This window comes from Ursus maritimus, unplaced genomic scaffold (assembly GCF_017311325.1).
Source record: "Ursus maritimus isolate PB19 unplaced genomic scaffold, ASM1731132v1 scaffold_14, whole genome shotgun sequence".
Classification (NCBI taxonomy): domain Eukaryota; kingdom Metazoa; phylum Chordata; class Mammalia; order Carnivora; family Ursidae; genus Ursus; species Ursus maritimus.
The window spans coordinates 1,900,411-2,025,710 of NW_024423786.1; the positions used below are offsets into that span (position 1 = coordinate 1,900,411).

Here is a 125,300-nt window from a genome sequence, read left to right on the forward strand (position 1 = left end):
TGTCCCAGAAAATAAATCCAACTATATAAATATTCATAGAAAATGACTGGAAGGAAATCCGCTAAAATGTTAACAGTGGGTGTTCTAGGCAGTGAAATCATGAATAATTATTTCTTCCTTTCTAGTTTTTAATACTTCCCAATTTTCTATTATAAGCATGTATTATTTTTATAATTGAAAAAATAAGCACTATTTTTTTTAAACTAAATGTAATTGCCAAGTATACTGCAGTATTCATGTGGGCGGGCTGCCAGGTTTTCCTCTCAGTGCAGAAGCTTGCTTGAAAAACAGGAGAAATCAGAGGGGATCTTGGCGAGTCTGGGTCCTCAGGAGAAGGAACCCGAGGCTTCAGGGGCGCGAAATTGTGTCATTTACAATCAGGTGGGGCCGCTCCTGCCCAGTGACCTGAACACTCAGGGATACTGAGAAAGCCACCCCTGGCCCCGGTCCACACTGGACGCATGCCGATGAGCTGCTGTTTTCCATAGCGATCAGATTTCTGATTCTCATATTCTTAACAACACCCACTCTTTCAACACCCCCATTTGGTGTGATATTCTCAGCAGGTGGCCTTCTGGGTGTTCCTGAGGTGGCTTCCTCTGCAGGTGGGTGATAGGCTTTGTTTGCGGCTATTTTTACAGCTCAGGAGAGCAGGCACGAGCCTGAAACGCGCTCCCACCAGCTCTTCGCGAACAGGCCCATTCCCAGACACACAGACCCGTGACAGTCGGGGCCCGCCGCACAGATCTCAGTCCTTGGGGGCAGCTGGCAGCCCCCGCGTCCCGCGAGGCGCCGTGGCAGAGCCGAGGACACGAAGGGTAGGACGCCTGCCCTCACAGGAGCTCACAGCCAATGGGACAGAAAACGCGTCCAGAGGGGGAGCGCGCAGGCGGAGCGGAGGGTAAGTGTCCTGAGTCAGGTCGAGGGGAGTGCCTCATGGGGGAGGGAGAGGTTCCGTCCGTTTCAATGGACGGGGGGGGGGCCTTAAAATATGTGGAGGGTTTGTTCTTAGTGAGATGGAAAGAAAAGGCGAAAGTATTCCAGCCCACTCCCAAAAAGGCAGCATGAACAAAACTGCGGTTTCCCGATTCCCCAGAATCCGAAATGTTAAAATAATTCTCCCCGCACCCTGGGCAGCTGCAGCCCCGCGCACCGCCATTGCGTTGGGGGAGACGCCCCCCGGTTGGAGTAAATAAAACTGGCCAGTCTGCCTCTGAAGTACTCTAAAACGTCACCAATAAACAGGTGCTGAAAAGTCCACTTTGCTCTAACATGAGAAGTGCAGATAAAAACCACACTTGGGAGACCAATGTGCTCTATCAGTGTGTATATGTTAAATTTTAAAACAGATGGGAACCTTGGAAATCGTTTGTTTCAATCTCCTCTCATGTCAGAGGGGACAACTGGGATCCAATGGCAGGGAAGCCTCAAGGTCACACCCCAAGTTGGTGGCAGAGCAAGGGTAAAATCGGTGGTTCCTCAACTCCAGATGGAGCGGATCTGTAACTGGGACAGATCCCACTTCTGCATTAGTTAGTAAATCGCTATTTCCCTGAGCCCTCCAAGGGCTCATGGTCCATTCTAGCTGTCCTGTCCCCTCCCCTACAACCTTCCAGACATATTCACAGTTCAAAACCTACAGGCCTAGCCACCAGAACGGCTAAAATGTAAAATACTGATGGTACCTAATGGTAGTCAGGGTGTATATAGGGTGCCTGGAACGGTCACACTTTGTTGGTCAGAGTGTAAGATGATAGGACTACTCTAGAAAAATGTCTCACACATTCTCATAAAACAAAACACGCACCTCATCCATGCCCGGGCAAAATCACACCTGGGCGTTTGCTAAAAGAAATGAAAACGTATGTCCATACAAAGATTAGTGCAAGAATATTCACAGCAGCACCATTCATAACAGCGCCAAACTGGAAACGACCCACAGGTAGTCAACTGGTGACTGGGTACATAACTCGTGGGGCATCCTTGAGGAGTGAACAGCCTTAGACAAAACAGTACACGTGCAATGATTCCATTTGTTCTAGGACAGGCAAAACTCATCTACGGTGAAGTCAGAACGTGCTTGCCTCTGGAGGCTGGGGAGAGGGCAGGCTTGACTTGGAACCAGCACGAAGGAATTCCTGGGGTGATGGTATCTCTCTTTTTTTAAAATCAAAGTATAATTGACATGTAACACTATATTAGTTCAGACGTACAACTTAATGATTCAATATTTGTATGTATTGCAAAATGATCACATTGGGTTGAGTTACCATCCATCATCACGCATAGTTACAGAATTTGTTTTCTTGTGATGAGAAGTGTTAAGAACTACTCTCTTAGCAACTTTCAAATACGCTGTATTAGTAACTGTAGTCGCCATGCTGAGCATTACATCCCGTGACTCATTTAGTTTATAACTGGAAGTTTGTACGTTTTGACCCCCTGGGTGATGGTATCTTGATGAGGGTCTGGGTTACATAGGTATGCACATTTGTCAGAACTCGTGCTTGAAATTGGGGCATTTCACTGGATGTAAATTTTACCTCCAAGGAAAAAGAGGAAACAAACATGGAACCCTGCTTACTGATATTCATCCCGAAGTGTTTTAGGGTAAAGTCCTGATGCCTGCAACCCATTTTGAAATACATTATTATAAGCTGGACAGGGTTTACAGGTACGGATAGATGGATAGATTAGTGATGAAGCAAGTGTATAGTGAATATTTAAAAATCTAGGTGATATATACACGGGAGTTCACTGTACAAGTCTTTCAACTTTTCTGTATGTTGAAACATTTTCATAAGAAAATCCTGGGGGGAAATTTGTAGGTTAACTAACAACAGAAGTGTGGCCAGCAGGTTCCAGGTTCCTACTCAAGTGTCCCTGCTGTACCCGTTACTGACCAGATATTAAATTCTTGTGCAATCACAGCTGTCCCAGTTCAACCTGTTTCCCTCTGCCCACTGTGTCATGCTGCCTCCCTCCTCAGTCTCCCCTGGGGCATCTGTGGGATAACAAATACATTGTTCACTGAAATAATCTTCTCATTAAAGTTACCTGGCAGCCCTTGGTAATAACACTAGTCTCCCCAAGCCCTCTAGTTTGTGAACTCACCTCTTTCTTTGGAATGTCTGTTTATCTTTTGGATGACGATCAAAGCAAAATTGAGATGTCAATTTAACAAACATTTGTTGAGCGTCTGCTACATGCTAGACAGTGGGGATGCAGAAGATATTAAGAAATGGTTAGCAGTTGCCTTAGTGGCCAGAATGGGAAGTTTTGGAGGCGGGGAAGGAGTGGGTGAGGAGAAGGGATGGAGAGCCAACACCAGATCATGATCTCATCTTTAATGTCATGCTGACAGGTTCGACTTCTATTCGCAAAGTAGCAGAGCTCTCCAAGCCCTCCTGAAAAGCTGTGTGTAAATCCTTTTGTGTTTCAAACGTTTTACGGAAATGCCCAGGAGATTCTGAAATTAAAAAAAAAAAAAAACAATATGGGAGGTATTTTTGGAAATGAAAAATTATTTTATATTGAAAATCATTCAGTTTTACTTTTTTTTATTTCAAATTTGAAAATACATGCTATCCCTTGCCTTAAAGTGAAGTGTCCTAATTATAAGATCCCTACCCTCACATGGTCTTTATAACATCAGTGGGCAATCTGATTACACGTGTAAGGGATCATAGCTCTTGGTTGAGTCGATTCAACCTCAACACATAATAGTTTAACATAAGACCACAACCTAACAAGGTTAAGAGCGCTATAGGAAGCACCTGGTCCAATGCCTCCTCACTTTTTGGAGAAAGAAGATAAAACGGGGCAATATATACATGACTCAGAGCTACACGGCTGGTGAGAGGCAAGACTGAGACTCAGATCCAAGTTTTCAAATTCCAAATTCAATGTTCACATCGTCAGTTAGCTATCATAACACCACTGTTGTCTGTTCCTTTTTTTCTCCACCCTAATCCATATTTTTCTCATTTCTTGAGAGACAGGTATAAGTAAAACTTAGTTTTAAATATTTTAAAATTTTCAATTATTTTAAAAGAAAAAATAAGAAAAAAATATTTAAGGAGAAATAATTACTCAAAATGGTTAAAGCTCTTAAATTCCACATACGAATGAAATCATAAGGGTACTTGATATAATGAGCACTGGGTGTTCTATGCAACTGATGAATCACTAAATTCTACCTCTGAAACTAATAATACACTGTATGTTCATCAGATTTAATTTAAATAAGAAATTTCAAAAAATAAATACAAAAAGATGGTTAAAGCTCACGATGTATGATACAATTCAGTCACACACATTTCACATTACACGGCTCTCTGTTCAGAGAGAAACTTCCCAGCGATTTATGGATTTTGAAAACATGAACTACCTTACTAAAGGGTATTAAAGTATCCTTCCATAAAGTCAAGTTCCGCCAGATGAGAGAAGAGTTTTTGAAACAGGGCGACTTCCCTGAGTGCTCTATTGTTCACAAGACAACCGAAAGGATGAATGTTCTGAGGACCACGCACACATTAACTCATTTATGCTTATGACAACCCTATGAGGTGTTGCTCTGATCACGGCTCCAGTGGGGAAACTGAGGCACAGCGAGCCCTGCCCCGCGAAGACGCAGAGATTGAACCAGGCAGTCTGGCTCCTGAGCTATTCTGAACCTCCCATGCAAGCCACTTGAAAATATCTTATTGTCAATTCCACTGCAACTTGGTTGGTCCTTTGTGGTGCTTCAACTTTATCCTTTCTTTCTCCCCCTTATATGTTGTAGGGGATGGAAGTGAGAAACACCCTTGTCCAGATGCCCTGAACAGCAGGGATCCGGCTGGGCTTTTCCAGGGGGAGGCACTTATGCCAGCCAGATGCCAGAGGCAGGTTCCAGCCATCTACAGCAGCAAAGGGAGCCTCCACCTCTGCAGAGGCAAGCAACAGGCCGACTCCATAGTGACAGCACGGTGGACGCCGACGGGGGCATCAGCACATTCATTTACGCCCTGGTCTCTGGGCACCAACACCTTCCCCCCTTTATGCACCTCCAGCCCTTCCTTAGTTGAAAACCAATTTCCTTCCTATGATCCCTCTCTGCTTGAAATATGTAGGTCAATGTTTTTTTTTTTCTGAAACACTGATTGATTCTGACACCTTACTTAAATGTATTACATTTCCCTGTCTTCTGAAATGAATATAATGAACTTGTGTACCCTAGACTTGACAAATCACAACGCTGTAACAGCGAGGTCCCTGGGACCTATTTCAGGAGCACACACACTGCCGCCCCTGCTTCCCAACATCACCTTGCAATGATGGGAGAAAAATTATTTTTCAATTTATGAGCTATAATAACATTGGAAAGCAAGAAAGGGTGCCCCCTGCAGACCAGAGTGTTAGAGGAATTAGGAAGGGAGAAAGCAGTTGGAGCCTGATGGATGGAGAAATCAGGGCAGAGGGTAAAGTCATTCTTCCCGAGGGAGCCCTGAAGAAGCCCTCTGATGGGCATCAGTAGGTACAGAGAGCAGGAGTTAGCCACTCTTGGGCATCTGAGCCACATCCAGAACCGCTGGGGAAATCTGAGTCCTCCTCTCTCTGTACATACAGTTCCTAGCAGTGAAGGGGCTCCAAAGAAAGGGCAGGATCCCAGCTGAGGTCCTTGATGAGAGAAGCAGAGCAGAGCACAGGCAGACACAGGGAGGATGCAGGACGGAAAGGGAAGTCGCTCAGCCAAGGACTGGGATACGGCAGAACACAGCCCTTCTTGCCGCCGTGCCCGTGGGCAGCTCCCTGACCTGCACCACACAGGGGACCTCGGCCCACTTGGGCTTCCACTTCTGGTTCACACACAAGCTGCCATCAGAAGATCCAGCAGTGGGGGAAAGAGACCCACAAGCAGGGAGACCAACACTGGCCAGGATCGTCTTTCCTTAAGAAATACACACGGCATTGAGTGGTCACCACACATTTGAGGAAAATTACCAGCAAATAAGAGAAAGATGGACAGAAACTTGAAGGACAACTGATCCTGAACGAATCAGAAATGATTCAGAACACTCAAGAACAACACAGAATAAATCCTAAATTTAATGTTTACCTTTTAAAATCTGTACTATCTTTGCATGATTCAAAATTCAAAGAAAAATAATAAGGGGTACATTGAGAAGTTTCGCTCCCACCCTTGCCCTTCAGCCTTCCTTTCTGTGCAAATGCAAGCAAATATGAAAAACATATACTTATTTCCTTCCTGTCTTACACAAAACATGGCATGCGACCTCCACTAACTGAGCACGTGGCTTCGGCAACAGAAATCTACAGTCTCCATTCTGGAGTCTAGAAGTCTGAAGTCAAGGTGGGCTGGGAGGGAAGGGTCTCTTCCAGCCCTCTCTCCTTGACTTGTAGATGGCCGTCTTCTTGTTCATGTGGTGCTCTTCCTACTTGCATGTCCGTCTCCAGATTTCCCCTTTTTATAAGGACATCAGTCGTACTGGGTTAGGCTCATCCCAATGACCTCATCCGCACTCGGTTATCTCTGTAAAGACCCTATCACCAAATAAGGTGACATTCTGTGGTACTGTGGGTTAGGACATTAACATATGGATTTTGAGGGGACACCATTCAACCCCTGTCACCACAATACCATGCTGGGTTTTTCTTCACTTCCTAATATGCTCCTGGGGACCTTCCCACATCAATACATAAAGAGTTTTTTCATTTTATCGTGGCTGTACATTGCTCGTTCAGAGAATCACTGTGCTGTTTCTGATCACTCCTTCATACGTGACAACCTGGGTTGCTTTTTGCCACTGTTATAAACTAAGCTTCATTTCCTAAGTGTGTTGGGCGTGTCTATATGATATGCTCACAGCCATGGGGTTGCTTGGCCAAAGGGTAAAGGCATTTGTAGTCCTGAGAGATATTGCCAAAAGGCTCTCCTTGGGGACTATGCCATTTCGCACTCCCCCCAACATTGTACGAGAGGGCTCGTTTCCCTCAGAGCCTTGCCAACGGACTATGTTGGTAATCTTTGGGATTTCGGCCCATCCCATAGTTAAGAGATGCTTTCTTCATACAGTTTCATTCTCATTTCTCTTATGAGTGAGGTTAAGCATATTTCATATGTTTTAGGGCCACTTAGATGTCCTTTTCTGCAAATTGGCCATTTTTTATTGGGTTGTTACCTCAGTTTGCTCTAGATTCCTACCCACTCCACACATTAACCAGATTAACCCTGTGTCTGTGATGTATGATGAAAGTATTTCCACACATTTACCATTCGTCTTTTCACTTTGCTTTTTAAACTTTTCGTTTGGAAAATTTCAAACACTGACATAAGTAGAGAGATTATATAGTGAACCCCATATACCCGTCCCTCAAATGTACCCATTACTAATGCACGGCCGATTTTCCACTGTCTATAATCCCAATGACTCCACACCCAATTTTTTAAAAAAGATTTATTTATTTATTTTAGAGAAACAGAGAGAGCATGAGCGGGAGGGGCAGAGGGAGAGAGAGAATCTCAAGCAGACTCCCTGAGGAGCAGAGTCCGACGTGGGGCTCGATCTCAGGACCCTGAGATCATGACCTGAGCTGAAATCAAGAGTCAGCCACTTAACTGACTGTGCCACCCAGGCACCCCTCATCCCAGGTTATTTTGAAGCACATCCCACTTATCGTAGCCTTCATTTGTAAATAGTCCAATCTGTAAAAGATTCTGTTTGTATCTCTTTAAAAAAAAAACATAATCACAATACCATGATCACATATGCAAAACTAATGTTTCCTTCATATCATCAAATAAGCAATTGGTGTTCAAATTTTCCGTACATCATCACTGAGTTAATATGTCTCTTAAGTCCTTTTTAATCTGTAGGTTCAGCCTCTGCACCTCTGTCACTGTTACTTCTTTCCTTTGAAATTAATCTTTGAAGAATCAATTGGGTTGTCAGTCTGGCAGAACCCCCCAGTCTGGATTTTGTCTCCGTGGTGTCTCTGGACGTGTTCCTCTGTCGCCTGTATCTTCTGTAAACTGGTAGCTAGATCTTAGAGGCACTGTTGGATTTTGATTTGATGTTGGCCGGGGGCTGTGGGGACAAGACGACTTCATAGGAAGTGCTGTGAACCTCTTCAAGAGGGGCTTCGTGTCCGGTTGTCCCCCCTCTTGTGACGTTGGCAGCTGTTGGTAATCATTGCCGAAATCCACTGGTACTTTTTCGATGCTGCAAAACGATGCCTTTCAGATTCTAGCATCCCTACTTCATTTATTTGCTGGAATACACCCATAACAAGAAACTTATCATCTCTTCACTTAACTAGAGGAGCAAAGTCACAGGCAAAGTAAGCGTCTGTCTCTTTTCCTCCCCTGCCACTTTAAAAAATAATGACCAGTTCCCTCAGACGCTCCAAAGGAGAACATTGTATGCTTGCCATTATGAACTCATTTCTTTTAACATATGTTGTGTTTCCATTCATCATAGTTATTATCCCTCTTGATGCCCCATTTGTCCCATCTTTGGCCCATGGGAGCCTCTCCAGGTTGGCTCCTGAGCGCTTCAGACACAACCTCAGTCCTCATCGTGACTTTCCCTGCTGTTCGGTCTAACGAGCTGTTGCGGTTCATCTTGCGTATTTCTTGCTCCACACCTGGAATCAGCTTTTCCTCCAAGAAGACTGCTTTCCTTTTTTGTGAGAATGGTAGTTAGAGACCACAGTATGGACATACTTATGATGTAATCTATTCCATGTACTACACACAGCATTATTTCCTGCCGTGTAAAAGGAATCATCTGAACCCCAAAGTTCTCGGAAACCAGAATGTGCTTCCTGAAATAAGACGTTCAGTGGGTACAGAGAGCATCATGGGTATAGAGAAATACCAGGTTAGTGATCTGGAAAATGAAAGCCAGTAAATCTAAGAGCAAAAAGACAGAGATGAAAAAGATGAGAGAAGAAAATTCAGAGACATAGAAGATAGATCCAAGGTTCAATACTCAACTATTAGGAATTCTAGACAAAATGGAAAGAAAAATGACATAGAGAAAATAATTTTTTAAAAGATTTTATTTATTTATTTGTCAGAGAGAGAGCATGAGCAGGGGGAGTGGCAGACAGAGGGAGAAGCAAAGTCCCCGCTGAGCAGGGAACCTGGCATGGGGCTCGATCCCAGGACCCTGAGATCATGACCTCAGCCAAAGGCAGACGCTTAACTGACTGAGCCACCCAGGCGTCCCGAGAAAATAATTTTTAAAATGATAATTGTAAACGCTGTTTGGCCCACGGGTACCATCTTGGAAATGGGAACGGTAACTAAATCAGCTTCATCATGCAAATGTAAAACAGAACAAAACAAAACAAAATCTGAACTCTGCGGAGATGTGTTTCTGATGGACTAATTTATTACGTGGGATCAGCATTCAGTTACGTCTTTCTCTTCTTTTGTTATAATCACTTATATAATTCTGTAAAATTAGAGGACCCAGGTCTACCTGAGTTGAATCCATATTCATATAAGGTCCCTCCCTTGAAATGACCAAAATAACCCAAACAGCAAGCTGCTTTATCCTTTGAAAGACAGTCTATTTCCTGGGAATCGAAGCGCCTTCTGTCCGGAAAGGGGATGTTAATGGCAGGAAAAAAGAACATACAGAGCAAACAAAATAAATGCACTGAAGAGAGCCTCTCAAACTGGGAAAAATACAGTATTGTGCTTCCTCTGTTGCCCTAGAGCAGGGGTGGGCAAAATCAGGTCCGCGGACCAAATCCAAGTCTGCCTGTTTTTGTAGATCCTGCAAGCTCCAAATGGCTCTTCAATGGCTGGGGAAAATCCAAATGAGAGTAATATTTTGTGACATGTGAAAATATATGCACTTCAAATCTCAGCGTGCATCAGTAAAGTTTCACTGGGACACAGCCACAGACATCCGTCTCCGTTTTGCAATGCAGGAGTGGTTACGACAGAGGACCGCTAGCCAGCAAAACGGCCCACAGAGCCTCCAATACTCACAATCTCAAATGCTCACTTTCCCAGAACAGTTTGCCAACCCCTGGTCTGGAGGGTGTGGTAGCCCCACACCTTGCCTTCCACCCAGTGCTCTAAGGAAGACAATCTTCCAGCTAAAAGAGCGTGGAGGGCCAAGCAGGATTTCACTTTACATGAAACTCACAGGCAGACACATTCTGGCGAATATTCAGAACTAAGGTCAAGAAGAGCGCCTAAAGCCCTCAGAGAGAAAGCAGGCCTCGTGAAAGGTATGGAGATTAGGCTTTTCCACCAGACTTTTCACTGGCAATACTAGCCACAAGACTGCCGTGGAGCCATGTTTCAAAATTCTGGGATGAAGAATTTGGAACCTAGAATTCTAGACCCACCCGCACCTTAGATCAACGGGAAGGTAAGAGAAAGACGTGTAAAAAGACAAGAACTCATCATTTACAGGCCATGGTCTCTATATTTAAAGAAAAATCTCTCCTAGGTATTCTAGCAAAACAAAAAATCTTGAATAAAAAGACCACATAGGATATAGCAAATTGTGGCATCTGTATGTGGCTCAGAGAGAATGAGTGAGGCAGAATGAAAATCAAAAGGACCCAACAGGATGAGGGGTGTCCGTCTTTAATGTGTGGGAGAACCACACTGAGGGCCTATGGAAGATGCAAATTCCCAGGAGCCCTTGCAGAGATCCCAGTGTGGTAGTCTGGGGTAAGACGATGGATTTTAAGCAAGCTCCCCGGTCACTTCCTCAGCTCTCTTGGAGGAACCACGCTGCATTCTGGCCTCTCGCCAGCCACAGTACTAATGGCAAAGAATGACATTTTCTTCGCTATGGGTGCAATCATACCACTGAGTATTTTCACTTATTCAGCAAATACGTATTCAAATATTTATTCAGTGCTTACTACGTACCAAGGCACTGTTCTCTTCTAGGCTTTTGGTTATATTCATGTCAAACAGATGAAAATTCCTGCCTATGGTGCTTTTTCTAAATTCCAGAAGGAACACTTACATGATTGTCCTATGGTAAATAAAGTTTATTGGCTTTCCATTTTTATTTTTTTTTAAAGATTTTATTTATTTATTTGACAGAGATAGAGACAGCCAGCGAGAGAGGGAACACAAGCAAGGGGAGTGGGAGAGGAAGAAGCAGGCTCATAGCGGAAGAGCCTGATGTGGGGCTCGATCCCAGAATGCCGGGATCACGCCCTGAGCCGAAGGCAGACGCTTAACCGCTGTGCCACCCAGGCGCCCCTGGCTTTCCATTTTTAGAATCAGATAGTTCACAATGATGAAACAGATGTAAATAATACAAACCTTGGCAACCTAAAACTAATAGGACTTACATAAAATTATATGATAAGGGATAAGTGGAGGGGAGAAAGAAAGCATAAATTTCATCATCTCTCCTGGTGGCAATCAGAGGAATGAGAGTGAGAAATTTTTATGAAACAGCTGGGGAGGAGAGGTTCTCAATTACCATGAACAATGCTGCTAACTTTTTTTTTTTTTGCACAGTATTCAACTATTTCTTTAGAATAAATCCTAAAAGAAAGATTTGTTGGGTGAAAGGTTTTGATACAATAAAATGCCACATGGTCCTAAAAAAAAGTTGTACTATTTTATCCATCCTAGGTGCAAACTGCCAGTTGTAAAATAAATAAGCCATGGAGTTAAAAACTACAGCATAGGGAATGTAGTCAATAATATTAAAATAAGGTTGTACGGTGACAGTGACTACACGTATTGTGATGAGCGTTTCCTGATGACAGCATTGTCGAATCGCCATGGCGTACACCCGAAACTGATACAATATTGCATGTTGACTATACTCCAATTAAGAAAAAGAATAATATGGCCAGATCTACCCAAAATTTTAAGCTTCAACCGTAAAAAATATTTACTACTTTATAGTTCCGCTAAGAGTATAGGAAAGTACCCACTATCAGGAACTTCACCTACATTGAGTTTTATTCAATTTTTAAAATTTCTTACTTGATATATCTACAAAAAAAACCCCAACATCCCACAGTTTGAAGTTACATTTATTTGTCTACAAGTAAAAGGAAATATTTGCTTCATTTTCTACTTTTTCAGTGTTTCTTGTCTTTGTGACGGGTCTGTTCACGTCATTCATTTCGTATTCATTTGCACAAGTGCTTATATGTTAAAGATACTATTTAGTTGCCTGTTAAATAGATAGATACATACAGAGCCAAATTTCCCCCAGTTTACATTTGATTTTAATCCTTTGTGTGGTGTTTTGTCACATACAAACATTTAAAATTTCAAGTAGTCAATCTCATCACCATTTTCATTTGTTTTTCGTCTTGAGGCATCAGAACGACCAAGTCCTTCCCTACCCAGAAATCACCTACAGTTTCCTCATCTTCTTAGGTTGCTTCCTCTTATTCCTTCTTCTTTAAACTTCTAAATTCTTAAAGTATTAAAGACCTATGTATTATGTTACAAGATAGCGTTTTGACTTATTCTTCAAATACCTAATAGAATTTATTAAATAATGCCACCAGTTTAAGGTGCCACATCTAACAGACACCAGTTTCCATTCCATTGAAGCATGAGTCAGGATATAGACTCCACTCTGTTCCAGTGTAATAGCTACCTGTCCTTCCCTACGCACCACATGGCTTTATTTCCTGCAATTGCGTTATAATGTTTCAGTATTCGATAGGGCAAGTCACCTCTCTTTGCTGTTGTCGTTTTTTTCTTTTTTTTGAGTAGGCTCCATACCCAGTGTGGAGCCCAATTCAGAGCTTGAACTCAGGACCCTGAGATCAAGACCTGAGCTGAGATCAACAGCCAGACGCTTAACCAACTGAGCTACCCAGATGCCCCTGCTGTTGTCTTCTCTAAATTATATTGGCTATTCTCATATTTATTTCAAAAACGTATCAAAGTTTCAGCTAAATGAAAAATAAAAATCAAAAATTAAATTATTTTTTAAAAATTAAATAGTTTTAGGGGCACCTCGGTGGCTCAGTTGTTAAGTGTCTGCCTTCTGCTCAGGGCGTGATCCCGGCGTTGTGGGATCGAGCCCCACATCAGGCTCCTCTGCTGTGAGCCTGCTTCTTCCTCTCCCACTCCCCCTGCTGTGTTCCCTCTCTCGCTGGCTGTCTCTATCTCTGTCGAATAAATAAATAAAATCTTTAAAAAAAAAAAAAGCGATGTCCCTAAAAGATTTCTCTAAGGTTGTCAAACAATTAAAAAGTTGAATTTATTTTTTCTACGTGCCTCAATTTTGGATAAAAATTATTGATTCTCTGCTATGAAACATGAGATTTTTATTCTTACACCTCTTTCACCCACCAGCATCTCGTTAGCTATATTTTCATTTTGTCAGGTGTTATAGCACTTACAGTTAGCTCAATAAACATTTCCCCAGGTGTTCAGTTTTAGTCTGTGTTTTTATATGAATTTAACACATAACATTGACCTTTTCTTTTTTTACTGAATAAAAGTAAAAAAAATTAATCTCATCAATGGTTCTATTTATTGTCAAGTCATTTTTTTTATAAGAAGTGCCATATGCAATAATTCTTGGACTCTTTCATGGTTGTGTGTGACTTCCTGTTTCCTTTCTACTAGAAGAACTCTGTGGCTGGTTGTCATCATCTTGGGTCACACCTTCTTCCCCTCAAAATGCTACCACTATTACTCTACTGCAATGTCTACTGGAAATGAATGCTACTGTGGAGAAATCAAAAGTGATGTCCTCCCTCATAAATGACTTCTTTATCCATCTGGATGCCTGAAAAATTATGTCTTTAGTCTCAAAGTCCAATAACTTAAAAATGTCTAAGGTATTGATTGTTCTGTATAAATTTTCCCCTAGATAATGTGTGCCCCTATGAGCCAAAGAAGTTATTGTTCTTTCATTACATGGAATAGGGATGTTTTCCTCCATCATATTTATGGAAATTCTTTCTGGTCAATATCTTGAGTTCTATATTTGACTTACTCTAGTCATCTTTACATTGGTTCATTTTGTCACTCCTTCAAATCCATCATCTTTGTTTTAATTAAAACCTTTTTTTCAAGATTTATTTACTTATTCTAGAGAGAGCAAGAGAGAGTGTGAGAGCAAGCGTAGGGGAGGGGCAAAGGGAGAGAATTCTCAAGCAGATTCCCCAGCCCCGCCGCCCCCGCCCCAGCACCGAGTCTCCATCCCACAACCCTGAGATCATGACCCGAACCAAAATCAAGAGTCAGACACCTAACAGACTATGCCACCCAGGGGCCTCTCCATCACCTTCTTAATTGCTTTAGTCCTTTCGTATTTTTCCTCTAAGTTGCTGTGATTATCTCAAACTTTTTTTTCTATATTAGGAATTTGATTTCTGGCTCTTTCTAAATTACATATCAGATCTGTAACAGTGTTTGGAGTCTCATTGTTCTTCCCATCTTTTTCCTTTGCATCTCTATTATTTTATTACCCCAGTATCGAACTAGTTTTATTGAGTTCAGACCCTCTTGCAGTTCTTCCCTATCATGAAAAACACCTGCAGGTTTCCTTCTGTTCCTTAGATTATGTTTGCTTCCTGACTGGGTTCTTTGTTATTTCCATGCAACATGTTGTGCATTTTCGTTGTTACAAATTTCCGTAGCTACATGCCATTTCTTTTCATCTTGCACATGCGAATGATGGTACCCATCTGCCCAGATCTTCTATTTGCTCTGCTACCACATGGATAAGTTCCCCTTGATATTTTTCCACCTGATCCGACACTCATTTGTCTTCCCCTCTGAGCCACAATCCATAGCCAAGAAGCATGTGCCATGTAGGTGGGGGGCAATGTTGAGCCAGCTGGAGGTGCCTAAAGCCCTTCCCAGGGCGCTGACCATTGCTCTCTCTTCTGAGCATTCGTTCAGTGTCTTATATGTGGGACAACCATCCTCACAGAGATATGTCCCATTCTCACGGGCATTGAGTCATTTTCTTCATGTTTTGGGCAAAACACCAAAGAATCCTAGAAAATGGCCCTTTCTGGCCTCCTCTATCATCTGTGCTGATGTGTGAGATGTCCCACTTTCAAAGATTTTCCTTCTCTCTTCTCCAGGGCTGCATAGCTACACACTCCATCCACTTTTCTTCCAGTTGGAGGATGTTTGTAAGAATTTTCCATATTTCTTTGTGTGGCGGGAGGTGAAAGGGAGGATATTAATGAGTTTGAAATCCCTTTCAGGGATCTCAGTAAATTACCTTAGGGTGCCATCTGACATGTTGAAAGTTAGACCTCAGAGCCCAGCCTAGATTGGTGAGCAGGGAAACTACAAATAACTATTGGTGAGCAGGGAAACTACAAATAACTACAAAATGAGAAGGAGCCCTGGGGATTGCAGCAAGCCAAGGAGGGGAAGAGGAGAAGCGGAAAGGAGGGAGCCCAGCTATATGGCCAGATGCTGAGTAGCAAATGTAAAGAAGGACCAATGAAAGACCCACGGAAGCTTATGCATCATTTGATGCGTTATGTTGCAACACCAAACTGCTCCACGGTCGGACGTTCAGCCAAACGGACTCCACACGCAGCTTTGAGAGAAAATCCTGTGCTGGTTTTGCGGATGCTATCCCAGGAAAAGAAGCGGTGTGAAAAGGGCAAAGGTCGCAACGACGTAGGACACAGATCACAAGATCAGTAGAAGCAGAGATTTCCAAGTCAGCAGTGGTCAAGAGATTTATAATCCCTCCCCCACTTATTAAGCCCCAGAAATATTCCAGGGGAAAGCAGTTTTTAAGATTTCTTACCAGCCAAAGGGAGGAGGGAGTGGTATCCAAGATACTGACACAGTTACAGATGTTTAATAATAAGAGTTACCAACTTCCCTTGAAACAGGTTTGGTCACATCTGTGTTTTCTGAGTTTTGATAATGTGGAATTGTAGTTTTTAGTGCTTCCTACATTATTAATGTGGGACTACATCAGAAGACTTCTAAAGACCTCTCATATGTAAATATTAGATGAAACTATTATTCCTTGGGAATTTTCCACCTTTTTCATTGCAGTAAAATTTACGTACAGTGACATGCACAGATCATAGGGTGCAATTCAATACATTTTGAAAAATATCTACACCCATGTAACTGGCAGTCAAGATACAGATCATCTTCATCACCCCAGAAAATTCCCTTGTACCCACTTCTACTCAACTCTCCCCATTCAAAGCAACCGCTATTCTGACTTCTGTCCCTGTAGCTCATTTTGCCTATTCTAGAATTCCACATAAATGGAATCATGCATATGTGCTGTTTTGTATCTAGCTTCTTTCACTCACGTTTTGAGATTTTTGCTCATATTAGTTTTGAGATTCATTGTTTTGAGATCCAGGAGTTTGTTCCTCTTTATTACTGATTTTTTCCATTCTCTGGATATGCTGCAAACTGTGTGTCTATTCTCCTACTTTTAGACATTTGTGTTGTTTTCAGTTTTTTACTATTTTTTCTGTGTATCTTCATGTGAACCTACATTTTTGTTTCCCTTTGGTAAAACCTGTAAGTGGCACTTCTGGGAACTGCATTAACTGTATTGGAAGGCACCAGTTTTCCAAAGTTGTCTTACCATTTTATACTCCCACAAGTCGTATATGAGACTTCTGCTGCTCCATATCCTTGCCAACACTTGATATTAGCCACTCGGTTGGACATATAACAGGACCTCGTTTCAGGTTTCAAACTGCATTTCTCTGGTGACTAAGATGTGAGCATCTTTTTATGTGCTCATTGGCTATTTCTGTTTCTTCTTTTTGAAGTGCCTGCTGAAGACTTTTGCCCATTTTGAAAAGTTGGGTTCTGATGCCGTTTGCTGAAGAATCCATCGACTATGTGTAAGTCTATTTCTGGACTCTCTTCTATGCCAATAATCCATTTGTCCGTCGTTACACCAATACCATGCTGGGTGTAATCACCTTAGCTCTATAATAAGTCCTGAAATTGGACAATGAGGTCTTCAGCTTTGCTGTACTTTTTAAGGGTGGTTTTGGGTACTCCATGTTCTTTGCACTTCATATAAGTTTTAGAATTCACTTATCAATTTTTTCTGGGCTTTTGACTGGGATCAGATTAAATCTAAAGATCAGTTTGGGGAGATTGTACGTTTTAACTAAATTGAGCCTTCCAATTTATAAGCATGGTATATTTTCCCATTTACTTAGATCTTTACTTTCTCTCTGTCTTATATGCAAGTGCATTTGAGATATATATATATATATGATAATTTATATGCAAATAGTCAACAAAACTATGTGTGATTTTTTAAAAATTCTGGAGTTCTATATGAACTGATAAAAGACTCAGCACATAAGGAGAAAGCAGTCAGTGAACACTATATAGGATTTTTAAGTGCTACTATAATAATGATAATTTGATTTTTAAACATGGTGGCAGCTCTTAGTGAAGAAAAATTATATTGGAAAGAAGACATTAGTCTCACTGTAGGCTTGTGTAAAACATCCTCTCCAGCCTCACCTCCCATGGCTTATTGCCCTGCTCATCATCTGCTCCTCTCAGAGGTCTCTCCTCATTGTTGTCTCCTTGCTTCCAACTGAGTACCACTGCCCGGGGTCAGGCGTTCCTTGCCTCCTTCCCAGACCATTGAAATAATGTCCTAACTGGTCTCTGTGCTTCCAGTCTTTTAGCTGTCAATTCATCCCACACGCTGGACCCCAACATTACTTTTAAAAACATACACCTGCACATTTAATATATGTTTGTTATTTTTGTTAAATAAAGTAGCTCAGACACATTTTGTTGTTGTTGTTATTTTTCATATGGCATGCCAAATATATTCCCCATAAATCTATGGTTTTTTGGTTAAAGTAGAAATGATTGGGGCGCCTGGGTGACTCAGTCACTTAAGTGACTGACTCTTGATGTCAGCTCAGGTCATGATCTCAGTGTTGTGAGATCGAGCACAGCATTGGGTGGGCATGAAGCCTGCTTAAGATTGTCTCTCTCCGTCTTCCCCCTGCCCCTCCCCACCCCTTGTCTCTCTCTCTCTCTCTAAAAAAAAAAAAAAAAAAAAAAAAAAGGATAGGAATGATTAATCCCCCAGTAAATAAATTAAAAGTATAAGCTGTGAATAATTTGGTTGTTAAAACACCTGAATCATCCCTCTGATTTCCTATTTAGTGTTGAAAACATATGAAATTTAAATACTACATTAAAACAGAATACACCTTCCAACTCTCTGCAGGATACCCATTAACTTACCAGCAAACCAAACCACTAGAATGCACCCTTTGCAGAAGAACAAACAGAAATCGAGTCTCCTTGATTGATGATTTGAGTTGAGTCTTCCTGATTGTGACATAAATCATGATTTAAAATGTGATTAGCGCTGACCAGATGTGAATAAAACCCACACTACCTGGAAGCCACATAGTCAAAGATGGATGGTTTGCCATCATGTAAATTACCCTCAGAGAAGACCCCTGTGGAATTTTCAAAATATAGATAAGCAACAGGAAATTCCTACTCAACAGAATTACAGCTTTGCGTCTTAAAGTGGTCTCTCTGCTTTATTTTCATTATCGATGACTCTACAATCCATTCTATAAACCTGACATAATTATGTCGAGAAAAAAACAAAACAAAACAAAACAAAAAGATGTGGTCCGCTGCCGCATGTCTGCTTGCCAAGTTGGGAAAGAAGAAAACAGAGTTATTATGCCACCCTGCTCCGCCGCAACACTCCAGCAGTTCCGATCGACAAAATAGCATCCGTCATGCTTTGCATCGCAATTTTTCCTTGCCATTTTCTCCCAGCTCATCATGACATAATTACGTTCCAATTTTTTCTAGCCAGGGGCCTGTGTTTTCTTTCATCCAGGACAGCAGCTGTGAAGCTCAACCTTGATGCTTCCTCAAAATGGTGAAATGTGCTTGCTTTTTGTTGCAGTCTTGACAATTCCAATTTTCACACTCTTGCTTGACGAAGTTTCTTGCGGCCAAAAAAAATGCAACCCACCCTGGAAACTTCCATAGGGCTGTGCAAGGCCCTTCCAGGGGACTTAGTACTTGTCTGTACTGTAATTGATCCTTGAGCCAAGTTGTTTGGAAATGTGTTGAGAACACTAGCTGCTCTCATTCTTTTTATAGCTTCGTAATTGCTAAAGGAGAATTGTCTTTGTGTCAAACCCATCTGAACGTTTTTATTCTTCTTTCTATTTATGTCTACTCATGTATACTCACATCAACATTTTCTGAGAGATGGGGATGTCAGGCCAAAAGCTTGTCAATAAAAATCCAATGCTTCATGGCAAAAATTCTAAGACCCTGTGTGAATGGTAATAATAGCTAACAGTGTTTTGAGTGTTACTGTGCGATGGACAGGGAGATGTTCTAAACGCTTTGGGTGAAATACCTAATCTATGCTTCACAACGACCATGAGATAGGTGCTACCAGGATCCTCATTTTTCGGAGGAGAGAAAACAGGCCAAGAGGGATTGGGGAAACCACATCCACTGGAGAGCCCACAGTGGTTGCGGCTGTGCTGGGAGTTAAGTCCAGGCAGCCAGAGCCCAAATCATGCAGCTTGCCCTCCCACCTTCCGTGGTGGTCATCACCAGCTCCCAAAACACAGGAGGCCCAGACTTGCCCCTCCCGGGCTTGTTCCTCGGGACGTAGTACAACGATATTGAAAACCTGATAGCCGATCAGCTACATTTTGTAGACTAGATGCCTTCTTGAAATGTCTCTTCCTGGTCATATAGAATTTAAATGGCTATGGTCCTGGTTGCACACTATTTATCTGAGTAGTAACAGTTTCCTTTCATCCCCATGTGGTGATGCTGAATAGGGTCCTAGGATTCACAGGCCACCAGTGCATGGGGGCTTCAGTGGTCGTGTAAGGAGTCTCCATACCGGTGAGACCACTTGTGGGAAGATCAGAGACAGATGCCTGCGGAGCGCCAGCCGTTCTTCTCAGCCCAGGTGTCAGACATGGGCCTCAAGAGGCTTTCGAGATGATCCCGCCCCAGTCACCAACTGCCTACAACCTCATAAGAGACCCCAAGCAAGGACTAACCAGCTGACACAGTCAACCCCCAACTCACGGACTTTTGCTCCTTTTAAGACCAGTTCCGGGGTGCTTTGTTACACAGCCATAGATAACTAAAACATCAGGCAAAACAGCAACAGAGAACGTGGGGGAGAAAAAACCCCCAGCAGGCTCACATTTTAACGCAATGTTTGTAGACGGACCCACCACTGTGATGTACTCATAACATCTGTTGCTCTGGGGCTGGGGTTAGTATATGGGTGGGCAACCTTACCTGTTGAACTTGTAGCCCGTGGACTGGGTCTGACTTGAAGCGTGAGATAATCCAGTATGTCAGTTATCAAAATTCTGCCAATCCTCTGGGGACCGAGAAGAGTCTATGAATCCAGAACCAAGAACCAAGAGGAAGGGCTTGATAAAGGCAGCTAAAGAAGAATCACTCTCTTGACCAGGCAGCCTCACCATGTCTGAGAGACTGAGTCTGTGAGCTGTTGGTGATGCCTTCTGCACGGACACAGGCCAGGAGCAGGGAAGTAAGAACCCATGTCAAGTGCTGTCTAGTTGTACCAGCCTCTGGGGGTTGGGGAGGGAAGAAGTGAGTGGCACGAAGCCTGTGTCCCAATCGATTCTGCTAAACTAAGATCTTTTGTAAGCTGAACTCTTTTTATGCTTCTTGTATGTTCCCAGTGTTCCCAAGGTCTTTTAAAAACTCTGTCCTGGGGCGCCTGGGTGGCACAGCGGTTAAAGCGTCTGCCTTCGGCTCAGGGCGTGATCCCGGCGTTCCGGGTTCGAGCCCCACGTCAGGCTCCTCCTCTATGAGCCTGCTTCTTCCTCTCCCACTCCCCCTGCTTGTGTTCCCTCTCTCGCTGGCTGTCTCTATCTCTGTCGAATAAATAAATAAAAAATCTTTAAAAAAAAAAAAAAAAAAAAAAACAAAAAAAAACTCTGTCCTGCCTTGGCTATGCTATGGGAAATCATATTTTGTCCACAGTTTTATTGGTTTTTTTAAGCCTTTATTCTAAAGTAATCTCTACACCCAACGTGGGGCTCAAACCCACAACCCCGAGATCAAGAGTCGCATGCTCCACTGACTGAGCCAGCCAGGCGCCCCTGGGCAACAGCTTCGAAAAAGGAATAATGCAATAGCAACACAACAACAGCAACAACAACAAACCATCCAATTAAAAATGGGCAAAACACTCAAACAGTTTTTCAAAGAAGGTATACAAAAGGCCAACGAGTACATGAAAAGATGCTCATCATCACTCATCATCAGGGAGGTGCAGATCAAAACCACAATGAGGTAGCACCTTACACCTGTTAGCGTGGCCGTCATCACAAAGACAGAAGGTAACACATGCCGGCAAGGACGTGGAGAAGAGAGCCCTCGTGCTCTGTGGGCGGGAACGTAAACAGGTGCACCCACGAGGGAAAACAGTATGGAGGTTCCTCACAAAATTAAAAATAGAGCTACCATATGATCCAGCAATCCCACTTCTGGGAATATATCCAAAGGAAATGAAATCACTAACTTGAAAAGATATCACTGTAGCATCATTCACAATAGCCAAGACATGGGAACAACCCAAGTGTCCCCTGGAGGTCGAACGGATAAAGAAGTTGTGTTACGTGTATGCACACACCCACACCAAACAATGTATACACACACACACACACAATTTTATATAAATGTGTATATATATATATATACACATATACACACACAAATGGAATACTATTCAACCATAGAAAACAAGAATATCTTGCCATTTGCAACAACATGATGGACCCTGAGGGTATGATGCTGAGTGAAATAAGACAGAGAAAGACAAATACTGTATGATCTCACTTCTATGTCTAAAAAATCCAAATCTAAAAAAGCCGGAACCCAGAGAAACAGAGAGTAGAGTGACAGTCACGGGGGGCCGCGGTCTGGGGGAAGCTGTGAGATGTTGGTCGAAGGCTGTAAACTTCTAGCTGCGAGATCACCAAGTCCCGGAGCGCTAACGTGCAGCGTGGCGACCACAGCTAAGAACACGGTATTACGTCCTTGAAGTTTGCTAAGAGAGCAGATCTTAAGTGTTCTCACCACAAAAAAGAAACAGTAATTATGTAATTAGGGTATTATTCTCCTGCATTGTGATCTGCAAATTACGCCCAAGTGGAAGACCAGGGTAAACACAGAAGTCATCTCAAGTGCTTCCCTCGGCTCAAAGATCATGGCTCTAAGCTACTCACTGGCCAATGCCTGAGAAGTATTGCTTAAGTTTTGCCCATTTTAGAACAGCGGTTATCAGTGGTAGAAGGTTACATCTAATACTAGCTACTCCATCATGTCCAGACTGGAAGTTGGTTGAATAAGTAAATATCAAAATAGGACAGCTCAAAGTTATCTAACATAACTGAACACCGAAAACGAACTTACTGGCTATCTCCCTCTGGGCCCATCCCATAGCTGAGCTGCTGTTCTGAGCACAGGTCCCAGTCTCCTCTTTCTCACCAGCATGTCCTACAGCTGGCCCCATTCCAGATGATATGCTATCCTTTTCCCCCCTCTCCTTTCATCCTGAGCCTTTCCTGAGACACAAGAATTACAAAACGGCCATTGTTTGGAGGAAAATGAAATTTAAGAGAAAAGCTCGAAAGGGTCTCAAAATACAAAGATCATATAAATTAATATGAAACAGGACAATGGCTTCTAAACGTAGGAATATATTCTATTGAAGGCCAAATACAACATGAGGAATTAGAAACCCCTGAATAGCTGTTGGCTTGTATTGCATTTTAACAAGACAGAAAATCCTCTGGATAATATGCCCTAATAGAGGAACAGCAATGACAGTTCAAAACTCAAAACAGCTTTTCAATGCAAAACAGGAAAACAGATTCTCTCTCTATATTTATATATGGAGATATAAATATATAGAATATATATAGAAATATATATATAGTGTGTATCTGTATATAAGTATATATAGAGATCTTACACTTGAAGTGGTACTGAATGACCTCCCATTCCCAATCTCCAGCTGAGGTTAAATAGTCAAATAAAAAGGCTTTTTCGGGGGGCGCCTGGGTGGCTCAGTCAGTTAAACGTCGGCCTTGGGCTCAGGTCATGATCTCAGGGTCCTGGATCAAGTCCCACATCAAGCTCCCTGCTCAGCAGAGAGTCTGCCTCTTCCTCTGTCCCTCTCTCTGCCCCTCCCCCCCCATGTGCATGCTCTCTCTCCCCCCTCTCTCTCAAATGAACAGATAAAACCTTAAAAAGAAAAAAAAGCATGTGCCAGTAGGCAGTCAGGAAGGTCCCAGGAATCTTCTGGGCGCCTGCTGTAGCTGGCCAATACTGGGATTGAAGATGTGTCACAAAGAATCTATAAAATGGAAATAAACATATAGACAATTGACAGCATCAACGACCCATTCTATGCAATATTGGGCACACTACAGATGCTTCAAAGTATTTCTGAATAAACATATATGAGCCAAATCTTTAAGCATTCATCCCAAAGACTTCCCTCCACGGGCCATGCTTAGATTCTTCCCTGGTTCCCTCTGTTGACCCGAGATCTTATCCACTCACCCTGTTTACTGTTTTTGAAAATTTGTTTAACTTGGAAACCACTGTTGCATCTCTCCACAGCATTCTAGCTTCACATCTGGCTTTGGGGACCATCAGCTTGCTGAGTGCATACACGCCTGCTAATGTTTCTACAAGCTTTATTTTGGAAATTCAGTGCACTTTGGCTTTGAAACATGTGTACAGAAGATTTTTAACATAAGAAGCCCTGCATGCATTGTTATTTTTAAATAAATGTATGCAACTGTTAAATTTTGTGCTTCTTGGGTTTTGTTTTCGGCAGCTGACTGGGCACATTCCAAGTCAGGAAATGAGGTCGGTGAAACAGCTGCCACGAACAAGGGGACCCGCAGCCAGGAGAGAGAACCGACGACAAAGTCGGCTACTGTACTGACACGATGTTGTGGGAAGAGCAACCCGTGTGAAGACAGGAAATACTAAGGTATGAGACTTCCACACAAGACTTCTTAAAGGTTCAGAAAATAAAAAACATATGGACATACTAACACATGTACAATATAACACATGAAATGTAACATTTATCTTAAACTATGGTTGGTTCTAAGTCTCATGAATATTCAGGTGGCGGAGCTGGAAGAAATTTAATATTTTTCTTTCTAGAAAGCAGTAATTTTGTTCTAATCTCAACCCTGCTTCTACCTAGCTGAGTGACCATAGGTGAGTCATTTAAACAATCAGAGTTGTCTTAGTTTCCTTGTTTGAAACCAGTGATTCCTCAGAATTCCATTATTGTACGCTTCTTCCTTCCCCATCCCTCACCCCTGGAAATCTGTAATTGTCTGGGAACTTAATATTACTTGTTTCAGATACTTACATTCTTTTAGCTATGTGTTACAGATTGCAGTGAAAGAATGGTTGGTGGGAAATATTTTTCACGTGTCGAAGCTAATGTTTAGAGCATAGAAAACAACCAGCAAATGTCTCACTCAGTGTCCTGGTTACACTGTCTTTGTTAAGTCTAACCTTTTAAATTTGGGTTTAAGTCAGATGCTTTGGGGTTAGTCATATGATGAATGAATTCATAAATGACTGTATTTCATGTTTGGGTGTCTCTACACATACCCTCAATGCGCCAACGTTGCTGTAGCTGTTCTCTGTAAGGAATATACAGATTTATACTATTAATCGACATTTTCCTTAAGATACTACTTGCTAAAATCTATAGACTCCCAATTCTTTTTGCTCAAACAATGAATTACGCTTCCCTATGGTTCTCCCAATCTTTACGCACCTCTAAACTTCCAATTTGCAGGTTATAATGAGATAACAGAGTTACACACGTGTGATGTATTTTTTCTCATATGTTGTATACTTTTCCTCTAGAGCTATACAATCTTCATTTGCAATGGCTACAAAATATTTAACGGAGTTGATGTAACAGTTTTTTGTCAGCTTTATCTGTCTTCCACTGAAATAAATGAGTTAAGTAAGGTCTGTGGTCGGTGCGTTTTGTCTATTTTTCCTTCTGTCTCCGTAGTTGCTGCTTCATGAATGATGCCACGATTTGATGCACAGATATGCGTAACTGCTGTATTTCCGTGGTGGTCCGTGGCATGATCAAGTGCCATGTTTTGTCTTATTTAATACTGCGGGGCCTGAATTTTACCTTGTTTTGTACTAGGATTAGGACCCCACACACACACACACGCTTCATTTTTTGCTGGTGTATCTTTGCACGGTTTTTATTTCTCTTTTTTTAACCGAAGCACAATTAACATACATGTTACATTAGTTCCAGGTGCACAACATAGTGATCCAACAATTCTGTACGGTACTCCACGTTCGTCACCATAAGCGGGCTCTAAATCCCCTTCACCTACTTCACCCCTCCTCCCACCCCCTCCCCTCTGGTGGCCGTCCGCTTGTTCTCTGTGTTTAAGAGTCTGGTTTCTTGTCTCTTTTTTCCTTTGTTTGCTCATTTGTTTTGTTTCCTGAATTCCACATATGAGTGAAATCATGTGTCACTTGTCTTTCTCTGTCTGACTTATCTCACTTAGCATAATCCCCTCCAGGTCCATCCATGCTGTTACAAATGGCTTTCAGTTTTAGTTTTTCTATTCTGCTTTGTGACTCAATCTGAAGATCTCTTTCCTCTAATGGGAGAGTTATATTTACATTTGTCAGTATGACATTCGTTTGGTCTCAGCTTTGTCATAGTTTGTATGATGTTTTCTGTTTTTAGATGCTGCATTGTAGCAATTCCTGGTCACTTTTTTTTCCCCCATTTTAACATCTTTGGAATTGGGGTGTGTCTTACAACTGACGGTGCCTCACGGTTTAATAGGCAACACTGATGAATAAAATAATAGTGATCCTGCAATTGATACAACCCTAAGGTCTAATAAAATCTGGTATATATTTTAAAAGAGATGTGATGTATTTTCTCTGCATGTTATTGTGGTGCTTCATCCGTTAAGGAATTTGTATTCTGTTCCAGTGGTGATCTCTACATTTACATGTTTATGTAACACCTGTAACGTCTTCTTTGTCTTGTCTAAACAGTGAACAATAGAATCGGCTTCTGTCTCTTCTTCCTTCACCTCTTCCTATCTTTTCCTACCCAATTTTAGTCAATAAAACTGTTTTTCTTAATGGTTATCTTTTTATTCTTAAATATTCTTAAATTGGACAACACGATTTGTTAGCATTAAAGGCAAGGCAATCCACGAGCTTATTCTATCTTATTTATACATTGCCAGGGCATCCAACAATTACATCAATATCATTTAGCTCTCTCTGTTTAACAAAACACCTCAGAACGGAGAGGCTTAAAGCGATGAACATTCATTATTTGTCACAGTCCTGTGGGTTGGCTGAGCCTTGAGCTCCTCTGGGCCAGCTTGGCCGCACGGTCTAGTTAAGGGGTTGACAGCAAGATTGGTCCTGAGGGGCCTCACTCAGGGGTCTGGCAGTGGCTGGATGTCAGCTGGGGCAACAGCCATACACCTCTAATCATCCCGCAGGCTAGCTTGGGCTTGTTCAGATGGCCGCAGCAGGGCTTCCAGAAGCAAGAGAGGCAAGCAAGCCCCAACACCCAAGTGCTTTTCAAGTCTCCGCTTGTACTACCCCTACTTCCGCTCCATTGACCAAACAAGTCACGTGGCCAAGCCCAGAGTCAGTGTGGAAGAAAGGCCATTTTGCACAGTCTGCCCCACACTCTGGTCCATTCATCTTGTCCCCTTTTTGCTTTTGCCTTATGTCTCTTGTCAAATATTTCCAACTTTCAATCCTTTCGTGAAGGTTCCTCTGCCATCTGTTGGTTGGTCGGAGTTCATCCTCCAGTGGCCCCTGAAGAGGAGCTCATGAGCTACCTTCCTCCAGTCTGTGAGAAGGCACTGTGTGTGCTGGCTGCACTCAGCCATGGCCCGAGTCTGAGAAGAAGGAGGTTGTGGCTGGAATATACAGGCAGGGGGATCAGCCTGCTCGCCTAGCCAAACTTCCGTTCCTGGGCTGCTCTATGTCATTCAAAGTCAGCGGCCAGTCCTTGGGTCTCACTGGATGCAGACAGACTTGTTCATATCCAGGAGCCAGAATGGAGGTCTCAGAGACTTCTAGTGGAATTTACATTCCTGAAGGGGAGCTGACATCATCACCCCGGGGTCCTAGAAGGGACCCCTCACACCATGTGTCAGACTAGACCATTGTTCTAGCTATTGACTTGCTCCCCAGTTACAAGAGTAGACATCCACACCTGTTGCTATGTAACGTCCACCCAAAAGGAGCCAGGTATAGTTTCCCATGCTTTGACATGCTTTGGTCGAGGCATGTTAGCAGATGAGACGCAAGCAGAGGCTTGAAAGTGCTTGCATGGTTGGGCTTGCCATCTTGCCTGTGTCATATCCATAAGAAGAACATTCCTGGAGAGTCCGTTGGCCCCAAGGGGATGAGAGACATGTAAGCAGGGATGCTCCGGCTGACTCACAGACCGGAAGCAAGAAGTAGAGCTGCCCGGCTGCCACCACCTGAGGCAGGGCCACCTGCTGAGCCTAGGTCAGATCACCCCCAGCCAACCTGCGGTAAGAAATGGATATTGCTTTAAGCAACTGAGTTTTGAGGCGGTTTGTTATGCAGCAATGTTATCGTTGCAAACTAACTGATCCATGTCAGAATTTCGTTTGTGAGTGTCAGTGCCCCCGGAAAAACCCTTTAGGGCCCCAGTGGAAAAAGGTGACCTACTTTCCGGCTGGAGCCACCTCCCTTCTCAGGCTCAAGCTGAAACTGCTCCTCCCACAGCCCCTGAAAGCTGGTGACAGAATTCCGCCCAGGGATTAGCCAGGAGCCACACAAACGATATGGGTTTCTCGTCTTTTCCAAATTATCTTATCCCCTACCACTCCCAGACTCTAAAGTATCTCCGGCTCTTCACTCTCAGCCCCGTGATAAAGATTCAGAAGTCCTTTAATACGTAGTATTTGAATACTCAATGAGTACATTAGAAGGCCATTTCCTGAAAGTGTGACATGAGTTCAAAGGCCCACCATTTATTGTATCTAATGCACTAAATACACCACTGATATTATGAATAAATAAGCAAAGTTATAGTTCAGTGGAAGTTGATTTTGATTGCATTTCGTTTAAAACCTAGCTCTAGTATTCTGACACGGACACACATTTTAATGGGCTGCTGGAACCCTCTGACAAAACAGGGGGTAAAATTCCATTAAATCTCCTTTGGCTCTTCCAAAGTTGGTGTTAAGGGAAACCTGTTTGGCCCCAAAGGAAACTATCCCTTGCACTAATATACTTGCTTAATCACTCAGCAGAATTAAAACTGGATTCTTTCCTGCTGTACTTCTCAGAACTTTTAATATGCTAATGCACATTGTCGAGCTCTGAGAGGGGAATTAGCAGGCAGCATTTCCAAAGCCAACTTGGCCCTGGAACCCTGAGAACTTCTTGTGCTTAGGGCATTTGTATGATTAATATCAGCCATGGAACACAGTTTGAGAAATTCTGCTCTTTTCCAATGGCCTACAAAGTAATAAATCATTTTGTCAGCCACACAGTCATATTTAAATCCCACCTTCCTGGACCTAAATTGACTATCCCCCCCCTCCCCCCGCCCCGTGGTAACCTTTTTATGGCTCTAGCACACTTGAATGGAATAAAGGATCAAGGCAGGGGGCGGGTAGGAAACCACTAAACAGGTCAGAAGTAATTACAGTGAAAACACTTTCTTCAGTTGAACACAGTCTCACAGGTCTCTGAAAGAGTCCACGGTTATCTCGCTATTCACCCTACCACACTGGGTCTTTGAGGGAAGCTTGCGACTGGGCCTGCACTAAGAAGGAAAAGTTTTGCAGCGTTCCAAGGAATGCTGGGCTTTTTTTGGCACCGGCCAGGACACCTTTTAACTCTTATTGGTAAAAAGCGGTGTCTCGTGTCTTGCAACCTGATCATATGGTACAGCCGCATATGGACTCACTTGGAGTATAACAAATTTGTACAGGTTCAACATTTAACAGACACCTGCCCTCGGAAGTCACAGCACTTCTTCAGCGAGCTCCTGGAAACCAAAGCGGAACCACTGAGCCGATCATGGCAAATTACATAGCACCAAAAACTACATACGTGCTCTGGGTTAAATAGCATCCAAATAGAGCATTGTTTTCCTCAATGGAACTCGGCTTCATTTAGTTATTTCAATACAAACAAACACAAAAATAAAAATGAGAATGAAAATGCCTCTAGCCCACTTGGCCCTCCAGAGGTCATTAGAACAGCACACATGATCTTGTACCCACATGGGTTGGGGTCTAAAGTCTGCATGTATGGAAAAATCAGTGATAGTCCAAATTGCCCTTAAAAGTGCATGACACATGGTGTGTGCCCCTCAGTGAGATCCACCCAGGCCAAGAACTAGAGGCATTTTTCATGAAGGAAAAAATAATGCTACCAAGGGGCATCATGGAAGTCTCCAACGAATGGAAAGGTATGTCTGAATCTTGGACAAAATACCCAATATGGTAAAATTATTTTGTTTCCCCAAATAATATATTGGACTTTTCTGCAATTTTAAATAAACTTGCAAAGTGCTTTTTCTTTTCTTTTCTTTTAAGATTTTATTTGTTTATTTGACAGAGAGAGAGACAGCCAGCGAGAGAGGGAACACAAGCAAGGGGAGTGGGAGAGGAAGAAGCAGGCTCATAGCGGAAGAGCCTGATGTGGGGCTTGATCCCATAACGCCGGGATCACGCCCTGAGCCGAAGGCAGACGCTTAACGACTACACCACCCAGGCGCCCCAACAAAGTGCTTTTTCTTGGACACCTGACAAAATGGTGCTAAAATTGAAGTAGAAAAAGTTACATAAGGAGAGTCAAGAAAACATTGAAAATGAAAAGAAACTTACCCTAGCACGAGTTAAAGAATATTATAAAGTTAGAGGAATTAAAGTATTATGTTACTGTGATAGGACAAACAGACAGACCCGTAGGAAAAAAGAAAGTACAGAAATGGACAGAAGTAAATAAGGAAATTCGATAAAGGAGAAAGTTAGAATTTCAAATCAGAACACTCCAGATGGAGTGATCAATAAATAGAATTGGAATAACTAACTCAACACTTGGGAAAAAATAATAATAAATCTGGATCTCCACGTCATTCTTGACACCAAAATAAATCCCAAATGGGTCAAAAATTTAAAGATTTTAAGTAGACAAAGCCATAAACACACTAGAAGAAATATTGAAATTTTTTAAATATTGCATTTTAAAAAAATCATCTTGGGGTAGGGGGAAAACATGTCTGACCATATTGCAAAACCCAGAAAACAACAGAACTTTAAAAAATTCCATAAAGTCAAAAGACGAAGGGGGAGGGGGAGAATATTTGTAATGCATTACAGGAAAAAAAATTAATGTTTGGTATCATTTCTATCTCAAGCCTCAAATAAGCCAATAACAAAATAAAGCAAACCCATAAAAGGAAACTAGGCAAAGAAATTGGGCAAGAAAAGTTACAAAAGAATACAAATGCACAGTAATCATATGCTAAGATGTTCAACTTTGTTAACAATACAAAGCAAAAATAAAAACAGGATAATAATTCTCGCCTAACAGAAGAGCTCAGATGAAAGAGCACAAAGGCTGGTGCTGGCCGAGATGTAGGCGTTGGGTGCTCTCACACCCTGGGCGTGCAGGCTGCTGGTAAAAACCCTGAGGGGAAAGTATGCACACCTGAACAACATCCAATGGGAAAAGGACAGTTTCTTCAACAAATGATGCTGGGAAAACTGGAGAACAATGTGCACAAGAAAGAAACTGGACTACGTTCTTATACCACACATAAAAATAAATTCAAAGTGGATTAACGATCTGAATGTGAGACCGGAAATCATTAAAATCCTAGAAGAGAGCACAGGCAGTAACTTCTTTGACATCAGCCGTAGCAACTTTTTTCTAGATATATCTCCTTGAGGCAAGAGAAATAAAAGCAAAAACACACATCAAAATAAAAAGCTTTGCACAGTGAAGAAAGCAATCAACAAAGCTAAACGGAAACTTATGGAATGGGAGAAGATATCTGCAAATTACATATCTAATAAAGGGTTAGTATCCAAAACATATAAAGAACTTATACAACTCCACACCCCAATTTACAAATCGGCAGAAGACGTGAACAGGCATTTCTCCAAAGAAGACACGAAGATGGCCAACAGACACATGAAAAGATGCTCAGCATCACTCATCATCAGGGACATGCAGATCACAGCTATAATGACATATCACCGCACACCTATCCAATGGCTAATCAACAACACACGAAAGAACAGGTGTCGGTGAGGATGTGGAGAAAAAGGAACCTCACGCACTGCCGGTGGGAATGCAAACTGGGGCACTGTGGAAATCACTATGGAGGTTCCTCAAAGAGTTAAAAATACAACTACCCTACAATCAATCCAGTAATCGCACTATTGCATATTTACCTAAATACAAAAACACTAATTCAGAGGGATACATGCACGCCTACGTTTATATATATATGTATGGAATGGACTGTTACTCAGCCATAAAAAAAGAACGAAATCTTGCCATTTACCATGACATGGATGGAGCTAGAGAGTATAATGCCAAGTGAAATATAAGTCAGTCAGAGAAAGACAAATACCATATGATTTCACTCATACGTGGAATTTAAGAAACAAAGCAAATGAGCAAAGGGGAATGAAAGAGAGAGAGAGAAACCAAGAATCAGACTCTCAACTATAGAGAACAAACCGATGGTTAACACAGGAGAGGTGGGTGGGGGAATGGGTGAAATAGGCAATGGGGATTAAGGAGGGCACTTGTGATGAGCACCTGGTGTTGTATGGAAGTGTGGAATCACCATATTGTACACCTGAAACTGACATTACACTGTACATTAACTAACTGGAGTTAAAATAAAAACTTTAAACAAACTGCAAAAAATTATAAATTAAAATTATAAATTAAAAAAAAAAAAGTATGCACCCCTTTTGCCCAAGAAATCCCACTTCCAAGAATCTATCAGAAGAAGAAAATTATTAGAAGCTCAAAAAGCTGCACTTACAAGGAAATGCATCACCATATTTACAATTGCTAGACAAGAGCACAGAAAAAAAGAAAAGAACCAAAATGGAATGAGATCAGTGAGAAGCAGTTACGTATATTCTGGTACACTCCCTGCACCATACCATGCAGACTCCAGAAGTGATGGTCTGTATCATTAACATGTCTGTCAACTGTCAAAGCATCAAACCAAATTATAAAAAAGGAAATGTGGGGGCGCCTGGGTGGCTCAGTCATTTAGCGTCTGCCTTCGGTCCAGGGTGTGATCCCGGGGTCCTGGGATCGAGCCCCGCACCGGGCTCCCTGCTCTGCTGGGAGCCTGCTTCTTCCTCTCCCACTCCCCCTGCTTGTGTTCCCTCTCTCGCTGGCTGTGTCTCTCTCTGTCAAATAAATAAAATCTTAAAAAAAAAAAAAAAAGGAAATGTGATTTCTTTTGGCAAATAGTATGTACATTTATCAAAACAAGTACATGGCATTGTTGTCTAGAGCAATGCTTGCCAAAAAGCTTTTGTTGTTGTTATTCTTGGGGGTACTGTTTCAATTAGTTTACTATGCTTACATAAAATTTTCTATAATCAATGTTTCAAAAGTGAAAAAAGTCATGAGTAGATGGGCAAGGAAAGCCAAGAATTTTTTTAATGTAATGAAGGGGCATTTGCCCTTGCTGATGGTAAAGCATATTTTAAAGATGTAACCATTAGGACAGAGTGAAAATGCCGCAAGTGCAAGCGGAAATTTGAAATGCAGAGAGCTAACAGAATGTCGAGAAAGTGATCCAGTTACATGGGGAAGTTTAGTTTACGACTAAGGTGGCATTGCAAATTAGTAAGAAAGAGACGAGTTCTGGATAAATGGTGGTGGAGAAACTGCTGCATCATTGAGGGCAAAGAGGGGCACTCTCCTTTCACCACGACTGATCCCAGATGCGTAAAAACCAAAGACAAAAGACGACTAGAAAACACAACAGGAGGATGTGTTTACAATCTTCACGTGTGCGTGTCGGGGGAGACATCTTCTAAGCATGTGAATCCCAGAGGCCCAAAAGAAAAAAGATGGACAAATTTGATCCACAACAAATTTAAATTTCTATAGTGAAATGTACCATAAACAAAGTTCAAATATAAATCTCACGCAAGAGAAAAATAGAGTATTTCCTATCAGTACAACAAACTCTGTCTGCAAAGATATAACCAACATCTTAACCGCAATGATCTTTATTTCCTTCTTCATAAAGGTTTTGCATTTTCTTGATTTTTGTTATTGACTATAATACTTTCATAAATGAACAAAAAAATCCTTTTTTAAAAAAAACTAAAACCAAAAAACATTGGGAGGAAGCGAAATTATTCATAAAAAGTGTTGACATAGGGGATGGAGAGTAGAATTTTCTAAGCTTAAAGGTAAAAGAAGGAAAGAAAATCCTTTTGTGTGTGGGGCCAGACTTACACATCCAATGGCATCCTTGAAATCTCCTCTTGGGCCTCTGGTAGACATCCCAAACTTCCTCCCAGCACAGTGCAACTTCGTGGTTCCCATATCCATGGAGGGTGGGGGTGATCTAAACTTCAACTACTGAAACAAAATGAAGTCAATGTATTACTTTTTACATGAGTCCATCAAGACGTAACTGGGTCTGCTGGTTTTTGCTAAAAGCTCTTTAGTACTGTCATCAGTTGGGAGGAAATAGGGGGCAAGAGGCCGCCATGCCCCTTCCTCCTTGAGCACCTGGCCCGGAAGTTGCTCATCTTATTACCTCTCACGTGCCATTGGCCAGAACGAAGTCACATGACTGTACCTAGCTGCAAGGGAGACTGGGAGATGCCATCTTCATTCTGGGAAGTCGTGTGCCTAAATGAGATTAGTCTGGGAGGAGGAGAGGCTGCATATCAAAGGACCAGTGGTCTTTGGCATAATTACAGCATAGCATGTAATGCATAACCTCCTTGGTAAAAAATACACTGTCTGCACTCACACACACATGCACCTTGAGGGATGGGAAGACACTTAGAAAAATATTGGGAGTTTGGGTGAGTTTTACTCACTTCTTTGAATTTTTTGGTATTGATCAAATATTTATAATGGGCATATTTTTCAGTAGCTTTTTTTCCCCCCAAAATGAATGGTATAAATTAAATCTAAGGTCAGAGCTTCCTCATGAAAGACACATAACCCATAGAAGCCTCTGAGTTTGGTCTGGCTCTTCAAACCTGTCCCAAAGCGAGGCCTTTGTATACTTCAACAACAAGGTGGGCTGCAGGATGCCCGCAGGGAGGGGGGAACCTGGAGCAAGACACCTCCTCCGGGTGTAGAGCAATTTCAGGAGGGGACTGAACTATGGGCCCTCAGCAGCTAACGCTCAGTTGGTGGAATCAATCGTTGGAATGTATCTCCATGCTGGAAGGGGAATCTTAGTGGTATATGAGGGCTTACACTACACCAGGGACAGATACGAGGCATGGCCTGGAACAGGAAGAAGAAAAGAAAGGAAAGTCAGAAATAGCATTTTACAAATATTATGTGCCATGTGTTTGTCACTGTGCATGTTACCTTCTTCAATTCAATAGTCTTGCAAGCTGAAGGCTTAAGGTCACCATTTTTATATGTATGGAAACTGAAGTTCAAGGATATTAGGAAAACCTGTCGAGGAAGAGGCAATAGAGAAATAATAAAACAAGGATTCAAACCCAGACAGGATATTTTGTCACAAAACCACTTTCTACCTCTGGCATTAAGTCATGAAGATTGAGACCTTCTTTGGTTTGATTCACATGAAAATTGCTAACGGCATCACAAAAGACTTTTAAAACCATGTTGGCAATGAGAACAAAGAAGGGAAAGTTCTGGAATAAGAGAAACGTAGTGAAAACAGATTAATAAATAGAAGAGAGGCGCCTGGGTGGCTCAGTCGGTTAAGCGTCTGACACTTGTTTTCTGCTCAGGTCATGATCTCGGAGTCCTGGGATCGAGCCCCCACATCAGGCATCAGGCTCCCTGCTCAGCGAGGAGCCTGCTTCTCCCTTCTCCCCCTCCCTCGGCCCCTCCCCATCCCATCCCCTGTTGGTGCTGTCTCTCTCTCTCTCTCTCAAATAAATAAGTAAAATTTTAAAAATAAATAAATAAACGCAACATATGCTCTTGCATTGGGGGAAATTGTATAAAGGGCAACATGAGGGTTTAGGCATAAATTCAGTATGGATTATAGGTACGGTAACAGTTTTATTATTGATGTTCAATTTTCTGATTTTGATAATCACACCATGGATATGTAAAATAATATTCTTGTTCTTAAAATTACATGTGTAAGTGTTTAGGGGTGGAAGGTCATGACATATGGAGTTTATTCTCAAATATTCAGAAAACAATTATATGTAGAACAAAAAATGAAAGTATATATATATCGAGAGAAAGTAAATGTGGCAAAAAGTTAATAACTGGTGAACCTAGGTGAAAGATGGGTGAGAATTTATTGTAATATTCTTGAAATCGCTTTGCATGTTTGAAATTCTTTCAAAATGAAAGGAGAAAAAGAAAGATCTCCAAGACAGGAGAGCCAATAGGATGAGGGAGTCTCCAGCCATCCTAGAGGAACACAGATCTGGTAAGTCTCCTGAGGGGCAAGTGTTGCAATTGATAAAAAGTGGATTATGATCATTATCGACTGATGAACTTGAAGCTCATCCTTGGGAAAATTCTGGAATGTGTTTTCAAATGGATGGGCTATGAATATTTAGAAAAGATTGTAATCTCTAGCAGTCAATATGAACTCCCCCCAAAAAACAAATAAATATATGCAAATTAGGTCAAACTAAGCTCATTTTCTTTTGTAAAGTAAATTAAAGAAATGATCACCTGCACAGTGTGTCCTGATTTTGGCAAAGCTATTTACTAAGTTGCTCATAACATCTTAATGGCTCAGAAGACAATGCAACCCTCGCAGGCATTTTACAGCAACCTGAACACCACCACTCACAATGAAGACTGAATCTCCCCGGGGGTAGCGGTGGGGTGGTAGTTTCGTTTCTAGGGCTGCTGTAAGAAAGTATCACACACTGGCACCACTACAGCATGAAATTTATCTTCTGGCAGTGCTGGAGGCTGGAGGTCCGAAATTAAGGTGATGGCAGGGGCAGCAGTTTCCTTCTGAGGACTGGGAAAGGTCTATTCCAGCACTTTCTTTGCCTTGTAGATAACCAGCTTCACTTGCATGGGCAACCACACTGTATGCATGACTGTCCCCAGATCCCCCCCCTTTTTTTTAGATTTTTAATTAATTTATTTGACAGAGAGAGAGAAAGAAAGACAGAGCAAGCGCAAGCAGGGGGAGCAGCAGAGGGAGAGGAAGAAGCAGGCTCCCTACCAAGCAGGGAGCCCGATGAGGGGCTGGATCCTGGGATCCCGAGATCATGACATGAGATGAAGGCAGACGCTTAACCAACTGAGCCACCCAGGAGCCCCGAAGTCTCCCCTTTTGATAAGGACACCAGTCATATCGCAATAAGACCCACACTAATGACCTCATTTTAACTTGATTACCTCTGTACAGACTCTAACTCAAATAAGATCACATTCTGAGTTGCCAGGGAGTTAGGACTCCCACATATGAACTGGGGGGGGGGGGACACAATTCAACCCATAACAATAGCAGTGCCTGGGGGATATCTAGCAAAGTGCCACAAAGCCTTGCTCTGTTAAACTCTAGCAAGAAAAGACCACAGGAGACCCTCTCTTCACACTTGGGGACCAGCTAAAGATCCAAAGGGAAAATGATCAGTAGGATGATGAAGCAGCTGGTATAACAGATACGGAATGAGGGGGCGGGTTTCCATGGCCAGAATCCCTCACCAGGCCGGTGACACCGCCCTGTTATTCCCCACACACGCTCTTGGGTGGCGTGAGGATTAAATGAGAACTGGGCAGGAGGCATGATGCAAACAGCACGGCTCACATGACCCACTAATCACCGGCACCACCACCTGCTGGAGATGGAGTCAGAGCCCCAGCAGGAGTGCCAGGTGCAAGCCAGCATCGACGTGCATGGGCGACAGCACTCTGTTATTTCCTTTACAGCTGTCTTTAGTAGGTCTGGGAGATGGGGAGGTGTTTGTGCCACTTTGGTTTCTGTTCCTTCCCAATTCCCTGCCTTGATCCCATAAACTTCTGCCTCTGTGACCCTTGGGATCTCCCCCTTTCCAAGGATGTCTCTCAGTTCTTGTCTTTATAGAGACTTAAAGCTTCTTTCTGAACATATTCCAAACTTACCCTGAGGTCCTCCTCCATACCTGTTTCCCAGGTGTGCCCCACAGGGTCTTAACGTGCATCATACCCAGACCCATATTCCTATCATTGATTCAGAGTCAAGAACGTTTAGGGAATGCTTTGCATTTTTACTGCAGGATTCATCAGAACCTTTAATTCTGCATTCTGATTCTCCAATTAGGGATATGGAACACAGCCTTTCTCAAATGTTTCTATCTCAGAACCCCCTTTTTCCAAACATCTGGAGAAACCAATGTCCTGTTTCCATACGTGCTGGTCCGCATTCAGTGTCTTTGCTTCCAGTTGGTCCACGATAGACAGCTACCCACCAAAGTCTTTTTTCCCTTTTTTTGGACACGGAACTACACTCCACTTCCCACCCTTCCTCAAAGCTAGGTGTGACCATGTGCCCTCATCCTTTCCAATGGGACGTGAGCAGGTGTGAGATTTGCCCCCTCTGGACCTGATCCACAAACTTGCTACGTACCCTTTTCTGCACCCTTTTCCTTCTGGCTGGTCAGGAGATGAACACCCGGGGGCCCTAGGCAGGGCCACTGTCAGCCAGAGTCCCTGAACCACTGAAGGACAGCTACCTTGATGACCTGAATACCTGCCTCGGGCTTTGCGTAAGCAAAAGATCATCTCTATTATGTCAAGCCGGGAAACACTGAGGCCTGTTACTATTGCAGCCTAACTCTCACTGCCCCATTTGCTCCTTCACTCCCTGTTATTCTGCATGAAAGAAAAATAAACTTCCTTTCTCGTTAGGGAACTATCATTCAAATTCGATGTTAGAGCAGCAGAGCCTATATACCTTAACTTACACGGTATATAAATAGAGGTCACCGCATCATAATGCAACAGACGGTAATAATTAGTTACAACTGTGTTGAGAAGCTACTTGCTTAAAAAGCAAGATCTGAGTATTCGTGTACTTAGGATCTGAGGATTTCATTGCTGGGGAACATGAAATAATCTTGGGATATAGAGAGAAATTTGGCTTCCAGGAAGTTCATGATCTTTGAAAACCCCTCAGATCTATTAGATTCAGGGTGCAGCCTTGCATACCTGCGGGCTGAAGGCTGGACTGTCTGAGCATGCTCTTTCACAGAAGGGGGAAAGCATGGCTTCGTAGCTAGATGACTCCCTTCCCCATGCTTCCCTGTGACGGATTCCGAAAGCGGAAGAGCCTCCAAAAGAAATATGGTCCATATCTCTGCCTCAAGACAGGATACAATCAATATTATCAGGAAGAAATGGCTTTCTGTCCCATTTTCAAGATTTTTGGGGAAAGGAGTTTCCGGTGAATGTCACATGCCTCATCAGGGAGAATGACGTCGAGTTGCTTTATAGTTTATCAGAGCCCTTTTTCACATCCGTTTGCTCTCCTCGCTCGTCCTCCTAATAACTTGGCTCTGCCTTTATCCTCCGGGAGTCTGAGTTACAGGAGGCCAGGAGGCCACAGGAGCAGTGCCAGGTTAGGATACCGGGGTGCGATGTCTCACCCCAGCCCCGCTTTCCTGTCACTTACCAGCCTTGCCTCTCGGTCATCCAAATCAGTGAACGCTCCCTGACCATCTATTCTCTGGAGAGCCTGAGGCAGGCCTGTGAATGCACCACACAGGTGAACAGGACAGAGCCCTTGGCCTCCGGGAGCTTTTGGGCTTGATGAGAAGCCATGACAAGTGTGGACGCATGCTCCAAAATGAAGCTCTATAGGGTGAGCTCCATGTGACAGCCACAGGCAACGATGCTCTGAGCCCTTGAGACCGAAACAGCCAATAAGGAAATCAACATGAAGGTGTTGCAGCTGCTAGAACCCCTGGCCCTCCCGTACCCACAGGTGCTGAGCCTGAAGGTGCAGGCACAGCCCCTACACACACAGACACACACACAGACACATAGACACACACAGACACATAGACACACACAGACACACACACAGACACATAGACACACACAGACACACAGACACACACAGACACATAGACACACACAGACACATAGACACACACAGACACACATACACACACAGACACATAGACACACATAGACACACACACATAGACACACACAGACACACAGACACACATACACACACAGACACACACAGACACACACACACACAGACACATAGACACACATAGACACACACACAGACACATAGACACACACAGACACACACAGACACACAGACACATACACACACATAGACACACATAGACACACACACACACAGACACACAGACACACATACACACACACACATAGACACACACAGACACATAGACACACACAGACACATACACACACACACACACACACACTTACCTCTGGCCCTGTCAGGTCGTAGTGGCCTCGTGCCTTATTGCCCACAAACCTGAGGAGGAGGGGGTGTGGCAACATGCATCCCAACCCTCCAACTATAAGAGCTAGAAAGTACAACAACCCTTTTTTCTTCAGGGTCCATTTCTTAGGCTCTGTCAAAGCCAGGGCGTGGACAGGTGACCTGGCTTCTGTCAATCAGAGGCACCCACAGGACACCTGGAGGTGGAGGTGGAGGTGAGTCAAGTCACCCAGAGGTGCATCAAGGTCCCCTGACGAGCTCTGTGAAGTGAGAGTGTGAGGCAGCTGTGGAAGTTTCTGAAGTGCATGCCCTCACCGGGCACAGCAGCAGGAGATGGGGGCCTTTCTTCTGACTGTTGCCCTGGGACACACCGCCCCCGGGGCTCGAACATCCAAGCCTGCTCCCGGGGCATCCCACACTAGCCACACTGAATTCCACTACCGACAACAAACAGCTCTGACCCGCTCGCTTGTTCCTTCCCTGATAATCACCGAGCACCGCCTTTGTGCCAGGTGCTGAGGGTCCTGCAGTGAACAAGAAGGACGCATTCCCTGCCCCTCGGGGGCTAACGTTCAGGATGAGAACAGAACCAGCACAGACAAAAAACATTACTTAATGGTAACTTTGGTTCCTGTTTCTTATCTCTCCCTTTCAAGTTGCTCCTTGTTGCTTGCTGAAACTAAAGTTGAAAGAAGAATCTCTAGGTTCCCTGCATCCCGTCCCCCACGCCGATGCTCACGCTTCTGCAGCAGACTGTGGGTGTCAAGCCCTCCATTTCCACAGTCCACAAACTACAGTGTGGGTGAAACACTACTTGATTCGTGTCAACACGTTCTAGCTGAAGTTCCCATGCTACCAGGATGGCCAACCCTTCCCTTTCCCCAGAGTTGCATCCAAGTTCCGGGGGTTAGGGGTGTCTAACCAACACTGGAGCCAGGCCAAGGGGTGTGCCTTCGCATGCTCAGGGTCCATCATCTGTCTGCATTGATCCACGAGAGGTCCACTGCCCCTAGGTCCTTGGTCTTGCAAGAGTCTCCACGTACCTCCATGGGCCTCTCTGGTTCAGTGGCTCTCTCCACCACTGGGGCCCCAGGAGGATACGCAAGCCTCTAGAATGGTTACCTGAAACCCTCGCTGGCCAAGAAGCTATGGAGTCATTGCTTCTCTTTGGGTTCTGGCTGCCAAACCTCCCCACACTTAGTCTGGCTGAACAGGGCATGGGTCTTCTTTATTACGTCTCCTCCAGAGACCCCCCTGTTTCTCAGTTGGGGAAAGGGTACGGGAAGAAGATCCATTACTGGAATCTAGGTTTCCTCCCAAATGTATTACACATGCCAAGAATTCATTTCTTTCTTGAAAGAGCCGAGCCTTCTGAAATCAGAAGAGAGCATTTTTTCCATTCCCCACCTGCCAGGTTTTCTGAGGTCCTGATTCCTCCACCCCCCAAACCCAGAGGCAATGAGCCTGGAGCACTTTCAACTTTGAAATGGCATAGAGAAGCAAAGCATCATAAGGAAATATATGATGAAGGAAGAAGGGTGGGAAGAAAGAGAAAATATTTCAGAAATATCACTCCACAAACAAGAAGATACAGCAGAAGAACCACAGCAGGAGAGTAGGAACGAAGACCAAGAAAAGAAAGCTGATACCACTCACGTGTATCCATTTGTCATCCTGTGGCAGGCTGTTTTTTGGGGCAGGTTGTTGAATTAAGTTTGAAATAATCAGGTTGGTTATTCATTTTTTCACTTATAAGCCTGGTTTTCCCTAGTCAAGGAACTGCCCAAGGCAAGTGATAGACAATAGTTCAAGATAGGAACCAGATTCAGGAACAGTAATTCGGATGGGTGTACTTTTCCTTTAAAAGGTGGCGATGTCATGGGGCAGGAGCGGATATGTGGGGAGAAAAGTGACTTCTCTATCAAGGAAAAGCCTCCCAGAGGCAAATCAAAACCAAAGGGAGCCAGGCACGGGTAGATTAGCTTCAAGGCACCAGAAGGAGGAATAAATTAAAACGAAATGGCAAAATATACCCGAAGGAATACAGGAGAAGCAACTCAACATTGTAAGAAAGTGAAGGCTACACAATGAAGCAGTAAGTCACTTCTGAGTAAGTACACGCTCATATATAATCTATTCGAAAAGCACGTTCCCTGCAACAAGGTTTTGGAACATCAGTATATTTGATCATATTAATCCTTCATTAATCATCTGGCAAATCATCTGAGAATCAGCAAAAATCTCGGAGAGGCCAGCTTCCAACTTAGCCTCTCCACCCACAGGAAGCCCTAGCTCCTGACACCATGTTTCACTTCCTCTAGAAACAAATGAATGAGGGGAAATAAAGCAGCCACATGGGAAATCAAACAGAGTCTTCAGAGCAAACGGAGAAAGGTTCATTAGCTTAGCACAATCATCTTGTAAACAAAACCAGAAGCAGGAATAGAATCAGGTGTCCAAAGACCTAAACGGGGCTCACAGATCAGATGTTTGTGGGAAAGGGAAACGGGAGGTTCATCAGACAACTCGAATATGTACACGTAAACATAAATGCTCGCAAGGGCTGACATGAGCTTCTAAAATGCTTTAAGGAATTGTAGTCACCAAAATGAAATGTGTTTTGTTTTAAACATGGTATGTGTGTAAATGCATGCACACATGCATGTCCATGAGAGCACACACAATGGAAAATAAGCCAGACGTAGTTGGACAACATTCTACTTGTACGAGGCCCCTGAAATAAGCAAATTCATAGAGACAGAAAGTGGAATAGAGGTCTCCGGGCGCTGGCAGGAGAGGGGAAGCAGGGGAGCAAAGGGAGTAATGGGGAACTTAATGGGTACAGAACTGCTGTTTGGGAAACTGTTTTTTTTCTTTCTGATGATGAAATTCTGGAAATGGTTAGTGGGGATGGCAGCACAACATTGTGAATGTATTTAATGACACTGAATTATACACTTAAAAATGGTTAAAATTGTATATATTTGGTAAATGGTAAATTTTGTGTATATTTAACCACAATTTAAATAAAAGAAAAAAAAGAGGGAAGCAGAAAAATCAGTACCAGTGCAATCTGGGAAAGACTCAGCTCTGTTTCCAAAGGCTTTGAAGATGGAGGAAAGGGCAATGAGCTGCAGACAGAATGAGTACAGTTAATAGAAGCTGGAAAAGCAAAGAAGCAGATTCTCCCCTAGGGCCTCCCCCCCGCAAAAAAAAGAAAGTGCAGCCCTGCAGACACTTTGCTTTTACCCCAGCGAGACCCGTTTTGGAAATCTGATCTCCAGAATATAAGAAATAAATTTGCGTAAGATAACAATTTTGTGTTACCACAAATTTGTTTTATTTTAAACCGGCTGACCTAATAGTACCGCCTTATCCACACAGCAGATATTCTGTTACACTTCCCTCCGGAGAACATTCCTCCTCCCTGCACCACCCCAAACCTGGGCATAACTAATCAGTCTTTTCTCAGGCTTCTAGGGGATCTCCCACTTGAGGCCGAAGGTCATGGGGCTGCTGGTTTTTCCAGGTAGACTTGCCAGCCGTAGCAAATAAAAGTACAAAACCCAAAAGAAGCAACCACAAGCACCCACATTCCATTAAATGTGAATTGACCATGCAATATTTGGGACTTAAAAACTGTTAGTCGTTTATCTGAAATTCATAGTTAACTGGGCATTTCATCTAGCAGCCCAATTCCCTGGCCACATTCAGGGAGCCCACACATAGTGGGTTCTGGTCGTTTGCATTTTTTTAAAAGATTAAGCGGATAGCTGTGTCATTTATAGAAATCCGATTTGCAGAATCTCTGAACAAGGTCCTCGCCCACTCCCGGCGGACGTTCAGCCGCCCTGGCACGCGGGCCGGCGCGGGAAGACTGGCGCAGGCGCAGAGCCGCCCGCGGGCCTGCAGGTTGCGGATTGCCGTCGCGGAGCCGCTGGGACGATACGCGCAGGCGCAGAGCGGTCCGATCCCCAGCTCCCGGGACGCCGAGGGCGAGCACCTGTCACTTCAGAGGAGCTGCCAGCGCCCTCCCTCCCCCAACGCGGGGCTCCAGCCCTTGGTCCCCTGCGCTCCCGGCGCCGTCTATTTATATCGCCGGGCCTCACAGGCCCATATTGGGCAGTGCCGGCCGGTCAAGCCCGCTAGCTGCCCCGCCCCGGGCAGCCTGGCCCCGTCAGCGCGGCCACAGGGCCAGGTCGCGGCGCCATCGCCGCGGCCTCTGCGGAGCCAGTGGGGCCGAGCCTCAAGCCGGGGGTCAGCAGCTTGTAAGTAACGGTGACAGAAAAAACGCGGGCCCCCATCGAGGGCCTTGTCTTAGCTCCAGGGCCGGGCCAATGGAGAAAGGTCGAGGAGGGCCGGAGCTGGGGGCAGCCTCCCAACCCTTGGCACTTGCGGGGCCCACTGCGCTTCCCTCCCGTGGTCATGCGGCCGGCTCCTGGCTTCACAGCTCAGCCCAGCAGTCGCTTCCTTCTCCAGACCACTTTTGCTCAGCCAGGAGTCTCTTCCCTCTTTAACACGGCAGTATTCACTGGCCTAGCATTATCTATCTACCTTAACGTTTGCCTCCCTCACTAGACTGTAAGCTCCTTAAAGGCAGGGACCCTTCTGTCTTTCCCTTCCTGGCTTTCTGCCTGGGGCCTGGAATAGTGCCTGGCGCTTTAAAAAACTTCACTAAGCATCGGAAGTAGCCCCAGGCAACTCTCTTAACTTTAAAGCCAGGAATATAATTGCCCTGCTCTTCCCCCCTCGTGATTCTTAAGAGGAACTAATGAGCTACTGCATAATGCATATTAAAGCACTCTGAAAAGTTTAAAGTGCCCTGAGAATGCAAAACAGTGCCAACTCCTCAAAGGAAAGCAAAAAGGAAACTTACCTTACTTGCTTTATCACTTACAGCCTGGCCATTATTAAACACCTAGTGTGCGTGATGGATTATTGCTATTAAGTGAATCAGGTGTTTTTCCATGCTCATGGGAGACTCAAAGTGCATTTAAGGTAATGTGGGTATTCTGAGCCATTTTCTACCACTGTCTGTGCAAGGTTGTGATACTGAGCAAAATAAGGTGTGGGGATGGAATGGTGAAAACCAGAGGTCTCAGATAAGTGGCTGTAGGGTAACTAAAGGGGGGCGGGAAGCAACAGTGTGAGAAGAATTATAAATGAGGACTGACACTAAGGATAGTGGGGGCTAGGGAAAGGAGAGTAGATGTGCCATCTGAGAGGTGGCATCTGTCTACTCAGGTCATGCACACTGTTGTCACCATGGGAATTAAGACTCCACTGTCGCCATATCTTTAATTTTTTTCAGTAGATGTTACAATGTGGCAGTTTCGCATGTTGACAACTAGTTTGCAGAAAAAAAGTCTGTGAGCAGCCAATTTGCAATCTCTGGCTTCAGTTCTCTAAAAATTGGGGCCGAATTCCTGAGAGCACGCGGTAACTGGGGATTAATTTTGAAAGTAGAAGTGAGAAGTGGGTGTCGCAGTGCATCAAGGAAACCAAGCTAAGGATTCTGGGTGATTTGCTTGACTTGGACAAAGCATTAGCAACTTGAAGAATCAAGCACAACTTTTAAATGTAGAAAAGCATCTTCGAGATAATGGTTTATTAACATGAATAAAACAAGAAGAAAAAAAGGTGAAGGAACTTGTAATTTAGGACTAAGCAAAACATTTAGTTGCACAGGCCTCACTGAGCAGCCCTAACGCAGCAGGCATCATCACTAACATGTTGAGTACGGAAATGACTAAAACATGAGCCCCTACCGTCTGTGTGCTCGTCATTGAAAGGGGAGGCAGGCAGACACAGCAGTCACTATGTTAGAGGTACAAGCAAGGAAGGCGCGGAGAAGGCTTCACAGGTGATGTCTGAGCTGAATTTGGAAGAGCCACTTGTATTCTTTCAGGTGGAAGGGGGAGAAGGATATTCCAGACAGAACAACGTGTGTAAAGGTAACGTATGCATTAGAATTGTTAGTGGTTCGGTACTACTAAAAGACTGAAAAGTGTAAGGAAGGAAAGCCAGGAGATGAGGCAAGAACGGTGGGGAGATGGCCAGATTGTGAAGGGCCTCATGATGTTTGTAGGAGGGATGGTGTTGGCGAAGATAGGCTCAGGATACATTTTTTTAATCTTTATTATTGAAGTACATGTGACATATGATGTTGTAGCAGTTTCAGGTGTGCTGAATACACACAACATAGCGATGGGACAGTTTCAGACATTATGCAGTGCTCACCACGGTAAGTACAGTTCTCCAGTTGTATCCCCTCCTTCCGCACTTCCTCAAGGCAACCCTGTCCCGAATTTGATGTTTTTTATAATTACCCTTCATTTCTTTATATTCCACCACAGCTGTTTGTATCCTTAAAGAATATATAATTTTAAAGACTTTATTGCTTTTTATAGATTTTATTTTTTATTTGACAGAGAGCATGCGTGAGCACAAGTAGGCAGAGAGGTAGGGGGAGGGAGAAGCCGACTCCCGGCGGAGCAGGGAGCCCGACTCAGGGCTCGAGCCCAGGACCCTGGGATCATGACCTGAGCCAAAGGCAGACGCTTAACTAACTGACTGAGCCACCCAGGCGCCCCTAAAAATTTTTTTTAGGATTTTTTTTTAGAGAGAGAGAGAGAGACAGTGCACACGTGAACAGGGTGAAGGGCAGAGAGGAGAGAATCTCAAGCAGACTCCCCGCTGAGCACAGAGCCCACGATAGGGCTCCATCTCAGGACCCTGGGATCATGACCTGAGCCAAGATCACGAGTTGGATGCTTCACTGACTGAGCCACCCAGGCGCCCCTCATGTTTTATTTTGATGTAGTTCCAAACTCACAGTTCTAAGAATGGTATAAAAAACTCCTGTATATCTTTTCCTGGATTTACCAATTGTTTATATTTATTCTGTCAGAATATATTGTCTATATTTACTCTATTAGAACATAATGATTTTAAACATGAGATCAGTGGTTTGTAGCATCTCTTCTACAGTCTTTTGCACACATTATGGTGTTTGTGAAATTCATGTTGATACATGCAGCTCTAGTTCATTTTGTGTTTATGCTGTGCAGTGTTCTCTTGAGTGAATATCCTCTAGTTGACCTGTTCTCATGTTAATCAATATTTAGGTTATTTCCAAATTTTTGCTATTTCAAGCATCGCTACTATGAATTTAAACTACTTTTAACTTCAACAAAACATGGAGGCAAGCTCATGTATCATTTGTTATGTAGAAAAAGTCGGAACTTTAAAGATAATGTAAAGATTATAATATTAAACATTATAAAAGCAAATCCTTAGCAGCTTAAATTAACATTTTTATGCCACATTAAAATTTGTAGCAGTCCATCTCTCAAAACTAAATATACTGGACATGGGTATAACTGCATTTTGGATTTGCAAAGTAATTAGGCTTTATTCTTGTGATTTGTATTTATCTTGCTACTCATTTTTTCTCTATTATTATGGGTACTATTAATATGAATGCACCAGTTCAGTCTTCTATAAATTGGAGCAGAGAATAACTTGCCACTGATATCATTGAGAACATTTATACAGTTTTGTTTTGCTGATGAGAGGAGAATGCCCTCTCTGCCCTCATTATAAGAAAAAGTTGCTGTCAGCTCTTTTATTTATGAGCTGTGTCTGTACCCACAAGCAGTTTGTATATGGACCCAAACATTATTATTAGAAAATTATTTATACAGGTGTATCCTGCTTCAGCAGTACGAAGCAGATTTACTAAGCAAATGATGTATTGTACACCCATGGCCTTATTTAATTCTCCCAACTATTCTTAAACAATTCTCCAAGCTAATCTCAAGTGAGGAAACTGAACGAGGCTAAGAAACTTGCTCACGTTATCAGACAGCAGAGCAAGGATTCAAAGCCAGGCCTCGGTAACCCAGCAGAGCCCGGGTTTCCAGCCTCGAGCCGCACTCTGACACATCACTGTAGAATAACAGTGATTTCCTTTATGGGGCACTTGGATGCCAAGAGCTGACTTAACGACTTTTATATACATTCTCCCATTTCACAGATGAACAAACCAACGTTTAGAAAGGTTAAGTCATTTTGGGATTATAGCAAGTAGGTGGCTAAACGGAGATGCAAACCTGGGACTCTGTCCCTTCAAAGACCCCATCTGCAATGCTAGTATCTTCTCTGCACCTTATAAATACAGGACACAATGCTGAGAATGTCTTTAAAGTGTGGCGGTGCATTTAACGGCCTGGGTATTTTTCAGGATTTCCATCAGTAAATTCCTTTGGTCCATAAATCCATAGAAATTTCGAGTAGCTTTCAGGAGGTACATAAAAGGCAAGTGGGAAAAGGGGATACTTAACAAATACATACGCCCATCTAACAAATTCATAAATGTGTTTTCAGAATGTTGGAAACAGTTATTTCTGTTTTAAAAACATTTGTCGTTGTTGAAGTCAATATTTGGGGCAGACAGGCTGCATCCAAATAAAGTATTTATTCGAGAAATTGATTTATATTTGGGAAACTTGGGGACAACCAGATGATCTTTCTGAATCTTTTTGAATCAAAACTCTTCAGCTGGGCTTAAGCAGAGAAGCGGAGGTTAGGAACCCAGATGGGATATTTTCCTACTCAGGATCTAGAAAGTGGCTTTATTTATAACAATAGAGCAAGAGTGGTTGACCTGTGGCCTGGTTTTGGATAGCCCATAAGCTAAGAATGGATTTTATCATTCTAAATAGCTTTTAAAAATCAAAAGAAGAATACTGTTTCATGACACATGAAAATATATGAAATTCAAGTTTTCATAGCCCTAAAACATTTCATTGGCACATAGCCATGCTCGTTTGTTTCTGTATTATTTATGCCTGCTTTTGCATTACAACAGCAGAGTTGAGTTGTTAGGACAGAGACCCTAAGCCTGCAAAGCCTGAAATATTTACTCTCTGGCCCTACTTTGCCCACACTTGCGCAAGAGTGAATGGTTGAGAGTGCAGACTTTGGAGTCAGATAGAACCGGGTTCAAAACTCAGTTCCTGCACCTGTAAAATGTTGTGGCCATTTAATGAGAATAGGTAAACTGAGAAGAGTGACTTAGTGTATATTGCCTTCTATCAAGAAGAAATGAAGGGGCACCTGGGTGGCTCAGTTGGTTAAGCATCCTACTCTTGGTTTTGGCTCAGGTCATGACCTCAGGGTTGGGAGATCAAAGCCTCGTGTTAGCTCTGCATTGAGTGCAGAGTCTGCCTGAGATTCTTCCCCCCCCCCTCCCTTTCTGCTTCTCCCTGTCACACTCTCTCTATCTCTCCCCCTCCCTCAAATAAAAATGTAAAAAAAAAAAAAAGGAAACGAAGATAACTAGAAGTTTCTATGGTTCTTTTACGTGACAATATACTGATAGAAGACATAAGAATATAAGAAAAGTGGAATTTTACAAAATATATTTGCAATTACCTTAGACAACCTTTTCTCAACCTTTTTGCATATGTCAGTTTATACCGGTAAGGACTCTTGAGTGTTGGTTACAGCAATCCCAATACACACTTGCTTAAACAGTAGAGGAAAGGGTTTGTCACTGAAAACTGAAAAATACAGGTAGAAAGCGTCTTTCAAACCCACTGCTCTAGATTCTCTGCCATCCTCCCTGTATTAGCTGTGTCCTCATGCTGGCTTATGGGGACATGGCTGTAGCAGTTCCAGACTTCTCATCTACAGAACACGTGGACACCCCTAGCCATTGAACCCAAGACCTGAGTTTCACTCTCATTAAGCCCATCTCTGCGGTCTCACACCCGTCCCTGAACCAGTCACAGTGGTCCTACCCCATCCACTCCAACAGAAGACAGGTTGGATTCTGGGGGAAACCCAATATTGTCCACTGTAAAGTTGTTTATAAGGCACTACTACATTTATAAAGAAAAGGAACACATGTTGTACTAGTTATTCGACTTTTAACTTCTTTTTGAAACTAATGCTGCCTGTGTTTTTATTAAGATAGTCCTATGTCACAAGGTTCAACAAGATGGTTGGTTTTTGTCTTAAAGATATAAAATCCTGAGGTGCCTGGGTGGCTCAGTCGGTTAAGCATCTGCCTTTGGCTCAGGTCATGACCCCAGGGTCCTGAGATCAAGCCCCACGTCGGGCTCCCTGCTCAGTGGAGAGTCTGCTTCTCTCTCTCCCTCTGCCTCTATACCCTGCTGGTGCACTCTCGCTCTCTCTCTCTCTCAAATAAATAAATGTAATCTTTAAAAAAAAAGATATAAAATCCTAGGATTGTGGTCAAAACATGTGAGTCCCCAGCATCTCATTTCTTACTGGCAGCATCAAGGTCAACACTTGAGGACCTAGTGAGTCTGGACTGCCCGCATTGTACTGGATCTGGTGATCCTATCTGGAAACTGCTCCTGGCTTTCTAGCACTGACATCAATACCCTCTAAGTGATTCTTAGGTATCAGTACAAATGGAATAGGAGAAACTCATTAATATTTATCTCCTTGTAAGGAAACTTTTCTGGTTTTCAGCTCAAAGTAACAGCTGCCATCTATAAAGTTGAGTGATGTGTTTATGTACAAAGAGGCCCACATAATATGATTTGGGCTACTCATAATGTGTTGTAGGAGAGCTCGGAAATATAATGACCTCTTAATTACCCATAATTGGATTCTCTTTGTAAAAATGTAAAACAAATGAAAGTAAAAAACAAAGGTTCACTTTTAACCTGCAAGGCCTCACAAAGGAAGTCTTAAGCTTTTATTGAAATAAAGCTGAGGCATTAATGCTGGAAAATCTGGCAAGGAGAATTTTACTCCTACTTCAGTTACACAGATTCTTAGATCAGCTGGTTGTTTTCATTCCACACACTGCAGCACAGTGATTTTTAGGTCTTATAGTTGCCATTATATATTTAAACATTCCTATCCTGCTTAACACGGGTTTCCTGAAATGAACTTTAATTCAACACTGAAAAAAGTGCCATTTCTCATTGAGACACAGTGAGAATTGAGATGGAGAAGTCTCGCTGAGATTTCTAATCTTGATAGGATTACAGAAATGTAGAAAATGTAGAGCCTTTATAGCTGACAAACTATGCTTTCATATGATTGAAATTATCACCTCTCTTCCTCTCTTAACTCCAGGACTGACTTTTCTACCATTGCTCATTCTTACTGCGTGCAACTTCTAGCCAAGTAAGAACCAGACAGGGTGGCAAGGCCTGGAGATGTGTTCCTCAACGTGAGGGTTGCAGACTCTAGGAATTCTTCTTTAAATCCAAACAGCTAATTAGCTTCTTTGAAACACCGTTTCCATTCCCCTGGGCAAGGTGAAGACAGGCAACTAGCTCAAAGAGATTTCTGACTAGACCAGTGCTTTTTAAGGGGAGAAGAGTCCATCTCCGCCACTGTGGAGTAAGGAACAAAGGGAAGCCGAGCAAGGAGTGGGGATAGAGAAACGAGATGGCTTTTGTGCACTTTCTAAGTTTAGGATGATTTAGCTGTAAGTTTCAAGTCTTGTGAATTCTCAGATCAGCAGACATTTGGCTGTGCTTTCCAAAGCACTGTTTTGAATTATTTGCCTCATAGGAAAAGTTTGAGCAGAATTTTAATGGGCTTTTTTTTCTCAGCCATCCTGTGTGGTTCTGGGGCCATTATAACATTTGAGTGTGGTTTTTGTTTTTTGGCACATGACATTTTCAGTGATCCATCTCCTCTGAGAGCAGGTTACCTAATGCCCCTGCCCCCTGGCCTGCAGGCAGCCGTATTTGGTAACTGCAAATGCAGTTGCAAAATGGACCATCTTACCACTTCTCTCTTCATTCACCTTGGGAGGGAGGCCTTCCCAGCCCTCCTGGAAAAATCTCTGCTGCTGCTGAGGTTAATGTTGTTATAGTTGATAATTTACTGTTTCTACGATCACTGACATTATTTCTAGATACAGAAGTGGTTGTCTTAAGCTACTGCATTTGAAGTGAATAACACTTATTTATAAATAGTTCTTAGTACTAATGCTGCATATTTAAATCACAGAGAATTGTTTTCTTACAGGAAACCGGATTCTTTTCTTTCCCTCAGGAGTGTTCCAGCACATCTCTGTTGCTTTGTGAGTAATCAGACATGAAAATAGCCCCGCAAGAACCCAGCTACGTTTGAAGGAGACGTACGTGGAAACACTGGAAAGTGGATCATGGAGTGCAAGGCTGAGGGAAAAGAAAAATACCAACATGGCTTGAATTTACTGAATCAAGTTAGGAACATGAAAGAATTAGCAGAAATGATTGATGTCATACTCATAGCAGAAGGGGAGAAATTTCCTTGCCACAGGCTGGTCCTGGCTGCATTTAGTCCTTATTTCAAAGCTATGTTCACCTGTGGACTACTCGAATGTACTCAAAGGGAAGTCATACTTCATGACATCACAGCAGAAAGCGTGTCCGTGATATTGAATTACATGTACAATGCGGCTTTAGAGATCAGTAACGCCAATGTGCAGACCGTAGCTATGGCTGCCTATTTCATGCAGATGGAAGAAATCTTCAGTGTGTGTCAGAGATATATGATGGACCATATGGACGCCTCGAACTGTGTAGGTATCTATTATTTTGCAAAGCAGATTGGAGCTGAAGATTTATCTGATCAATCGAAGAAATATTTGTATCAGCACTTTGCTGAGGTCAGCTTACATGAAGAAATATTAGAAGTCGAAGCACACCAATTTCTGACGCTTATTAAGTCAGATGACCTTAACATATCCAGGGAGGAGAGCATTCTGGACCTCGTCCTGAGGTGGGTAAATCACAGCCAAGCATCGCGCACAGGGCATCTCGTGGAGCTTCTGAAGCAAGTCAGATTGGAACTTATAAATCCTTCTTTCTTAAGGCAAGCCCTAAAAAGGAACACCATGCTTCTGTGTGACGCAGCTTGCATTGACATAATTCAGAACGCATTCAAAGCCATCAAGACGCCCCGGCAGCACTCTCTAAATCTTCGTTATGGCATGGAGACGACTAGTCTTTTGCTTTGCATTGGCAACAATTCTTCGGGAATCAGGTCAAGACATAGGAACTATGGGGACGCCAGTTTTTGTTATGATCCCACTTCACAGAAGACCTATTTTGTCTCGTCCCCCAAGTATGGAGAGGGCTTGGGAACCGTGTGTGCTGGTGTGGTCATGGAAAACAACACCATAATTGTGGCTGGAGAAGCAAGTGCCTCTAAACTCTCTAGACAAAAGAGCAAGAATGTTGAAATCTATAGGTTTGTATCTCACAAATATTTGTAAGTTGTTTTTAATTATCTGGCTCTGACATTAGCAGCAGTAGAAGAAAGTACTCCCGAAAGAGTGATCATCTCTTCAATGATGTGTAGTCAAAATTACACCATAATTACATATTTTACATATATAGAAGATTCGTGATGAAATCGCCCACATTTTAAAATTATTTTCTCTCCTTTAATTTGTTATGGGCATACAGCTGGATTTCCGTAAGTTAAATGTATATATGTTATGATTCCATTGTACAATTTAATGCGTGGCTTTCATTATTGATTCATATGAAAGGATGTAATTGCTTAGTTACAAGTTTTGAAGAGCTTAAGACAACTTTTAACAAGAAGAAATTTGTTAGTACAGATTCCTTTCAACTGATTTTTTTAGTTCATAATTCAGAGTAGTAAATAATTTTTTTCTCAACCAAAAATTACTAATTATCTGTCGGCTTTCATTCTGTATCCTTAATTTGTAGGTCTTTCCTAAACCTCCAATCGCATAAAATGTTTGTGGCCTAAGAATGCTTCAAGCCCTAGAATCGTTGGAGAAAGGAGTGTCTGCTAAGAAGCAGCATGTCCTCTAGGTCTCCTGTGTGAGGACTATCATCTGTTTACTGTTTCTTCAGCAAGCATTCAGTGAGCATTCAGGGCTCCAGTCTAAGGGGTAAATAAGAAGTACGTCCATAGAATAAGCACTAGGTAGGAAAGCTCGCCTTCAGTACCCTCCCCCTCTCAGTTTCCTCGTACAAGGATTTGTTCGGACTTTTCAGTGAGAAAGGAACTCTTGCCAGCAAAGTTAGGACAAAGGAAGGATTAAGAGGTCTACTCTTTTCCTGTCATCTTTTAACATTCCATTATCTGCTTTCAGCTATAGGTCGGTCCCCTTTTCACCTTCATCTCCCCTGGTAGTGATGGGGGAGTGACTGCAGAGCCCTGGGTGAGTGACCTGGCCCTGTGCCCTTGGGGGCCGAGCGTGTCCCTGGGCAGCAAGCACAGCCTTCCTCAGAATAATCAGGTATGGAGCCTGGATGTCAGATTCCAAGTGCTCTTCTTTTCATCACAGAGCCTCTTGTACAGTTACCTCAGGTTCTTTGCATAGCTCTTTTTCTTCCTCATCAAGACAGTCCACAGTTCTGCCATTATTTTTATTTATTTTATTTAAATTCAATTAATTAACATATAGTATATTATTAGTTTCAGAGGTAGAGTTTAGTGATTCATTAGGTGCATGGAACACCCAGTGCTCATTCCATCAAGTGCCCTCCTTAATGCCCTTCACCCAGTTACCCCATCCCCCCACCAACCTCCTCTCCAGCAACCCTCAGTTTGTTTCCTAGACTTAAGAGTCTCTTATGTTTGTCTCCCTCTCTGATTACATCCTATTTTATTTTTCCCCTCTCTTCCCCTATGACCCTCTGTTTTGTTTCTTAAATTTCACTATGAGTGAGATCATATGATAATTGTCTTTCTCTGATTGACTTATTTCACTTAGCATAATACCCTCCAGTTTCATTCGCATTGTTGCAAATGGTAAGATTTCAACTTTTTAATGGCTCAGTAATATTCCGTTTTATGTATAGACCACATCTTCTTTATTTATTCATCTGTCAATGGACATCTGGGCTCTTTCCATACTTTGACAATTGTAGACATTGCTGCTATAAACATTGGGGTACAGGTGCCCCTTCAAATCACTATGTTTGTATCCTTTGGGTAAATACCTGGTAGCACAATTGCTGGGTTGTAGGGTAGCTATATTTTTAACTTTCTGAGGAACCTCCATACTGTTTTCCAGCTTGCATTCCCACCAACAGTGAAGGTTGCCCTTTCTCTGCATCCTCACCAACCTCTGTTGGTTAATTTTAGCCATTCCGATCAGTATGAGGTGGTATTTCATTGTGATTTTGATTTGTATTTCCCTAATGCCAAGTGATATTGAGCATATTTTCATGTGTCTTTTGGCTATTTGTGTGTCCTCTTTGGAGAAATGTCTGTTCATGTCTTCTGCCTCTTTCTTTCTTTCTTTCTTTCTTTCTTTCTTTCTTTCTTTCTTTCTTTCCTTCCTTCTTCTTTCTTTCTTTCTTTTTCTTTTTTTTTTTTTTTTAAGATTTTATTTATTTATTTATTCGACAGAGATAGNGACAGCCAGCGAGAGAGGGAACACAAGCAGGGGGAGTGGGAGAGGAAGAAGCAGGCTCACAGCGGAGGAGCTTGACGTGGGGCTCGATCCCATAACGCCGAGATCACGCCCTGAGCCGAAGGCAGACGCTTAACCACTATGCCACCCAGGCGCCCCTCTTTCTTTTTTTTTTTAAGATTTAATTTATTAATTTGACATGACCTGAGCCAAAGGCAGACGCTTAACGGCTGAGGCCCCCAGGCTCCCCCTTCTACCCATTTCTTGACTGTCATCATTTTTAATAAACATCCAACCCTGTCCAAGTGTCTTTCTCTTATGATCCTCAAGCATCTCTCCTCTTAACTGTTTTTGAAAGCCTACTTCCCTTTCTGATGTCATATGTCTAACTACATACTCGGTGTTTTCCTTCTTACCTGTCTTGAACTCAGCTACGTTCTCATCACCAGCCAGCTCCTCCACAGTAGTCAGAGTCAGGGCCAAAGCATCAGTTACCCTGCTCACCTCCTCCAGTAATGAAATGGTCAGCAAGGCAAATAATGAAATTATCAGAAGCATTGCTTTGGGCTTCACTGAGCCAGACTTCCAGCAGATATCGGGTAGTTAAAATCTTAGAGCACTACTGAACGTCATGTTAGCGCCAGTTTTGTGATACGTGTGAGAAATGATCCTCTCGTGGTACATTCCTACTCTATTATTTCTGTTCCTATCCCTTTTATCTTTGCTGGATGCTCTTCAACTTGCCTCTACTCTCTATAGTTCATAGATTTCTATGCAGATACATTTCTTCTTGACTTAGGAAGTAGACCTATACTCTAGTAGGCCATTTCTTTTAAAAAAAGATATACCTTTCCATGTCCTTTAACTCGCTCTCATACTTGGGTGTGCACACAGCTGAGGAGCTAAGTGTTGTCTTTACACTATCAACGTCTGTGAATGTTGAACCACTTTTGTCACTATTTCCTTTTAATGTCATATCCATTTTTCTTAATAACATGTTTTATAGTTTTATCTGGGCATTTTCTCTCCCCATTTTCAGTTCAAAGTGTTAAAAATCAGATTAGCAAGCTTGCCCTGCAAACACGTACTTCCTAGTTCATGGGATGTATTTCATTCTTGGCCTGTTTTCTTAAACCATGTCTCAGAAAGCCAAAAACCCATTTTTTAGTTCTTTTGATATACTCACCCACCAGCTTTACTTCGGTATCCCCCACACTTGACACCTTAATCCTCCTTCCTCTTCTAAAATCCAGTACAATTAAAAGCAGTGGTGAAAATATCAATTGTGATTCTAGGGACTGGTTTCCTATGTGGATTACACAAACGACAATGATGACTGGGTTTGTTGAGTTTCTGCGTCCAGTCTGTGACGTGCCCTCCAGGAAAGAAGCATTGTCTTCCAACTTCCATGTCAAGCCCGAAGCAAGCAATTCTGTCTAGGCAAGAATGTGAGAGTTGGCTCAGAACAACTGGGCAAAACTCCTATAATCTGATTTACTATCAAATGTTTGATACAAAGTAAGTAGCGTACTTGAAACTGTGCTGTATTCTGTACTTTAAAACTGTACTCTGTATAGAACATTCATAATTTCTTCCTTTCTTTCTACACAGAACAACTTTTTTTTCTTATTTTCCATATTTTCCTGGTTTTGTCTTTGTTTTGAATTCCAGAATATATTCTGGATTTTCTGGGACAACTCTAATGTCACATCCCACTGTCCTCATAAATACTTTTGTTCTTCTTAGACTATGTGTCCCAAATCATGATTGGAGAAAACAGACTTACCATTATCAAGAGGCAAGACAAAGGATACCCACAAAATCGTATATTTAGTGACTACATCATGCCACACACACACACACATACACACACACTATCAATTAATGTGTTGGACTCTAGGAGGTATTGAAAGACCGTATATCCTGGTATCCCTACCTCCCAAAACCCTTCTCAGACTGACATATTTTTTCATGGAAGATATGACTGAAATTATCATACCCAGAGCATTAAAATAGATGTTAAACGTAGTAGACACCTACACATGCTCCTGACTCTGTTCTAAGCCAATTAGAACTACAAGAACAATCCTCAAAATTCTACATACCCTACCTTGTCCCATTAGAAATCTCTGAACTGACATATTTTGAGATTCTCTACTGGAAAGCTGATTGCTTTAAAGTAGTATTAAAGTGAGACTTCTAGTCCACAGAATAAGACATTTTTGTATTTTTCTTCATTTTTACTTTTTCCTCTTTTATAGTAAAATTACAAATGTCTTGCTGCAAGATTTCCTATTTGTTCTTGATTTTCTTTCCCAGAATTGGGAAATGAAAGCTAGTCCTGGATAATCCATACTTTGTCAATATACTTTCTAAAATTCTGCAGGGAGATGTGTTTAATTATTTCCGTGTACATTATAGTTTGTTCATCAATCCTTGCCAAAAAAAAAGAAGCACAAACCTGTATTACTATCTTATATTAATGTTTCTTCCTCCCCAATTAGAGGAACCAAATTGTGTCATTTCTAGCTGGAAAAGAAACGAGTGTGTTTCTTGGGTGAGTTATTTTCCAGTTAACACTAATCCTGGGTTCTCTCTCTTAATTTGCAGGTATCACGATAGAGGAAACCAGTTTTGGGAAAAGTTATGCACCGCTGAATTTCGAGAGCTCTATGCTCTGGGCAGTGTACATAATGACCTCTATGTTATAGGAGGACAGATGAAAGTTAAAAACCAGTATCTCATTACAAACTGTGTGGATAAGTACTCTATAGAACGGGACAGTTGGAGAAGGGTGTCTCCCCTTCCACTGCAGTTGGCATGTCATGCCGTAGTAACCGTGAATAATAAACTTTACGTGATCGGAGGCTGGACCCCTCAGGTTACTAAATTTCCGGTATACCTAATTGGCATGGCTGTGCTACGTCTGGCTGCTGTGTTGAAAAATATTGTAGCTTTTGAACACTAAAAGAGCATGACTTACATCTTGGTAAAATGCCTTTTATTTTATAGAATATTAAACTTAAGATTGTGAAGTGTTAAAGCAGTTTAGGAGAATGAATTTTAAAGTGTGTTATTCATAGACAACTTCATTCAGTATTCATGCTATGCTCTTTATAATCCTTCCCATTCTTGCTAATTATGAAAGATGCTTATGCTGAGAAATTATCTGTAGGGAGCATCTAAGTAAGAGGCAGAGACACTGGATCCTCATCCCACTTCTGTCTGCTTAATAGTTGCGTGAGCTGAGGCAAGTAACGCTCACGTCTTTTCCAAATTTGAAGTTCTTACTCTACGTGGGAAACCAGAATATTCGATGATGGCACAGTCATTTCCACAAAAGTATATTGTGATTTTAAACATTTTATGGCTTTGTTGGGCACCAGTGGCTAAAGAAATCAGGATACCATTTGCATGGAAGGCCAGCGAAGAGATAGCAAGCCAAGAATTCAAAGTCAGTGGAGCATGACTGCAATGGCCCTTCCTCTTCTCTCTGGGTGTCCCTCCCGGTGCCTTGACCTTTAGAGGTAGTAGTAGGCCAGCTGCCTTCTGCCCTGGCCTGCCAGTTTGTTCTCATAAGATGAATCTTACTAGCTCATTGTTCATCCCCATGACACAAAGTAAACTTATTTTTGCCTGTATGCTTTCTTGTTTTGGAAATTTGCTTCGTGATAAAACTGATGCTTCTTGCATTCATTTCATAGGCTTGGATCTTGCCATTTAAAGCATATCATACCTGTTTTTAAACCTTAAACATCACACTTAATACGTTTTGAGATGTGTCCTGTGTATCAAAAAGTGGTACAGATTTAATCACAGCTAGTAGCTGAAACCTGACCAATTATTTGTAATTAAGCATTTTCAGAGCTATCCATTACATAGTTAATTTTGCATGAATAAGCTCCAAAGACAATATGGAAGCTTTTCTTTGGTTTTCTCGCCATTAAAATAAAGATCAAATACTTAAAAATTAGAAGGAAAATTAAAACTATAAAGTCAATATGTATTACTGTATAATGTCTTTGAACAAATGACACATGGATATGTATTGCATAACAAAAGTTTTTGCTGGTCCCTACCTAATACAATACATTAAATTGCAAAATAACCTGGGGTTGTGATTGCATCATAGTGACCATAATCTCTGGTGTATTTAAAGTAATTACATTAATTACACCTTTCGTAAGTATGGCAATTATTTCTGTGTCAAACACCTGCATCCAAAACAAAAGATACTTAGAAAGCATCCTTAGACTAAAGTCATAGAAGTTCTTGACACATTGAAGACAAAAAAACACTACTTCGCCTGAAGTTTATGATTAGGGGAAGCCAGATTCATGTGTGTAAGAACAAACAGTTCAATTTTTACTGTCTCTAGTCATTAAAAAATGTGTATAAATAAAATAAATACATAAAAATAACTGCAAATAATGTATATTAATCCATCAATCTTGAAGATGAAGTTCAGACCATTCCCATATAGGTCATAATTAAAGTATAAAAATACTCTCATTACTAAAACACTAAAAAGTTTTCTTAATTTTGTTCCATTTGGATCAGAAAAATATAAAGAAAAATGTCTTATGAATTATTAAAGTTAGTTTCTCACAAATATCATTAAACTCTAGCACTATAAAGTTTGCTGAGATAAAATTGCACTGTAAATACTGTTCAAGAAAGTTAGGTTTCATTTTTAAGGCTCTGCAGTTGCTTCATTTTTTAAAAAAAGTGCTGTCTTGTCTCCTTGCTCAGATCACAGATTGTTTGCTAGTAGCCGACCCCCTAGCTCCATTATTACAGAATATAAATTCCTCTGATGTTGACGGTAGACTCATCACCCCAAGTCAGGGGATCTGGTGTGTTTGTGAGCGTGAGTCTCAGCAGCTAACTCCTGTTCTTCTCCTTGGCTGGCTGCTTGGATTAATTGCATTCACGTTCTCCCAGAGATTTCCGAGTGGTATGTTATTATATCGGCTGTCATCTTTCACACAGATGGATCTCCCTGATGAAGAACCAGATCGACTAAGCAACAGACTGTTGCAGTATGACCCCAGCCAAGATCGATGGACGGAGCGGGCACCCATGAAGTTCTCTAAGTACCGATTCAGTACAGCCGTGGTCAACAGTGAGATTTATGTTTTGGGTAAGACGCAGCAGATTCTTAAAAGAGCGTAACTACTTTTATTTTTCTCAGTAGTTTGCCTCAGTAAAAATGACATATTCTCTCTTCCTCTTGCATCTCAGTTCAGATGTATCTGTAATTAGCCAAAAATGTTCTTTTGTTTCTTGTTTTTCTAGAGCACAGTCAGATAAGATTAAATGGAAGTCCATTGACTTATTGAAAGCAAAATTATTTGTATGGAATTTTCAAATCCCTTGGAATTCAAGAACAGTAGTGATACATCTTTCTATATAGTATCAAGCAAAATATTTTGAAATGGGAATAAGCCTTTGGCCACCTTTAGTTGATGAAGTGTGGGTTTTGGCAACCAACTGTGATTATCTGTGCTAATAGTGTAAGCCACCATAGGTAAGACACAGACTATGCCAACCCTCTTCATTTTCTCTCACCCACCAAACTTCTGTAGAGGTGTTATCAAATAATTCTCATCTGAATGTATTTTTTTCTTATTTCTTAAATATGTGTGGTCTTATACGAACCAGTAGGAATTGGTGAAAGATTGGTTCATTTCCACTAAAGTGGATAAAGATTCTAGGACATCTCCTATGCTTCCCTTATCCTTCTTCACTTCTTTTTTTCCCCCTCTTTTATTAAGTCCTTTGCTCTTCTAAGCACATTCAATCACCTCCCCTCTCTCTCCCGCTGTCCCTTTCCTGTGTGGGAAGGGGTGAGACTGGGACAAGGAGGCGGACCAGCTGGTAAACTGATAAGTATTCCAGTATTCTTTACTTCATCCCATGCGCATTGATGACTAACTGGCATAAACATAGGGGAGGTGATGGGTACCAAAAAGATGGAAAAGAAAAAACATGAGATATGGGCTAAGAGCAAACCAAGCATTCAAATAGAGCTTTTTTTTTTTTTTTTTTTTTTTTGCTAAAGGGAAGCCATTATCTCTTGGCTGCCTGCACAGCATGAAGCAAAATAATTAATGCACTCAAATATTAATAGTTTTATAATTTTAAGAACATTATGCAACATAATTTATGACTACCTCAGTTATGAGACTCGTAATTATAATTGAGTTTTTCCTCTGGAAATATATTTGTTACTTGGTTATAACCATATGCTGTGTCATAGGCCCAGAAGAGACAATATCTAAACCAGGATAGATTGTCTAGGATAGATGTATAACTCCAGGGAAGGAAGAGCTGGTCTCCTAATTATATTTAAGTTGGAGGTAGTCAAAAGTGAGATAAAAGTGATTTATCAACTGAACAAAAATGAGATTTCTGCCTAATGTGGAGCCACAACTAGGCTAGATGTGGGATAAAAATGTAGTGTTTTGTTTGGTTTTTTTGTAAGTTATACGGGGAAAGGCACCTTAGAGACAGCCTTTGGAGCTCACCCATGAACAAATGTCCACTGGATGAATGAGGTAGATGTCCAAGGACCCGTAAGATCTGGGTAGGTGACAGAGAAGAGTACACCCAGGAAGGGAGATGGTACAAAGTGGCAGGGAAGAAGACAAGGAGAAAGCTCCAGCAGAGGCTTGGAGGTGAGAATGAAAGTAGTAAGAATAGAGAATTAAAGGAGAGTGAGTAAATGAGCCCACCAGGTGCAGGGAGCTGCAGGAGACAGAGTTTACAGGTAAACTGGGAGCCAGGTTACAAAGGACTATAGTGGAGAACCAAGAGAATAATAGTAAGTACTGAGAAATGATGCAGAAGCAACACGATTAAAGAATGTTTGGGAAGTATTGGGGAGGTGAGGATTAAAGAACAGATCAAAGGTGGGGAGAGACTGGAAACGAAGAGACCAGTCAGGAAGGCTTTTATAGTAGCTTAGAATCTAGTTTCTGGATCTTCAGAACTGAGGACTGGATTCATAATCACTCAAATGTCACCCATCTTGTAAGATTCAATCTAAAAGAGACCACATTCCCAACATTTGCTACTTAATTCCCAAATATATGTGGAAGCTTTGAAATGAAATGAAGTTCAGTTGTTCAGGTATTTTTGTTCAGATTTCGTTGTTCACTATATGTATAATTGGAATTTGGGCAGATGCCATATAGAACCCTAAAACCTCTTCAGTTTCAATGGTTGACAAAGGAGTGTCATAGTCATTTGTTAGTTGTCTTAGCAAAAGCTCTGTCTGCTTTTGGGAATCAATGGGTGCCCCACTGTGATGGGGGTCACTGCCAATTATTATAATAACCCCTTTCCCTGATACCTGTAATAGGTTTAATTTCTTCCTATCTCCTAGTTACTCTAGAGGCTACCCCAAAATAACAGCCTCTGAAATCTCCTTTACCATGGAAGCAGTGTGGTAAAGTGGGGAAGGTACCGGTTTTGGAGTTAAGTAGATTTGGATTGAGATCCTGGCTCCATCATTTACTACCTGCATGTCCTTGGTCTAGTAAATCTTTTTTTGGCTAATATTAAAATTGGAATGCCTACCTCTAAGAGTTATGGAATAAAACAAGGTTGTTAAATCCCTACAATGTAAGTGTTCAGACATTATTATAACTACTGTTTTTTGAGCCCCTTTGTGTTACAGACCTTTGCTGAATTCTTTGCATAAAGAAATTCATTTAATGGTCATAAAAAAACTGACAAAGTATTAACTCTTCGTATAGCAGACTAGTTATCTAGACTAATCCTCCCACTGAAAATACCAAAACAAAAAACTGTTGGGAAAACATTTTTAAAATTTTTCTGAAGAGCTTCTAAGATCTGTTATGGCAGTAGGAACTTAGCAGGCCAAAAGCTAAGTGAAAGCAGGAGGCTTCCAGCTATGAAGAAGTGAATGAGTTGACATCCTCTCCCCAAAAAGCAACTATAAAACCAGACAGATTTTTCAAAAACAACCATTTCATGTCTCTAGAAACCAACCAAAACCAATAAATTGAGAAAAGCTTAGCTTCTCAAAACTGCTGAACTTGAGGTAAGTCATCAGGCAGTCCTTGGCATTCTTTCCTGAGCTGCCCCAATTCCCTACCCCAGTTGACCCAGCATGGGAATTCTAGCAGAGTGGGCTGGCTGTGAAAACCAGCATCTTTGTTTGCCAGAGGGGGCTGACATGTTTGGGAGTGAAGGGTGGGAAACCCGCACTCACAGTGATAAATAGGAAAAGCCCGCATCTCTAACCTAACCTTTTAGTCCTGCTTGGGACAGCAGCAGATAGGAGAATTAGCCAGAAATTGAATAGGGACCTTCCAGGAAAATCCTGTATATGGATTCCTAGAGAGGACTTAATAAATTCTCCACACATCCCTGGAGACTAGGGAAGCTACACAGACATGGAGCCCATAAGAGGATATAAGCTCTTCACACATTCCTGGGTAACTGGGAGTCTGAGCACATGTACAGAGATCTGAGAAGGCCAGGCAGAAGGTAAAAGTCATGGTAGACTTGAAAACTGACTGAGCTTTGAATGTGCTCCCAACCGACACATAGACCCACCAAGCAAGGCTGGAAGCCTTACTAGTGTTTGAGTATGATTAGTCTTGACTAGACCTGAGCCATGAAGAAATAAGAGTAACCCTTATGCTTTATTTTTTTTTTTTAAAGATTTTATTTATTTATTTGACAGAGATAGAGACAGCCAGCGAGAGAGGGAACACAAGCAGGGGGAGTGGGAGAGGAAGAAGCAGGCTCATAGCGGAGGAGCCTGATGTGGGGCTCGATCCCACAACGCCGGGATCACGCCCTGAGCCGAAGACAGATGCTTAACCGCTGTGCCACCCAGGCGCCCCAACCCTTATGCTTTAAAAAGAGAGAGAGAGAGAGAGAGAGAGAGAGAATTTTTAAAAATGGAGCAGAGACCGAAGCAAACCACAGGAGAGGCATATTAAATCTAAGCAAATCTCTTAAAAACAGCAACAACAATAACAAAAGAGAAAAAAATACCCTAGGGGAAAAGTAAAATTAAAAGTTGCTACAATATATTATTTTAAATGTCTAATTACCAACAAAAATTTACATACAAAGGAAAATAAATAGGGAAGGGTAACCCATGCTGGGGTGGGCGCAGGGAAGCATTCAATAAAACCTGTCTCTCAGGGGCTCCAGATGTTGGATTTAGCAGGCATAGACTTCAAAGTAGCTATTAAACATATGTTCATAGAATGAACAAAAATCATTTTTAAAGAATTTTTAAAGAATTAAAGGAAAATGACAGTGACTCCCCAATGATATCAATAAAGAAATAGAAATTATCTAAAAGAATCAAATGGAAATTCTGACGTTAAAGTATAATAACCCAAAGGAAAAATGTACTAAGTGGGCTCAAAGACAGAGTTGAGCTGTCAGAAGAAAGAATCCATGAACTTGAAATATATCAATGGAAATTATTAATCTGAAGAAGAGAGGGGGGGAAATTGGAGAAAAATTAGCAAAGCCTCAGAGACAATATGAAATATCATCAAGTCTACCAACCTAGGTATGATTCCCAAAAGAAGACAGAAAGGAACAGATTTTTTTTTTCAAATAATAATGATCAAAAACTTCTTAAACGTGATGGAAAAAACTTTAATCTACATCTCCAAGAAGGTCATCAAACTCCAAGTAAGATAAATGCACAGAGATCCTCATCTAAACACATTGTAGACTAATCATTGAAACATATCATAGACAAAATATTCTTAAAAGCAGTAAGAAAAAATGACATCATATAGAGGGGAACAATAATATGCTCAATGGGTGACATCCTCAGAAACAGTGGATGCAAGAAGGCACTGGAATGATATATTCAAAGTACTGCAAGGAAAATACTCAACCAAGAATGTTTCTGTGTCCATCTTCTATGTTCAGCAAAACTATTCTTTTAAAATGAAAGTGCAGGAAAGACATTCTCAGATAAAGACTGAGATAATTTGTGGCTAGCAGACTTATAAGAAATATTAAAGGAATACTAAAGAAATATTGAAATCCTTCAGATTAAAAAGAAATATATGAGAATAACTCTAATCCAAAGGACAAAATGAAAAGCACAGGAAATGACGTATAGGTAAATATAAAACGCTTTATACATATTCTGTTTTTTCATCTCTTAATTTCTTTAAATGATAGAGCAGATAAAACAGTAATTATGGAACCATACTGTTGGATTTATTACATATGTAGATATAGTACATATAACAATATCAGAATTGGAGAGGAACAAGAGATATATTGGAACAGTGTTGCTATATTTTAATGAAATTAAGTCAGTATTAACCTGAGGTAGATTGTGATAAAGTTAACACTCATATTAGAATTTCTAGAGCAACTAGTAAAAAAATTTCAAATAGTTTAAAAATCAAAAGAATTAAAGTGTACACTTAGAAATGATCAAAAAGAACGATTTCACAACATTTGCAGCAACATGGATGGGACTGGAGGAGATAATGCTAAGCGAAATAAGTCAAGCAGAGAAAGACAATTATCATATGGTTTCACTCATTTATGGAACATAAGAAGTAGGTAGATTGGTAGGAGAAGAAAGGGAAGAAGGAAGGGGGGGTAAACAGAAGGGGGAAGGAACCATGAGCGACTATGGACTCTGGGAAACAAACTGAGGGCTTCAGAGGGGAGGGAGGTGGGGGATTGGGATAGGCCAGTGATGGGTATTAAGGAGGGCACATATTGCATGGTGCACTGGGTGTTATACGCAAGTAATGAATCATGGAACTTTACATTAAAAACTAGGGATGTACTGTATGGTGACTAACAACATAATAAAAAATTATTATTAAAAAAAAAGAAAAAAAGAAAATGATAACACAAAAGAAGGCAGTGAAGGAGGAACAGAGGAACAAAAATGATATGAGACAGAAAACAAATAGCAATATAGCAGTTGTAAATGCAACTATATAAAAAATCACATTAAATGGGAATGGACCAAATACTTCTATCAAAAGGCAGAGATTTCAGACTGAATAAGAAAATAAAACCAAGTATACATTGTCTATAAGAGACACACTTTATATTCAAATACATAAAGAAGTTGAAAGTTTTATTATTTTATAGAAAAAGACCTACCATGCAAAAAGTAACTTTAACAGAATTGCAGATGGTATAGCATCATCATACAAAATCAACTTTAAGAAAAGAACTATTGCTACAAAGAAATTTTGTAATAATAAAATGATCAATACACCAGGAATATATATATAATCAATTATAAATGTGTCACACCCAACAACAGAGCTCTAAAATACATGAGGCAAAAACTAAAATAAGAACTAGAAAATCACCATTGGAGATTTGTATCCCACCTTCAATAACTGATTGAATAACCTGACAGAAAATAAGCAAAATTATAAAGACTTGAACAACACTATTGACCAACTTAACCTACCTGACATTTATAGTATACACCTATAATAGTGAAATACACATCCTTTTCAAGTGTACATGGAACATCCTCCAGGCTTAATCATATGCCAGGTCATAAAACAAGTCTCAATAGATTTTTAAAAAAATTTTTTAAAGATTTTATTTAGTCATTTGAGAGAGAGAGCACAAGTGGGGGGAGAGGGAGAGGGACAAGCAGGGAGCCTGATGCAGGGCTTGATCCCAGGATCTGGGGATCATGACCTGAGCCAAAGGCATACATCCAACTGACTGAGCCACCCAGGTGCCCCTCAACAGATTTTTTTAAATTGATGTTACTCAAAGTAAATAACTGACCATAAAATAATTAAATTATAAATCAAAGACAGAAAAAGGAAATCCTCAAATATATGGAAATTAAACAGCATATTTCTAAAACTTTGGGGAAAAAACCACAAAGGAAATAAAATATTTTAAATTGAATGAAAACCAAAGGTGTATATCCCTCATGACCATAGATTCAAAACTCTTTAAGAAACACTTAGAAAATTGAATCTAGCAACATAAAAAAATGATTATGTGTTATAAAAATCCTTAAGAAACAATAAGCAAACTGAATCCAGGAACATAAAAACGATTATCTGCCATGGCCAAGTGGGATTTAGTCCAGAAATGCAGGAATGCAAGGTTGGTTCAATATCCAAAACTCAATGTAATACACCATATTAACAAAGGACAAAAACCAAATGATCACCTCAATAGATGTAGAAAAAACATTTGACAAAATTCAACCCCCATTCTTGATAAAATTCTCAACAATTTAGGAATAGAAGGGAATTTCCTCAACTTGTTAAAAGGTGTCTATGAATTTCCTCAACTTGTTAAAAGGTGTCTATGAAAAAAACTACAGCTAACATGATACTTAGTGGTGATCTTTCTGCCTATGATCAGGAATAGGAAAAGATTCCTGCTCTTGCTCTTCCTATTCAACATTGAACCAGAGGTTCCAACCCTTGCAATAAGGCAAGAAAAAGAAGTTTAAGTTATACAGATTAGAAGGAAGAATTAAAAAGTCCTCATTCACAGATTATATATTCTTGTGTGTAGAAAATCTTAATGAAGCTACAAAAAGTAAAAAATAAATAAAAGAAAGACTACTAGAGCTAATAACTAATTTTAGCCAAGCTCACAGGCTAAAGAGATCACAGGATATGAGATCGGTATACAAAAAATAATTGTATTTCTATGTGCTAGTAACGAACATTCCAAAAATGAAATTGAGAAAATAATTCAATTTCCAATAGTATCAAAAAGAAGAAGAGGGGCACCTGGGTGACTCAGTTAAGCCTCCAAGTCTTGATCTCAGCTCAGGTCTTTATCTTAAGTCATGAGTCATGAGTTCAAGCCCTGCATTGGGCTCCACTCTGGGCATGGAGACTACTTAAAAGTAGGAGAAGGAGAATTGTATGAATACATTTAACCCCCAAACTGTGAGGATCATATGCAGAAAACTATAAAACACTCCTGAGAGTTAAGATCTAAATAAATGGAGACATATTCCTTGATTATGTATTCAAAGATAATATCAGTAAGATAGCAAGTTTCCCCAAATTGAGTATATTCAATACAACTCCTATAATATCCCAGCATTGTTTTTATTTCTATTTTTTAGTCTTAAATATTTTTAATTTTTTAATTCCAGTATAATTACCATACAATGTTATATTAGTTTCAATATATAGTGATTCACCAATTCTATGTATTACTCAGTGCTCAACAAGGTGAGTGTACTCTTAATCCCCTTCACCTATTTCACCCATCCCCCACCCACCTCCCCTCTGGTAACCATGTTTGTTCTTTATAATTAAAAGTCTATTTTTCAGTTTGTCTCTTTTTTTTTCCTTTGTTCATTTTCTTAAATTCCATGTATGAGTGAAATCACATGGTATTTGTATTTCTCTGACTAACTTATTTTCACTTAACATTATACTCTCTAGCTTGTTGCAAATGGTAAGATTTTCTTTTTTATGGCTGAAAAATATTTCATTGCATATATATACTATACCATCTTTATCCATTCATCTGTCAGTGGACATGGACTGCTTCCATAGTTTGGCTTTTGTAAATAACCAGCACTGTTTTTTAAAATTGACAAGGTGATTCTAAAATTATGTGAAAACATAAGGAATGTAGAATAACCAAAACGATTTTTGGAAAAGAAGAAAGTTTGAGGATGTAACTCATTTAAAAAACCTATTATAAAGCTATAGTAATTAAGATATAGTGGTATTGGCCTAAGGACAGGCAGCTAAATCAATAGAACATAAATGAGAGTCTATTAATAAATTTTTATATTTATAGTCAATTGGTCTTTGACAAAGGTGTTAAGGCAATTCAGTGGGGAAAGATGAACTTTTCAGCAAATATGACAAGACTATTAGATATCTATATACAAACCAATGAGCTTGGCCCACTACCTCACACCACAAGGGAAAAAAAAGGAAAAAGTAAAGAAAACAAACAAAAACCTCAGTATGGATTCCAGACTTAAGAAAACACAGGAGAAAATGTGGTGACTTTGGATTAGCAAAGATATGAAACTAAAAGCATGTCCGTAAGAGGAAAAGTGTTGAGTTGGGTTTTCTTAAAATTTAAAAATTTTTGTTCTTCAAAGGACGACATTAAGATAAAGGAAAAGACAAGCCAGAGACTGGGAGAAAATATTTACAAATCATATATCTGATAAAAGCTTTGTATTCAGGGGGTGCCTGGGTGGCTCAGTCAGTTGAGCAAACAACTCTTGGTATCAGCTCAGGTCATGATCTCACAGTTGTGGGATCAAGCCCCGTGTTGGGCTTTGCACTCAGTGCAGAGTCTGCTTCGGATTCTTTCTCCCTCCCTCTCTGCCCCTCCCCACCCTCTCTTTATCTCTCAAATAAATAAAATCTTAAAAAATATATATTTGTATTCAGAATATAAGTAGCTTGTAAATAATTTTTGCAACTCAATTATAAGAAAACAGTTTAAGATGGGCAAAAGGTTTGAATAGACATTTCATGTAAGAAGGTATCTGTCTATCTGGTAAGCACATGAAAAGATGATGATTTCTCATCAAAAACCATGAAGCAAGTAGGCAGTGGAAAAACACTTTTAAAGTGTTTAAAGAACTGTCAACATAGAATTGTATATTTCATGAAAATATCTTTCAGAAGTGGAAATACTTTCAAGGAAAGAAAACTAAAATGCATGGGAATAGATTTACTCTAAAACAATTTACTCTAGCACGTAGCAAGTAGATTTACTCCAAAAGAATTGTTTAAGGAAGTTCTTCAGACAGAGGGAAATGATGACAGAAGGAAACTGGGAACATCGGGAATGAAATAAGACCAACAGAAATGGTAAATATCTGGGTAAATGTAGTAGAAAAATCTTCTCCTTTTGAGTGCTTTAGAATGCCTTTAGTGATTGAAAGTAAAAACTACATTTTCTAATGGGGTTTTCAATGCATGTAATATATGAGACATATTTATATAGCAAAAAGAGGGAAGATTAACAGGACTTAGAAGGGGGCAAGTTTTCTACATTACAATTACAACGGCAAAATATTGATTCTAAGTAGACTATGAAATGTTAAGTAATTTATTAATCCCCAAACCAACCACTGGAAGAAATATAGTTAAAGATATAGTCAAATCACAATAAATACATTAAGATAGAAAACTAAAAATGTTCAAGTAATCTGAGAGTAGACAAGGAAAAAAAGAGGAATAACAACAAAGAGCAGAGGGAATAAACAGAACACAAACAGTAAAACGGTAGACCGTATTCCAGCCATAAAAATATTTACCTTAAATGCAAATGGAATAATGATACCAATCAGAAGATAGAAACTGTCAGGAAGGATTAAAAATAGAATGATCTAATAATATGCTGTCTACAAGAAATCCACTGCAACTATAATGATGTAGATAATTAAAGAGTTAAAGGATGGAAAAAATATATGATGCAAAACTAATTAGGTGAAAGCTGGAGTGGCTATATTAATGTCAAAGTTAACTTCAGCACAAAGAAAATTACCAAGGATAAAGGAGGACATTATATGATAAAATGATTTACCAAGAAGACATAACAACAGTAAATGTGTGTGCACCTAACAATAGAACTTCCAAACACATGAAGGAAAACTGACTGAACTGAAAGGTGAAAGAGACAAATCACCAAAGATTTATTTAACATTCCTCTCTCAGTAATAAACAGACACTTAACTATAGAGAACAAACTGATGGTTACCAGAAGGGAGGTGGGCGGATGGGTGAAATAGGTGATGGGGATTAGGAGTGCACTTGTGATGAGCACCAGGTCTTGTATGGAAGTGTTGAATCACTATATTATACACCTAAAACGAATATTACACTGTAAATTAAGTAGAATTTAAAATCTTAAAAAAAGAAAATATGTTGAGCTGAATGAAAACACAATATATCAAAAATTATGTAGTGCTGTAGAAGTAGTGCTTAGAATTTAATTTATAGTATTTAAGTGTTTACATTAGAAAAGAGGAAAGGTCCCAAATATCTAAGCACTCACCTTAGGAAACTAGAAAAAGGAGAGCAACGTAAATTCAAATCAAGTAGAAGGAAGGAAATAAGAGAAGAAAACAGTGACATTGAAAGCTAAAAAAATAAACATAGAGACAATGAAGCCAAAGCTGTTTCTTTGAAAAGATCAATACAATTGATAAACTTCTAGCAAGAGTGACAAAAAGAGAAATAAGGTGCAAACCACCAGTATCAGAAATGAGAAAGGGCATATCATTAGTCTTCACTGGCATTAAAAGGATAACAGAGCAGTGCTACAAACAACTCGAGACACATATTCAACAACTTAAATGGACCAATTCCTTGAAAACCGCAAACTACATAAAGCCACTCAAGATGAAATCAGTAACTCAAAACTATTAAATGCATTGAATTCTTAGTTTATAACATTCCAAAAAATAAATTGCCAGGCTTAGAAGTTTTCAATGGTAAATTTAACCAAACACTTAAGAAAGAAAGAACACCAATTCTGCAACCTCTTTCAGAATATGTAGGAAGAGGAAACACTCAACAACTCATTTTATGAGGCAGCATTGCCTGATCTGAAACCAAAGATGGTACAGAAAAAGAAAAGTACAGACCAATATCCCTCATGAACATAGACCCAAAAATCCTCAAGAAAATATTGGCAAGTTCTACCAAGCAATATATAAAAAGAATAACACACCGTGACCAAAAATGAGTTTTACCCTGGGAATGCAAGATTGGTTCAATATTCAGAAATTAATCAATGTAATCGACTATATTAAGTCTATAGAAGAAACCACATGATCACATCAATTGATGCAGAAAAATCACTTGAAAAAAATGTAACATCCATTCATGATTAGAAACTCCCAGCAAACTAGGAAGAGAAGGGAACTTCCTCAACTTCTCACCCTGTTAAAGGGGACCTATAAAAAAAGTTAACATTATTCTTCATGGAAAAATTGAATGCTTTTCCCCTAAGTTCACACATAAGGCAAGGATGTCCACTGTCACTATTCAACATCATACTGAGTCTTAATGCAATAAGGAAAGAAAAAGAAATAAAAGTTAGGCAAAAGAAAAAGAAGAAATAAAATGACATCTACATAGAATAGTCTGTTTAGAAAATCTCAAAGAATCTATTTCTTAAATTCTTAGAATTAATGAATTTAGTGTTTCCAAAGAATACAAAAGGTCAATCTTATTTCTATATATTAGCAAAGTGCAAAAACAAAATTTGTAAAAAACTATTTACAAGTGCTCCAAAGAAAATGAAATATTTAAATAAATAAATCTAACAAAACATGTATAGGACTACATGCTAAGATTACAAAATGCCAATGAAATCAAGGGGGCTTTCAAGACGCAAGAAAAAATGTCAGTTCTCCCCAAATTGATCTATAAACTTAATGCAACGTCAATCAGAATGCCAGGAATTCTTTTGCAGCTATAGACAATCTCACCTAAAGTTTATATGGGAAGACAAACTAGAGTAGCTAAAAAATTTTGAAAAAGAATAAAGTTGGAAGAATCCTACTCTCTGGTTGTAAGGTTTCCTATAAAGCTAAAATAATCAAGACAGTACGGCATTCACACAAAGATAGGTAGATAGATACATCTATGGAACAGAATACAGAGCCCAAAAAACAGGTCCACATAAGTATGATCAGTTGGTTTTTGACAAAGATGTAAAAGAAATTCAATGAAGAAAGGATAGTCTTTCAACAGACAGCATTGGTGTTCTTAACAAACTTTTTACAGATTTTGTCATTGAAGATTTGGCATTCATTGATCACAGGGCCAAACTAACTGCCAAAGTTTACATCTCTCCTGCCTTCTGGCTTTTGTGGGTGCTTGAAAATGATATCACAAATCTCTAACCACAAGTCCTAACATCTGTGTTTCTCTTCCTGCCAAATAGAGACTATCTCCACCTAACAACTTCCTGCCATATAGTAAAAAAAGCTTGTATCCATGCTTTCCGTCTGCCCCTTCTGCCTCCTGACTGACCTTGGCTCTTCTCCCCTGTGGCCCCTTATGGCATGGCACGCCCACTTCTCTTAGGAATTGTAACGAATAAATTCTTATTTCAATGTCACTCATCTCTCCATGTCCTCACTCAGTCACCGCTAAAATTAAAATCCTGTACAATCAAGATAATTGGAACAATTGGTCATATGCAAGAGAAACAAAAACTTTAGCCTAAACCTCACACCTTACACAAAAATTATCTGAAAATGGATCATATATATAAATGTAAAACAATGGGTTATCTTGGTGGCTCAGTCGGTTAAGTGTCCAACTCTTGCTTTCGGCTCAGGTCATGATCTCAGGGTTGTGAGACAGAGCCCTGCTTTGGGCTCTGGGCTGAGCGTGGAGCCTGCATAAGATTCTCTCTCTCCCTTTCCCTCTGCAGTAGCCCCCCAACTTGCACAAGCGCTCATGCTCTCGCTCGCTCTCTCTCTCAAAAAAAGGACAAATTAAGAATTTAAAACTTCCAGAGTAATAAAGAAGAAAACCTTCATGACCTTGACATATGCAATGAGTTGTTATATATGGCACCAAAACCTTAATGTATGAAAGAACATATTGATATATTAGACTTTATCACAATTTAAAACTTTTGCTCTCTGAAAGACACTGTTAAGAAAATGAAGACACACTGTAGACTGGGGGAAAATATTTCCTTTAAGACCCTTTACCTTTGTTTTCAGCAATTTCACTGAGATCTGCCTAAGTGTGATGTCTTTCTTTTCATTCTGTTTGGGGTTCACTGAGCTTTTGGAATTTATAGATTGATGTTTTCATCAGTTTGGGGGAAGTCTTCAGCTATTATCTTGTTGAATATTGCTTCTACTTTATTCTCTCCCTTCTTTCCTTTGGTGAGACTCTAATGAGCTGTGTGTTAGATCTTTAGATGTGGGCCGTGATCTTATCTAGACTCTCCATTCATACTTTTTTCTTCCTATACTTCAGATTGAATATTTTTTATTGAGCTATCTTCAGATTCACTTATCCCATCTTCTACTGTGTTCAGACTGCTATTAACTATCCTGAGTTCTTATTTTCAGATTTGATTTTTTTGTTTCCAGAATGTCCACCTTATTCTTTTTCATGGATTTCAATTCTTTGGTGAATTTCTCCAATTTTTTCATTCCCCTTTGTCCATCTTTTCCTCCATTTTATCTTATTAATCGGTTATTTTATTGGTCTGCTAATTCCAATATATGGATAATTCATGAGTCTTCTTCTATTATGGTTCCCCCCCCCCCAACCTTTTATTGGCCGTATTTCCCTGCCTACTCACATGTCTGGTGATTTTTCATTGTATACTGAACAATGGGAAGACACTAAAAAGTTTCCCAGTGCTGTCATTCCACCAGAGAAGATTCTACACTTCATTGGTAAGACAGAACAAGGGACTAGTCACCTCAATACAATCAGGGGTTGAGCTGGGCCAAGGCTGGGTCACAGCCTTTGTAACACTCAGTTCACCTGTTGTTTGTCCCTGTTTCCTGGTCATGGTTCTTCCAGGCTTTGGACTGAGCACTTCATGGATTTCTATGTCCTCTCCCCTGAAAGACTGTGGGGATTCAATTCTTCCCTTCAGGTTTTTTTAGCTTTGCTCTTTAGCCTTCCTGAACAGCTTCAAAACCCGACAATATCTCAAAGGGAGACCTTTCGTCTGCAGCAGGGCCTCTCACTTTAATCAGGTTTGGTCTTCTACATACCATACAACTCTGGGAGATGTTCCTCTGACCATTAAAAATATTTGGCCCAGAATCCCAGATTGCCTTTATAACTCAGCATTTTCAGGTAAAAAAATTGGCCACGTGTGGAAGGTTCTTCTTTGCAAATCCTCTAGTTCTCAGTCTGTCACACAAGCCCCACACAACTCCTCCCTTGCCCCCCCTCCCAGTTTCTCTTTCCTTCACTAGAGTCCCTCTGTCTGTGCCCAATCCAGTTCTTTGTCTTGATCCAGAATTAGCAAATATCCCAGGTGCAGAAAATGGCCCAGAAAGGGCTCTTTCCTCTCTGGAATTTTAATTCATTCAGTCCTTATTGTTTCCACACCTCTCTAACATCTTTAAAAATGTGATTTTTTTCAATTTACCCATTTTTTCTAGTTGCGTTAAGACCATTAGCCTGCCAAAACCTACTATTACATGTTACCAAGAAGTGGAAACATGATTGCTGTACTTCATTTTTTCAGACACAATTCTTTTTGTATGATATGTTTGTTTTACAGTTTTATAAAGTGAAAAAAGGGTAAGTGCCTTATTCAAACTTACAGTTATTAAATGGCATAGAAGCAGCATCAGTCATCTGATAACAGAGCCTTACTTTCTACCTTTCTTACATCAAGGTTACTGATTTTGATCCTGCCGTTCAACTGGGGCAGTAGCCATCATCAGGGGTTTACAGAGGCCCTTAGGGAAGTACCTGGTTCTGTCTCTACCTTGAGTCAGCTGAGGGTAGGGGTCAGTAACCTGCTGAGTTATATATTGGATGGTGCTGTCCCTGCAACTCTCTGCCTTTGAGATTAGGGCTTTAGGGTTTCACTGTTTCTTTATCTCTTGCCAAAAATCATAAGCTAGATGCTCTCTACAGGGGCTGACTTAGGAAATCCAGTTTACCACTATGTAAGCATATAAGTCCTGTGATGTTTTCTCATAACTGGAAGAATGAGATAAAGCAGAAACTCACATACTTTAGGCAAGATCATGACATCTCATCTGTAAGTCCTGAATTAACAGGATCTGTAGAGTCTTCTCACAAAATTCAAGTGGAGAAACTGAATGGTTGGATGTTAGAAGTTAAAGTGCTAACTGGGTGTTTTAAGAAATTCTCACTCTTTAGAGACTGAAGCAAGTGAGGTCTCTGCTTCTTTCCAGTACCTGCATTTTAGTCGCTACATGGTTGGTGTGCAAGCTGGATGGTGAGCCAGAGAAAGGAAAGGAGCTGAAAAATCAAATTAGCTAATTTTACCCTCTGACTTAATAACTTGCCAGAGCAGTAGCTAAATTATGGCTTGGGTAAATGTGAATTTTATTATCTATGCTTGCTTTCTTCCCTCTTAGCAGGAGAATTTAAGAATTGGCTTTATAGTTTGACCCATTAGGTTTGGGTAAGAATATAATGTGATTTCTGTTACTTTTGTAGCTCTTAAATGTTGTTTATTGCTATCTGAATTTACAATAATATTGGTAATATGTATAAAAATTAAAATTACAAACCCCTTACCAGATATATGGTTTGCAAATATTTCCTCTCATTCCATAGGATACCTTTTCACTCTGTGAATTATTTCCTTTTTTGTGCAGAAACTTAGTTTGATGTAGTCCCATTTGTTTATTTTTTTGTTGTTGCCTGTGCTTTTGATGTCATATCCATGAAACCATTGTAAAACCAATGTCCTGAAGCTTTTCTCCTAAGTATTCGTCTAAGAGTTTTATAGTTTCATATCTTATATTTAAGTCTTTAATCCATTTTGAGTTGGTTTTTATGCATGGTACGTGATAAGAGTTCAATTTCAATTTTTTTGCATGTGCATAAGTGTTGGCAAGGATGTGAAGTAATTGGAACCCTTGCTAGCTGTTAGTAATAATGCAAAAGAGTGTAGTCACTATGGAAAATAGTATGGAGGTTCCTCAAAAAATTAAAAATAGAAACACCATTGATCCAACAATCCCAGAACTTATTCTGGAATTTTATCCAAATCTGGGTATTTATCCAAATATTTGAAATTAGGACCTCAAGGAGATATTAGCACTCCCATGTTCATTGAAGCACTACTCACAATAGCCAAGGGGTGGAGACAAGATGAATGGATAAAAAGTAGCATGTACATGCAATGGAATACTATTCAGCCTTAAAAAAGAAGAAAATTCTGTAATATGCAAAAACATGGATGAACCTTGAGGATACTAGGCTAAGTGAAATAAGCCAGTCACAGAAAGACAAAAACTTCATGATTTCACTTATCTGAGATATCTAAAATAGTAAAAATCACAGAATTAACGAGTGGAATGGTGTTTCCAGGGGCTGGGGGAGGTGGAAATGGGGGTTATTAATCAAGGGGCATAAAGTCTCAGTTAAGCAAGATGGATACGGTATACAGAGCTACTGTACAACATTGTATCTAGAGTAAACAGTACCGTATTGTACATTTTAAAATGTGTTACGAGGATAGATCTCATGTTAAGTGTTCTTACCACAATAAAATTTTTAAAAATTAAAATTACAAAACATGCCATTGAGCTAAGAAAGATATAAAAGGGTGGAGGAAATACATGTAGTAAGGAAAGAAAATATGGTATAGAAACTCAAAATTTGTACAGTGAGGGAAGCAGGAAGAACGAGGTAGCAGAGCCTGGGCTAATGGGGAAGAAGCAGCATCAAGAGACTTAGGAATGAAAACTGTTCTCAGGAACTAAATGAATGAAAATGAGCAAAATTTGGCCTTTCTGAAATGAAGGGAGAAATAATTCAGTGGAAGGTAACCCTTTCTAAATAACAGGCAAGATTCAATTGAGTAACATTGATATCAGATAGCCTAATAATTGCCATTGGAGAGATATTTTATTTTCTTATCATACTGTAATTTGATTCAATGAATACTAGTTGGGTATATGATATGTCAGACCCTGGGCTGGGTGCTGAGGGTCTAGAAATGAAATCACACTCTATGCTCAGAAGGAACTCGTGGACCAGAATAAGATAAAGTCAGATCAGTCGTGCATACAGTTAAGTGCACACATAGGGACATGTGGAAGGTCAAGTCACTCTCTCTATAGGTAGGACTAGAAGAAGGAAAAAGAGAAAGATGCTTGGCACCAGAGGTAATAGAAGTCAAAGCTTGCTAGAGAAAGATTAGGCTGAGTTACTCTCATGCTTTAATATCTTCATTTCATGAGTGCATAGTAAATTAACCTACTTCTCAATTTAATGTCAATTATTGATCACTGTTCAAGGATGAGACCAGCACCCAGTATCTGGAATCCAAAAAAGCTGAGCATATTGCTTACTTACGTGTAGGAATGGTTAACTGGCCAGAGACACTCCAATTGAACAAAGCTGACTGATAATCTCAGGTTTGTGGTGGGAGTTTATTTTGGATTACTGTTTGTTACACAGTTGGGAGTGGGTTGCTGTCAACCTTAGAAGTATGGTTTGTGTTCATTATAGAGGCAGGCGTGGGTCAAGTCAGTCGTAGCAGAAGAGTCAGTGAAGCAGGTCAGCTGCCGACTGGCTCCCTTTCAGAGTCTGAGGCTCCATCTGACTGATTGGTTCTAGAAGCACGTTTACTGAAGCGAGTTGTCGCTGATCGATTAATCAGGTTGAAAACCACTTCTGATATTGATTTGTTACCCTGGCCATAGAATGCTAGGCTTTTCCTAGGAGTGTGGAACTTTGATATATTCTCATTCTCCCTTCCTAGTCTTTAACCTCAGCAATAGGAGATCCCATGGGGATTGTCCAGATGCCCTCCACTATTGTTCATTCTTCTTGAAGACAAGGTTTTACTTGTGGGTCTGATTTTTAACTTGCTTGTTGATTAGCATGAGTTCATCCTGCTTCTGTCTTCAGATCATTTGTTGAGACATTTGTTAGGACGGTGGCCGTGTAGACTTATGACTCTGGAGAAATAAATCAAGCTGTGTGATATACAAGTATAACAAAGTATTACAAGAAGCGAGAGGAGGGAACTCCCATGGCAAGATCTAGACTTTTCCAGGTCTCGTCATCAAAAACAAGGCTCAGCAATTCCCTGAGTCTTCCTTAATAGTTTGCCTCTTCGTTTTGCATGAATAGAAATTGCTCTACCTCCTTTGTGGTGTTAATCGAGGTACAAAATGAAGTGTCGGCAACAGCACAGACTCCTTTGAGTTAGCAATAGAAAAACCAAAGGCTATGCTAATTTCCATAGCTATTTGGGCAAAGGAATTTTAACTGGTTTGTTTACTATTTTCTGTATCAGTCAAAGCGAGGGAGAAATTTTCAAGGACCACCTTGAGCAGCACCTGGGGATGGGACTGTTGTCCTCAGGAATCTGTCCCACCAGAGTGGGAAGAGCTCTACAACTTCAGACTCTTTATAAGAAGACACAGCTTCCTGGAGGGTATTGGAGAGTCATACACCTAGTCTAACTAAGAGACTGATAGAACAATTAATTGGTCCCGGTCCTGGGTTGGCAAAGAGCCTGGCTCCTGCACAGAAGGAAAGAAGCTGAGTACTGCAATAGAGATGTGATCAGCTCTGCTGGAGCTGGAAGTATATTGTCTCTAGACTCATGATAAACAGTCCCTATTACATCCTGTTAAATAACAAAAGTCACCCAAGGAAATCGGAAGATCTAATTGGCTTTATTCAATGATTCGTGAATCGGGCAGCACCCCATCTAGCAAGTGGAGAGGTGCTCCGAGGAGTTGTACAAAATAGACAGAGGGTAGGGACAAGAAAGTTATTAGCAAAAGAAGAGGATTGATCCAGGCAAGGCCGCTTTCTAGGGGGAAGAGCAAAGTGGCTGATCAGTGCAGATGACCTCATCTTTCCTAGGGGGCCGGAGAGGACCCGGGTGCAGACTCACTGGCAGGGATTGAAAAATTCCTGCCTGACCAGTTAAGACCACATTTCTGGGGGAGGGTGAAACTGCAATTAGGGTATGTCCTAAGCACTGCTGTGAGAACTTGGTCTAAATGACACCATTTGGAGCCTGTGTGTATTTTTTGTGGGTTGTTCTTTTTTTTTTTAACAGTTTTGAGAAAATTGTCATCCCCCTCTTTCAGTGCAGGGACATTTTTTTTTTTTTCATTTTTGCATTGTGTCATTGTTGGTAACATCGGTTTGACATATCTCCATACCATGCTTCAAGTTAGCTGCACAGGCAATAGTTAGGAGAGGCAAATTAAAAAGTTAGGACGGTCATCAACCCTTGGTAAACCAGTAAAGAGAAAAAAATCTGATCAAAGGGGTAAAGAATAAGATTACACAAAGAAGAGCGTGACAGTGGTTGTAGTAGAACGTTGTTCTGATGGTCTCCTCGGTCGAAGGATGCCCCATGGAGTAAATGCTTCTGGGGTGGGCTGGGGGTGGGTGAACTCAGTTTAAGATGCCCAGTGGCTGTGTGTCCAGTTCTACCGCTCTTTCTAAAGCCCTTTGAGTATGTTCATTCCCTCCCATTGTAAACATGCACCAACGACATGTGGCACATTCACACAACCTGCTTTTCTGTGTAGAGCCGGTACACGTTTTCACGTGAGGGACTCTCGGAAAATATTGTCCGGAATGTCTTCTTTCCATTTGAACTATTGGACACCGTGGGCGCAGCTGACCCTCAAGGTTTGATACGAGTCATCAAGATGTTAGAAATTTGGCTTCCGTTAACAACTGTGCTAAATTTCTGCGGAAATGTCTTTGAAAAGGGTCTTGCCACGGATAATACCTTGAATTTAGTTGAAAACAGCTCCTGGGATTATGGCAAACTAGCCAAGAGGCCTATTCGTCAGATATTGGATAGTTTTTCCTGGAAATCTATCAATTGCCTTCTTAACATAAAAATACGGGAAAACATACAGCTAGATTGTTTACGTAAGTGACTCCACTGTTCACTCAGTTACGTGTGTATTTTATCAGTTTTTCACACTGTAGTTGGCCCTTCTATTTATTGCATAACTTCCTGGAGAGCGTAAAATAATTTAAAGAGTCTATATAAGCCTTATGAGTAAATGACACCCTATTGAAAACCCAGGTATTTAAAACTGGCTGATTTTCATTTTGCCTCTTTTTCTGAGGGCTTTCTCAGGAGGGCAGCCATTTTCATTGGGACGTGCGGGAAGAGTGGGCCATGGGCTCAATGTCAGAACCAACTGAAACTCTCTGGGAAGAGACCAGAGGGTACTGTTGAAAGCCATGTGTTTTTAAATGCTTTCTTTTTGAAGAACAATCTTCTGTCATTTGTACTGCAAAAGCTCATTATAAGAGATAGCTAAGCTACTTTAACCCAAATATATCCTAATCTTCCAAAAAATGTCCTCTAAACAGGCAGCCTAAAAAATTTAGGGTAATATATCCTATTACTGTGAGAAAATGTTAACTCCTGGTTTTCAAGGTTTAAAATCATATTTTTATGAGTAATAATGTAGGAGATGAATTAAATGCAGACTCCTATTAGTAAAGTTTTGAGAAAAATCATAACTTCTGGGCTCCAACTCCTTACACCCTAGCCGTGAGCTCTTGTTGAGTGTCTGTATTACAAAAAATTGATTTTAAATATGGTACCAGGGATTCTCTTTGGAAAAAAGAAAAAGCCTTTGTGAAATAAACTAGTAAGCATTTTAGATCTCCTACTATTAGTTATGTTTTTGAATTAATTATGCTTGCTTCTGAAGTGACAATGGATTCTCATAAATATGGATTTCTGGCAAGTGTTATTCAAAAGTCAAATTGTATTCAGAAGTTGCTTCAGCTAGGTGGGTCAGGAAAATCAAATATAGAAAGTGAGCACCAGCATCTGTTTGTGGAAATGTTCAGACCTTCCCAGCCTGGCCCCAGCCTGCCTATGCAACCTCGTCTCCTCCAGCCTCTTCCCCCCAACCCTGCAAAACCCAAATTCCAGCCACGGGAACTGACAGTCACTTCTGAACACACCTCCGTCCTGTGCCTGGGCTTACTCTCCTGCCTCTGCTTTTAATGCCTCCGCCTCTGTTTCGCTAACTCCTACACATCCTTCAGTGTCTGGCAGAAAATGCCCTTGGTGGTTGGTTGTGTGACCACTAGGTCAGGGTTCATTGCACTGGTCCCCTGCCCATGCTACTCTGGGTCGGTTGCCGCCCTCCTCACGCTATACTCGGACGGCTTAAGGGGAGAGACCTTGCGTCTTTGGTGTCCGCATGCCTTCCGAGAGCCAGCCCAGGGCCTGGCTTCTGCGAGAGGAGCTTGGTAAATACTGGTTCGCTGAACTGACTTCTCTCATCTCTGTTGCCTGTCCTGTTCTTCCACCCCCTAAAAAGCCATAAAAATAATCAGAGTTACAAGTATCGTGGGTAATTTTTTTAAAGTAGGACTTTTCCTTTCCCTGTCCGGGGAGCCAGCTAAGAAGAAGTCTTCCCGCACAGCTGATGTCCCAAACCATTGGTGTCACTTTCTCCAGGAGACCGCTCTAGGCCTCGAGGGCTTCCCGAAGCAGTCACACTGCGGTCTGCCTCCCAGCTGGAGAGCCACTGCGGGTGACGTAGAGGAAGTCACCCTGAAGGTTCCAGTCACTGGAGTAAATGCACTTGAAAATCTCTCTAGAGGTGAATGATTGTATGAGATGAAAGAAGCAAGTTTCATTATGGTGAGATTTTGCCTTTAGCTTTCTTTGGAACTCTAAGCACCTTTTTAAAAGTTAATGTAAGTGTTTCTCAAATTACCTCAGTTGCTTATTAAAATGGCAGCTCCCTGGCCCTCACCCCCCGGCAAAATCTGAGCTAGGAGGTCTGAAGTGGGACTTAGGAATCTGAATTGTAGGAAGCATCCAGGCAGTTCTGGTATGAGTCATTGTAGGACTACACTTTGAGAAATACAAATAATGGTGAGAACAGCGAAGAGGTGGAGGGATCACATGCCCAGAATACTTACTGAGTGTGTATCACATAAGCCAGGCCCCGGGGCCAGCTCTTAGAAGAGAGGCAGAGCTGAATGAGGCAAACTCCCTTCCCTGGACAGCACTGTACAGTCAGGTACTCCAGGAGGACCACAAGCTCATTCGGTCAAAGTATCCTGGCCCTGGGCACCTGGGTGGCTCAGTCAGTTAAGCGTCCACCTTCGGCTCAAGTCATGATCTCAGGGTCCTGAGATCGAGCCCCACATCAGGCTCCCTGCTCAGCAGGAAACATGCTTCTCCCTCTGCCTCTGCCCCCACCAGCTTGTGCTCTCTCTCTCATGGTCGCTCTCTCTCTCAAATAAATAAATAAAATTTAAAAAAAAGTATGCTAGCATTCATAAGTTATCAGAACAGAATGTTGGGTGTGGTTTGATCGAATCCCAGAGGTGTTGTGGACTTAGATAGACATTTCTTAAGTTCATGCTGGACAAAAAAAAGCGCTATGTGTTTACAATGGCCAAAGACATCAGACAAGGTATTCTTCGTGCCATCTTTCTCTGAAAAAAGGCTTGGATTTAGAGATTCATCAACTGAGGTGGCTTACAACTGGAGTGAATGGCTCATCATCTTTTTGTTGTGGGTGTCCATGAAATGTATTTCCAGTTAATCATACAAAGGATTTTTTTAAAGATTTACTTATGTGTTTAAAAGAGAGATAGAGAGGGAGAGCCAGCAGGAGGAGGGGCAAAGGGAAAGGGAGAGAATCTCAAACAGACTCCCCGCTGAGCACAGAGGCCAATGTGGGGCTCAATCTCATGACCCTGATGTTACAACTTGAGCAGAAATCAAGAGTCCGCCGCTTAACCAACTGAGCCACCCAGTCACCCCCATATGAAGGGTTCGAACCTTGATTATCTGGCACTCTCAACAGGGAACCCTGAACTTTAAAAAACCAAAGTTTGCCTATGGCTCCCAAATTGCGACTAGCTATAGTAATTTTTATCGTTGATATCCTAAAAGTTCACGGAGAGTTGGCAGTCCCACATCTCATTATGACCGTTAGTTAGAAATTCTGCTTTATTCAATCCATGTATAATCATAGTGCTATATTACTTATGGTTTCATATTTGCCTTTGGTTTCCAGTAGATTGTGTCTCAAGGACAAAAAAAAAAATCTTAAACATGTTATTCTCTGATACCTAGTACAAACACAAAGGGGATATCCAAAATATACTTTCACACTGCTTAAAATTAACTAGAAGTTTAAAGTACTATACATTCTATATGTTTTTGCTATGAGAAGAGATAAATTGCTAAAAGCCACACCAATAGCAAGGATTTGTTCAAGAAAGTAAATCTTAAGTCTGTTTTCATGAAGCCTGATGTATGGAGTCACCTACGTATCTGTGGCTTATTATGACAACAGGTCATATCGTTACCCCTGAATCCTTAAGAAGATGTTTAATTACATTTGGTATCTTCAACTCACTAAGGCAGAGATAACATAATATATGTTTTAAGACATCATAAAAGAGTAGAATGTGTTATCTGCAACTAGTTTATCCTAATTCATAGACCTGATCCTTTTTTTTTTTTATCACTCTCTTTCTCTATTAGTTCTTGGGTAAATATGGAAAGGACCACAAAATGAGGCTTTCTGCAAATCATTTTGTTTATTCAGGAGATAAATATGCCAAAGATTAATAGTCAATAAACAGTATTAAGATCCCTTAGAAAAAAGACACACTTAGCAGCTCAGAGAATATAACGATGCATACCTCATCTTCAAGGATTTATATCCTGTGTGTCTACATTTTTCAGCTGTGGAATATATTTGTTCTCACAAGGGCACTTCAGAGAAATATTAGCAGAGTGTTGACCTGTGTCCTGCTGGGTTAGGTCCAGCCCAGGTTAAAAGAAGTCAGTGATTCTTTAGGCAGGCCAGCTCTGGGGAAGAGATGAGCCCAACAACAGACTCCCACCAACAATTTCTCCCAATACCTGGGCGGAGATTCCTATATCCTTAAGAAGATGACCTTTATAAACTGACAGGAAGTGAGTTTCCAGCTCTCTGGATGCAGAGTTTGTCACATTCTGGGAAGCCAGTCATTGCTTTTTTGTTTTGACAAAAGAAACGTGTAAGATACATACTAGAACATGGAGGAAAAAGAATTAACATGACTGAGTACCAGCAACGTGCTAACCACGAGCAGTACATGAGAATAAAGAAATTCCCACAGTAATGCCCTTCTCCCCCGTTAGTTACGTAATACTTACTCTTCGCCACAACTTATGAAATTGGCATCATTATCCTTAATTTGCAGATGAGAAAATTGAGGCTTAGAGACATTATATGGACCCACGTTAGTAAATGGTGACACAAGCACATGAACCAGGATCTGTCTGTTTCCAAAAACCCACCTGCTTCTTCTGTGTCACAAGGGAGCCTACGACAGTAAAGATATTTACTAAAGCTTGTCTCAAAAGCTTCTTTAGCAATGCAAGTAACTTTGGGAGCTTGTCACAATCCCCTTCTTTTGGATCCAGCCCAGGGCAGAATAGAGTAAGCCTGCCACCCGAAGGCAACCCAGTAGGCAGGAGCAGGGAGCGCACACCGCTGTCGGCAGGGTGCTGCGGACAGGGAGTCCTAGGAGGGTGGCTCACCTCTGCCCTCAGTCAGCTCCCGGACAGGCTTCGCGTGTGCGCACCCACAGAAGGGAAAGAATCTATAGCAGCCGAACACAAGAAGAGCGGGTCTTCATCTTTGTAGAAACAAAAACGAGGAGAGGGAGGCATTGTCCTATCATTTTCTCCCTCCCCTCCCCCACTACCAAAAAAACCCTAAGGTATATAGTTTGCATTCGAGGTTGATTTGGGCACAACTCGCAAAGATGATTTGTATTCATTGGCCTGTTTTGATAAAGAAAAGTCAGGCTGAGAGGTTCTGATAGCACATAAATTAAAGATATGGCGGTATCTCATTGAAATTCTAAAGATGTACTGATCCTACCCTAGATTTCTCTCATCAAAAGAGTTGTCTTGTAGTGCTGCTGCTGACTTATTAATAAAGATCACGCTTTTGTTTGATTATTTATCTAATCAGGGTTCACCTTCAGTTTAAGCTCATTAGTCTGCTGTTACAGAGTGACGCTCTAAGTGTACTTGACGGTGGGATTACATCCCAGCGAGACGGAGAACGCACTCAGGCGTCAATGGTCAGAAGCAGGGACAATGCCCCGCCAGCCATGGCACCCTGGAGCGGAGCGTGTGCGCTGTCTGCCAACCAAACAGAAAGGGCACATGTTTCAAAGAGCAGAGGAAGGGCTGAACATTATAATTAAATACACTTACACAGAGAAACAAAAATGGCAAGCGCTCTAATTATTTCAAAACCAAAGAGAATAATACCCATTCTTTATATGCATTATGTTGGGGAAGCTTTTCTAATGGGCTTTTATTGAAACTTCTAAGTTATGTTCAGGATGCTGGTTGCTCGGCGTGCCCCAGCCTGACTTCCAGTGACTTGCATTTAAACTGTTTGCGTCCTCTTGTTAAAAGGCCTTCCGAAGTGGTTGTAATATCATCCGGCCTAGTCATATCTCTCCTGGGTCTTGGGGAGCAGGTAACTAAAGCATCTCGTTCTTACCTGATGGGGAGTTGCCAGGTTTAGCTGCTGGTGATAAATCCTCTTCTTTAAGGCTGTCTTGCCCCACAAATAGGAAATTCCACTTTTTGTTGGACTAAGAAACCTCTGGCTACCACAGTGCCACAGTGAAAGAGGGCCGTGAACAGCAGAGCCGTGCAGTTAACCAAGGCCAGCGTGTTCCCCTCCTCGGAAACGCTGTGGCTCAGACTTGGCACTGTAATGGGCTAAATAATTTATTCAGTCGGATAAAAGAGAAAGCAGCTAAGAGCTTCCTGAGTTGATAGCCTCAGTCCCTGGATCCATACTGAGACAGGAAACGGGCCGGGCTCCATCAGCAAAGAGGAGAAAAACAAAAATAAGATATCCTCCAAAGTCCTCTGCCATCACCACTGTTACTCGTTACAGTCTTTGGCCTTCTGAGTCTAATAGGTATCTCTTTTCAGTTACCTGTCTCCATGTTGTCTACCTATTTATTTGCATACATGACCCTTTTTCCACCACATTAATTTCTTAACAGAAGAAAACATGCCTTATTCATCTTCCTAAGTTTCTTATCACTTAGCACATTGCCTTGATAAAGCGGGCAACCAGTGAATGTCTGTTGAATGAACTGTATCATCCAAAAATGGGAGATGCACTGGGCATTTGGGTTTGGAGCCTTTCTTTGACCCCAAACCTGAACTTTATCAACAAATGGCCCTTCCCTAATGGGGAAAAGTCCATGCAACTTAAGAAGAGAAGAAAAGACAGGCTTCCATTGATGAGGAACAGCAAGGACCCATCCCTGCTGGCAGGTCAGTGAACCTTGCCAACGATCAACTGAAAGACAGTTGTCAGAGTCGAGGTGCCCTCGCATGCAAACCTGAAATTCTAATCCTAAAGGGGTTGCTCATGGTGTGAACCAGCTTTGGATGTTGTAGGACATAAAGCCTGCAGCGGAATCAGCTTCATGCATAAGCACACACAGAACACTCTAAAACAAGGATATTAAACTGGGCTATGGAGTACGGAGCAGACATCACCATTGCTTAGAAATTATCTGAGAAGTAGCACCAGGCAAGACAGAGAAAAGTCAGGGGCCCATAGATGTGTGGTACAGACTGTAGGAGGAAGGGGGTGCGAGCCACAGGGAAATTGCAGTCCTTGATCGTCTCATTTCTGTGTACCATTCTCTGCAGGTGGAATTGGCTGTGTAGGGCGAGACCAAGGCCAGGTTCGAAAGTGCCTTGATGTGGTGGAGATCTATAACCCTGACGGGGACTTCTGGAGAGAGGGCCCACCTATGCCAAGTCCCCTGCTCTCCCTTCGAACCAATTCTACCAATGCAGGAGCAGTGGATGGCAAGCTCTATGTCTGCGGGGGATTCCACGGAGCAGGTATTGATCCAATTTTAAATGCTTTATAACCTCCCTCCACATTGAATTTAATCCCCCCTTTAATTGACCCAGCCACAAAGAATAATCCTGAGAGCCAGGTGAGCCCTGGCAAAAGCCCGGCCTTCAGAGTTCAGTGACCCTGAGCTGCTCACCGAAGTTCTGAACTTGGGTTTTCACGTCTGCAAAAGGGAGCTGCTATCTCCCCAGGCTACTGTACAAGCTAAATGAGGTCTAGTGTATAATGTGTCTGGCATATAGCAGGCGCTCAACAACTCTGAGCTGAACAGGAGGAGGAGAGAAACGGGAGAAGCAAGCCTAGCCCTGTGACGACATGAACAGGTGGAAGTAGAGGTCTGACCAGCAGTGCTGGGTTTTATCGCCATCTTTATTGACCAAAAGATCCCGCCCTCAGAGAGCACGCCTATTCCTTCTCCACTACCCCCACTTCAAATAAATTGCTTGAAAGCATTTCTAAAATAATACCTAATGCATATATTTATTACCCTACTTAGTTTCCAAGTATCAAATTGTACCATCTTTGCAATATACAGTATGGATTTATCATTTTTAACGTAACAGGGAAACGTTTAAATATGCGCAAAGCTAATAAGCAACTCTGCAAAGCTTGATTAGTTGCACCAGTAAATAAGGCAGAATGCGGTTATATTAAAATGACTAACTGTTCAATTCTAACCTCACTAATAGAAGCACTAGGCCAGTACATATCCATGAAACGCATGCCTCAAGAGCACTTAAAACTTTGGAAGGGTGCCAGAAGAAAATAAAGCTGACACTGCAGCAAAGCCAAGCCTTTGATAAGCCCACCTTCATTTTTAATGCACATCATTGTATGGAAGTTAAAGAATGAAGTTATCATTACGAGCTAAAAGAGACAGGAGATAAATGAACCAAATGCAATGAGTGGACCTTATTTGGCTCTTGATTCAGACAAATCTTCTGTAAAAAGATATTTTTCAGATAGTCTGGAGAATTTTAATATGGACCGGAGTATTAGAGGATAGTAGGGAATTGTTCATTGTCAGGTTATATAATGATGGCAGTGTGATTTTGTATAAAGGAGAAAGAAAAAAAGAGCGTGAACAATTAGAGAGCATTTAGAAGTATTTATGGGTGACAATGATATGCTGTCCGAAATTCGCTTTCATCTACTCCAGCAAATACTTTTTAAAAAGTCAATGGGGTGAGGGGGGCAAGAGCAAATTTTACAGCATTAGTAAAATGTTGATAATTGCTAAAGCTGGATAATGGATGCATCGGGGCGTTATTTCAATACTTGAACATTCCCATAATAAAAAGCTTTAATTTTCCTTTCCCTCTCTTTCTTCAGAGGACTTTCCAAAGAGGTTTTTTAAAAATTGTTTTAATATCTTTTATATTAAACATCACATGCTTGTGTAAAGGAATCTATCATGGTAGCGAGAAACCTGGCTCAGGAAGGAGATCTGATAAGTGCCCTCCGGGTTCACGCTGTGTGTGTAAGGAGGGACACAAGCAGTCAAGAGAGCAATCCCAGCTCCTGGACCCACACATCACCAGGGCTCTCCTCCAGCTGTAATCACACACCTCCTCTCCATCCTCTGGCTTTTGGCTTTCTCTCCACCAGAAGAGAAGGACAGAGAATTACAAAAGGTAGCCTCAGGACATCCAGAGGGAGGGGTGGTAATTAGTGTCTAAGGACCTGGAAGATACCCTGTTTCGTTTTGTGTCTTTACCTTATCTTTCCTCGTATAATATTGAGTTAGAGAACTGATATCCTCCAGCTTTTCAAACATGTCAACACTCATACTATGAGAAACGTCTTTTCTTGGTGCTGTAGTGGACGAACGATGTTTTCAGCCAGAGGGAAAGGGATTTACCATATGAGCTCTCAAAGTCCATTTTAATTATTTGGTTCTAACATGATGGATTTTCTGGGATTAGCTGAATGAATCATCACTGGGGTTTTATGAAAAATGGAGCAATTGTATAATAACATGCCTGTTATGAACAAGCAACCTCAGCATCAGACCTAAAAACAGGCACTGAATTTTCTCTCCTCATGTGACACAAACCTAGTCATCGCATTTATTTAGTCAGAAAACCACAATCAAGAAATTAATCTCTTATAATCTATTTAGTTAATTCAGTAAAAAGGTGATCGAAACATAACTTTTGATGAACATTTGGGATGACATCGAGCTGCCCAACATGTGATGCGAAAGACAGATATGTAAACATGTAATAAATATGATAATTTGTTTTTGGTTAAAATGCTAGTTTGAACACCTCTAGTTTCTCCCCAAGCCCCACTAAGATGACAATAAAAGGAATAACCCCAGTTGGACAAAGGAAAGAAGAGGGAAGGCAACAGCAACCAAATTTTGGAAGCTGGAGGGCAGATGAATGAGTAGTAACTAACCAGACCTGAGAAAGTTCGATCCTGAACTGGCCACAGGAAAAGCAAGCAAGCAAACAAACAAAACCCCCAGATTTGTAGCACAGACCCCCCCCAGGCAGCCTCAGGAACCGGCAACAGCAGGTACTTCTGGAGAGGGAATGAAGGTGATGCTGGGTGAAAGGAAGGAAGACCTGAATCTCCTGCCGCACTCTCAGTAGTGACTCGGAGCCCCTCCTCTCCCCTCGTGGAGACACTCAGTACTAAAGCAGGCAGAGTAGGTGAACAACTGCACACAGAATATTGAGATCTGCACCTTTCTTCCTTCCCTGGCTCCCAGAATGTGGGCAACCGTATCCTCCAGTCAGAGGACTGGAAGACTCGTCTTTGGGGACCTGACCAGCCCTGAAATAAGGCAAAACCAAATCACCTTGTGGAGAACCTCACAAAGAAAGCTTGCTTCCATGGCATCCCACTCTTAAAGACGAACAAACAGCTAGAGACTATCAGAGATTTGAGGAAAGTATGTATATCAGAGACAAAAATCAAAACAAATAAAGAAAAGCTACTTGGAGGAAACAAACTATAACAGGAGAAGTCTACTCAGAGACATAAGAGAACCCATTGTCATCAATGGAAGAAAAAAAGCATATTTAAAGAAGTTCTTGGAAATTAAAAATATGGTAGCATAAATTAAATATACAATAGGAAATTTGGAGGGTATAGTGGGAGGAACTTCTCAGAAAGCAGAGCAAAAAGCAATATGATGGGAAGTGAGAGAGAAAACAAGTCCAAAAGTTTCAACGTTTGAATAAGAGGAGTTCCGGTAAAAAAAGAGCAGAGAAAATGGGGAGGAATAAATCATCTGTGAAATAAATTCAGAAATTTTCCCGGAACTGAAGTCACCAGATTGCAAGGATACACCATGTGAAGGATACACAGGGATAAAAACAAACCCAAACTAAAGCACATCACTGTGACATTACAGAACACTGGGGACAAATGGAAGATCCCAAAAGCTTCCAGAGAGAGAGGGAAAAATTTTCGTACAAAGTGTCAAGAATCAGAATGGCATCCGGTTCTGAACCATGACCTTGGAAGCTAGAAGAAAATGAAGCAAATGCCTTCAAAGATTCTGTGGGGAAATTATTTTCCACTTACACTTCTATACCTGCTGAACTATTCGTTAAGCGCGAGGGCACAGACTCAGCCAAGCAATGTCTCAAAACCTGTATCTCCTCTGTGCCCTTTTATTAGGACATGATTCACCAAAAATGGACATGTAAACCAAAAAAAGAGTCCAGGGATCCAGAGAACAGGATCAAACACAATAGAGAGGAAGAAATTCCCAGGAAGATGTTGAGAGGAGACCTAAGAGTGGCCGTCTGCATGGCAGGCCTGAACAGCCACCAGCACAGAATGGAGCGACTCTAAAGGCTCTGCAGGAGAAGACCTCCAGCAGAGAAAACTCATCAAATCTTAATGTTTTGAAAGATCTAAACATTTAGACATGAAAACTAACAAAATCGAACAGCTGACTTTGAGAAAACAGGAAGTTGCACAGGAAAGGAAAAGTGTGGCACAAGGCTGGCTCATCTGTGACTAGCTTTTATAAGAATAACGTCTAATAATGTAAATATTAAATCTTGAGCTGACCAAAATGACACCTGAACTATCCTGGGAAAATGGGAAACCAGAAAGTAGGCAGATGTAGGGATGTGAAAGAAAGGTGAAACCACATTTTCCACAGTGGACACCAAGAGTCCATACCTTCATCCGAGAAATCAAGAAGTGGCAGTAGTATAAAAAATGTTATTTACGAATACAGTGCTCAATGCCAGCAGACTCAGCCACAGCTGAAAGAGGAGCAGTAAATGGCGAGGAGGGGAGGAGATGACTGTTTTGAAGGAACATGCCTGTTTGACTCTACGTATGTCATGTGCATGTACAACTGATAAAACAAAAACTAAACTTAAAATGTATAAATAATAGTACATATAATGGTGGAATAACTGGAGGGTATGGAGGAAAATATTAACAAGTATATCTATTGGGAGATAATTCTCCATGAGTCTCAGGCATTTCTGCATGTCTTGTGAGCAGAAACACTGACTGTCTTTGTCCTGGGCTATCTTTTTAAGCATGTTTGTATCACATACAGCCCAGAAGACTGAAACGGTGTCTCCCTCCATAGCAAAAGGCAGGCGTGCTTACTGGCCATGATAAAAGATTCAGGGTCCTGGGGCCCCCGGGTGGCTCAGTCAGTTAGGCACCCAACTCTTGATTCCGGCTCAGTTCATGATCTCAGGGTCGTGGGATCGAGCACTGCATCAGGCTCCATGCTCAGTGGGAAGTCTACTGTCTCCCTCCCACTGTACATCTGCCCCACCCCCCCAAATAAATAAATAAATCTTAAAAAAAAAGTTTCGGGGTCCCTAAGCTCAGGGTTCCTCTACTATAATGCAGCCCACTGACTGTACAGGTGTCACCTGTCACTCTTCATGTTGCCCTGTGGGAACTGGGTCTCAAATAACCGATGCTGGTGCACGGGCGACTGCTCTTGCTGTGAATGACATTGTTCTTCATCTCAGACCTGGGAGTTTCACATCATCTCTCAGTATCCACAAAACTGTAACAAGCTACCGTGTAAAATCTCAGACGGTGCACAGTTCTTGACAGAATCCTGGGACTCAGAGGGTGGGGTGGGGGGGACAAAAAAAGAAAACAAAACCTCTTTCTCCACCTCCAACAGGATGAGGAAGCCAACATTATGTTTCGAAAACATCAGAGCTCATTTTCCGATTCATTCTGATACCAAAACTAGACAAAGACATTGCAAGACAACTACAGGTCAATACCCCTTGTGCAAAAATCCTCAACAAAATACAAGCAAACTGAATCCAGCAACATACCAAAAAAATTATATACCATGTCAAGCAGGGTTTATCCGAAGAATGCAAAGTTGATTAAACCATATGAAAATTAACCAATGCAATACACTGTACTTGTAGAATGAAGGACAAAAAACAGGTCGATCATTTCAATACACGCAGAAAAAGGATGAGTCAGAATCCAACACCCTTCCATGTTGGTAACACCCAACAAACTAGAAAGGGAAGGGAACTTCCACAACCTGATAAGGGGCATCTGTGAAAACCCCACAGCTAACATCATACTTAGGGGTCAAGGACTGAAAGCTTTCCCCCTAAAATCAGGAACAAGACAAGAATTTCTATTTTTGCCTCTTCTATTCAACATTGTACTGGAGGTTCCAATGAGGGCAATTAGGAAAGAAAAATAAATAAAAAGCATCCAGATCAGAAAAGAATAAATAATTGCATATGACATGATCTTTTATTTAGAAAAATTCTAAAGAATCCATACACCAAAAAAGCTTTTAGAGCTAATAAATGAATTCAGCAAGGTTGCAGGATGCAAGATCAATATACAAAAAAAATTGTATTTCTATACACTCACGATAAACAATCTGAAAATGAAATTAAGAAAATGATTCTAGTTTAATAGTATCCAAAAGAATAAAAAGCTTAGGAATAAGCATGCCCTAAAAAGTGCAGGACTTGTACACTGAAAACTGCTAAACATCATGAAAAGAAATTGAAAACCTAAATGAAATGTAAGATATTGCACAGAAAAATTGACAGGCTGATCCTAAAATTTATATGGGAATGCAAGAGACCTAGAATATGCCAAAGTCTTGAAAAAGAACAAAATTAGAAGACTCAGACTTTCTAATTTCAAAACTTCCTTCAAAGCTGTCATAATCAAGACCGTGTGGTACTGGCACAATAACAGGCATATAGACCGGTGGAATACACGTGACATTCCAGGCTGGTACAAGGCTGCCAAGACAATTCAATGGGGAAAGGATCCCTTTTTCAACAAATGTGCAGGAATAGTTGACATCCACATGCAAGTGTGTGTCACCCATGCACAAAAATAAAGTAGAGCCACAAGCTAAACGTAAGAGCTAAAACTGTAAAACTCTCAGAAGAAAGCACAGGCATAAATCTTGTGGTCCTGAATTGGGCAGTGGTTTCTTAGATACACCTGAGCACAAACAAAAAAGAAAAAGTACGGAAATTGTACAATGCAATTAAAAACTTTTGTGCTTCAAAAGGGCACCATCCAGAAAATGAAGACAACCCACAGGATGAGAGAAAATATTTGCAAACCACATATCTGATAAGAGTCTTGTATCTAGAATATATTAAGAACTCCTACAATTCAGGGCGCCTGGGTGGCACAGCGGTTAAGCGTCTGCCTTCGGCTCAGGGCGTGATCCCAGCGTTATGGGATCGAGCCCCACATCAGGCTCCTCCGCTATGAGCCTGCTTCTTCCTCTCCCACTCCCCCTGCTTGTGTTCCCTCTCTCGCTGGCTGTCTCTATCTCTGTCAAATAAATAAAATCTTTAAAATAAAATACCCCGTTAAAAAAAAAAAAAACTATAATGAGGTAATGCTTTACCACCCCGGGGATGGCTACAATACAGAAAAGAAATAGCAAGTGTTGACAAGGGTTGGCAAAACGGGATCCTCGTGCCTTGCTGGTGAAAATGTGAAATGGGGCAGTTGCTTTAGGAAACCATCTGGCAGCTCCTCAAAAGGTTAAACAGAGTTGTCATAGGACCCAGCAATTCCACTGCTAGGTATAGACCCAAGAGAATTGAAAATACGTGTCCACACAAACACCTGTACATGAATGTTCATAGCAGCGGGATTTTTAATAGCCTAAAAGTAGAAATAACCCAAATCCCTATCAACTAATGAATGCACAAAGGAAATGTGGTACATTCATACGATGGAATATTATTTGGCAATAGAAAGGAATGGCGTACAACAGAAACTACCACGTAAATGAACCTTGAAAACATTATGCTAAGAAAAAGAAGGCTGTCACAAAAGACCTTGTATGATTCCATTTATATGAAATGTGCAGAAAAGGCAAATGCATAGAGATAGAAAGTAGATTTGTGGTTGTCAGGGGGAATCAGGAACAAGAAATGACTGCTAATGGGTTCAGGGTACAGGGTTCCTTTTTAAGGAGAAATGTTCTGAGATTAGATGGTGGTGATGGTTGCACAGCTCTGTGAATATACTAAAACACACTGAATTACACATTTTTTAAAAGATTGATTTTATGGTATGTAGATTATTATCACAATAAAGCAGTTATTAGGGGAAAAAGAGCTCTTCCCCTTTCTTTCCCCCCCAATGTAATTCAGCTTTTGTGTTTGACACTAATGAGGAGAATTAGCTGAATTGCCCACAGGGAGAGTGCATGGAGGTGAGTTCTTTGCTTGGAAGAGGCAGAAATGGCTCAATCTTGGGACAGAAATAAAGGTTTCCAGAGACAGGGAGAGACAGTGGTGGCAGGTGACACCTAGTGGCAGGAACCTGTTCCCTGCTCATAAAAGCCTCCAGGAGGAGAGGACAACATAGTGGCCGTAGGAGCTTGCAAAAGACGCCTGTGTCGATGCTTAACACACAGAAATCTTGCCTTTCGAGGGACCAGGTGAGCCTGGAGAGCAGACGTCTCGGTGATAGCTGTAATGAACCAAATACCAAAGACCCACTCCTGTGTTTTCTAGCTCCAGTGAGCCCCCGGGATTCTCGGATATCCCGCGAGGAGGGGCTGCCCCCAGAGGGCTCAGCTGCCTTCTCTCTGACAAATCCCCCACTTTGGCTCTCATTCCAGCTACTGGCTCTTTGAGACTCGGCTGTGTCTTCCTTCTATCCTCTGCTCTTAGCATGTTTCCCCGCTCTGAGCCTCTGGTGCAGGACCCCCTCACCTCCTACCCCTGCAGCAGCCAGTTGGCACACGCACGTATTTGCAATCTGTAGTAGCGACGCTCCCATTCCTTCCAAGGTAACACGGGACCTTCTTGAGCAAGCTGAGGGAGCCGCTCCTTCTCCATTTCAGCTCTACATGGCACCCGAGCAGGTGGGGCTCTTGGCAGAGAGATTCCCCCAGAGTCCAGCCCTAAGTCCCTTCCGCATCCAGTCCCCCTTAACCCATCTGACACATTTTCACCATCTTCCTTGGATAATTCTAGGGGACCCAGGAATCTGTCCTTCCTCCACCCAGGACCGGAGAATCTCTCTGCCTCCCTTATCCCCAGCAAGAATTCCTCTCAAACCACTCCTCTGTTTTCTCTCATTCAGCCTGGGGCCCAGTCCTAAAGGCAGAGACGCTGGCAAGGACACACCTGAGTTATCAAAAAGAGAAAACACACTGGGTAGTATTTCAAAAAATTAATTACCTCACTAACAAATGTAGAATCAAATGGACAGCTAACAGTTTCCTGGTCGTGACTCTGCTAGGAGCTGTTCTGTGCACTTTGCATATGTTACTTTATTTAATTCTCACGCGAGCCTGTGAGGTAGATACTCTAATTACCCTCATGGACTAAAGCAGAAACAGAAGCCACCCAAAGAGGTCACACAGAGGGTAAATGTTGAATCTGGGATTCAATCCAGATCGTCCGGCCCCAAAGTCTGTATTTTTTTTTTAAGATTTTATTTATTTATTTGACAGAGAGAGAGACGGCCAGCGAGAGAGGGAACACAAGGAGGGGGAGTGGGAGAGGAAGAAGCAGGCTCCCAGCGGAGGAGCCTGATGCGGGGCTCGATCCCATAACACCAGGATCACGCCCTGAGCCAAAGGCAGACGCTTAACGACTGCGCCACCCAGGCGCCCCAAAGTCTGTATTTTTTAACCAGGGGGCTAAATTGTCTCTTTGTGCCAGACAAATTAAATCAGAATATTTGGGCATGGGGCCTGGGCATCAATATTTTTTCAAACTCTTCCAATTCTTCGAATATGCAGTCAGAACTGAGAAGCACTGCCCTGGCTGATGTCCGTTGTTCATTCATTCAACAGAGCTTTATTGAATGACTTCTAGGTAATAGGCCCATGTTAAGCCCTGGAGAAAGAATATATGCAGTCCCAGGCCTGGAGGAGCGAAGCGAAGGCAAAATTGGAAGTTGCTACATTAGTGAAACAGTGCTTTCAGCCAGAGGCTTAGAAGGTGGCTGTGCTCCCTTAGAGAAACAGCTGATTGCAGGTTTGGAGCGCAAAAACTGGGAGGTGAACTCAGGATATCTTGTAATACCGGAAGGCAAGTGAGCTCTGAAAGACTTAAGGGAGTCATATCAAAAGACAGAGAAGCCAGCCCAAAAGGGCAGTCAATGGCCACATTTGGAATAATTCAAACATCAAAAGTTGTTATTGACTGTAATTGATTGAATACATAATAAATGTAGAAGGAATGTTAGAAGGAGACATCGACTCATCATTTTGCAACCCCTACCGTAGTAATTGGGTCAGGCAAATCATCAGTGGATATTAAAAACACTGACTGAAAGGTTATGGAGAACAGGAATCCACGTGGCACCGGTGTATTTCTCAATACCAACCACAATACTAATACTAACTGCAATGAGGAAAAATACATGCTCCTACAGCAGGGAAATTGGATGGTCACCATTATAACCAGATAATCATCATTAAAAACGGGATAATTTTATAGGACAGTTGACCCTTGAACAACGCAGGGGTGAGGCTTGCCGACCCCCCATGCAGTCAAAAATCCACGTATAACTTTGGACTCTCCAAAAACTTAACTAATAGCCTCCTCTTGACCGGAAGCCTTACCAGCAACATAAAGAGTCGATTAACACATATTTTGTATGCTATATGCATTATATACTAAAATAGTTACATTAAAATAGAGAAAAGAAAATGTTAAATCATAAGAAGGAGAAAATCTATTTATAGTAGTATACTATATTTATTGAAACAAATCTGCATATAAGTAGATTCAAATCGATGTTGTTCAAGGATCAGCTGTATTTTCTCTCTACGTAATACAGTAGGAAGGACTCTTGCCCACCTACTATCACCAAAGTGATTAACTTGTGTCTAATCAAGCCTCTAGACTTCCAATTTATAGGGAAGACAAGGGAGAGGAACCAGTCGAATGACCCTATGAGGGAACAGACGGATTCCGAATGTGGACATTCAAACAGGAGAACTGTCCGCAGACCCAGAAAAGTTAGTTAGTGCCATGGGGGGAAAAATGGTGCCATCCTAAATGAAAAGAGATCAGAGAGACGTAAAAACCAAATAAAACATGTGAGCGCCTATTGGATTCTGATTGAAAACGACAGTCATGTAAGGACATTTTTCGGACAACTGGGGAAATCAGAACATGGACAGGATGTTATTTAATGTGATGGAATGAATGTGTTTTTTTAAGGTGTGGTAATGGTATTGTAATTATGTAAAGAAATATCTTAATTCTCAGAGGAGGCATGCTGAGTATTTAGGGCTGAAGTGTCATGCCTGCAATTAATTTTTAAGGGTTTCAGAAAAAGAAAATGTGTGTTCATGTGTACACATGAGGGAGGCAGTAAAAATATGGAAACATGTTAACTATTATTGAATCTAAATGTAAGTCTGCAGGTATTCATTGCACTCTGCTTTCGACTGTTTCAAATTTCTCAAAATAAAAAGTTGAGAAAGGAACAAAAAGCTTTGGTGGCAACTACACAATCAACTTCTGTTTTATCCCAGGACTATCAGCCACAGAGAGAAATACAGTATAATTGAATTTGTCTGTTTTACCGTTGTTATTTCAATCTTCCCTGGAGAAATTGTACTAAAATTGTAATATCCTGAAGGAGAGTTGCTACTTTGGTTTTTTAGATGTCATATATATCGTTTGTATTTCCAAAAAGAATGGTGACAATTTAAAGAATAAGCATAGGTGCAATGAAACTAAAAACATGCTTAGTAATAAGTGGAAGGGGTAGTTTTATCAGAAAACCTAAGCTAAGAAAAATTTCCAGAATTTAGCTCAGCTTCCTGGCCACCAAGGCCAAGAAGGAAAAATGATGGGTTCTAAAGCTCCTGTTGAGGGAGGCATACAAGTGTCTCCTTTTACTGCTTCTCATGCCAAGTCTGCCTTATTCTTTTCTCACTGTGTTCTTCCCAAAGACTTTCCATGGTACGGGGCAAGATGGCACAACAGCCATCAGTTTCACCCTGCTCTGTCCCTCCAGCCATCCAGCACTGTTCTCCAGACTCTGGAACAATGGAGTGTGGATCAGTTCACGTGCAGGGGGTCAGGAAGGTAATATCCTCCAACGGATAGGACCTCCTGTCACTGGAGAGTGAGAGGGTGACATGCCATCCTGAAGTCCTGTGGCCTCACTGCTTCGGTTCCTGTCATGACTGCTAAGGGACTAACTCGTGTTCCACACCAGCTTTTCCCTCCACACCAATTGGCCTCATTTTCCAATTAAGTTTCCAATAAATAAAAGTAACCATCTGCCTTAGGCTGAGCTCCTCCAAAAATAGACGCTGAGACAGGATTTGAGTTTACGTAGTTCTCGGGGGCATTAAGAGAAGGGAAGAGAGTGAGACAGCAAAGGAAAAGGGCCACGAGGAAGAATTAACTGGCAGGTTACCACCGTGGCCACTGGTATTCAGTCCCATTGGAAAACTCAGAGACAGTGTGGATCAGCCTCCGGGTTGTTCCCTATGGTGGGGAATCTGAAGTATTTATCCTCAGATTGACTCCTTGGCACTCCTGACTTGCCCCACCGGAGCTGAGAGAAAATCCTCAGGCACAGAGTAGCAGGTGGATGTAATCAGCACATTCTGGAACAAACATCACAGAGAAGATATGGCTGACGGCTGATCTGTCGGTGATATCACTGACAGTGCCTTCCACACCATCCTAACCACCCTTTAAACAAAGAGGTTTTATTACTTCTAACTAAAGAGCTGCATCTGAACAGATTTGGCTTCCAGTGGTTTTAGCCGACTGTCACTGTTTTCATCTTGCACAAGTCTCTTCTTACCATGTAATCACTGGTTTTGCGTTCTTTTTTCTAGAATGCATCCAAGAATAGGAACACAGCCTCAGTATTCTGTGCTGAGCTGGCATACAGATCTATATATGTTTTATAAGTTTTTGCAAACTTGAAAGATTGACATTGATTTGTAAGCATGACACACGATTTTTCTCTCCAGTCTCCAAGCTGGGAAAGACTGGGCAAGTCTGCTAGCCCTGGACTGCGGCGGCAGAAAGGCCTGGGATCCTGCAACACCGACATCACAATGGCCACAACAGAACAGAATTTAGGGAACTCTGTTCTTTTTAAAACTAACTCAGAAATACTTTCAAGCTTACAGAAAAGTCACAAAAGTAAAAACAGCATAATCAATACACAGATTCACCTACTGCTAACGCGTTGCCTCTTTATTTAGCATTTGTTTAGTCACTGGATCCATCTGGCCGTAGGTATGTATATATTCACACGTGCAGACAGATACAGAACTGTATTCTAATCATATGCGAGTAAGTTGCCCTTTTCCCCTAAATACTGGAGTGTGTGGAATAAAAAGAATATTCTCTTACATAGCCACAGCGTAACTAACAATTTTAGGAATTTTAACATTGATTCATACTTTCATTTATTCTACTCTCAGTATTCTAATTTTGTCAGTTGACCTAATAATGCCCTTTACAGCCTTTTTTCCTCTCCATACCCGTCTACCATCAGGTATTGCGTTTTGTCGATATGTCTCTTCAGTTTCCTTACATTAGAAATATTTCTACATACATTTTTTGGCTTTTATAACATTGACATTTTAAAATAATACAATCTTCCCTCTTTTTAAACAAAATATTCCTCTTCTGAGATCCAATTGTTGATTCCTTGGGATTAAACCCACGTTATGCACTTCTGGCTAGAATATTACATCCCTGCTATGTTCTTCTCGGGGCATGACATCTGGGGGCGAATCAAGTCCATTGCCCCTCACTGGCAATGTTGTTTTTATTTACCTGGTCAAGATACTGTCTGACTTCTCCACTATATAGTTACTATTTTCTCCTTACAACTAATAGCCAATGTGCGAGGAGATGCTTTAAAACCATGAGTTTTTTATTTTTTCACTTAATATCTCCCAGAAGTCATTCCATATCAGGTCATAGAGATCATCCTTGCTCATTTTTACAGCTGGGTAGTGTTCCAGTGTGTGTATGTATCATAGGAACTCTGTTCTTTGTTTTTTGCGAAGGTAACTCCCCAGCATCTCTTTGGACCAAAAGCTAGGGCCATCTTCCTGATTTTAACAAGGGACTGTAAACTGGGTTCCAGTCAAGATGGAGTAAGCACCTGTCACCCCGTCTCTGCCACTGAATGCAAGCAATACCCCTGGGCAGAATGCATGGAACAGCTACCTGAGAACTCCGAAACTGAATGGTCGAGGGCAGATTGGGGAAGAAAGCCAGAACTTGCAGTACCAGCAAATCAATGATAAATTCCCCATTCGTTTCCCTTGGTACCCACTGGCCGAGACTCAAAGGCAGCCTGGAACCCAGAACTTTGCACCAAGTGTGGACAGAAAGAGCTCTAAGAGAAGCCCTCTACTTCTGTTTCAAGGAACAAGAAAGAGGACTGCATGGGTCAGAGAGAGTGGGGGATATTGTCTTCTTCCTCATTTTCCATTCTCTCCCACCCCAGCCCTCAGGCAATGTCCGGTGGTGACTGACAGCAGCAGGCACTGGGATGGCTGGCACCCTTCTCTCTTGACCAGGGGACCTTTGGTCCCAAGAGTGTGAGGAAAGACCTCATTGCCTTTCTCTCTCAATCTACTGGCCCTTACACCTGAAAGCAAACACATTTGAGGAAAGTGTGCAGCCGCGTGGGGTATCTAAAGCCCCGGGTTTTAGCCAGAAGACCAGGAAGGGGAACAAGGGAATTCCTAGGGGCAAAAATGTGTCAGGAAGATTGCCAATAGGAGCAAGCTCAAGAAAATGATCCCATTGCTTTTGGCTTTCGGCTCAGAGGAAACAAAGGTGCAACTGTCTTCAGTTGCCCTGAATTTGGGTTCATCTAACACCAGCCACCTCCACCATGCCACCTAAGTTCGACCCCAAGGGGATCAAAGTCGTATACCTGAGGTGCATAGGTGGGGCAGTCGGTGCCACATATGCCCTGGCCCCAAAAATCAGCCCCCTGGGTCTGTCCCCAAAAAAGTTTGGTGATGACATCGCCAAGGCAACCAGTCATTGGAAGGGTCTAAGGATTACAGTGAAACTGACCATTCAGAATAGACAGACTCAGATTGAAGTGGTACCTTCTGCCTCTGCCCTGATTATCAAAGCCCTTAGGGAACCACCAAGAGACAGAAAGGAGCAGAAAAACATTAAGCACAGTGGAAATATCACTTTTGATGAGATTGTCAGCATTGCCTGACAGGTGCGGCACCAAGCTTTAGCCACTAATGCCATTCAGCTTTAGCCAGGTTCCATCTCTGGAACCCATAAAGAGATCCTGTGGACTGCGCGCTCGTGGGCTACAATGTTATGACCACCATCAATAGTCGTATGGTGGAATGCTGGTTAGTTAGAACTACAAAGGAAAATATTTCAATAAAGGATCATTTGACAGCCAAAAAAAAAAAAAAGATGCATAACGTTGGTTATGAGTTCCTGGGCTCATGCCCCACCTGCACATGGATGATTTAGCCCTCAATGGTATACCAAAGTCTTTGAGAACTGATCTGAATAGTGATCACTGCCCAGTCTCTGCCTGGCCACTGCGTAACACACGTGGAGAGAGCTCAGTGACATTGCAAGGGCTTTAAAAACTGACATTGGGAGCACAGCCCACAAAAGGTAGGTGGGAACTGGTGTTGTACCTCCCTGGGTCTGTTTTCTGCTTAGGAAAAAAAATCAACATTTTCCATAGGATTTAAACAAGACCCAGAATCATACTATTCACAATGCCTACATGTAATTCAAAATTACTTGACATACCAAGAACCAGGGAAATATCAACATCTCACATGGGAGAAGACAAGACAACATGCCAGCTCTGAAATGGCACAGATTTTGAAATAACTGGGCAGACACTTTAAAGCAGTTATTGTAATGGGGCTCCAAGAAGTGGCTACTTTTGTAAGGCATGTTAAGATAGAAAGTCTCAGTAGAGAAATAGAAGTCATTAAAAAAAGAACCAAATGGCAATTTTGGAACTGAAAAAATAACAGGTTACTGAATGGGCTCAATATCACAATGGAGAGTACAGGAAAGAGTGCAAAATGAGTGCATTTGAAGATAGATAAATAAAATTATCCCATCAGAATAACAAAAAGAAAAAACTGAAAAAAAAAAGTGAACAGAGTTTGGGGACCTATGAGGCAATACTAAGAGGTCTAATACTCATGTCATGATCCCAGAGGGAAAAGGAGAAGGAATGTGGGTGAAGAAAAGATATTTAAAGGAATAATGGCTGAAAACTTGCCAAATTTGGCTAATGAAATACACTTACAGATTCAAGAAACTCAGCAAACTCAAATAAATCAATCAGAGAAAGACAATTATCATATGATCTCCCTCAGGTGGAATTTAAGGGAAAAATAAAACAAGATGGAATCAGAGAGGAAGACAAACCATAAGAGACTCTTAATCATAGAAAACAAACTGAGGGTTGCTGGAGGGGAGGTGGGGGATGAGGTAACTGGGTGATGGACGTTAAGGAGGGCATTCGATGTAATGGGTACTGGGTATTATATAAGAATGATGAATCACTGAAACTAATAATACATTATTGTTAATTAATTGAATTTAAATTTTAAAAAAGAAACTCAGCAGACTAAAAACAAGATAAATTTGAAAAAACCCACACCCAGACACATCATAACCAAACGTGTAAAAACTAAAGATAAGGAAAAGATCTTGAAGAAGCCAGAGAAGAACAGATAACATATGAAGGGAAAGTATTAAAATAAGTGTGGATTTCTCAAGCTAGGTCAGAAGGCAATGAAACAAAATCTTTAAGCTCTGGGAAAAAAATTATCTGGAATTGTATATGTAGCAAAAATATCCTTCAGGAATGAGGGCAAAATTAAGATTAGACATTCTCTGATGGAGAACTGAGAGATTTATGGCCAACAGACCTGCCAACAGAAAGTTAAAGAAAATTCCTCAGATCAAAGGCAAATGATATAGAGAAAGTTGGTACCTCAGGAATCAAGGAAGAGAAACAGAAATGGTAAATACTTGGATAAATATGATGGACTACCTTTCTCCTTTTCAGTTCTTTAGATTATGTTTGACAGTTGATGGCAGAAATTTTAACATTGTCTCACAGCGTTTTCTTTTTTTTTTAAGTTTTTATTTTATTTCCAGTTCGTTAACATACAATGTTATACTAGTTTCAGGTGTGCAGTATAGTCATTCAACACTTCCATACATCATCTGTGCTCATCACAACAAGTGCAATCCCCATCACCTATTTATTTCATCCATCCCCCATCCCATCTCCCTTCTGGTAACCATCAATTTGTTCTCTATAGTTAAGGGATTGTTTCTTAATTTCTTTGCCTCTCTCGCTTTTTCTTTAGTTTGTTTATTTTGTTTCTTAAAGTCTACATATGAGTGAAATCATATGGTATTTGTCTTTCTCTGACTGACTTATCTCACTTAGCATAATATTCTCTAGCTCCATCCATGTCATTGCAAATGGAAAGATTCCATTCTTTTTTATGGCTGAGTAATATTCCATTATCTAGATAGATAGACAGATACATGATAGATAGATGGATAGATAGAGAGATAGATAGATAGATATGACGTCCATCAATTGATGAACCCTTGAGCTGCTTGCTTCCATATCTTGGCTATTGTAAATAATTCTGCAATAAAACATAAGGGTATATGTGTCCCTTTAGATTAGTGTTCTTGTATTCTTTGGATAAATACCCAGTAGTGCAATTACTGGATCATAAATATTTTTAACTTTTTGAGAGACCTCCATACCATTTTCCACAGGGGCTGCACCAGTTTGCATTCCCACCAACAGTGCATGTTTTTGTCCACATCCTCACCAACACCTGTTGTTTCTTGTGTTGTTGATTTTAGCTTTTCTGACAGGTGTGAGGGGATATTTCATTGTAGTTTAGATTTGCATTTCCCTGATGAGTGATGTTGAGCATCTTTTCATGTGTCTGTTGGCCATTGGATGTGTTCTTTGGAGAAATGTCTGTTCATGTCTTCTGCCCATTTTTTAGTTGGATTTTTTGGTTTTTGTGTGTTGAGTCTGATAAATTCTTTATATATTGTGGATACTAACCCTTTATTGGATATGTCACTTGCAAATATCTTCGCTCATTCCATAGGTTGCCTTTTTGTTTTGTTGATTGTTTCCTTCACCGTGCAGAAACCTTTTACCTTGATGAAGTCCCAATAGTTTATTTTTGCTCTTGTTTCCCTTGCCTCAGGAGACATACTTAGAAAGAAGTTGCTATGGTGAATGGTCTGACAGTGTTTTCAGTGTATGGTTGTTTTTTTTTTTTTTAATTTATTTGAAAGAGAGAGGGAGAGAGAGCACAACAGGGGGAGGGGGAGGGGCAGGCTGAGAGGGAGAAGCAGACTCCCCATTGAGCAGGGAGCCCAACTCAAGGCTCAATCCCAGGACCCTGAGGTCATGACATGAGCCAAAGGCAGACACTTAACCACTGAGCCTCCAGGCACCCCATTTCCTGTGTATGTTAATGTTATGCAGAGACGACCATTTCCCCAAGGGTAGACATAGGAACTATATGGTAGAAAGATTCCTATGTTCCACTTGAAATGATAATATATTAATTAGTCTGTTAAAAGTTAAGTATGTATATTATAATCCTTAGAAAACTACTAAAAAAAACCTCTACAAGCAGGTGTGGCTAAAAACTCAAGATAAATTAAAATAGGATATTAAGAATTTTCAAATAATTCAAAAAGAAGGAAAGGAGAAATGAAGGTACAAAAATAAAAGAAATAATAAAATAGTGAGAAGGGCCATATGCACCCCAATGTTCATAGCAGCATTGTCCACAATAGCTAAATCGTGGAAGGAGCCGAGATGCCCTTCAACAGATGACTGGATTAAGAAGTTGTGGTCCATATATACAATGGAATATTACTCAGCTATCAGAAAGAACGAGTTCTCAACATTTGCTGCAACATGGACGGTACTGGAGGAGATAATGCTAAGTGAAATAAGTCAAGCAGAGAAAGACAACTATCATATGATTTCTCTCATCTATGGAACATAAGAACTAGGATGATCAGTAGGGGAAGAAAGGGATAAAGAAAGGGGGCGGTAATCAGAAGGGGGAATGAAGCATGAGAGACTATGGACTCTGAGAAACAAACTGAGGGCTTCAGAGGGGAGAGGGTGGGGGAATGGGATAGGCCGGTGATGGGTAGTAAGGAGGGCACGTATTGCATGGTGCACTGGGTGTTATATGCAACTAATGAATCATCGAACTTTACATCAGAAACCAGGGATGTACTGTATGGTGACTAACATAATATAATAAAAAAACATTAAAAAAAAGAAATAATAAAATAGTGACCTAAATCCAAACCAATATTTACATTAAATATAATGGTCTGTTTTGGATAATTTTGTCTCATAGACCTTCCAAGCAGTGGTTTGTTCTTCCCTTAAGGACATTGCACTCAAGGCACGCTCTCCTTTCTGCTCTGGCCTTTAGTGAGATCAGAGAGAAACTGGCAGTCTATATACAGCCAGTGAAAAGAACTTCAGACACATTTATGCACCAACTTCACCTCCTCTTCCTCAATTTTATTTTTCTATCTTTATTTTCCCTCCTTTCAATTTCCCAATTTATTTTAAGTTCTTTTTCACTGCTTAGAAGGAATATATCTTTTAAATATGGAAGGAAATTCTCCCCATAGCCTCATGTAAAGTAGTGGGAAATGCCCTCAATAATACTCCTATAATGAATAAAATGGCAAGTTAACATTTCACTGAAGAGCAAGTCAAAAGGAAACAATTCTACAAAGGACTAAAAATATCCTGAGTTTTGGGTTTTCTGATAGTCTGATTGAATTCAAGGATGAAATTTAGACTAAAGTATGCTTCTCAAATTTTTCCACAGAAGCAGCTCCAACACCAGAGATCATCCCCCTAAAACACATGGGGGTGCAACCCAAGGCAGTCTACCACAGATGGAGTTTCTCTGACATCTCATTATTGACTTCAAAAAAATTCATGTGAATTTTTTATTTATTTCATGTAAAATGATGTTTTAAATTGCTTACAATTGGAGGTGTCAGGATGCAGGGAGAGTTTCCTAACTCCTTTAATAGATGCTGTTGCATTAAGTGTGTCTATTTTTGGAAAATTAACTGAATTGAAAAGAGATTCAAGCTCCAGTTTCTTTCCCCTTGTTAGCGTGATAATGTTTCCAGAACTCAAACTCACATAAATACGTAAAAATGCCAACCACTGATTCCTCGCTTTATGAGCTCTACTAAATTAGTAGAAATATAGGACAGCACCCAGGATGGCCCCATGGAGGTGTGCAATGCTGCCAGGTGATTCTGTGTGTCAGGGGTGGTGGGGTCTGCACTGTTCCTGAGAGTTCAAGTTTCCACAGTCAGGCCTGTGTTCTAGTACACTATCTCAGAGTTTTTATACTCAAGAAAACTCGTGGAGCACCTGGGTGGCTCAGTCAGTTAAGCCTCTGCCTTTAGCTCAGGTCATGATCTCAGGGTCCTGGGATTGAACCCTGCAGCGGGCTCCCTGCTCAGTGGGGAATCTGCTTCTGCCTCTCACCCCACTTGGGCTCTCTCTTGCTGTCAAATAAATAAAATCTTTTAAAAAAAAAAGAAGGAAAGAAAACTTGCTGGTTGTCTTCTTTGCTTCTTTGCCACTGATGTGGTAATTTTCATTCCACGTAATTAAAGAGATTTCTAGAAAAGATAGTAATATGCATACATGGTTTTAAAAAAAAGAAATGTCTCCTGGGGGCACCTGAGGAGCATAGTCTGTTAAGTGTCTGACTCTTGGTTTCGGCTCAGATCATGATCTCAGGGTCCTGGGATCAAGCCCTACATCAGGCTCCCCACTGGGCATGGAGTCGGCTTGAGGATTTTCTCTCTCTCTCTCTCTCCCACTCCCTCTGCCCCTCCCCCCACATGCTCACTCTCTTTCTCTCTCTCAAATTAAATAAATCCTTTTTTAAAATGTCTCCCCAATAAACACTGAAAAGAGCAGAAGGAAGTAAATTAGTGAAGAAAACTGTCTACTCTGAAATTGTAAAATGCCCCAGCCTACATTAATTTGAATAAGGACACCGGAAGCCTTCACCCAGCTAAAACAAAGCAAAAGAAGAACAGTAAGCCAGGTGTGGCAATGGTAAAAGATGCATTCCAAGAGGATGGCAGTAAATAAGACGGAAAAGGCTGTTTCATCTCAATAGGAGTAACAAGCAAGAAGATGGAACAGCTGTACTGGACACCTGTCATGTTTTACGCACTGGCAGCCTTCCTAGCAGCAGTGCCCACAGCCACAGCAGCCAGCCGTGTGAAGGAGCAGTGGCAGCGCTCTGCCCTGACGGAGCCTCCCGCCAACCCTCCAGCTCTCCTCAATCTGTTGAGCTACCTTCCTTCCAATAAATCCCCATTTTGCTAAAGCCAGCCCAAACTGATTTCTGCTGTTGCTACCAAGAACCCGAACTGATACAACAGGCATGACCCTTCTGCATTTAATAACTTTGAAAACTATGTAAAACAGAAAATTTTACAAATCATAAGGTAAAAGGATAAATCCACAAAAATTGCATGGACTTTAAGATACCGTTCTCAGAAATTGACAGATCAAATAGGTATTTTTAAAAACCTAAAACAAAAAGAGATTTAGAGCTTTGTGTTAATTTAAGCTAATTACAGTTAAATAAGAGTTCAAAATCAGTTCCTCAGTCTCACTAGCTACATTTCTAATTATTCAATAGCGTGTGGGTCTAATGGTTGCTGTATTGGACAGCATGGATTATATAACATTTCCTTCCTCACAGAAAGTTCTCTCGGACAGAGTCGGTGAAAGAAAATGTGATACACACACACGCACATGCAAGCACACACGCACATGTGCGCACGGGGGAAAATTACTCAACCATGAAAAAGAAGGTAATCCTTCCCATTTGCCGCAAGGATGACCCTGGAAGACTTATGCTAAATTAAATAATCTGCACACAAAAAAACCCAAATACTATATACCATCTCATTTATACGAGGAATCTAAAACAGTTCTGTCAAGTTCACAGATGTGGAGTGTGGAATGGTAGTTGCCAGGGAGTCGGAGTAGAGGGAATGGTGATGGTGGTCAAAGGCTACAAACTTTCAGTTATAAGATGAGTTAGTTCTGAAAATCCAATGCATAGCATGGTGACTATGTATTAGTAGTTAGCAATACTGTATTACATAGTTGAAATTTGCTTCAGTGTTCTCAACACACACACACACACACACACGTAACTATGTGGGGTTATGCATGTGTTAATTAGCTTGATTGTGGTGTTCATTTCACAATGTATACTTTAAATGTATATAGTTTTTGTTAATAAACCTCAGAAAAGCTGGGAAAAAAAACTAAATATTCACTTTCATGCCTAATTTTGTATTTGTAATTTTGTAATATTTCCTTCAAGAGGACCACCAAATTTGTATAAGATTTAGGCCCCACTTATTGGTCTCATCAATAAGCTGTGAAAAATACAGTGATACCATGATGTCCTCCTTCATTCAACAGCTTAGTAGGTATGAGCACAGGTCTTAAGAACTAGATATCTGGGTGCATATTCTGGTTCTGCCACATCTAACTGTATGCTGTAGGCACAGCACTTAATTGCTGTGAGTTCTTCCTAACCCATAAAACTGGAGTAACAATAGTATCTGCTCACAGGCTTAGTATGTGGACGATATAACACGATGCCTCAAATGCAGCCAGCACATTAAGCACAGTACACAGTATGCATAGAATAAATATCAGCTCTACTATTTTATGGTGTTTGGGGAGTGAAAATTCTTACAGAAAATGCAGGTGAAAAAAGACATTTTCAGGGAAATTAAATCTGAAAGAGTTTGTGGTAGACCTCCTCTACATATGTACTTCAGGGGCAGGAAAAGTATGTTAGACGAAAAGTCTAAGACATAAGAAATAATGAAGAGCAATGAAGTATAAATGTGTGGGTTAATTCTAAATGGGCACTTATTGTATAAAACAATAATGATAGTGTCTTGCAGAGCTAAAAGGTATATAGAATTAAAATACACATCAACAGTAGCTAATAAATTAGGAGGACAGTAAATATAATTAAACTATTCTAAAGCCCTCCAAGAAGAGGGTCAAGTATTGATTGTGTTTAGGTCTTGATAAGTTACGTATGCATGTTTACTTTTTAGGATAACCACCAACAAAATAGAAACAAGGGTTATAACTTCTAAATCAGTAGAGCAAAGGAAATGGAATGATAAAAAATACTCAGCCAATCCAAAAGATGGCATTAAAGGGAAAAGAAAGAACAAGACAAGGACAATCCACAAATGAGGTGGCAGATTTAAACCAAAATATATCAGTGATTGCGTTAAATGTAAATGGACTAAATGTTCCAGTTAAAAGACAAAGATCATTAGAATGGTTCTTAAAAACCTACTTTTTAGAATGTATAGTATCAGTCAAAAGAATGGTGGAACTTATCCTAGAGTAGAAGGATCACTCATAATGATAAATCTATAAATGGTAAAATTTATATGTATTTAATAACTCAAATGTGTAGACTAAAAATTGACAGTACTAAAAGGAGAAACAGACAAATCCACAATATTAGTGGGATGTTTTAACATAGCTCTCTTAGTAACGGGAAGAATAAGTCCACAAAAAAATGTATATACATAGGAGGGTTGGCTAACATGACTCAATGAAAGCATATGGAACACTGCACCAACAACTACAAAATAAACATCTTTTATAAGCATGCATGGACCATTTTCAAACATTGACTTTACTATGCCAGGACTAGGCACTTACACATACATTATCTCCTCTGATCATCATAGAATTGTGAAATAGTCATCTAGGCTGGAAATCTTCCATTTGCCCCTCCAGACTCACTCTGCCCCATTCTCTGTCATGCTCTGTGTCCTGTGAAGTTGACAAATACTGGGTGCGTTCACAGATGCCTTTCTCCTCTCGCTTCTGGTTGGGTTCAGCCAGTGGGAGGCAAGAGCAAAGATTGTTGGGTGAAAGGAGGGTAGAGTCAGGGCATTTACTGTCCCTGCCCCCTTCCTGTGGGGTTGCTGAGGATGGCTGCTCCATCTTCCCTGCCTACGTCTGTTCCTGCCAGGCTGCACTCTTTAGACAGCTGCCCTCTCCAAGTCCAGTACCCATTCCTCCCCTTGCTGCTTCTCAGGTCTAGGGGTGGTAATGGCCTTTGCTGTTCTTAGTGGGTCTTCCTGAACCCTGCCCACACCTTTCCAACAGTCCCTTCACTAAATTCTCTTCAAATCACCCAGTTAGGCTGTGCCATCTGTTTCCTACAAGAGTCCTGGCTGAGTATTAGCATCTCTGTTTGCCTTCAAGGAAACATAAGCTCAGGGAGGTCAGCAACTCACACAAGGTCACAAGCTGTATCTCCCCTCTAGATGTAGAAATAAGGACAATTTCATTCCTAGCTCCCAACGTTAATAAATTATCAAATTTAGACAAGAGTATGCCTTGTTAATATGTGAATTATTCAAATAATTTTTGAATGTGAGTTGTGACATGGCTTCTTTTAGTTTCTTGAATGTCAGGGACATTATGTCTTCCATTTGAAGTATGTTTATTCAGTTGTTTGTTCATTAACTTTTGGTGCTTGATGACTTTTAGAGGAAGTTGTTCAATAGAGTGAAGATGACCTCTGCATTTCATACCCCCATGATATTTTGTCTTCCTACTTTGCTCTTTTTCAGATCGACATGAGGTTATCTCCAAAGAAATATTGGAGCTGGACCCATGGGAAAACCAATGGAATGTTGTAGCCATCAATGTCCTCATGCATGACAGTTATGATGTCTGCCTGGTGGCTAGGATGAACCCCCGAGACCTCATCCCCCCACCTTCAGATCTGGTGGAAGAAGGCAATGAGCACTGAGGTCAGTGTTTGCTGTAGGACCTCCTGTTGTGTCTGCACAGGAGGCATTAGGAATAGAGAGAGCCCACAGGCACCAGCCAGTCACCCTGGACATGTGTGTTACACACATAGCAGTCCCTGTGCAAAGCAGTGTGTGCTGGATGCTGTGATAGGGACTGTGCAGTGTCTGTGCTCGGGGACCTCTGGTTGGCTAAGATGGACAAGAGATTATAAGGCCAAATGTGGCAATGTCACAGGAAGAACACAGGGTGAGTGCCATAGGAATCAAGGGATACAGGGACCTCACACTTCCGGGGACTCAAGGACAGCACTGCCAAGGAGCAGGCCTTTTACCAGGGCCTCGGATGGGGAGGAAGAAGCAGCCCCATGGGTGCAGCTCTTGGAGACACCCCAGAAACAGTTGAGCCACTGCCCAGAGCTGGGTTGGATTGCCTGGGCCATAAGCTCTGTTACTGAGGCTGGAAAAGGAGATTGTAGATAAGTGACCAACACCTGGAAAATAAGAACTTCGGACCAGGTCTCTGAGCAGGAGAATCATCTCAACATCTTGTGATGTTAAAGGAAGACTTCTCTCTGTGCTCTGTTCCAGTTTCAGTCTTACAAAGACTTTCTATTCTCATGTAGAACACTCCTCTACTGCAGCAACATTGCCCAAAATGGGGCTAGCGGTAGACCACAAGTTCCTAACAGCCCAGGCACTCAAGCCCGACCACAGTGAGCAGAGAAACTCCACCCTCAGTCAGGCCTGCGTCAGGGACCGATATGGAGAGCTCTGTTGCCCTGGCCCACTCTGGGGGTGTCCTGGACTAGACTTATTCAAGCTGCCCTCCAGCACACATGACCCTTTGCAGGTGGCCCTGACCAGGCTCTGGAGTGGAGGACAGAGAAAGCACATCCCTTTGGCTGCCAGCTACCTGCCCTCTTACCAAGCCTTTGCAGTATTTTCCCTAAGACTGCAAGTAGGGATGGAGCTGCCTGCTTCAACCCACAGTTGAGCATAATCAGAAAGCAGCCACTCCCAGAATATACTTTAGGGGTGACATTTAAACGACACATGGGGAATCCATCTATTTCACTTGCCAACCATACTTCTGGAAGCACAGTGGATTCAAAAGAGTGCACTTTGATAGCTCTTCCTCGATAACATCTCCAGAGTCTCCCATTGCACAGGGCTCTTTTTTAAACAGGAGTGGTCAGTAAATTCCCTAGACCCTTCCCAGAGGGAGAAAATGCTAGATTGAGACAGCTTTTGTCTGGTGCTGAGCTGTGTGGCCGTGATGACCGTCAGCCCATGTTCCCAGTTTCCAGCTGCTAAACCAGGCAGAAGAGACAGGTCCACGGAAGCTGGAGCCAGTGGGAAACCTGCTTCTGCCACCATGAAGGGGGTCCTCTCAGACCCAGTGCAGATTGTCTCCAAGGAAGCCATGCCTGTCACTTTGCGGTGACGCCACTTGGAACCTGCATAGAGCCGAGTGTACTTTTAGGCAGTTATGCACACGTCCATTCCCCAGTGTTTACACAGAGGGTTTTAAGAACACTTCTTCCATGAGTTAAAATGAGCTGACCCTTCTCCCTGGCAGAGGCTCATCATCGGTGGGGGTTTTTTCTTGCTGCAAAGGCAGAGCAGTTCCTCTGAGTGGGCTGTGCTTGGCTGTGGCAGCCGTGGTTGCCGAGAGCCCCCACAGCTCTGTTTCCCCGACTTCCTCTTAGCGGAATCACTGCTGCTCCACCCACGAGCACATACTAGAAGCTGCCACACTTCCCTGCATCAAGGAGGCCTGGTCAGTGTGTCATGATACATCTTGTCGATGCACCGGGTTTGAGATCTAGGCTCTAGGGCCAACCTTGCTGCTTCACTAGCTGTGTGATCTCTTGGGCAAGATCACCTTTCCAAAGCCTTATTTTCCCCACATGCAGAAATGGAAGAAAAATCATTTTTAGGGTTGGTATGAGGACTGAGTGAGAAAGTGCTGAGCAAAGTGCCTGTCAGATACTAAAACAATGAACAGCCTTTAGCTGCCATTATTTCTAGAAGCATTATTGTCTCCCGCATTTCCCGAAGCACAGCGCCCTCAATGACCCAGTACTTGCGTGGCCTCTCGCGGGGTTGTAGGGGAGCTGTGCATTCGGTGCGAGATGGCCCTTCATTTCCCAGACTCAGCCTCCCCGCTCCTCCAGCTGGTGTGCAGATAAATAAGCAGGGCTTCGCTTTTAGTGTCTAATTTAAGCCCTGGGTGCTTCTCGTCTGACTTTCACATTTTGAACCCCTAGCCTCCTGTTGTCAGAGATTGTCAGAGACACAGCTTTGAATTCCTCCCGCTCCAGTGTTCCCCGCACCTGAAGGCCATCTCTTCATGCGGGGACATGTATGTCATGGAGTGCTCCTAGAAAACTCTGACTCTTTGCTAGTTCTTATCTTCGTGAGGCGGGATTTCTGGCCACTGCACACAGAACACAGCAGGGAAATGGTCTGGGTGCCGAGGTTGGCAAGCGGCGGTGGCCGTCAGCACGTCCGGGGCCTGCTGGCGCCCACCAAGAAACTGCCGCTGTCCTCACTGCTTGACTTTATAATGAGCAGATGCTTTCAGTTTGACTTTGCGAAATAAAAATTGACTAATGAAAGATCGCTTTTGTTGTTTTTCTTATTGCAATTCAATGTAGCTTTCTCCTGAAGAAGGGGTTCCTGTGCCCGGGAAGAGAGCTGACTCACCAGAAAATCAGGGGAGCGAGCAAGGCCCAGAGGCCAGGACAAGTGGAGGGGGCCGGGGAGGGCAATAGGTGGCCCTGTTGCCGGGATGGTTGACGCACTGGAGGCTGTCGGGAAAAGGAAATGAGGCGAATCACAAAAGACTTCCAACGCCACACCAAGGAGTGGGTCTCTGCCTTGGCACCCGGGTTTCAGGCAAGGAGGTCCTACGGGAACAGCCCTCCACAGCGCAGTGTGGACGGACAGGATAGGAGTAGACACGCGCACGAGTCCCCGTAACAACCCGGGAGCAGGAAGGGTAGAACAGCGAGTCTATTGTTCAGAAATGGAGTGTGTCTAGATGATTCAGAGAGGAGGGAGATGCTGGGGGCTTTTCCACAAGACAATGGCCAGTCAGCCAAAACCAAACACCAGAAAATCTTCTAAGGGGTCATGCCCCTCCAGTAGTGACCCTGAAAGACAGCCACCATCCAGACAGCTTCAGCCGTTCACACCAGGCCCGGCTGGGGATTACCAAGACAGAGGAAAGGCTTTGGGATGTAGTCAAGTCACCCCACTTCTTTGCCAACCCTTGCAGCCCCAGCTGGTCCTCATCCTTGTTTGCAGCCACAGGGAGGAGGTCCCAGCTCATCAGGAAATCCTGCATGAACCAGTTGTGGAAGCCACTCCTTGCAGCACGGCTACTGTAACAGGCCATGGGGCACTATCTCCACCCAAGGGACATGGAGGGAAATCTCTGGAGGGACTCGTAGAAGGGAAGGGTTTTCTCTGCCGAGTCTTTCCAAGTCCGCGTGCCCCTGGAGCTGCAGCCACTGCCCTGCGGTGACAAGGAAGCAGATGGAGACCGCTGCAGCTGGTTCACAGGTGGGGACAGGATGGGGGCATGGAAAGACCCAGGTCCTAGATAACACCCTGGAGCCACCAAATGACCCAGCCGCAGGACTCTCTGCTCCACGCCGCTTGTTATGATAAAGGTTCCCAAGTGGTCAGGCTTCCTTGAGTTACTTGCAGCCCAAGATTTCCATACTCCAACCTTCGCCCACCACAGCCACTTTTTCTTGGGATGACATCAGACACCCCTGCCAAAGGGGAGGACTCAGTCAGTGACAGTTGCTGGGATGTCTGGTGACGAAGTATCTTCAATCACTGCAGTGAGATAAATGGCTATTCTGGCCCTTCACAGAAAAGGTCTGCCAACTTGCAGTGCATTCCATCAAATTTTCTTGAAGAAAAATACCGAGCTAAGGGAATATATAAATTATGAAGGAAAATAAAGGCCTATTCCTTTGTTTTCACATCTAAATCATGGTTCTGTTCCATTCTGCTTTCCCTCAACAACATAGCTGAAAAAGAGTGTTCCATATACTTTCTTTTTACCAGCCACATAGTGTGCCATCATAGACTTGCCGTAATTTCTGCAATGAATTACCAAGGGATGGGGACTTCGGCTGCTTCCTCCAGCGGCTATTTGAACAGCTGCTCTATTGCTATGAGCTCTGAACGGGGAGGGATCTGACCTTCTGCTCTATTGCTATGAGCTCTGGCACCAAGTTCCAGGCTGGCGGTTGTTTGAAAGGTGGGCTTTGCATGGTACACGGGCTCTGCATGGTACACGGGCTCTATGTGGAAGCCAGGAGCCTTATAGAGAGACGCGGGGGCCTCCGGCTGTGCTGCACATGGTCTCAAGCCATGCCGTGGCCTGTGGGCTTATGGACAGACGTGACAGGTAGCGGCCAGGTTGGGGAGCAGAGTGGATTCGTGCCAAGGCTGGTCTGAGCTGCACAGAGAGGCTCAGCAGGAGAGTGAGCGGTCAGCGCTGAGAGGAGAACCCGACGTGCAGCTGTGGTCGCAGCCACCGAGGGAGGCCAGGCCCATCCTGCGGTGCTGAGAGACCCTGCACTGGGTCCCCTCCGCTGCGCTCAGAAAGGGCAACCAGAGCTTCTGGCACCACACCAAACCCAAGGCTCCTCACCCCCGGGGGCACCTCCTTTGGGTCAGATGCATGATCTCAGGCCCAGCAGCCCCACCGATGGCCTGTTTCTCTGCCTTCGCAATGCTGGGGTCTGGAGAGCCCCATGCTGAGGGGAGCGTGCCAACACTGGGCTACAGCATTTGAGGAGCGGGCCCTGGGAGGGCGGACGAGGGAGAGGGCAGAAGCGAGGAATGTCCCCATGGCACGGATCCGACAGCACCCCCCCAGATGGAGCCACTCTCCCCTCTCCCCATCTCCACCTGGTATGACCAGGGCTTCCCTGAATAAAGCGAGAGGCCCTCGCCACGGAGGAGCTGCTCGGAGGGGAGCTGCGGGAGGAGGGTCACAGAGCGCCACAAAGCAGTCCACGAAGCTGGTCTTTCCCACTCTTCTGAGCCGTGACGCAGGGCCCTGCCCTCGATGAGCGCACGTGCTGGAGGAGGGAAGAACGCAAACACAGTGAAGTGACGTCTTATGAGGGGTTCGGGTCTATACCCCCAGCAGGAAAAGGGCCGTGTAGCTCGTTGTATCCCTGCATTTGTTCTCTGTCGCTGCCAGAATAAACGACCACAAATTTAGCGGCTCGATACGATACAAAGCTGTGATCTCACACTTCGGTAGTCTGCAAGTCTGAAACGGACGCCAGAGAGCTAAGATCAGGGTGTCTCAGGACTGCCCTCCTTCAGGAGGTGAGGCTCTAGGGTCAAACCCACGTCCTTGCCTTTTTCAGCCTCCAGAGGCCGCTGGCATGTCTTGGCTTGCGGTCCCTTCCTTCAAAGCCAAGGATCACATTGCTCTGCCTGCCCCGATCGCCGGCCCTGTCTCCCACTTCTGATCCCTCTCCCACTTCTAAGGATCCTGTGCTGGCACTGAGCCTGCCCAGATATCCAGGATCATCTTCCCATCTTATGGTCAGCTGGCCAGCAGCTTAATTCCCCTTTGCCACGAAACGTTTGATATGCAAGGTTTCCAAAGATTGGAACGTACACATACAGGGGAAACCCTTCTTCTGCCTACCACACTACCTAATGCCTAACAATCCCATAGGGTACGTGTGCACGACCTGTGCAGGATTTCACAGGCACTCCAATGGTTGGGGGCCCAGGGGTACCAAGGCAAGTGTAATTGCAGATGCATGACCATGAGAGTTGTGGCCTCAGAGACCTCTGTACATCCCTATGGGGATTGGGGGTGAACCGCGAGAAGGAAAGGCCCTCCTTGCCTGCAGGATTATTTCCGCTCTGTTTTAACATGAAGCCCCTGATACAAGCCGTAAGACTCAAAGAAGCATAGTAACCACTAACACAAGCCATAACCTAAGTCAAATGCTTCTCTGGAACAAGCAAAGTGACAGAAACTGCTGGGGAAGCCCAGGGAAGAGGACTCTTGGTTTTAGGGGATGCTGGGGGCTCACAGGGCAGGAGACCCTCAGGCTTGGGTTTGCTGGATGGACAAAGAGGAAGGGTGTTCCAGGCTCAGGAGCAGCCTAGGCAAAGGCCCCAGCATGAGAAAGAGCCTGGTGTGTTCTGGATACAGAGAGAAGCTCTGTGCTGACAGTATGTGGACTGGTGGCTGGAGAGGTAGACTGGGACAGGCTGGGAGGGACCCTGGGTGCGGACTCATGGAAGCCAGCATGAGATTTTATAAAGATCACTTTGATGGCTACACCTCAGGATGGACAGGCACGGGCCGCCTCGTAGAAGGCTGTTGACAGACTCCAGACGAGAGGCCAACCACGGTGGAACAGTGACAATGAGGAGACAGACCCCCACATTGTTCAAGGATTGACTGCACAGTGTAAATGAATAGAAATTTAATTACAGTGTACCACTTGGGTCTGAAGTAAATGATTTTTTAAAAGACAATTGACTGTTTCAAGAAATGGGCAGAAGAATGAACAGACATTTTTCCAAAGAAGACATACAAATGGCCAACAGACACATGAAAAATGCTCGACATCACTCGGCATCAGGGAAATACAAATCAAAACCACAATGAGATACCACCTCACATCAGTCAGAATGGCTAAAATTAGCAAGTCAGGAAACAACAAAGTTGGCGAGGATGAAGAGAAAGGGGAACCCTCCTGCACTGTTGGTGGGAATGAAAACTGGTGCAGCCACTCTGGAGCACAGTATGGAGGTTCCTCAAGAAGTTAAAAATAAAGCTACCCTATGACCCAGCAATTGCATTACTAGGTATTTACCCAAAAGATATAAAAATACTGATTTGAAGGGGCACATGCACCCCAATGTTTATAGCATCAACATCCATACTAGCCAAACTATGGGAAGAGCCCAGATGTCCATCGATGGATGAATGGATAAAGAAGATATGGTATACACACAATGAAATATTACTCAGCCATCCCAAAGAATGAAATCTTATCATTTGCAACAATGTGTACAAAACTAAAGGGTATTATGCTAAATGAAATAAGTCAGTCAGAGAAAGACAAATATCATATGATTTCATTCATATGTGGAATTTAAGAAATAAAACAGATGAACACAGAGGAAAGGAAGGAAAAATAAAATAAGATAAAATCAGAGAGGGAGGCAAACTATAAGAGACTCTTAACTAGAGGGAACAAACTGAGGGTTGCTGGAGGGGAGATGGGTGGGAGATGGGGTAACTGGGTGATGGGCATTCAGGAGGGCACTTGATGTAGCGAGCACTGGATGTTATATGCAACTGATGACTCACTAAACTCTACCTCTGAAACTAAACAAAATAAAAAATTATAAATAAATAAATAAATATAATAAAAGACAATCGACTAAAGTAAAACTGATAACAGTTATTGTGGGTTTTATGACATATGCAGAGTAAATAATGTAAAAACAACAGAGCAAAGGATAGGAATTGATAAATAAAGCGTGTGCTGTTAGGAGGGTTTTGTGCTGTATATGAAGAGGTATAATATTATCTGAAAGTAGAATGTAGTAAGTTGACGGTGCATATTGTAAACCCTAGAGCAATTGCAGCAAAATAAAATTTAAAAGTACAGCTAACAATAGTGATGATTAAAGAGCATACTAAAACAATTGCTAGTGCAAAGGAGGCAGGAAAAGAAGGAAAAAGCACAAAGAACAGAAGACAAATCAAAAACGAAGAGCAAGATGGGAGATGTAATTACAAACATACGGATACCTACACTAAATATAAATAAGCTAGACACTCAAATAAAAATTCAGAGATTATCAGACTGGATTAAAAAAAAAGCAAGACTTGGGGCGCATGGGGGGCACAGCGGTTAAGCGTCTGCCTTCGGCTCAGGGCGTAATCCTGGCGTTATGGGATTGAGCCCCACATCAGGCTCCTCTGCTGGGAGACTGCTTCTTCCTCTCCCACTCCCCTTGCTTGTGTTCCCTCTCTCGCCGTCTGTCTCTATCTCTGTCAAATAAATAAATAAAATCTTTAAAAAAAAAAAAAGCAAGACTTATCTTGAAATAGAAGACGACAGCAAACTCTAAAAAGATGTTAAGAAGATCTCACCTAATCAGGGCTTCCAACCCCAGCAGGGTATTTCCAGCATCACCTGCCAATGCAAACATAATGTAAGCCACACCTATCATTTAAAATTACCTAACGGCCTCATTAAACGAAGTAAACGGAAATGGGTGAAATGAATTTTAATAATACATTTTGTCTAACTCAATATATCCAAAATATTGTCATTTCAACACATAACCAATATGAAAAAAATGTTAATGGGATATTTTACACTTTTTTTACAAGTCTCCAAAATCCAGTGTACATTTTACTCCTGCTGCACATCTCAGGACAAACCACAGCACAAGTGCTCAATATATTCCCTCTTTCCTTCCCCTCCTGACAGCCATTCACACTGTCCCCAAGTCTCCAAAGAACAATGCAACAGAGACATGCTCACCTGTGTCTACTCAAGGGCCACTGTGAGCGCTCAGGTCCCCCCGACCCCACCCTCTGGGACATCTGGAAGCATGGCGGCCTCACGCTCGCTTCCCCGGCCTCTGCCGGCTCCCTCGCAGTGCAGTGCAGTGCGGCTGCGCAGCCCCCCCTGCCGCAGACACAAGGCTTCCTGGGACCCCACCCCCTCCAGCGCTCCCTCACCCCCACCCACCTTTCTAATATTTGCCTACATGGTGAGATGATACCTCCTTGTTATTTTGATTTTAATTTCTCTAATTACTAACGAGTTTGGGCTGAGCTACTTTTAAAAGAATTTCTCCCACTTAATGGGCACCAATAACAGATTAGCTCGTTGACCGCTCAATGAAGGACTGCAGAATTGTTAAAAAGAACGAAGTGTGTGTGTACCAACTGAGACAGATCATTAAGTGGGGAATCAGGGTGCGGTGCAGGCAGAGTGGTGTCCCGACACCGCGTAGACAGCTGTGCACGTGCTCAATGTCATCCCCCCTCCCCATTGACAGTGGTCATCTTTGCAGGGCTCGGATAATAGGGCGTTTTGCACTTATTCTGCCCAAGTGGTTTGCAATCATTATGTGCACAACCTTCAGTCAGAGAAACAAACAAACAAACAAACAAACAAAAAAAAACAAATGAAGGCACCTGGCAGGCTCAGTCAGTGGAGAATGCAACTCTTGCCCTTGGGGTCTGAGTTCAAGCCCCATGTCGGGCTTAGAGCTTATGGAAAGAGAAGAAAGGAAAGAGGAAAGGAAAGGAAAGGAAAGGAAAGGAAAGGAAAGGAAAGGAAAGGAAAGGAAAGGAAAGAAAGAAAGAAAGAAAGAAAGAAAGAAAGAAAGAAAGAAAGAAAGAAAGAAAGAAATTAAGATACCGGCACACAACCTCTCTAATAGCCAGCCAGCCCCACCAAGAAAGGTTTCTGTCTCAAAAGCAGACCCACCCAGCACTGCCCTCCTGGCCTCTCTCGCTGTCCCGTCCCCAGTGCAGGTAGCTGGGTACAGAAGAAGCAGAGCCTTCGGGGCCACCAGTTCCCACCCCAGCCCCCACACCCTGGCTGGTGGCCTTGGGCACCCCCCTCCCCTCTCCCATCCCTCATGTCCTTATCTAGACAGTAGAACTAATCATTCCTACCTCACTTGCAGGGCTTTGGAGAATTGAATGAGGTGACCTGTGGTCTCCTCTGGGGGGAAGCATTCCCTAACCTGGGGCAGTGGCCCTGGGGGCTTTCTCTACCCATGGCTCCCCAGGGCCACATCCAGCACCCCCAGCCTTTGTGGCCTGAAACTTCTCTGTGCCTCAGTTTTCCCAAAAAGAAAGGTGAGAACAGCATCCGTCTCAGGATAGTGTGAAGGGCAGATGCATTTAGAACTGTGAAGAGATTAGAACAGTCTTCCGTTGCTCTGATTTCTCCAGCTCCCCACACAGCACCAAGCACTCTCCATTCATGCAACACACACTTGCTGAGTATCTACCATGGTCCAGACACTGCTCAGGGACCACCCCTCTCAGTCTCTCCAGACGTGCTTAGGGCACATAGAAAGCTAAGCAAAAGGAAAAAAATAAATGAGAATAAGGGCATCATTAATCCCAGAGAAAATACGCCATTAGTAAGAGAGGAAGGGTAGCCAGAGCTTAGTATGGGCTCAGCTATGACTGGTGTTTGCATCAGTTTCCTGTAATTCAGAGTCTGAGCTGGAATGCATAACTAGAAGGGGAGGAGGAGAGGAGGGCATGGGTGTGGGTGAGGACAAGGACAAGACGTCCTCAGCAAGCAGGTGCCTTCCGCTCCCACGCCCAGCCTTCTGCATTACTGCAGGATGCCCGAATCACTGAAGAACCTTGGGGAGCAGGACCCAGTTCTCAGGATGAAGAGCCCACAGGTTTGGGGGTATCGGAACCAGCGAAACTCAGAGCTGGCCTGGATGTGCCACAGGCCCAACCTCTCATCCACCAGACCGGGGACCGCAGGCCCAAGCCGGGAGGGACTCGGGAAAGGCCACATCAGGAGCTAGTAGCAGAACCAGACACAAGCTCCACAGCTGAGCCCTGTCCCCACCTCACAGCTGACCCCGTGCCCTCCTCACTCACTTATGGGCACACACATGGCAGAAAACATCGCTGCCTAAAGACCACGAAGCGGCACCAGCTGTGTCCCTTTGGGCCTCTCTGAGCCTCTGTTGCCCCATCTGTAAAATGGGGATATAGCAGTCTGTGCCTCTCAGGGTATGGGGGTTACAACACGCATGTAGATGAAGCGTCTAAGGGAGTATCGGCCGACCTGAAAGTTAGGGGTCCGCGTTACCGTTATCCTCCCTCTACCGAGAAGACACAACTTCTGTGGTACAAGCGAAAAAGGCAAGACAGAGAACTAAGTATATAACCTGGTTCCATTGGTGGGGTGTGGACAAGGCCATGAGTTAAAAGGTCAGGGTAAATATAAAGCTATAACAAAGAAATTGAACTTTATCTGGTGCATAAAAGGGAAACAAACCCTCTCACCCACTTCAGCATTTCCTTTAAAGAAGTTGAAATTGTAAATGCTATTTCTGTCTCATTGAGACGTGCATAAATCTTTTTTAAAAGCTCAGTAAGGGGGTGCCTGGCTGGCTCAGTCAAAGGAGCATGTGAATCTTGATCTCAGGGTCATGAATTTCAGCCCTGCACTGGGTGTAGAGATTACTAGAAAAAATAAGTAAACAAATGTTTTAAAAAATAAATAAATAAAAGCTAAATAAGTTTCTTAACAGTTTTGCAACCTACGACTAGCTTTTTCTTAAGCCAAGTCTCCGTCTCTAAAATGTAAACATCCAGAAGGTTGGTGCCTGTCTCTCCTCTTCCCAGGAGTTTAAAGCGAGGCCCTAAGAGGCGACTGTCTGCTTGTCAGGGGATAGGAAGAATTTCACTTCTCCTTTGGACGAGGACGACTAGCGCGTGTGCAATGGGCTGTGCCTGCCGGGCTGTAGGAAGGGTAAGCTTTGCGATCTCTTTAGTAGATTGCCCGAGATGCACGTTGCAGTCTAGTTCAGCACTTCTTATAACAAAACTATTTTCTTTCTCTTCTCCCTTTGTAAAGAGGTTTTCTGGGTTGACAAGAGACTCTGATTATTTTCCCAATGTTATGTCAGTATGTGTGTGTTTATGCATATATAGCACCGAGTGTGCGTGTATATATGTGTGTGCGTGCGTGTGTGTGTATGTATGTATGGGGGGCGGGGAATGGGGCTATGGGGCAAGATTCCTAAGAAGCTGGTACCGTGCACCCCTCCAGGACTCTGGGCCTGGGAGACTGGGATCAGAGACGGAAGGGAGAAACCATATTTTTAAATACACTCTGTGTGGCAATTGAACTAAGCACATACTTTGTCTTTCAGAAAAATGCATAATTTCCAATCACTTTGTACTGTCTGCTGGAGGTTTTTCTCAATATAATTAACAGCAGTTAACCCAACCGCAGCTCTGTCCAGCACCCTACATGCTTCAGCCATTCAACCTGCAAAGAGCCTGGCAGCCCTACAAGGCAATTGCTGTTCGCGCAGCATTTTAGAGATAGGAAACCTGATGCTTGTCCCAGGTCACAGGGTTGGGGGCACCCTGGGGTCGGATTCACACCCAGACCGGCCCCTGTGTGCCAACCACATGCCGCGTGTCCCTCCAACTCAGTGGGTCCCAGTGGGAGCCCCCACCGGCTGGTTCCTGGGGACCTACAGCCCTCAGCCCTGCAGCCCTGGCTCTGTGCTGGGAGCCACCCGACCAGACTCTCCCAGTCCAGGGTGTCAGCTCGTCTGGCTCCCCCGCACCCCGCCCAGCGGAGTCCTGCCTGCAGCGGTTGTGGGTCAGACAGGAGCCAGCTGCCAGGAGGGATGTGAAATTCAGGACTCCAGAGCCAAGAACACTAATTACATCAGGCTCCCAGGACTAGGGAGGTTCGAACTGCCAGGATTGCTCTTTGGTTCATTTAAAACCAGGAAGGATGAAGGATGGTAGCATGTTGAGCAGGAAAACCCAGGGGCCACCTGGAAAACAGACTTGGACCTGGTGGCTCCAGCCCCAGACTTGGCGCTCAGGCAGGGAAGGGCTCACTGTCCCGTGCACAAGGGCTGCCCTGCCCAGGAGTCTGGTGCCAAGTAGCAAGGGCCGCACCTCCCGCGCCACCTTCGGGGGTCTTACTGGGCTTGGGCTTCAGGCCACGCCCCTCCCGGGACAGCGGCCCCGCCCCGCCCCTCTCCCGGTGGCCGCGGCTGCGCGGGCTGCGATGGCGAGCGAGAGGCGCGGTGCGTGAAGCAGCTCCTCCCCCTGGTGGCCGTACCGGTTGGCTTCCCGCGATAAGGCGGTGGCCCCGGAGCCCCGACTCCAGAACCGGGCTCGCTCCCCAGGCCCAGGCAGCCACGTTGCAGGTGCGGAGCGCGCGCTCCCGACACAACCCGGACCGCGGGGATCTGGAGAAGCAAGAACAGGAGCGACCAAGTCCCTTAGACATAGTCTAGAAACAGGGTACGGGAAGAAGGTCTACAAAGTGATAAGCAAAAAACGCTGGGGGGGGGGGGGG

General features: G+C 42.2%; 1 protein-coding gene and 1 long non-coding RNA gene across 2 annotated transcripts; one reads left to right on the forward strand and one right to left on the reverse strand.

Annotated features, from left to right (window-relative positions):
* Nucleotides 1-25,595: 25,595 nt before the first annotated feature.
* Nucleotides 25,596-41,498, reverse strand: LOC103669485. The gene is made up of 3 exons (XR_570296.2): nt 41,397-41,498; nt 33,584-33,709; nt 25,596-27,619 (listed from the first exon to the last, which is right to left on the reverse strand). It is a non-coding gene; the product is annotated as an uncharacterized LOC103669485 (long non-coding RNA).
* A 4,021-nt stretch (nt 41,499-45,519) lies between these two features.
* KBTBD12 (kelch repeat and BTB domain containing 12) lies at nt 45,520-114,780 on the forward strand. Its single transcript, XM_008697813.2, has 7 exons — nt 45,520-45,694; nt 51,795-52,976; nt 57,736-58,006; nt 60,118-60,268; nt 87,544-87,741; nt 111,982-112,164; nt 114,435-114,780. Exons 2-6 carry the CDS (start codon nt 51,907-51,909, stop codon nt 112,161-112,163), a joined length of 1,872 nt encoding a protein of 623 aa, XP_008696035.1. The 5' UTR covers nt 45,520-45,694; nt 51,795-51,906; the 3' UTR covers nt 112,164; nt 114,435-114,780.
* The last annotated feature ends 10,520 nt before the right edge of the window (nt 114,781-125,300 follow it).

Bases quoted from the DNA above. Each gene is read 5' to 3' on its own strand.
- KBTBD12 (XM_008697813.2), top strand. From the start codon at position 51,907: ATGGAGTGCAAGGCTGAGGGAAAAGAAAAATACCAACATGGCTTGAAT. The intron at 52,977-57,735 runs GTTTGTATCTCA...CTTAATTTGCAG, and splicing joins AAGAATGTTGAAATCTATAG to GTATCACGATAGAGGAAACC. The intron at 60,269-87,543 runs GTAAGACGCAGC...CATTCTCTGCAG, and splicing joins CAGTGAGATTTATGTTTTGG to GTGGAATTGGCTGTGTAGGG.